Genomic DNA, 144,179 nt, shown 5'->3' on the forward strand with positions numbered 1-144,179 from the left:
CCTCCTAAAAGACATTTTTCCACTCTTCGAATAAAGTGGGTACTGATTTAGTAAGTTAAGGAATATTGGTATAACTGGAAATACATTTGCAAATTTATTTAGAGTGTACATAGAAAAATATATAATGCAAAAAGTGGCCAGTATTTCTGTAGATGATGTGTAAAGATACCTCAGTCATATGCTAACTAGGTCTTTATTGTAATAAACTTTCTGACCAGTTTTTTTACCTAGTATTCTGAAGGGAACTCGTGGGGTTTCTTATTATTGTATTATTTTGTATATACTCTGTTGGACATGCCAACTGTTGATGGAATTCAATAAACTTGAGACTCCCTGGAAAAGAACTGAGGTTGTCTGGAACTGCTTGAAGATGTTATTTTCTATATCTGCTTCCTATTAGCATTATCATTACAGTATATATTCTTTTATAATGTTTTTTTAGGTCTCTTTTTCAAGACATATTCCTCACTTCTGGCCCTGTACCTGACTCTTCTCTTCAATGCTCTCAAAGTGGGAGCTTACCTGAAGGGAACTCGTGGGGTTTCTTATTATTGTATTATTTTGTATATACTCTGTTGGACATGCCAACTGTTGATGGAATTCAATAAACTTGAGACTCCCTGGAAAAGAACTGAGGTTGTCTGGAACTTGCTTGAAGATGTTATTTTCTATATCTGCTTCCTATTAGCATTATCATTACAGTATATATTCTTTTATACCCATTCAGCCGAACAATTGGTGCCATGTAAGTGGCCAGAAGGATGCTAAGGATTTGTTACCAGAAGTTGGCAGTGATAGCGGCCCTTTGAGGAGACCTTTGACCGAAGATCTGTGAGGAAACCTGTAACCTGTGATCACCAAGAAACTGCTCTGTCACAAAAATCTGGTAATGCAGGTGTACAGCTTGTAATAAAATGTCCAAAAACCAAAAGAACTAAAGGCAATTCTTAAAGAGGTGGGAATAGTTCATGTCTATTATGTAAACAGATTTTCAAAATGTTTTCTAATTTGCAGTATGCTAGTGATCTGCACAACTTAGACACAACGTAGAGGCTTTGTTTGGGTATATCAAGGAAAATATTTTTTCATTTACCCCAAATCCTCATGACATTGTTAAGCATAAATAATTTATGGAGAAAATCAAATAAAAAGGCTGTAAGAACTGATGTAAGGACATTGTTTAGGACAGTTGCTGGAAATATAGATCAGCAGGTAAAAACATATCCAAACAGCCAAGGAAGATTTACCAAGTCAAAGGTATATGATCATAATGTGCAAAACAAAGCTTAACAAAATAATAATATGCGCAAGACTAAAGCCTGTATACCATTTTTCAATTAAAACAAGAACACAATCATATGAAAATTAAATATGATAAAACAATGATAGAGCATGATAAATGAATGGAAAAAAAAATAAAGTTGAGCGTATTTAAATTTTTGCAGTCAAATTTGGGATAACACCTCTTTTATATGTTGCTAAATATCCCCATTCACATAGCATAACAAGTACATAACATAAATTTTGGCTTACTTCAACCCATTCCATTGACCAGGAACATGTGTGGTATGTTGTACATATGCCAAAGAACTGGACATCTTGCTTATGGAACAAACAGGGCTATTTGCTGATCCAAACACAAATCCTACTCCTGTGCTAAAAAACCTGGCCCTGTGTTAGCCAAAAAAAAAACCCTTTAACCCTATACAATTGCAAAACAGATCAGGTGATCTTACCTCCGACTCTTCTAAGACGGTCTCCTTATTCACTGGGTTTCACTTCACCCTTTATAACAAACTTGAATCTTTTGCACATCACAAAGCTGACCAATTTTTCCAACATCTACAACTTCCTACCCTCTCTGAGGCTACCCATAGAACCTTTAATGAGGATATCTTGGAAGTTGAAGTCCTCTCAGCTATCAAATCTCGGAAACTTTCCAAAACCCTGGGAAGTCAATGTTTTTTTAGGTCTCTTTTTCAAGACATATTCCTCACTTCTGGCCCTGTACCTGACTCTTCTCTTCAATGCTCTCGAAGTGGGAGCTTACCTCTCTACCTTATTTTTCAACAGTTGCACATAAATATGATCCCTAGGAGCTCACATATGGCTTCAGACCCCCAACAGAATGTTGATCTAACATTGTTGGGCAAAGTCCTTAGCCTTCAAATTTTAAACATCTCAATTCCCTAAGTCATATGGCTCAAGTAGGCTTTGTCACAGGACAGAAAGCTGTTCATATTGTACCCAACGTTGTCTACCTTGCTCACCTCATGCATCACTATAGAACACCAGTCTTTTTCTTTTCCCTTGATATATTCAAGGCATTTGATTCCCTATCCTGGGACCACCTGTGTTTATGTTTTGCAAAAATTTGGCAACTCCATATTTTCCTGGATATCTGTCCTATATCCTTCTCCCTCAGATATGGTTAGATACACAGGCTATCAGTCCCACTGTTTCAAAATCTCCTGAGGTACTTGCCAAGGCTGTCCAATTTCTCTTACCCTGTTTACAAAGCCATGGAAACCTTTGCTATAGCGATAAGAGACAACCTGGAATTGTCACTGGAATCTTTCACGGGGGATTACATTACACGATTAATCTCTTTGCTGATGACGCCCTACTGACTCTCACTAACCCCATCGCAACCCTGTCAAATCTCCATGGAATCCTTACCTAATGTTTTTAAATTTCAGGCCCCAAACTAAACAGAAATAAACCCATGACCCTAAATATCACACTTCATTCCAAAACCGTTTGCCTAATCCATTCTTGCTTCCTTTACTGCTGGACTTCCTGGGCATTAATTTGAATTCTCACTGTTAAGACTTGTGTCATCACCTAGGTCACCTGCTGGTGGCACTGGGGTTCCTAGAGTAAAAGGGTGCAGTTTCGGTGGTCACCAGTGGGAGTCTCCCAGCAGCTGGGCTGTCCGAATAATTAGACTGCACCTGATGTGGGCTGCTGGGAGGTATATAATCCCACTAATAACTGAGGTTCAGTGCGGCAGGATTTCTCCTGCAAGCCGTGTCCCTGCCTGAGCCTTAATGTTGTTCCTGTACCTGACCCTGAGACCTGTTCCTGTGACCTGCTCCCTGTACCCTGCATCCAACTCTTCCTGTACCCTGTATCCTGTTCTCCCAGTACCTTGCCCACTGCTCCTCTTGTTTCCTGTCTTAGTCCTGATCTTGCCCTGCTTTTGTGTGCTCCCACCATTTGTACATAGTTAGGTTATCGGTTGGTTTGCTGCACTTTCACGTTTATTTTGTCACTTTACATTGTTATGGTTTATTGGTGTTGGCATTGTAAGAGTGATATTTATGTTATTAAACTTAATTTAACCTTACTCAGTCTGCTTGCTGATTTCCTAAGGTACAGCCCACTGATCTGGTCATCAATGCGAGATGCCTGTAGTATCCCTGACACTCACTATGATTCCCTATTTTTTGAGAATTTTGCAATTCAGTGGCACTCACACTCTCTAGAACAGCCCCATAGACCTTGTATGTTGAACCGCAGGAATTTGCTGAGGAGCAATATACCAGAGGACCTGGTGTGTGGGCAGGGGCATTTTTATACAGAAGCATGGGAAATTGGACGGGAAGTGAGAGGGGAGAGAGCTGGAGAGTAGAAGTAGAGAAAGAGTTTTGCTGACTGCAGAAACTGCAGAACTGACAAAACTGGACCAGGCCGCAGAGCTAGAGAGAGGACAGGCAAGAAGGAGTCGCTGACCGCTAGCCTTGCAACCCTGTTCAGCGAGCGTCTGCCAGCAGGTGAACCTTGGTGCGGTGCCCGGATGCAATGCTGCAAACGAGGCCAGAGAACCTGTGGGGGCCCCCATCCGCTGAGCGAGAGAGACAGCCAGGGTCTGGATCTGGAATCCACCGATCTGGTGAGGGAATCCCATACACCAGCCAAACAAGTGAACACTGAAATTCTTCTCATATCTGCTACTTTCCTGCAAACAATTGCAGACATTGCATATAGTTAACACATGTTGTGGCCTAGTTCCCTCGGCCACCACTTATGAACACATTAGCAGCAATGTCTGATCATCAGACCTGACCGCCTTGCATGCCTTCTGCAGGTCAAATCACATCAGTGCTTCCTTAACCATTGGCCTACCTTCTTAAAGGAACCTCCAACATCACTGCCATTGGTTACTGCATCCCGGAGTGGAGTTGCACTTTTTTTCCAGCAAGTGCTTCTACCAACTTCTGTCACCTTTCTGCCCAAAATTTGTAACCTGCTCAGTGCATTAAAGGGACACCACCCAAGTCAAGTGTCACCTAAAGAGATAGTACTTGTCTTTCCTTCCTTTCCTTGCATTAATCCTTTGAGGGACTGTCACCTTCATCTCTTCCTACTTGTGCACCAACTGGGCCCCAACAAGCACAGAGAAGATTCCTCACTGCACTTAAAGGGAAGTTGAATACCCTGGTTAAAGAGCTCTTTTCTATCTCAGATTTGAACCTTGCCATTAGAATTTGAGGGCCCAAAGTGAGCTGGTTAATCCTTTGGTAGTTTTCCTTGCTCACGGGACTAGAAACACCTCAGATTGGAGGTATTAGTTTAACTTCTGAAAAGCAGGCCTGCTATTGCTGATTGAGATTCTGCTGTATGTGTTGTTTCTTTGCTTAATGTTGATAAAAGTGACAGTCGCTATTACACACACCTATAATACTTTGTGCTGTTTAACAAAGCTTGCATTGAGGTTTGATATAAACTTCATATCAGTTTACTCCAATCTGTGTGTGTCTTCTTTCTGGTGGTAATTTACACGGATTAAAAAAGTACTGTGGTGTCAGCAGGGGTTGGACTTTCTGAAAGGAAGGGGTTGGGCTTTCAGAACAACAGGGAGCCAGAAAATAACTCAGCGACTCCTAAGGAGGTAGTGCTACAGTATTATTATTATTATTATTATTATTTTTAACATCTGGGATTAGAACTTTTTTCAGCTTTCCAGAAAGGCTATTGACAGGAGAGCTTAGAGGCCTTTTTCCCCTACAACTGTTGCCTGGGGAGGGTGAAACCATAAGTGGGTCTGAAAGACATACACAACCTTACTGGATGGTATATTCAAGAGGAGAAGCTAAAGCCTTGTTGCAGCACTAGGGGAAGGAACGTTACTGCTGTAGAGTGTCCTGGAGATCTGGGTACAATCTGTTGCTGGTGGACATTGCAGGACGGCTAGTGGCTCAGCTGAAAAGATATTTGCCTGAAAGCGCTTTTCAACAGTCTGAAAAGTACAGATTGCTGGCTTTGGCAATTTGGTTCTTTTTTCTGTACTGACTGTTGCTAGCAGAAATGAATCAATTTTTTGTATATTCTGTGCCCTAACCCTCTCACCTGACAATGTTATACATTGTGGAGTCATTACATCATGACACATATTTGCTCGTGACATCATCCCTCTGAGTTTTGCGATGGGAGTAGTTCCAGAAACCGAAGGGGTCCAGGCAACCTTAGACATTACAATCATTTCATATTGTGGTGGCTTGGTGGTGATGGTTGATCTGATGAGGTGGCATTCACATGCTGGAGTTAAGATAAGCCTATATACAGTTGCAAGAAAAAGTATGTGAACCCCTTGGGATTACGTGGAGTTTTGCATGAATTGGGCATAAAATGTGCTCTGAACGTCATCTAAGTCACAACAATAGAAGAACACAGTCTGCTGAACATAATACTACACAAACATTAGATGTTGCCATGGTTTAATTGCACATAACATGTAAACATTCACAGTGCAGGGAGGAAAAAGTATGTGAACCTTTGGACTTAATAACTGGTTGACCCTCCTTTGGCAGCAATAACCTCAACCAAACGTTTCCTGTAGTTGCAGATCAGACCTGCACAACGATCTGGAGTAATTTTGGACCACTCCTCTTCACAAAACGGTTTCAGTGTAGCAATATTCTTGGGATGTCTGGTGTGAATCGCTCTCTTAAGGTCATGCCACCGCATTTCAATCGGGTTGAGGTCAGGACTCTGACTGGGCTACTCCAGAAGGCGTATTCTGTGCTGTTGCAGCCATTGTCTTGTTGAATTACTTGTATGCTTTGGGTCATTGTCCTGTTGCATCACCCATCCTCTGCGGAGCTTCAGTTGGCGGACAGATGGTCGTATGTTTTCCTGCAAAATGTCTTGATAAACTCTGGAATTCATTTTCCCATCAATGACAACAATCCATCCAGGCCCTGAGGCAGCAAAGTAGCCCCAAACCATGATGCTCCCTCCACCATGTTTTACAGTGGGGATGAGGTTTTGATGTTGGTGTGCTGTGCCTGTTTTTCTCCACACATAGTGTTGTGTGTTCTTCCCAAACAACTCAATCTTGGTTTCATCTGTCCACAGTATATTTTGCCAGTAGTGCTGTGGAACATCCAGGTGCTCTTTTGCAAACTTCAAACGTGCTGCAATATTCTTTTTGGACAGCAATGGCTTCCTCCGTGGTGTCCTCCCATGTACACCATTCTTGTTTAATGTTTTCCTTATTGTAGATGTGTCAACAAAAATGTTAGCATGTGCCAGAGATTTCTGTAGGTCTTTAGCTGACACCCTGGGATTCTTCTTTACCTCATGCAGCATTCTGCGCTGTGCTCTTGCAGTCATTTTTACACGCCTAGGGAGAGTAGCAACAGTGCTAAGCTTTCTCCATTTGTAGACAGTCTGTCTTACCGTGGACACATGAACATCAAGGCTTTTGGAGATACTTTTGTAACCCTTTCCAGCTTCATGCAAGTCAACAATTCTTGATCGTAGGTCTTCTGAGAGCTCTTTTCTGCGAGGCATGGTTCACATCAGACAGTGCTTCTTGAAACCAGTAAACCCAAAACAGGTGTGTGTTTTTTAAGGGCAGGACAGCTGTCAGCAACACATCCAATATCATCACACTGATTGGAGTCAAGGTTGGCTCACTCCTGGCTCCAATTAGCTCTGGGAGAAGTCATTAAGCTAGGGCCTCACATACTTTTTCCTCCCTGCACTGTGAATGTTTACATGTTATGTGCAATTAAACCATAGCAACATCTAATGTTTGTGTAGTATTATGTTCAGCAGACTGTGTTCTTCTATTGTTGTGACTTAGATGACGTTCAGAGCACATTTTATTCCCAATTCATGCAAAACTCCACATAATCCCAAGGGGTTCACATACTTTTTCTTGCAACTGTAGCTATTTGCAATATGTGATTTTATGCTTTCATCGTCACTCAGTTTTTGAATGCAATTTTGCATAAGTTGCTTAGTATGGGATTCCATTTGTGCTTTCCATAACACGTTCTTTCCTTTTTTGAAGTTTACTATGGCAGTATTTAGTTTTCTTTTTGGCTGGATTTCAGCTGTGGTATGATGGTGGTGTTTGATAGGATATTTTCTCTGTATGTGTGTGTGGTGGTGATGAAGTTACATGTCATTTGCATCATGACGTTATGATATCGTAATACACATAGACTGTTTTGCCAAATGTATTGGGACGCCCTCCAAATCATTGGATTCAGGTGTTCCAATCACTTCCATGGCCACAGATGTATAAAATCAAGCACCTAGGCATTCAGACTGCTTCTACAAACATTTGTGAAAGAATGAGTCACTCTCAAGTGCTCAGTAAATTCAAGCTTGGTAACATGATAGATTGCCACCTGTGCATCTATCTGTGAAATTTCCTTGCTACTAAATATTCCACGGTCAATTGTTAGTGGTATTATAACAAAGTGTAATCAACTGGGAACAACAGCAACACAAAGTGGTAGGCCATGTAAAATGACAGAGCGGGGTCAGCACATGCTGAAGTGCACAGAAGTTGCCAACTGTCTGCAGATTCAATAGCTAAAGGCCTCCAAACTTCATGTGGCCTTCAAATTAGCACAACAACAGTGTGTAGAGAGCTTCATGGAATGGGTTTCCATGGCCGAGCAGCTGCATCCAAGGCTTACATCTCCAAATGCTATGCAAAGCGTCGGATGCAGTGCTGTAAAGCACGCCACCGTGGTGGATCACGCTTCTCTGTCTGGTAATCCAATGGACGTGTTTGGGTTTGGCGGCTTCCAGGAGAATGGTATTTTCCTGACTGCATTGTGCCAAGTGTAAAGTTTGGTGGAGGGGGAATTATAGTGTGGGGTTGATTTTCAGGGGTTGGGCTTAGCCCCTTAGTTCCAGTGAAGGGAACTCCTAAGGAGTCAGCACACCAAGACATATTGGACAATTTCATGCTCCCAACTTTGTGGGAACAGTTTGGAGATGTCCCTTTCCTGTTCCAACATGACTGCGCACCAGTGCACAGAGCAAGGTCCATAAAGACATGGATGAGTGAGTTTGGAGTGGAGGAACTTAACTGTATCCCTAATATGTTTGTATAATGAAAAGCATACAACTGTAGCGCCACACTCTTGAGGGCCGCTAAGTTTTTGGGTCAACCCATTTTCCTGCACAGCCAGGCAACATGTATTTTTCACTCTTGCATCCACAGTCAGTAAACAGTCCATGAGCTTGGCTTTTGTTGTTTGATTAGAGGTTAACAACTTAGATAGGGTCTAACGGTATATGGGGTGCCCAATGGAACAAACTACTTGTAGGACAAGTTCTTATGTACAAAAAAGCAAAAATCCAGCAAAAAGCACAGAAGAATAGATCCTGGACTCTCTACTCCCTCATGAACGGCTCTTGTCTTTTGAAGAAATCTACACACAGTCTTTACTAGGAGCAATTGGTCCCCGTAAATGAACCTTTTCAGACCACAGAGGAAAATCTCCTCATCCACCTGGCTGACATGAGATTATCCCAATGCAAGGGATTCTGAGAAACACAAAGAATGCAGGTCTCGGAAGAACTAGTTGGGTTTTACACCTGACCACCCTCTCCCTTGTGGGCCCAGGGGGTGTCGAAGTACTTTCACTGTCCTGTTCCTGTAGCTGTAAAGGTGAAGCTGCTTTCAGGCCTTATGCTGGGCTGGCTTTTTCCTGTGCTGACAGACTGTGGAACAGGGAAGGTTACTTTTTCCAGCTCCCAACCTATGGGTAGAACCCCCTCCTCTTGGGTCCCCTCCTAGACTCCACACCAGCAGTACTTCCTCACTCCTTCTTCCACCCGACTCCACGGTTGGCTAGGCGCTCTCATATTTATGGGCTGATGCCTGGGATTGGCCAGACTCCCATAATATGCAGATCAGCCCTCCTCACACCTGGCCACTGGCTTCTAGAAAGTCCTCAAAGTCTCTAGAGCAGGGGGAAGTACAAGAGGACTGACCTGCAGAGCCCTCCAGCTCTAACCTAAAGTAACCTCACTGACTCTCACCCAGGCTTCTAGCAAGCCTCTAACTATACACAAAAAAATATATATCTACACTGGTGGGCATTACACAATATTATATATTAAAGTTTTAAATAGACAAAAAATTTAGATTTTTATAAAACAAATAAGGGGTGATTTGGTACCTTAAAAGCCCTGTAGTTTGTCTGTAGCATAGTGAGTCTCTCTATTTCTGGGACACAAATATTTTTGAGGACAGCGTCCAGAAGTTTACTCATATTAGTCATTTTCATGAACCCTAATTTCCTGATTGGAGTTCAGCTTTATTAAAAGTGAAATGTTAATCAAGCAAAACATGGTCTGGTAGTATATTAAACAAAGTACAGTCAGATGTTCCAAGACTTGTGTGAAAGAGAGCATTGTCTCTTTGAGAATGGAGCATTGTTTATCAAAGGAAAAACAAAAGCAACAATTAGTCTAAGAGCAAACTAAGAAGAAATATTGATGTATGCCTTTCGAATGCTGCATTGCTTTTACAGCATGTTTAGTATTCTCTAACAAGCTAAATCAGGCAAAAATATTTCTGCCATAGAATGGACAAAAGATCCTGTGACCTGTCAATTTGCTTGATGTGCACCAGATTTAAAGTAGAATTCCAGGCTAAAACTATCTGAAATCTTAAAACTGTATGAATCCCCTTTTAATGCCTATACTAATTACCCTGCAAAAGAAAGATACATATATTTACCTATTCTCAGGGAGCTCTGGTCTAATCACGTGATCTTCTCTGTGTCAGCATTCGCCAGCCAGCTTCCTCTTGCCATGAGGGGACCAGACAGTGCACATCGTTGTCCATTGTGCACACCACTGCTGCATATTGATAGCATGAGCAGGATCTTGAGTGCTGACCTGGACTGATGAGCTGCTGCTGTGGGGATTTACTATGTGCTGCTAGGGAGACTGAGAGCTATAGGAACGGACCATATAGCCATCTAAAAGCCTTATTGCTGTCTGTAGGCTTTCCTGGGACTATACTCATGTGTATCAATGGTACAACTGGGCCCCAATACTAGCCGGCTGAAGAGTTTGTACTAAAAACTGTCCCTGTACAGCTGCTACACAGGGGTTTTAAACTATTGCTTATTCTAAGAGGTACCTCTCAGGGGATATTGCACGATATTTTAGCCATTCTCCTAGATTGGACTCTAAACTAGTTATATTATTATTATTCACAATGCAGTTTATGCATATATGCACTGTTTATGGCTGAGTTTGCTGATTCATGAGTTAATCCCAGTCTAGTGGTACAGAATTCTATTCTAAGTTTCCATGACATAGTGATTATATTGTCTAGTGGACTATATTTGAACCTACCTTCTGTTTGTTCATTTATGCTCAAACCACCATTTATTCTAACCCGTTCCAATACACTGAGGTAATTTACCACTAAGCGGTCTTGAATCTATCGCCTGTGCAAATTCACAGCTGAGTTAAATGTATCTATACTTGTGTTCTTAAAAGTGTGTGTAGTAACTTTCGTTCGACCAAGTGTGTCAGAGGGGCTGAGGTTGTTCTTGCAGTTGAGATGCAGAACAGAGAACCCTAATTGCCAAGCAGTTCCTGCAGAGGTAGTGCTAAAGAAGATTATATAGTTTTAGGCTGGAATTCTACTTTATATATCACTAGCAATATTCATTAAGGTTAAAAATGCACTGTGTGTGCATAGAAGCAAAACTAGAATGCCGGTCTCAGAGACATTTTTTTAGTCCTCATGCACACTGGACGTTTTGATAACGCTAGTAAGCATAGCTGCGTAAAGTCACATTAAAATCGTGCGTTTTTCAGCTTTTTTTTAGGGTTTTTGCATTAGCGGTTTGCTGCATTTTTCTGCATTTGTATCTTTTTTTTGGTAAAAAAAAGTCCAAAAACTCTGGTTTACTGCATTTACCACGTTTTGGCATGTTTTTCAACATTAGAGCGTTTCTACAGATAAAAAACTCCTTTAGAAACCCACTAGTCTTGGGGTTTTTTTCCAGCCAAAAAACGTCCCTGCCAAAAAAATGTTGATTACAGTCTATGTGTGCATGGACACATAGGATAACATGCTGTGGGGTTTACTGGCTGTAGAAAAAAAACGTCAAAAGCCAAAAACAGCAACTGTAAAAACGTCCAGTGTGGATGAGGACTTATACTGCAGTAACTAGATATTACAGATAATGGTATTTTCATCAACTATATAATAAGATGCTCTAGATTATTGCTATAATAAGTAATATTATCTATTTCTATAATAAGTAAAAGGATGCTTTAGACTAAAAAGCAAGTCAAGGAGTTTTGGTGGTCAACAGGAGGAACAGTGCCCCATCATTGGTGTCAGTGTGGGTGGAATATTCCCCCTTCATTGGTGTCAGCGGGAGGAATAGTGCCCCATAATTGGTGTCAGTGGGAGGAATAGTGCCCCATCATTGGTGTCAATGGGAGGAAAAGTGCCCCTTCATTAAAGTCAGTAACACCAATGTTGGGGCACTATTCCTCCCATTGACACTAATGATGGGGCACTATTCCTCCCACAGACACCAATGATGGGGCACTTTTCCTCCCACTGACACCAACGATGGGGCACTATTCCTCCCACTGACAGCAATGTTGGGGCACTATTCCTCTCACACTGACACCAATGATGGGGCACTATTCCTCCCACTAACACTAATGATGGGGCACTATTCCTCCCACTGACACCAATGATGGGGCACTATTCCTCCCACTAACACTAATGATGGGGCACTATTCCTCCCACTGACACCAATGATGGGGCACTATTCCTCCCACTGACACCAATGATGGGGCACTATTCCTCCCACTGACAGCAATGCTGGGGCACTATTCCTCTCACACTGACACTAATGATGGGGCACTATTCCTCTCACACTGACACCAGTGATGTTTACATTGCTGTGCTGACCCCTGCTCCAGCCCAGGCTCCCTCCCTCTCCCATCCACAGCCAGCATACCTGGCTGCAGCAGCAGCAGCACCATCTGCTCTGCCCAAATCCCAGCCGCACAGCACAGACACTTACCGATCAGCTGTTTTCCTTCTCCGGCCGCTCTCCTCCTCTTCACTGGCTCCAGCTGGTCCCTCGCTCAATCTTCTTCGATCTTCGCACTGCTGCTCGGCTCCTCCTCTCCAAGCTCCACTTAGTCACCAGTGATTGGCCGCCTGTGTGCCTTTCTTGAGCTACAGATCGGGCGAGGAGGCAGAGCTTGCAGAGGGAGGGACATGCTGCCATAGGCTGCCCAGTGATCCCAGGGGTGTGGCCAGATGAGAGGGGCATCATGTCATCCCGCCCACATCGCGATCAAGATGCAGGGAGATGAAGACACTGGACGGACACCCTCTCCACCACTTTTCCAGCAGCGCCTCGTGGACCGGATCGAAGTGGGACACAGTCGCAGAGACAGGTAAGCACAGCAGCTGTTCTGTCCCCACATGAAGGCGAATGAAGGTATATCTGATAATGGCTGTGTAACTTCCTACCTTCGTATCCAAGCAGTGGAGCAGACCGGACCGGCAGATGTTCAGGTTAGATGGATCCAAACGTATACACGGGAATGAAATCAGCGTGGGTTTATTTGGTCCAAAATACAGCGACAAACAGTGATACAATACTGTAAGGTAGTAGAGGTATTGATGCTGTCCTGTGATATCTTTCCTGAGGCTAACTGCTGGTCAAAAACTGATGCCTTCACAAGCCCAGGGTGTTGAATGACCTGTCACACAGCTATAAAGCAGATAAAATGGCTGCAGGAAGTGACCAGAACCAAGGCTTGCCTAAAACCACGCCCAGCAGAGAAAACACTTACTAGCTATAACAAAGGCATGCAGCATGCAAATTCTGGCCAGCAGATGGCAGCAACAGATCAAGACATAGAAACAAACATGATGAAATAAGAATTGGTGATACAATGCACAGTTAAATAACAAATATGAGGGGAACAGCACACTCCCCGTCTGAAATTCCATAAGGGATTTCACTATGACGAATGTCCATAAAATATAAAACAACCTGTAACAAAGAACATGTTAGAATGCAATAAACATGACAATATAGTAGATTCCGAGTTGGAATAGAGAAGATCCACAAAGTTCAAGTTCAGTAGAGTTCACCCAGCAGGAATGTTCTCAATGGGTAGTATCAAAATTAGTTTGTTAATTGGCCTTGCAAACGTTTTAAGCTCACCCTTTCTGTAGATCTTCAACTCCACTTTACGGACCTTGCCATCCTTGCTAGGAAGAACCTTTGTAATTAGTCCCATAGGCCAGTCAATCCGTATGGTAGGTTGCTCCTTCATCAACACAAGGTCACCTTTTTTCAGGTTTGGTTTGTGGTGTTGCCACTTTCTCCTTCCTTGAAGAATATTAAGATACTCCTTTCGCCACCTGTTCCAGAAGTAATCAGCTTGGTATTGTACACGTTTCCAGTGTTTTTGGTAGATATTCGCATGAGTAAATTCTCCACTAGGCATTAGCATAATCTCAGTTTTTTGGGTAAGTAGGATAGCTGGAGTCAGTACAGCTGGTGTTTCAGGATCCATAGATACTGGCACGAGGGGTCTAGAATTGATGATGGCTGAAACTTCAGTGAGAAGGGTGACTAGAGTCTCATGTGTGAGTCTTGAAGAGTTTACATCCATCAACATAGAATTCAAGATGTTGCGTGAGATTCCGATCATTCTCTCCCAGGAGCCCCCCATGTGGGAACTATGAGGAGGATTGAAAATCCAGGTGCAACCCCTTTCCGCCAAGTGATCTTGAATGGATTTGGTGTCTATGTTCAGTTCTCTACAGGCTCCAATGAAGTTGCTTCCACGGTCAGACCTCAACTGTTTCACTGGTCCTCTGATTGCGAAGAACCGTCTTAAGGCATTAATAAGGCTGGATGTGTCCATGGATTCTATGACCTCTAAGTGAACGGCTCGCACACTCATGCAAGTAAATAGTACAGCCCAACGCTTACTGTTTGCGTGACCGCCACGGGTCCTGCGTGCGGACACCATCCATGGCCCGAAGACGTCTAGGCCAACGTAGGTGAAAGGCAGCTCTGTACATAGTCTGTCCGCAGGCAAATCAGCCATTTGTTGGTGTAGTTGTTTTCCTCTAGCTTTGCGACAGTGAACACAGTCATGCAATACTTGGGCCACACGTCTTTTCATACCTATAATCCAAAGGCCAACAGACCGTAACTTGCCCTCAGTGATATGCCTGCCCTGGTGTTCAGTCTTTTTGTGGTAGTGTCGGATCAGCAAGACGGTGATATGGTGTTTGCTGGGAATGATGAGAGGATTTTGTTCTGCAACTCTTAGGTGGGCTTGATTCAAACGACCACCAACTCTGAGCAAGCCAAAACTGTCAACTGGATTTAAGTTGGCAAGAGGGCTTTTTATTGGAATCTGCTGTTTGTTATACAAGCACTTCCATTCTACATTGAATTCCCCTTGTTGGACGTGACGTATTATGAGGGACTCCCTATGAGAGATGTTCTCCGCAGAGAAGGGTTTATGGCAGACGTGCCAACCGTGACAATCCTTATCTTCGTGAGTATTGTGATAACATTTTGCAATGTGCAATAACCTTGCGATAGTCCTGACGAGTCTCATCCAACTGGAGAAACGTTCAAAGCGCTGGCTACCGAGGCTGGAGGTTTGCTTTGTTCCAGTGACCAATACACTGACTTCAGGGCGGATTTCTGGATCATTATCCGGATCCTGGATGCTGAAAACTTCCTGTACACATTCATCCGCCTGTCTTAGCAGAAACTCCGGACCTGTAAGCCAAGTAGAGTTAGTAAAGGAACCTACAGACATAGGTCTAGTGGCATGATCTGCTGGATTAAGTTCGGATGGTACATAGTACCATTGTTCAGGTTTGGAGGACCTCCTGATTCTCTCTATGCGGTTACTGACGTACACATAAAATCGTCTCGTCTGATTGTAGATGTAACCTAAAACGACCTTACTGTCCGTGTAATACTGAACTTCATCTATGTTGACACCTAGTTCTTCTTGTATGAAGTCTGCAATCTCCACTGCTAACACAGTCCCACAGAGTTCAAGTCTGGGAATAGTATGATCAGGCTTGGGAGCTAACTTAGCCTTACTAAAGACGAATCCAACGTGATTTTGCTTGTTGGGTTCTCTGACTTTCAGATAGGCGACCGCTGCTATAGCCTCTGTGGAGGCGTCCGAGAACACGTGGAGTTCCTTCTTTACGCTAGAAGTAAGTGAGGTTTTAATATAGCATCTTGGGATGTGGATCTCATCCAAAGCACACAAGGATCGCTTTCAGGCTTCCCATTTTTGCTCTTTATCAGAGGGAAGTGGGGTATCCCAATCCTTGATGGTTTCAGAAAGCTGTCTCAGTAGGGATTTACCTTGTATGGCGATGGGCGCTACAAATCCCAGCGGATCAAATAGGCTGTTTACCACTGATAGGACACCACGTTTTGTGAATGGCTTGTCTGCACAACTTATTTGAAAACCAAAGGAGTCCGCCGAGAGATCCCATCTGAGGCCCAAGCTCCTCTGCACAGGTGGACTGTCCAGTCCCAGGTTAATGTCTTTGAATCCAGGTGCATGATCACCTCGATCGAAGGCTCTCATTACGGTTAGGCTGTTTGAAGCAATTTTGTGTAGTCTAAGTTTAGCTTGGTACAACATATTTTGAGTCCTTTTGAGCAGATCGATAGCCGCTTCTTCAGTTGGTAGCGATTTGAGCCCGTCATCCACGTAGAAGTCTTTTTCCACAAAGTCTTTGGCATCTGTACCGTATTCAGATTCCCCCTCTATTGCAGTTCTCTGAAGCCCGTACGTCGCTACGGCTGGTGAAGGGCTGTTTCCAAACACATGTACCCTCATACGATACTCCATCATCTCTGCGTTGGTGTCATTGTCCTTGTACCACAGAAACCTGAGGAAATTCCGGTGGTCCTCACGGACTACAAAACAATGGAACATCTGTTCAATGTCAGCAGTGATGGCGACAAGCTCTTTCCTGAATCTCATCAGCACTCCGACTAGGTTGTCAGATTAGGACCTGTGAGAAGAATATCGTTAAGAGATACACCTTGATGTTTGGCGCTTGAATCAAAGACAACCCTAATTTGATTAGGTTTTCGTGGATGATATACTCCGAATGAAGGCAAGTACCAGCATTCGTCGTTCTTCCTTAAGGATGGAGCTGGTTCTGCATGGTTGTTACGGAATATTTTATCCATAAAGGCAACAATGTGTTCTCTCATTTCAGGCTTGCTGTTCATGGTACGCTGAAGAGAGTTAAATCTAGACAGAGCTTGTTCCCGGTTGTTCGGGAGTCTTACCCTGTTAGCTCGGAAGGGTAATGGAGAAACCCAGTGATTGGTTTCGTCTTTAAAGAACTCACTGTCCATTATCTCGACAAATTCTCTGTCCTCTACTGACAAGGCTACTTTATCGTCGTCCTTGGTTGTATGAAAGACTGATCTCCCCAAGTTGTCGGCAAAGAGGGGAGTAATGACGTCAGGTAGTTGTACGAGGCTTGGAGACTTCTCTCTCACCTCATAGTGATGAGGACACGGCTTAATGCAAGTTGTGCGTCCATCTGCACGCACGTACGTTTTGAAGGAGTCGATTTTTGGTTGATTTAAGCATACATTTCCTATGATTACCCATCCCAAGTCCAGTCTCTGGGCATATGGCGCATAGTCAGGACCATTACACTGTTGACGCACCTTGTGTACCCTTAGATTGTCTGTCTCTGCCGAGCAGGAGTAGAATCTCGGCGTTGATGTCCATAGGTGGGATAACGTTGGCTAGGTGCCTTAGGTGAGGTTGGTGAAATGCAGCTTCTGGGGTAGGAATCTCATCCCTATGGTTGGGTATTTCATCACATTCGATCAGCGTCGGTAAGGGTATTTCCGTATCCCCACTGACAGGAGAAGCGATGAATCCTTGTGCTCTTCTGCCGCTAGTCTCTATGCGGCCCGAGCAGGTGTTTAAGGTATAGGGTTCGGATGGTCCCTTTATTCCAAAGGCTTCAAAGAATTTAGGACCTGCTAGGGACCGGTTGCTTTGGTTGTCGATGATGGCATACATTTTTACTGCCTTTTCTGGTAGTCCCTCTGGGTAGACCTTGATTAGGCATATTCGGGCACAACATTTCTCGCACTGGCCCTCCCCGCATACATACAAGCATGAGCAGGAAACAGCAGTCGCTGCATTAGCGTAATTTTGGGGCTCCCCGCCATGACTTGGAGCAGGACTGGTGGTGACGGCAGTGGGTGAATCTCTGGAGAGTGGGATTGGGTGCATAGCTGAGGCATGTCTTTCACTATGACACTCCTCACACTTGATGACAGATTTACAGTCCTTAGCCATGTGCTCCAATGAAGCGCAGCATCTGAAACATACCCCGAGCTCGGTGAGGATTTTCTTGCGCTCCTGTATGGTTTTGGATCTAAACCCTCTACGTTTGTTCAGAGAGTGTGGTTTTTTATGAATGGGGCATTCACGATTGAAGGTCTTATCTCCTGATGAGGTGGTGTACTGTTTACCCGTGGGTACTGCAGGAGATGGTAGGTTAGTCTTTCTAACATTCACGCTGCTCTTGAAGTCTCTGTGTTTATGCATGACGCTTTCATACCTTAGTGATGATGTCGCTGAAGCTGTAGTGTTGAACTCCAGGAAGTCGAGGCTGGGGTCATTCCTCATCTGGGACTGTTCATCGATAAATCTACAGAAGTGAATAAATGGGGGAAAGGTGATGTCATGCTCTCTTTTGTACCTTGAGACTGATGCCGCCCACTTTTCTTGCAGACTGTATGGTAGCTTCACGACAATTGGGTTCACTCCATGAGCTGTATCCAGGTAGCACAGCCCGGACAGACGAGGGTCACCCTTGGCAAGCTCCAGTTCCATGAGCAGATCACTTAAATCCTGAAGGTTCTGGACATCCTTGAGATTGATCCTTGGAACGTTCTGCAGTCTCTTGAATAGGGCCTTCTCTATTGCTTCTGCACTGTCGAAGGTACGTTCGAGTCTCTGCCAGGCGACGGCTAGACCTGCTTCTGCTTGTCCCACGTAGACAGTTCTGAGGCTCTTGACACGATTTGTGGAGCCTGGGCCCAGCCATTTGATCAAGAGGTCAAACTCCTGCTCTGCGGTTAGGTTGAGGTTAGCGATGGCGGCCTTGAAGGTTGCCTTCCAAGTTCTGTAGCTCTCTGCACGGTCATCAAATTTTGAGAGACTGGTGCTGATTAGCTCTCTGCTCACCATAAACCTGGCAAACTCAGACATATATGATTTCTCACTGCTTGTTGCCATGACAACTTGTGATGCCCCTGGGGCGTATGGGCTGCCTGGCGTGAAAGGGTGAGATGCTTCCGGGTAGAATGATGTAGCTGCAGGGTTGAGCTGTCGTTTAGCCTCTGTATATTGTGATGACTGCTGCTTGAGCTGTGGAGGTAGGCCAGAAAATGCCTGATAGCGATCTTGCTGTAACAACCGTCCTTGAGAGGGCACATCCGGGTAACGGTTATTAGGTTGCTCGGGTGCTGTGGGTGGCACTGGTACCGCAGGCAGAGCTGACTTGGAGGTTTCAGTGTTGTTGGCTTGGACGGTACTGCAAACTGGGGGTGGCGCAGATACCTGATTCAGTACATAGTCACTGGTGCGATCAACTGGATCATCTATCTCCTGTGGTAGCGAGCAGACTGGATCAAGACCTTGGCTCAATGCTTGCTCAAGTAGTCTTACTTTAGCTAACGCAATTTCCTCCTGCATCTCTGATTCGAAAATCTTTATTCGAGCCTCTGCTTCTGCCTTCTTGGCCTCTGCCTCTGCTTCCGCTTCTGCCTTCTTGGCCTCTGCTTCTGCCTCTGCCCTCTTGGCCTCTGCCTCTGCTTCCGCCTTCTTGGCCTCGGCTTCTGCCTCTGCCCTCTTGGCCTCTGCTTCCGCTTCTGCCCTCTTGGCCTCTGCCGCTGCCTCTGCCCTCTTGGCCTCTGCTTCTGCCCTCTTGGCCTCTGCCTCTGCTCTTGCAAGAGCTTCTTTTACTGTGAAGGAGCGTCTCGCTTTGGATTGCTCTGCGTTTATGCGGGCCTCTAGTAATCTGTCGCTCAAGGCTGAGCTTCTTGAGCACGATGATTTGTATGACCGAGAGGAATGTTTAGATGAATTTGATCTGTGTGATCTAGTTTCTTGCAAATGAGAGATACGGAGTTCCGCTTTACCTTTAACATCCAGCACCATGACGTCTCTTTGTCTGGCTATTGATTCTGCCTTGCTCAGTTCTGATAGGGCTTCATCGATATTAGAGTCTTTTAGAAAGGTTATATACCTTGTGGACAGTCTCTTGTATCTTTCTTGAGCTGTGTCCAGCCGCCCGATGGCAACTTGTAAGCTTGTGGCATCACCTGAGGAGGATTTAAGTCAGGACATGAGGGAGGAAACTCGTTCCCATTGCTCCTCCAGGTTATCACATAGCTCATCCTTTGTGATGTGATAATTTTCAATGACCTTTACTGTCGGTTTGAGAGAGCGTCTTGGTCGCACGACTTGTTCTGCTGGAAGTGTGGATTCTGTTCCCTGCATAATGATCAGTATCAGGTTGCATTTGCTTTATTTCATCACTGGGGAACTGTGCAAGGTCCTTTTCGGCCATTTTGACTTAAGGTGCGCTGTCTCTTTAAGAAAATGAACTTTTGAATTGGACGCTGAAAATCGCCGTACAGCTCCGATAGGGCACCTTGACAAAATTTCTAAGATATTTAGAATGAATTGCGGGGTTTTGCGGCGGCCACGGTAGTGTAAGGAACGTGCATAAACAGTACTTCTGTTATGCGAGGAAAAGTTAATATAAGACTTTAGGAATGGCTTGGCGAGTTGTGGAGGACTTCCAGGCGAGACTATAGATACTGCGTATGTGCAGTGCTTCCGCATAGGCTTGTGGAACATGCACTGTAGCCGGGCAGATTTGCTGCAAGTGGGCTTGTTGCTAGGTAGATTCCTGAGTGTGGTACTGGAATCTGAGGGAATCTGTAGCAGGGTATGGACTTTAAGGCAGTTTTTGACTGTTCTGTCCCCACATGAAGGCGAATGAAGGTATATCTGATAATGGCTGTGTAACTTCCTACCTTCGTATCCAAGCAGTGGAGCAGACCGTACCGGCAGATGTTCAGGTTAGATGGATCCAAACGTATACACGGGAATGAAATCAGCGTGGGTTTATTTGGTCCAAAATACAGCGACAAACAGTGATACAATACTGTAAGGTAGTAGAGGTATTGATGCTGTCCTGTGATATCTTTCCTGAGGCTAACTGCTGGTCAAAAACTGATGCCTTCACAAGCCCAGGGTGTTGAATGACCTGTCACACAGCTATAAAGCAGATAAAATGGCTGCAGGAAGTGACCAGAACCAAGGCTTGCCTAAAACCACGCCCAGCAGAGAAAACACTTACTAGCTATAACAAAGGCATGCAGCATGCAAATTCTGGCCAGCAGATGGCAGCAACAGATCAAGACATAGAAACAAACATGATGAAATAAGAATTGGTGATACAATGCACAGTTAAATAACAAATATGAGGGGAACAGCACAGCAGCCCCTGTCCCTTTCCCATGGAAGTGTCCCTTCCGTGGAAAAGGGGGGGGGGCGGGGCGGGACCCTGAAAAGTGCCGCCCTAGGAAACGCCTTGTTTGCCTTGCGGCAAATGCGCCCCTGGTGATGAGCCTGAAAAGGTTCTCCCACCAACTCATTGATTGTCAGAGCCTGATCAGAATTGTGTGAGTGTTATGAAAAAAACTATGAAATCCTAAAAAATGAGACTAAGAATAAATAAATCAATCCAACAGTACAATATACATCTAATAAATTATAAAAATATACAAACAGTGAAAAGCAATTTGGATATAACAATATCTAAAAGCAAGTAGCCCAGATTAAAAAACAGTCCAAAAGTTGCTATGACTAAGGGGGTGCTGCTGCTGAGCTGTGTAGGTCTACACTGCAAACCTGTGTAAAACAAGAAAGGAGCGAGAGGAGCACACACCCCAGTGTAGCATGCATAAGTAAGTTTAATGGACAAAATAAAATCAATAGTTACACTCACAAACAACAGTGGGGTATAGAAGTTTGTCAGGTGGCTTGGAGGAAAAGTCCAGAGTCAGTGTATGAGTTCTCCCAGATCCCCATCTTGGCCACTGGGTGGGGAAAGCACGGGCTGAAGTGGAAATTACACTGCTGCCAGAGATGGATGGAGCTGCTGCAAGGACTGGAGTCCAAAAGCCGAAAGCCTTCTGTCGTCACCGTTGTGTACCCCAAAATACCTGGATGCGTTTCAAAGCAATCCTACTTCTTTATCAACCTGGCAGATTTAACTAATTTGAAATTAGAGACTTAAGCCGACCATACATGGATAGAATCATGACCGGTTCAGCAGGGACCTGTTGAGATTCGATCCATCTATGGGTAGGCTGGTTGTACTGAAATCGATACATCAATCAGCTTCAGTACAACCAGCCTGTTGTATTTTGTGCATGTGACTATTGCCGGTAGTAGCAATTGTTGCGTTCTGCCGGAGGGCAGGCTCTGCACCGGCAAAACACAATAGCGCTGTGGGAGGGATTTGCCCATCAACACTGTGTTGGGTTGCAGGAAAGAAAATTGTATTAACTATGGCTTGCCTTACAGAGATGTCTAATTTGCTGATTGCACTGGGTTAAATCTAGCTAATTGGTATGGCAAGAGTGTGAATAGATTCAGAAGATTACACGTAATCAAAATAAATCCTGATCGGCTGAAAGGATCCTCAGGAGTCGCAGTACTATGGCCTTTCACATAGAATTTTTGCTTATCTTAACCGGCGCTGGTATAGTTTAAGAAATAATTAAAGGGTATTGGAACAATATAGATAAACACTCAACCTGCTTACATTTCTTTCCTACATAATTATATGTCATTGTGGACGTTGTTATGTAGGAGAAACAACTCAGCTAGTTAAAGAAAGGATTGCGCAATATAAGTATGCTATGAGAGATAAACATATTGAACAACAATGAGCAAGACATCTTGTGGAGAAAGGCCAATACATATTATAATAAAGGTTTTATATAGCACCAACAGTTTACGCAGGTATATATACTGTATATATATATATATATATATATATATATATATATATATATGCAGCAACCAGAGAAATGGAAATGGCAGCAATCCCTCAAACAAATATATAACTCAGTGGCAAATAGGGTATACAGTTGGTGTATGTAATATATATATATATACATATATATATATATACTGTATATTTATATATACACTATATTGCAAAAAGTATTGGAATGCCTGCTTTTATACGCACACGAACTTTAATGACATCCCAGTCTTAGTCCATAGGGCCCAATATTGAGCTAGAGATCATCCAGCAACTTGAGGAAGTGATGAGCCTCCTTATAAAGGCCATCTGGCATCAAACTGAGGCTGATGTGTCCTTCTGTGGCCATGCAGAGTACTGGCAGAAATGCCAGATCTTCCAGAACTTCTGCCGTGGACAGGACCCTGACAGTCAAAAATATATATCCCAGCGCCAAACAGAAAATACTAAGTGATTATGCAGCAGTGCAACAGTGAAAAACACCAATAATAAACAACAAAAAAACAGCGCAAAATCTACAAACAAAATTACACAAGTGAAAAAAATAAAAATAACAATAAGTGTCCATGTGAAAATAAGTCCTTATTCCCATCAAGGACCCCGACAGTGCCCCCCCCCCTATAGGGCAGCCTCCGGATGCCCCCCTGGGCCATCTTTTCAGGATACTTAGAACTAAATTCTTGGAGAAGCCTGGGGACATGTACATTGCCTTTTGGTTCCCAGGAACTTTCTTCAGGTGGGTACACCTTCCATCTGACCAGGTACTGGATTTGTCTTCCCCGCCTTCTGCAGTCCAGAATTGCTTCAACCTCGTATTCCGTCTCCTCCCCAACTGTTATCGGTGGAAGAGGTGGTTCTACTCTCCCTGGAAAAGGATCAGGAAAAGCTGGCTTGAGTAGAGAGACGTGGAAAACTGGGTGGATCTTGTATGATCCCGGAAGGCACAGCTCAAACACCTGTCAGGGCTCCCGGGTATGACCAGAGGTATGTGACTGACGCAGGGAAACGCAGACTTCAGATATGTTATAAACAATATAATTTATTAACACTAACAATACAAACATAAACGCAGTGCAATACTAAAACATAACACAGTGCAAACAAACCAAACCAACCACCCACAGATAACAGTACATACAATGCAAGCGTCGTCAGGCAGGCCGGGTCAATAACAATCGGGCAGGTAGGTACAGGGGGAGCAAGCGGAGAATGGTCGGGGTCATAAGCCAGGTTTAGCAGGTAGCGGGCAGCGTGGTACAGAGGGTCAGGCAGAGGGATGGTCAGGAACGAGCCGGGGTCAGAGCAGGAGAGGGTCAGCGTAATCAGAACAGGCAGAGTTTGGCAACAAGGAAACGTACTAGCAGGAACACAGGAACAGGAACAAGAATGCAGGATTACAAGATACAGGGCCCAGGAAAAACACACACACCAAGGCAAAGACCGCAGGTCTGGCCATCACTTAAATACACCTGCATAAGCAGTTTCAGGTGTTTGGCTGACTGCAGGGTTGAGTCTCTGATTGCTGGGAGCACCCGCTGGCCAGCCCTGGTACTGCAGCCCACAAGGCAGGTGAGTCCCACCACTACTGGCAAGTCCATTCCTAACAACACCACTGGATTGATTTCCCTCTTGATCCGGAAAGGGCCAATGTACCTTGGACCCAACTTATGTGATGGGCATGGGAGTTTTAGATCGGCAGTTGATAGCCAAACTTTGTCTCCAATCTTCAGAGGAGGGTTTCCTCTCCACTTCCCGTTGTAGTGTTTCTTATAATCAGCCTGAGATTTCAGTATAGAGTCTCGGAGGACTTTTCAGTTGTTCTGTAGCCTGTAGAGTCTGTCCTGTACTGCGGGTACTGAAGCTTCAGGAATGGTGTCAGGTATGGAGGAAGGGTGGAATCCATAATTGGCCCAAAATGGCGACTGGTTTGTAGCAGAATGGACTGAGATGTTGTAAGCAAATTCTGCCAATGGGAGTAGAGATGCCCAATCATCCTGAGAAAAAGCAGAGAAGCACCGTAAATATTGCTCCAAAGTCTGGTTCGTTCGCTCCGTTTGCCCATTACTCTGGGGATGGTAGGCGGATGATAAGCAGAGTTCCACCTTCAGGGCTTTGCAGAGGGCTCTCCAGAACCTGGACGTAAACTGCACCCCTCGGTCTGGGACGATATTACTGGGCAGACCATGTAACCTGACAATCTCTTTGATGAAGGTTAGTGCAGTCTCTGGTGCGGATGGAGTACCCACCATTGGTAAAAAGTGGGCCATCTTGGATAGCCAATCCACTACTACCAGAATGGTAGTAAACCCCTCCAAGGGAGGCAAATCCACAATGAAGTCCATTGCGACCATCTCCCAGGGATGGTCAGGAATGGGCAGGGGCCTCAGCAACCCCCAGGCCTTGGCTTTGTCTCCCTTGTTCCGCAAACACACTGCATGACTTCACATAAGCTCTACAGTCATGATTCAAGTTGGACCACCAGAAGGATCGCTGGATTAGTTCCATTGTCTTACGAGCTCCAAAGTGTCCAGCCAGTTGATGGTCATGAAAAGCCCTGAAAATCTGAGACCTCACTTCTTGGGGTACAAAGATTTTATCCTTGTGTCACAGAAGACCATCCTACTTTCTAAGCAAATTTTGTTCGGGTTCAGGACATAGTGCAGAGGCTTGCTTGATCAAAAACTTTAGGCTGGGTTGGATCAGCAAACAATTGTGGGCCAACAAAATGGTGTTGGGGGGAGAAGGCTCCTCTTGGACCGGGAACATGCGGGAAAGGGCATCTGCCTTCCCGTTCTTGGATCGTGGGCGGTAGGTTATGTGGAAGTTAAACCTTAAGAAATATAAAGCCCATCTAGCCTGTGGAGGTCTTAGGCGCTTGGCAGACCTTAGAGACTTTAGATTTTTATGATCTGTGAAAATCATAATTGGGTGGCTGGCTCCATCCAAGAGATATCTCCATTCTTCGAAGGATATCTTATTCGCTAAAAGTTCCCTATCTCCCACATTGTAGTTCCTCTCGGCTTGGCTCAGTTTTCTAGAACAAAAGGCTATTGGGTGAAGCAGAGCCTTTGGGCCCTGGTGCTGGGAGAGTACGGCTCCTGTAGCAACTTCAGATGCATCTACCTCCAGGATGAAGGGGAGTGTTGGCTCTGGATTATGTAACACAGGAGAAGAGGTGGATTGATCTTTTAATTGCTCAAACGTTTTTTGAGCTTCCTGGCTCCAGCAAAATTGTGTATGCTGGCGGGTGAGTTGAGTAATAGGGGCAATGATTGTGGAAAAACCCTTAATAAATTTCCGATAAAAGTTGGCGAAACCCACGAATCTTTGGACCCCTTTCCTGTCTGAAGGTGCAGGCCAATCCAGGATAGCAGATACTTTCTGAGGGTCCATGGAGATTCCCTCAGTGGAAAGTATGAGCCCCAGGAACTGGATGGACTGCTTCTCAAACTCACACTTCTCCGCCTTGGTGTACAAACCATGCATCCTTAAGAGTGTTTAGCACTTTCCTAACATGATCACGATGGAGTTCCAGTTAGGTAGAGAAAATTAGGATATCGTCCAGGTAGACGATCACAAAAAGGTCAAGGTATTCTCTAAAGATGTTGTTCACAAAATGTTGAAACGTAGCAGGGGCATTACATATCCCAAACAGCATCACTAAGTATTCAAAATGTCCGAAGCGTGTTCTGAAGGCGGTCTTCCACTCATCGCCCTCTCTAATACGGACTAAATTGTAGGCCCCCCGTAAGTCCAATTTAGTGAACACTCAGGCTGTTCGAAATCTCTGAAATAACTCGGGCACCAGAGGCAGAGGATACCGGTTTTTAATGGTAATTTTACGAAGTTCCCTGTAGTCAAAGCAAGGTCTAAGAGACCAATCCTTTTTATCTACAAAGAAAATACCAGCCCCGGCAGGAGAGGAAGAGGGGCGGATGAATCCTTTAGCGAGATTCTCGTCTAGATAGTGCTTCCAGTTCAAGTTCGTATAATGGGAAAATTTGCCAAAATGGTATTTCTGCTCCTGGGAGTAACTCAATTGGACAATCGTAAGACCTGTGAGAAGGCAATGTGTCAGCCTTCTTTTTATCAAACACATCGAGGAAGTCATGGTAGGTAGAGGGAACTGATTGACTGGCCTCTGGTGAAGGTTGCACTGAGAGACATACGAAAGAATTGGTGGGTGTAGGGGCACCACAGTGTTGTAGACAATATTCTGAAGAAAAGATGATTTCCTTCTTGGGCCAATTGATCTGTGGGTTGTAGGCTTGCAACCAGGGTATTCCTAGGATGGCTGGAAACATGGGGGATCTGATCACATCAAAACGAATAAACTCCTGATGGCCAGAGTCGGTGGTTGCAAAAATAGGAATGGTTTCCTGGGTAACTGATCCGGAACTCGGAGTAGTGCCATCCGCAAGTAAGGCGTCAAGTCTCTGTTTCTTAGGCACAAGAGGGATGTGTAAGTCCTTGGCCAATTGGATGTCTAAGAAACAGCTACAAGCTCCCGAGTCAATGACTGCCCGCAACTTGACGTCCCTTCCAGCCACCTGCAATGACATGGGGAGAATGCAATGGGTGGTTAAAGTCCTGGATAGCTGAAGGTACGAATGATGAGGCTGGCTGGACTTACTTGGGCGTACTGGGCAGTTACGCAGGAATGGGCCCCACAGTAAATGCAGAGGTTGCCTTGCTGTCTGCGTAGCCTTTCTTCCAGAGTCAAGGCAGGTCAGAGGAGGCCGATTTGCATAGGTTCTACCTTCCAAATTGTTGATTGGTTACGGAGCAAGGGCAGGAGCCGTTGGCCCTGGAACTTTTGGCAGAACCCAAGATGCCGATCCAACTGAGTAGTGTGCAGCATAAGGTTCTCAAAGGAGGAGGGAGCTTCCACCCTAGCTAACTTGTCCTTGAGGGACTCGGACAGGCCTAGGTGGAACTGGTACTTCAATGCTGCATCATTCCAACCAGTGTCTGCAGACCATTTACAGAAGTCCACTATGTAATCCTCCACAGGCTGCCGACCTTGTAGTAGAGCATGGAGGGCGGACTCAGCAGTGGAGGTCCTCTGGGGATCGTCGTAGAGGGCAGCCATGGCTTCAAAGAATTCACTCACTGAATTGAGTGCTGGGTTCTTTTGTTCCAGAAGACTATGTGCCCAAGACTGAGGTTCCTCAGACAAGAGGGAGATGATGAACCCAACCTTTTGCCACTTCCAGAGAAAAGGTCCTGGGTTGCAGAACAAAATATAATTCACAGGATGAAGACAAAACACAATTTTAGTGTGCAAGAGAATGTTAGAACTTCTGGCAATGTTTTTATGGATGTTTCTGCCTTCCCATCCCGATGACTACCTCTTAAGTCATTTCTTGCACAGGTGTCACAAGAATAGGAAGTCAGAGAAAATCTCCCCAATGGACTCACAGACCGAAATAAAAACCTGGTAGAAATTTTAACTGTTCCCCACTCTAAAAGTACAAAAATTGGAATTAGACTTCAACAGGCAGGCTATACAAGTTGTATTTGTCTAGTCTTTCAATGGTCCAAAGTAGTGCATGCCTTATTTTTATGAAGGAGTTTGATATATTGATATTTCAGAACTAATGGCTTGAGTCACTGAGAAACAGTTAACGTTTTGTGTTGTTACCTGTTATCGTAGTGATCTTCCCTTTGTCACTCACCTCCTTCTCATTGGCAGAGACTTATACACAGGAAGCAAGTATAAACACCCACATTTATAAGCCACAAGTTTCTCACAGTTTAAATAGATATAGTTTAGAGTGAAGTCTCCTCTTAAGTACAATTCTCTGCTGATAACATGGTGTCCGTCTGGAGATGGCTGCTGGCGAACAGAAAATATTTAATCATCTTTTTGACTCCACTCCTTTTTATCCCTCTGCCTTTAGTAGTGTCAGCAAAAGTAAGTACTAGTTTTATTCATGTACGTGTGCAACATAACGGGTGCTCAATAGTCACTGCCAGCAAGACAGGCACAAATATTATCAGCACAGGGAATATGCAATACAGAAATACTACATTTGACGATCTCAGGCTTGCACTTTAGCAGAAGTGCCAATGCAATACTGTTATATAGCGCAAAAAAAAAAAGTTAATCCACTTATCTGAGAAATGTAATGCACGACACATTGACAAATAACATTGTAAATGATGTTATTTATTATACACATATAAACTCTTGAATTATCCAGATCGTCCAGCTGGAAATGTATACATTTTCATTTTTGCCATTAGTTAAATTTAGGTGTATCAAAGCTCCCAACTGCCCCATATATTGAGGAACTGTCTTTCTTTTGGAACCAAATCCTTGTCCTTGTTACCTTGTCAGTTGTCCATCGTTTTGGCCTGATGTATAGACCTTTACAAACAATTTAATTTACTTTCATCCAGCCTCAAAATGATTGCATTTGTTATTTTGAAAAGCAAGTATAAAAATAAATCAGTGGTGAAAAAAGTACACCATTCTTTTCTGCATATTAATTCTTCAAGGTTCATGTTACCAGTGTTAGGGGGGAATCTTTGTGATGTCCTTGGCAATGAAAGATATTTGCTTATTTTTCTCTCTACATTGCGGATATTTCAAACTGTGGTTGTGGATTGGTGTATCTCCATTGTTATGTAGTTACATCATGCTATACATTTTACCTTTCTATGTTGCCCGAAGTATGCATAAAGGAGTGATATTTGGATGTAGATATCATTGGATTTGGGTGATATAAGGTAAGGTTTGTGTTATATGTTTTGTACTGCACTTTTATTGCACTTTATTTGCTGATCTTTAGGCTTCACATGGAACGTATTGACAGCATGGTGGCTAAGTGATTAGCACTTCTACATGACAGAAATTTTGGTGGCTGAAACGTTTTGGCCAAAAACACCCTTTTCGGCTGTCGTTAGAGATGAAAAAAGCACTGATACGGGTGCCGAAAAAACCCCGCTCCTCGCCACGGCCACTTGGTAGTTCAGTCTTACTTGAGAAACCATTTATCCCAGCACTGGGCATAGAGATGTATGAAGGAAAGATGGCCGCCACACATCTCTATGCCCTTGGAGTACCGGAACGATGTCACTTCCCATTCTGGCCATTTTTTTTTTAAAGCACTAGATCATTACTTTTTTGGATCCAATGCTTTACATTGGAGAGGAGAGATGTGGGATCTTATTGACCCCATATCTCTCCAAAAAGAGGGCCTGTCACTAATTATTTCTATCACAAGGGATGCATGTATTTCTTGTGATAAGAATAAAAGTGATTACATTTTTTTAAAGGAACAGCGCAAAAAAAAAAACATTTAAAAGAAAAAGTTTAAAGTGCCCCCGTCCCCCCCAAGCTCGCACATAGTGGTGAATGCATACGTAGGCGATGCCCACATATGTAAATGGTGTTTAAACCACACATGTGAGGTATCGCCACGAGCATCAGAGCAAGAGCAATAATTCTAGTACTAGACCTCCTCTGTAACTTTACACTGCTAACCTGTAGAAATTTTTAAACCATCACCCATGGAGATTTTGAAGTACCGCAGTTTCATGCCATTCCATGAACGTGCACAATTTTAAAGCGTGACATGTTGGCTATCTATTTACTCTCCGTAACATCCTCTTTCATATTTTACAAAAAAATGATTGTATATATTGTTTTTTTAATCAAAGTGTATTTTTTCCAAAAAATATATATTTTTAAAAACTGCGCATTTCAGTTTCAGTTTTCAGCCAAGTGTATTTTGAAGTTTCGGTTTCAGCACCAGAATTTTCATTTCGGTGCACCACTAGTTATTGGTTCAAATCCCAACCATAGCACTAGCTGCCTGGAGCTTTCTCTCCCTGTGCCTACGTGGGTTTCCTCTGGGTATTCTGGTTTCATCCCACACTCCAAAGACACACTTGTAGGTTATCTGGCTCCTGTCTAAATTGAAGCTAGTATGTGTATGTATGAATGTGAGTTAGGGACCTTAGATTGTAAGCTCCTTGAGGGTAGGGACTGATGTAAATGTACAATATATATGTAAAGTGCTGCGTAAATTGTCAGTGCTATATAAGTACCTGTATTAAATATATATGATGGCTGTAATATTGCATAATGAAAAATATATATCATAAAACATGTGTTGCTTAATTGTATTAAAACTTTGGTGGAAAAAAATTAGCAAATAAAAAAAATTTAGCGTACTGAATTGCGACTCAAGTCATATTGTGATTGAATGTTATTAAAAATTACCTTTCCTTTTCAATTTGCAGCGCTATACTATATTTTACTGTAAAATGCAATGCAATATGGCTACCTGGAGGTATTCTGTACACAGAACGTACCCTGGATACGTAATTTCCTGTTTGTGTGATTGGCTTACTGATTTTCCCACCCAGAAGTCTGCATTAGGATACAAGTCAGATTTTTGGCATCCTCTGCAACAAAAATGTCATTTTTGGTGAGAAACTCGCAAAGGGAAATCATATCTAAAGGGATGCAGACATTGCCAATTTCCTCATTTAACCCGTGCAGGTGCAGCAGCTGATTGATGATTATAAAATCACTCCCATACACGCTTCACATGAACACAGACAAACGGCTATTTTTGCAGAATAACAAAAGTCAGGAATCTGAAACAACGTTTGTTAAAATCCTTGCAATGTACATAGGAATGATTTTTGTCAAAAGTGGAGTTACTCTTTAAAAAAGCCTACATTTACCAGATACGCCGCAGTTTACATCAATTTATGTCAGGTACCCCCTGACATGTACATTATTGCTAGTACCTTATAAATGTGTATGTTTTCCAAATAACTTCCTATTTTTTTTAAATAACTAAATTCAAAAATCTCTACCGCCCATTTTGGTAACTTTACCAACACTTGTGTCAGATTCAACTAGTTCTTAATAGGGCCACTTTTACAAAGTCGCACTATTAATGCGCCAAATTAAAAACAAGGCTCTTGTCTTGTTATTGACAGCATGCAGTGGGTGGATTCTTTAGCCAATATCATTCAGTCTTTTGGTTAGGAATCTGTCAAATGCCTGCTGTTAATCACAAGGGGAGTGAACCTAATGGGGAAATAGTGTCTGTAAATCCCCATCGGACTCAGTACCCCAGTACAAAAACTCCCCACTGCTGAGCTGTCTGTGTGACAGCTTCAGTGGCGGGAGGGAGTGCTGCTGTACTGAGGATGGAGTGTCCATATGGACACTCCACTCTCATTGTACCTCCATACTTGTGCTTGTCCCAGGTTCATGCACCTGTGTACAACAGGTACAAGAATCTGTTGCCCACCCTGACATTTGTCATGTGGAAGCGCACTGGAATTCTAAGAGTGCCTTAGACACTCTTTATAAATTCCAGGTACAGTCTGAAAGAAAAAAAAAAAGATGATTGCAGCATCTCCTTCTCATTTTCCAATATGTGTGAACTCATCTGCCACTGGCTTGCATTTTTAAAAACTCAGACTCATAACATTTAGCCTATAACAAGTATATATTGAAAAAGGAGTATATTTTCTGATGGAAACTGGGATTTTCTGAAGTAATTGGCTGTACAGAAGTTCTGTCAAGGAATGGGCATTCCTATTGCTATTTGTTAATAGAAAGGGGATACATATGCTATGTAAATGCACAGAAGGGACTTACAGTCTTAGTGTTAAGGTTGGGGTTATCTGGAGGCTCTTAGGGTTACAGATAGGACTAAATGGGAGGGTTGGCAATACGGGGGGGGGGGGGATTAGTGTTAAGGATAGGGTTACCTGGATATTTATGATCACAGGTTATGATTACAAGGATTATTGGTGTTAGGCTTGGGGTTGCATTATGGTTAGGGTCACAGGGAGGTTAGGTGTGAGGGTTAAGGTTACAGGCTTTCAAATTGTGATGGTTAGTGTTAGGTTACACAGGGTTAATACCCTGGTTTAAGGAAACTTAAAAAATATAGTATAGGTGGTTACTTCCCACAAAAGCAGTTAACAGTTAGAGATGAGCTGAACATACCTGGGTTCAGTTCAAGGTAGGTTTGGTGAACATTAATGAAGTCTGGGTGCTGAATCCAAACCCAATTGAAGTCAATGGTAGCCAAATGTTAAAAACAAGTTTTGGTCATGTTCCAGGCTAATAGGCAAGGGATTATCAACAAATAACATGGAGGGTTGAACACTGCCATGGGAACATGTGCCAATGCAAAAAAAAATAAAAATGTAAAAATTCCATTTGGCAGAGAGCAGCGATTTTAATATTGCTTAACCACTTCTGTTCCGCCCTATAGCAGAAATACTGCTACAGGGTGGCACAGGTGCGCAAAATCACGTATACATACGTGGTTTTGGAGTTCCAGGTAGGGGGCGCACACACGTCCTACCCGTGCCCCTATTCTCGGCCTGGGCTGTCAACCACTGGGTCCTGGCCGGTGATTCTCCGCTTGCACCCGGCGATCTCCGAGTATTTCTGACGGGGAAGAGACCTGTATGTAAACAATACAGATCTCTCCCCCGTCAGTTCCTGCACACTGCTTTGTATGGCTCTGCATAGCATAGCAGAGCCATACAAAGCAGTGTGCTTACAGTGAAACACACACACAGTCCCCATAGTAAAACAGCACACAGTTAACCCTTTGATCGCCCCACATGTTAACCCCTTCCTGCCCAGTGCCATTAGTACAGTGTCAGTGCTTTTTTTAGCACTGATCACTGTATTGGTGTCACTGGGGATGTCATTGACACCAAGTCAGTTCCCCCCAGTGTCAGAATGTCCACCGCACTCCTACTATAAGTCGATGATCGCCGCCATTACTAGTAGAAAAAAAAATCCCAGTATCTATACCGCCATTTGTAAACGCTATAACTTTCATGTAAACCAATTAATTTACACGTATTGGGATTTTGTTTTAGCAAAGGCATGTAGCAGAATACATTTTGGCCTAAATTATGATGAAATTTGATTTTTAAAATTTTTTTACTAGACATGTTTAATAGCAAACAGTCAAAAATATAGTTTTTTCAAAATTGTCAGTCTTTTTTTGTTTATAGAATAAAATAAAAATAAAAAATGCACAGGCAATCAAACACCACCAAAAGAAAGCTCTATTTGTGGGAAAAAAAGGATGTAAATTTAATTTGGGTGCAACGTTGCATGACCGCGCAATTGTCAGTTAAAGTAACGCAGCGCCATAACGCAAAAAATGGCCTGATCAGGAAGGGGGGTAAATCCTCTGGAGGACAAGTGGTTAAATTGACGGCAATTTACAGATTTGGCCACATTTTTATTTGTAAACAAACAGATGGGGATTCCCTTCATCTATACCAGACCCATTTACTAAATGACAGTCTGCTTTAGATGTTAACTGGGGACCCCAAGCAAAAAACAAAACAAAGAAAAACACTGTGGGGTCCCACTAAAATTCCTTGAGTCTGGTATGGATTTTAAGGGGGTAACGCATGAAAAGGAAAGGGGGGGACTCAATGGTTGTGGAGGTCTGTGGTTGGGGGGCTTATTGGAGTCTGGAAACCCCCTTTTACAATCTGGGGGCACCCAGACACCTTCTCCCTTCTATGTGAATGATTTAAAGATACATAGTATCCCTATTCACTCGCAAAAAAGTGGAAAATAAATCAACAGTTTTTGATCAATCCTTTAAAAAAATATATATATCCACTATATATTACATCATCCAGTAAATCACATCTACATCAACTTCATCTCAATGAAGGACACCCACTGACCTACCGAGTGAGCTACTGAGCGTGAGGTAAATTCTCATTCGGTCCTTTTGTAAACTAGCTATTAAGATGAGTTTGCCTAGACATATGAATAGTTGCTGAGTTGAAAAAAGTATCTGAATTTTAATTGCAGTATAAATTGTAACAATTGCCACGTGAAATCTGCGGGATCTGTTCATGCAAACAGTTATAAAGTGGTTATAAAGTCTTTTTCCAGCTAGCAGGAATGTTAGTGACCTTCAGTTATTTTCCAGCTTATAAAGATTGGCCCATATCCTAAGTGTTTACATAGAAGATAAGTGTAGTGGACTTTGCATTTATTATACATCCATTTCTTCTCTCCTCACTGCTTAATGCTCTGATTCTCTTCAATAAAGCACGTTTTAGGTTTGATTTGAATCCACAAGCTGCTGTGTTCTCCTAACTTGTTGATTTAACCCGCTTAAGCACTCGCCCTCCAGAGGATTTACCCCCCTTAATGACCAGGCCTCTTTTTGCTACTCGGCACTGCACTAATTCAGCTGATCATTGCGCGGTCAAGCAATGCTGTACTCAAACAAAATTTATGTCCTTTATTTCAAACAAATAGAGTTTTCTTTTGGTGGTATTTGATCACCTGTGCGCTTTCTATTTTTTGCTCTATAAGCAAAAAAAGACCGAACATTTTGAAGAAAAACAGTATTTTTTACTTTCAGGTATAAAAAATATATAGTAAACTCAAAGTTGGTTGTAAATTTAGGCCAAAATGTATTCTGCTACGTTTTTTGGTAAAAAAAAATCCAAATACGTGTATATTGATTGCTTTGTGTGAAAGTTATAGCGTCTACAAACTATGGTATAGATACTGCAATTTACGCCATTTTTTTGCTATACAGCACTGCACTAGTTTAACTGACAATTGCGTGGTCATGCAATACAATGAATTAAATTTATGTCCTTTTTTTCACATAAATAGAGCATTCTTTTGGTGGTATTTGATCACCTGTGCGCTTTTTATTTTTGGCGCTATAAACAAAAAAAAAAAAAAACAAGAAAATATTGGGGTTTTTTTTTTATTTCTGTCATAAAAAATATCCAAAAAAACTAAAATTTCAGCATAAATTTAGGCCAAAATGTATTCTGCTACATGTTTTTGGTTAAAAAAATCCCAATAAGTGTATATTGATTGCTTTGTGTGAAAGCTATAGGGTCTACAAACTATGGCATAGATAATGGAATTTACATAGCTTTTACTTTCTGACTGCCCATCACATTTCTTGAGGTGCTAAAATACCAGGATAGTACAAACACCCCCAAATGACCCCTTTTCGGACAGAAAGTAGACACCCTAAGCTATCTGCTGAGAGGCATATTGAGTCCATGGAAGATTTATTTTTTTCCACAAGTTTCTGGAAAATGACAAAAAGGTTTTGTTTTTTTTACACAAAGTTGTCATTTTAATGATATATTTGTCGCACATGCCATGGGTATATGTGGAATTACACCCAAAAATACATTCTGCTACTTCTACCGAGTATGGGGATACCCCATGTGTGAGACTTTTTGGAAGCCTAGCCACATACAGGAGCCTGAAATCCAATGACCACTTTGAAAGCCTGAAGGTGCATAACTTCCTCATTTCACTTCCTCACTACCTAACAGTTTCGGAGGCCCTGAAATGCCAGGATAGCACCAACCCCCCTCCCTCTCCACCAAATGACCCCTTTTTGGAAAGTAGGCATGGTGAGTAATTTGCAGATCTCTTTTTTTTCTCAAAAGGTTTTGAAATATAAAAAAAGAAAAAATGTTTTTGTTTTTTTTCTTCATTTTCCAAAAACTTGTGGCAACAAACCAGATCTGCAAAATACTCACCATGCTTCTTATCAAATTTCTTGGGGTGTCTACTTTCCAAAAAGGGGTCATTTGGGGGGTGGGGGCACTTTGTGCCCAGCATTAGAAGTTTATACCACACATCACTCACTGTTCTAACTACCATAAGAGCAAGCCTTTTCTGATGATTTTTTGTTCACATGAAAAAAAAATCTGTATTATTTTAAAGCAAACACCCTAGTGAATAAAATGGTGGGTGCTGCAATGTTTTATGTCACATAGTACACGCGTAGCGATTTTTCAAACGCAATTTAAAAGAAAATACAATTTTTCACTTTTAATGCACAAAAACACAATACATTTGGCAATTATTTTGTAAAATATAAAATATGATGGTATGCTGAGTAAATAGATACCAAACATGACATGCTTTAAAATTGCGCATGCCCCGTGCAATGGTGACAAACTGCATACATTTTTAATATCCATAGGCAATGTTTTAAAAGCCTTTACAAGCTACCATTTTACATTTACAGAGGAGGTCTAGTGTTAAAATTACTGCCCTTGATCTGACTTTCATGGTGATACCTCACATGCATGGTGCAACCGCTGTTTACATACCGGCACAGGGTCGTTGAAATGCATAAAATACATTATACTCTCATATCTATGCCTGGCCATGACAGCAGAGAACACGGTCATTTGATGAATCGGGTCTGTGGACCAATACAATCGCAGTTAATTTTTTTTAGTAATGCCCATGTTGAGGGTTAGGCCCCCCAAAAAAACGTAAATTCGGAAACTGTAATGGGTTTCCATGCAGATGGTCTGACAAGGTCTGAATTTGGGTTGGCGGCGATAAACTGTTGTGCATATAAATTGCTTTGATCCACAATCAATGCATACGGATATTTTGTGAAAAACAGCTCCAAAAAGTAGTTAAATTTGCTGTTTCCACCTGAATTCCGGGTTGGGCAGTGAATGGGGAAGTACGGGTGCTGCAGAATTTATGGGCTGCCAATCGGGATTTGCAAGCACATCCGGAAGCACACTAGGGGCTCTACGGGCCTGTGTGCGAATTCTACGTGGTTGCGGGACAATACTTGTGCTTGCCACTGCCACCGCACTGCATTTGTACTGCACTTATGGGACTCACCACTTTACCAAGTGATACTGCAGTACTGGTATGTGCAAGACCAGGATGTACTAGGCCGTTGGTACTCTCCAGTTCACCAAAAGGTAGCGTGGCACTAGTATTGGCACTCTGAAGCATATGAGAGTTATCAAAATTTACTGGCAAGTGCTAACAGAGATCAGGCCTGATTCTGCCAACACTGGGGTTTTGTGTGCAATGTATCAAGTGACAGTGACCTACTGACACTGCACTTGCTGGGGGAGAAGGTGGGGGGTAAGCGTAGGGGCTAAACGCAGGTGCCGGGGCTGATCCCGCTAACGCTGCGTTTTTGGGGTCACTATACTAATGTGAACGCTGATATAGTGCTGATCTGACCAAAGATATTGATCCGTTCAGACACTATATTAGCAATGGAGGTTTATTGTGTGTGAGCGTGTTCCTGGCAATCAAGGGGTTAAATGTGATTACTGGTGTACTGACTATCTGGGAGGGGCGTGAAAACCACAGGAGCACGAATCACACATATATATATATATATATATATATATATGATTTTGCGCACCAGTGCCGCCTGTAGCAATATTTCTGCTATAGGGAGGCCAGGAAGTGGTTACAGAAGCGGTTTGTGTTACTGCACTGCGTTATTTCAACCGACAATTGCGCATTCATGCAACGCTGCTCCAAAATGAAATTTACGTCCTTTTTTTCCCCACGCATTGAGCTTTCTTTCGGTGGTATTTGATCGCCTGTGTGTTTTTAATTTTTACCGCTATAAAAACAAACACTGACAATTGTGAGAGAAAAAAACAATATTTTGGACTTTTTGCTATAAAACATGTCCAGTAAAAAAAAATTAAAAATCAAATTTCGTCATAAATGTAGGTGAAAATGTATTCTGTGACATGTCTTTGCTTAAAAAAAATCCCAATACGTGTAAATTAATTGGTTTACGTGAAAGTTATAGCGTCTATAAATAGCGGTATAGATACTGGGATTTTTTCTTTATATACTAATAATGGCGGCGATCAACGATTTATGGCAGCGATCAGCGATTTTGACGGGACTGCGGCGGACATTCTGTCACTAGGGAGAACTGACTTGGAGTCACTGACATCCCCAGTGACACCAATACAGTGATCAGTGCATAAAAAAAAAACTCTGACACTATACTAATGGCACTGGGGAGGAAGGGTTTAACATTAGAAGGCAATCAAAGGGTTAACTGTGTGAGGGGAGTGTTTCACTAGAGGGCGGGGGTGTGTGTTTCACTGTAAGCACACTGATCCGGAAGGCTGAGCTCAGCGATCCGGATCAGTGTGCTCAAACTGGCAGGGAGGAGAGCAGTCAGTGTTTGACGAGTTCCGGAGGGAGGACACCTTCTGCTTCCGGTCGCCTAGGCAATCGGACCGGAAACAGGAACAGGTACCTGTCAAATTCGGGTACCCGCTCCCCCCCGCCCCCCAAAGGTGCCAATCTTTAATGAGGAGCAGGGGAGCAGTCCTTAAAGCAGAACTTCCCCTTTTGGGTGGAGCTCCACTTCAAATGACCTTAACTCTTGGAGATCTTGGTTATTAGGAAAGCAGTAGTATACCTGTTTTCACCAAATATATACTATACCTAATTTGTTTGATAAAATAAAGAATTCATAGGCAAATGTTATTCTCTAACCATAAATACACTGTTTAATTAAACGAGTGTACCTCCTTTACAGTTGTTATAATGTTTCATGCCATTACAATGTATATCATATTGCTATCATAATGCTAGACAAAAAAAGGGGAGAATACAACGGAAGGGGGAAAAAGTGTAAATGGACTTTAGAGGCACAGAAACTCTATACACATATCGGTAAAATCACTTGTACTTTATTTTGACAATAATAAATGAAAAAACATCTTTCAGTTAAAAAAGATCATTGTACAATGTCCCCGCAGACAATGTCCCACAACCCACCATATTGAATGGAACAAAACTAGTGATAGAGTATACAGTAACCACCAGAAGGTCCTATGGGGGGGTGAGAGACATTGAGCCGCTAGAAGAATGGCCCAACATGTTTAGCGACAACAATCGCTTCTTCAGGGACTTAGTAGTAAAATCTAGAAAGGATATACATATGTTGAATCTATCAAATTACATCATATAATCACAGAAAGGGTCATACAACAATGTAAGACTTACATATAGTATTAATATGCACCATGCATCGATAAACCCTCCAATCATAAAGGACAGGCCTCCTCTACTTTCCCACAAGTGAATTTGCCCCAATGCTTCTCCCTAGAAACACTGTTCAGACAATTAAGTGGGTTGTGGTGGGGAGGTTCAGCCACTTTGCAACCATATAGATGATGGGGCATCTTCTGCATTGCCCATCTGACCTCAAACACTTCTTTTCTAGGGTTGCATAGGCTAACTCTTTCCTCCTGGTGTCCCAGGTCCTAAACATCTACCACTCCCATCTGACACTAACTCTTCCAGTTCAAGCATGCTGCAAGCTGCCATAACATGTGCTGTGCTGGCATAGTGTGTGTGAATCAAGCTAGACCCCAAATATTCTGTGTCACTTGAGCCCTGGTCTTATTGATTCTCAAGTGGCTAATGTCATTGGTTTCCCTCCTTTTCAGCCATTAGGAGGACTCTGTAAAGGTAAGATAAGCGTTGAAGTGTTGATGTAGGCATCTGGTAATTTTTTTGCCACTTTGGCAGATTATGGCTTCCACAAAACTGTCTGTTGCCTGCAGGCAGTGCCGGGACAAGGTCATCAAGCGCACATGCTGAACAGCACCCTCCCCCTCAAATATATGAGCATTCACACACACACGCACACAAAATCAAGTGTTAATCTTCACACTTACCCCCTAAGCAAAAATTCCATTTGCAAGAAATTCTTAAAGAAAAAATGTACCCACTTCCATTACAGATTCTCCCTCCCAGCTCAAATCTGCTCCCTCCCCAAATCTCCCCTCTTAGCACAAATCCTCTATCCCTCACATTTCCCCTATGAGCATAAATCATCTCCCCCTCTCCAAATCCCCCTCACCCAGCACAAATCCCCCCAGATCCTTTATCCTAGCACTAATCATCCCCCCAATTTCCCATTCTAGCACAAATCCCTCCAAACATCCCTACTAGCACATAATCCCCCTCCCAATCCCTCTTCCTAACACAAATCCACCCACGTAGTACAATCCCCCTCCACATCACCCTTTCTAGCACAATCCTCCAAACCCCCAACCACGCCCATGGCAGCCGATCCTCCTACACAGCCCTTGTCCCAGCCCTGCCTGCAGGACAGATATAGAGCAACTGATCCTCAGATCCTTCAGGAACACAGTGGAATTTATTTTACGTCTCTGGTCCACTAATGGAAATTGGTACATAGACAATCTACCACAACCATTTAAGAGTCTGCAGGTCCATTCTGCAGGGACCTAAATATCTCACAGTACACATGAGGTGTGAAATGATACTTCATTGTTTTTACATCCTTTACGGCCTCATAATTATCATCCTGTTAATTTGGCAATTTCACATAGGAATCCAGGGATTTGTCTCACAGCGTGACTATCTAAAGTCTCCTTCTCACTTCATACACTGTGGCTTTACTATATCATTAGTTTGCATGCATTGTGCTTCATTTTTGAAGGACCACTTTGAAATGATTTGGAAAAACGCAAGGTAATACACCAAAAAATGTGATAAAGAAAAAAACTATAGCTGCATGCACCTTGAATCACCTAAAGGTAGAAGAATGTATGGAAATGTACTGTGCTGAAAACAATATAAGGTCTATACTTTACTAAAGATATCAATGTCATGTAAAACATTGTAAAAAAAATTTCCATAAAAAATGTGCAAATATAAGTGTACAAAAGTGACAACAAAAAAATTACTCAAAACAGCTCATATGTTACATACAAATAAATTGTTAAAAAATATTCAAATAAACTCCAACAAAATAAATAGCACAAAGTAAAGAATAACATAAATCCCAGTAGTGCAAAATCACAGTTCTTCAATTAAAGTGTGCTCCAAGTGAAAAGGCGCAGTCCTCCACCTTCCCCTAGAGGGTGAATGCTCACCTTCAGAAACTGACCCTCACCACAAAGGTCAGTTTAGCTTTTTGGCAGGCACCAGGACCAGAGAACATCTTCAATCTGCTCCAGTTTGTACATGCAATCAGTCATAGAACCACATGACCCAGTTTCACAACCACATGACTTGAAATTGACCACAAAGTATATCCATCTCTCAAGCTCGAGGAAGAGAAAAAAAACCCCATAGTGCTCACCACTAAAACACAATTTATTAAAAATATAAAATGCACTTACTTTACATGTAAGATAAAACCAAACTGGCTAGCCTGTTTAGTGTTATGAGATGTTTTTGGATAAATTATTGCTGTCACTTTTATACACACATATTTGCACATTCTTGATGGAAGTTTTTATACATGATATTGCCAAAAGTATTGCGACATCCCTCCAAATCAATGAATTCAGGTGTTCCAATCACCTCCATGGCCACGGGTGTATAAAATCAAGCACCTAGGCATGCAAACTGCTTCTACAAACAATTGCAAAAGAATGGGTCGCTCTCAGGAGCTCAGTGAATTCAAGTGTGGTACTGTGATAGGTTTAAAAAAAACAATCCAGCAGCACAAAACCTTTCTATTTTAACTACCACCCCCGAAAGAAAAGTCAACAACTTTCACCATTGAAAGTAAACGTAAATGATAACACAATTTTTCTCAACTCATAAATAACTAAAATAATAAATCATAATTAGTGTCCAAACCATGTGAATGTCCTCAATAAGTAATTAAATTAAAGTCTTCTATAATAAGTCTCTTTATCCTTCAAAAAATAAACGTATCTCTTTACTTTATCCCACGTTGGTGTTTCTGGATTTTCGTGTACCTCAAAAAAATAAAACTCAAAATAGTGTATTACTTATTTATGTATGTATTATACGTAATACACTATTTTGAGTTTTATTTTTTTGAGGTACACGAAAATCCAGAAACACCTACGTTGGATAAAGTAAAGAGATACGTTTATTTTTTGAAGGATAAAGAGACTTAATATAGAAGACTTTAATTTATTTACTTATTGAGGACATTCACATAGTTTGGACACTAATTCTTATTTATTATTTTAGTTATTTATGGGTTGAGAAAAGTTGTGTTATCATTTACCGTGATAGGTTGCCACCTGTGCAATAAGTCCATCCGTGAAATTTCCTTGCTACTACATATTCCACGGTCAGTTGTTAGTGGCATTATAACAAAATGGAAGCAACTGGGAACAACAGAAACTCAGCCACGAAGTGGTAGGCCACGTAAAATGACAGAGCAGGGTCAGTACATGCTGAAACGCACAGTGCGCAGAAGTCGCTAACTGACTGCAGAGTCAATAGCTGAAGACCTCCAAACTTCATGTGGCCTTTAGATTAGCACAACAGTGCATACAGAGCTTCATGGAATGAATGGCATGGATGCAGCAGCTCCATGACCGAGCTGCTGCATTCAAGCCTTACATCACCAAGTGCAATGCAAAGTGTCGGATGCAGTCGTGTAAAGCACGCCGCCACTGGATTCTAGAGCAATGGAGATGTGTCCTCTGGAGTGACAAATCTGCAACAGGTGTTTCTGCTTAGTTAATGTGGCGCACTCCACTTCTGAGAGTTTCCTGGGCCATTATAATGGCACGGGAAGCTTAGCTAATTTACAGTGTCGGCCGTAAGAACAGGTGCCTAATCAGCATAGCCTCCTTCAAGACAAATAAGAATCAGAAAAGGGGATACTTTTGCCTTTGGAGGTGAATCTCCATGCTGGAGTTCATGAGAGATAGATAAAATTGGTAGTTTCATGCATCCAGCTAAGGTTTTGGTGAAGCTGCAAATAACATCTTGGAAATGTATCTTTGATATGTAACCAGCCCCAAATTAATTTTAATGAAATAAATACATTATTTAATTTGTTGCTCATAATGTAAGTATATGAAAAAAATAAAACCCTGTGGACATTAAAACTATACCACACGAAGATTGAATCACCAATCACATATATCTCCTTGAAATATATATGTATCTCATTAAGCAGATTTTCCATTCACTTTCTATCCTGTAGACTAAACGGCAAGTGAGGGAAATCCACACTTAAGCCGGCCATAGATGGTTCGAATCCCGGCCAGGTCAGCAGGTACCAGTAGAGATTCGAACCATCTATGGGCAGGCTGATTGTACCCAATTTAATTGTACGAATTAGGTACAATCAGCATGTTGGATTTTTACATGTGACTTTTGTCAGCAGCTATAGCCACTAGCAATAATTACTGTGTACTCCCGGCAAGGAAGGCTTTTCCACCGCCCCCGCTGGGAGACCACAACAGCTCTGCAGCAGGGATTCTCCCATTAACATTGACTGTGTTGATGGGGGAATCAAGCAAATTTCTTTCCTGCAGCCATCACATCCTCTATGGCCTGCCTTAAACAGTTCTCATGGGAGCAACTGTTCCCTTTGTCAGATTTCCCACCTGTTTGTATTCTGGTGGAAACTCAAAATTTTTAATGTAATCCCACTTTTTATTTGTGGTGACATTGGTGATCAGGGCAGTTAGAAAGAGTGAATCTTCCTAATGCTAACACAGACAGCAATAAATACCAGCAGTGGTTCCAAACCCTCTCCACTATATTCACAAAAAAAGAAAAAGATTTGCCTTTAGTGAGTTGCCCTTAGGTATACTTTAACAATCTTAAATACATTTTTGTATTTCTACATATTATTCCTTTTTTTAATACAGTATACTGAAAGCCAGATTACTGTTCAAACTGTTTATTTTGTTTTGAATAGAGCAGGGAAGAGTTCAAGCACCCGTCAGCGTTTTATTGACATCTGTTTAAACTCCTCTCTACTCTGTCCAAATCCAAGGAAAAGAAAGTTGCTGGAATTAGACTTGAATGACTTGCAAACAACCTCCCAATGTCCTTGATGAAGCTGAAATAAAATAGATTTCTGGGAAACTACAACCTATGTACACTTGCACGTGTACCTTCAATAAGTAACGTGTCTTAAAGTACTGTAAAACTAAATTAAGCAAATAAATAAATAATAACTTACTCACCATTCTCCTTGGCTTATCATCAAAGAATATGAACAAATAAAATCCCCCGGACTTTGAAACTTCCTCCATTCATGCAAATTGTACTACTTCATCTTTTTGATAAGAGTAGTTTGCTTGGTTTTAACATATGTAGCCAGGTGCTTGGCTAAGAATGCAGAGTGAGAGAAACACTGGCTGCAGCTGCTCTCTGTACCTGCTGCTCTGTGGGGCTGAACTAGGAGGAAGCTGCTGAGCAGGAAGACTTTGGTAGGCAGCACTACACTGTGGGAACTGTAGTTCAATGGAAAGACTCTACTTTAGTCTGCATCTCCCAGAGGGAGTTTGCCAGGAGGAGGGGAGAGAGCTGCATTTTCTCAGCTGTACAGGACACAGCTTTCTTTTACTGTGAGGGAGATCCAAGATCACATCGCTGTCCAGTATGCACCATCATTGCTGCATATAGGGGCCTAAGCGGGATTCAGAGTGCTGAGATTGGGGTGTAGACAGCCAGAGTTACCTAAGTGCAGAACAGAGAGCGGACTAATTGCTGGGACTGGTGAGCTGCTGCTGTGGGGATTTACTCTCTGCTTCTAGAGATTGAGCCCCATAGGAGCTGATCATATAACGATCTAGTAGCCTTATTGATGCCTGTAGGCTCCACTGGGACTATTCTCATGTGCACAAATGGTATAAATGCTGTTCTGTTTGTTAATAAAACACAGACAGCAATAAATACCAGCAGTGGTTCCAAACCCTCTCCACTATATTCACTAAAAAAAAAAAAAATTTGCTTTTAGTGAGTTGCACCTAGGTATACTTTAACAATCTTGAATATATTTTTGTTTCCTACATGAGGGGGGCAACATGAGCACATGGATACTAGGAATACCTCTAGGAATACCGCTATCAACTACTCTCCCTCCTCCTATCCTAGCAACAGTCTCCATATGGAAGGCACTAATCTATGCCACTTGCCCTCCCACACAGGCAGTGATGCCTAAGCTTCCCCTAAAACTTTTAACACATCTTACCCCAGACATTCCCCTGCACCAACTGACCAACCACGGCATATCACACATTCATGATCTCTTTACCAGCTTCTCAAACAAGTCATTCACTTCACTCCAGCAAGAATTCCAATTATCTCCCCAATCATTCTTCACATATCTTAGGGTATCTCATTGCCTCTCTAAAAAATCCTGTCCTCTTTTCACCTTTCTCAAACTCGCATGGTATTACCTATTCTGCACCCCTATAATGAACAAAGGTATCTCACTTTTCTACACTATTCTAAACCAAAAAAAGACATTTACCAAATCCAAGCCACTTTTCCAATAGGAGAATTATCTTGCTATCACATACACTGAGCAACAGTGGACCTGCGCATTAAAATCAATTTACCAATCTATTTGCTGCTCTGCACTTTGGAAATTAACACAAAAGCTTTCCCTCAGATGGTATCTCACCCCTGCCAGAATAGCACATTTCAACAAACAATTCTCCACTCTATGCTGGAGGAACTGCGGGAAAACTGGGGACAATATTCACATCTTTTGGCATTGCCCACTCCTATTCAACTTCTGGTCCACAGTTTTCCAAATTATATCTACTCTTTTGCAGACTCATGTTCCCTCAACCCCAGACCTAGCATTATTGAACCTACATATCGAAACTATTAATCCCTATGCTAAGCACTCTGTCACAGAGTGCCCATGCTTCCCTCACCCCCCTTTGCCTGCTGTGACTCAGCCATATCCTTCCACCCCTCCCTCCCCCCTTGCGCATTCCTCTGTCCTTGTAAGTTTCCATGAATGGTGCTAGGCCGGCCGTTGCCGAGGCAACCCAGCAGCGTCCCACATGGCTTTTAAATAGACTGGCACAGGAAGCAGTTTTTCTCTTTGTTCCTGTGCACACTGCTGGAATCATCTTGCTCCCTCCGCTGAATGTCCCAGGGTGGGAGTCTCCGCAGCTCTGCATGACCCCCTCTTCCAAGGTCAGACCCCCACTGCTGTTTCTGGCCGCTGTGAGGGCCCCTGCTTGCTGGTTACTGGGCCCTGGAGAAGCCGGCCGCTGTGAGGGCCCCTGCCTTCTGATCGCTGGGCCCCTGGAGAAGCTGGCTGGTGTGAGGGCCCCTGGTGCTGATCGCTGGGCCCCTGGAGAAGCTGGCCGCTGTGAGGGCCCCTGCCTGCTGGTCGCTGGGCCCCTGGAGAAGCTGGCCGCTGTGAGGGCCCCTGCCTTCTGATCGCTGGGCCCCTGGAGGAGCCGGCCACCATGAGGGCCCCTGCTGCTGATCGCTAGGCTCTGGAGGAGCCGGCTGCTGTGAAGTTCCCTGGAAGCTGCCTGCTGCTGAGCGTCCACAAGTCGCCCACCTCCCTGGAAGCCGCCTGCTGCTGAGCGTCTGCAAGTCGCCTACCGTGAGTGTCCCTAGAAGCCATGAACTGCCCGTGGTGTGCGCACAGACTACCCGTGTCCTGAACTGTCCCTGTTGTGCGCACTGACCTCCCCCGTGTCCTGAACTGTCCCTGTTGTGCACACAGACTACCCGTGTCCTGAACTGTTCCTGCAGTGTGCACCGACCACCCGTGTTTTGAACTGTCCCTGCTGTGTGCACCGACCACCCGTGTTTTGAACTGTCCCTGCTGTGTGCACCGATAACCCATGTTTTGAACTGTCCCTGCTGTGTGCACCGACCACCCGTGTTTTGAACTGTCCCTGCTGTGTGCACCGACCACCCGTGTTTTGAACTGTCCCTTCTGTGTGCACTGACTACCTGTGTCCTGAGCTGTCCCTCTTGTGCGCACAGACAACCCGGGTCATGAACTGCCCTACTACACGCCTAGAGTACCCTTACTTGAACCGCCCCATGGCGTGCCCGGAGTATAGCTACCTGTGATGCCCCTGAGTGCTTGGGCATCGCTACCCGTTGAGTCCCTGTGAACCCGATGTCCCTAGGAAGCTGGATGGGAGCTGTGCTGAGGCCAGACTCCACAGCTAGACTCCAATTGAGTCCCCGTGAGCCTGTTGTCCCTAGGAAGCTGGGTGGGAGCTGTGCTGAGGCCAGACTCCACAGCTAAAGTCCCGTTGAGTCCCCGTGAACCCGATATCCCTAGAAAGCAGGGTGGGAGCTGTGTTGGCCAGACTCCACAGCTAGAGTCCCGTTGAGTCCCCGAGACCCCTGCCCAGGGGTAGGTTGCCCGCCTGTTGCCCGAGTCTCCAATCCGCTGTGCAGTCATGGAGGGAGCTCAGCTGAGATGTGAACCTCGTGACCAGGTTCTGCCTGGAACCCCCCAAGCCTAGGGGGAAGATTGTTCGCCTGCTGCCGAAGACCCCAGTCCAAAGGGGGGGAAGACCGTACAAGCCACCGCGCTGGAGAAGACCCCCCGTGCCTGGAATCGTCCCTAGTTTGCGCACACATCACCCTCCCTGCCATTTCCCCATTGAGTGTCTGTCATTTTGTTGTTTCAATAAAGCTTTGTGGGTTCCCTATCTTCTCTGCGTGTTCTGTCCTGCCTATGCTTCCGTCACACACTCTATCACTCACATTGTTCTGGCAGCCAGACTTCGCATCAAAAGATCCTGAAAAAATTCTCGACCACCTACTGTGTCTGATGCCCTTGCTTTAGTTCACAAACACTGCTCCTATGAGCTTATGATGGCTTCCAGCAAATGCAAATATGAAAAAGTACTCACCCTATGGCTACCATGGTGTCACGGCGCACCTTGTCAATCCATTGACTTGTCACTAGAATCTTATTCTGTTTCCTTATGTCCTGTTTGCTTTCTTATATATTGTTACTATTTACAGATTATTGTACTAATATATACTGGTTTACTTTTGTACCTATTTGTAAAATTCTCAATAAAAACAATTGACAAACATCTGTAAAATAAATTTTGATAAGAACAGTCCAAATGATCCAAAGTCCAAATGTGTATCCACTGTGAATAAAGAAAATCTTATAAAACAAAACAGGTTCCGTAAAAGTAGTAGGGTAATTATGCACTTATCAGAAGGTTTTGACCCTCTAACCAGAGAAGTCAAAACTGGCATTTATGTATCATAAACTCCGCCAGACCTCCTTCCACATCAAACCATGAACCAAACAAGCAGGGAAAGGATTCCGCAATAGAATATGTGGTTACAACTCTTCCATTCCATGGCTCGAAGGAGAGAATAAGCTCCACATAGTGTAAATCATAATAAAACTTCTTTAATAGTATTGCACTTACATATTAGTAAAACCAATATCGCATTTAAAATACCGTCCGGTATACAAAATGAACAAGCACCATAGTTTGTGATGCGCGGTAACGTCCTGGAAGCCCTATGATGAAATGCGTAGGGCGGAGCTACATTGCTAATGTCAGGAGGGTAGTGGTTAATGCCTTTCTTGGTTCTTTGATTTTTGGTGGGGTCCACTGGACCGAGTCTGAGGTCTTTTGTCTTGCCTTTTTCCTGGTTCCCCGAGGAGAGCTGAGAACCGAGAGCCCATAAGAAAGAACCCTGTAAGACAGAGGATCTGAAACCTGCACGCAGGAGAAGTACAAGAATGTCGCTTTCCACTACCTAGATGTAAAGCCATCAAATCTTGGGGTTCACCCCAAAAACACCAGCTGTTGGAGAATAGCCTTTAATGGACTCTGTAATTATTTGGACTCTAACTCTGCAGGTACGCCAGGGCAGCACATAGCCTGGTTAGGAGCAGGGACTAGGGACTTAGGATGTTGACTGTTTTATTGAAGTTCTGCTGGACTGTCTTGTCTGCTTTGACCTCTTTTATAATGTTGCACTTTAATTCAATTAAAGAGCTACATTTTGCCTTCTGCCTGTTCTGAAGTCCTTTAAAAGGGTGCATTGTAAGTAACTGGCGCTATCACACACTTCATCTACAGCCTGGGTCACTGTCACATGGGGTATGAAGAGTTATTACACTAAGGTCTAAGAGTTACCTTGATGCAAGTTATATGTGTGGTTGCCATGAGCAACGGAAGGTAAAATCGTACCATGTACCTGTTTTAGGTGAAATTGCTTCTAGCCACAAGAGAGATGTTGTCGGCACTGTGTCCATCTTCTAGAGCAACAGGAGAGAAAATTCACTGCAGAGGTCCCCATCCTGTACAGAGGTACAGTGGGAAGATGTACATTTAAATAGGGAACCGAGAGTTAACTGGAGAACAGTTGTTGTGCAAGTGTACATGGTGAACATTTATCTCAGAGTAGAGGCCCACCTTAAGGTCGAGTATTCCCTGATGACAACCTCAACCTTGTCCCAGGGAATTGGCAAAAATGGCACAGAGTAAAGGTACCCCATGTGTGTGAAGTAAAGTGATCCCATCTTAGGTAACTAGCGTAGCCCAGAAGAACCCATCCCGGGGTAGGCCTCTTATGTTTCCCAGACTTGGCACCTAGTTAATTGGAAAACATGGAATACATGACCATCATCCCATCTATTCTACCCCACCTGGCCGCAAGTGTTCAGGGCAAGGTTTGCTGGGTGCCAGGACTGGTGAGCAGTTTCAGCTGTGCTTATTATACTACTGTTAGGCAGTCTCCTCTGGTAATAAACTGCTAAATTGCCTATAGCTCCAAACTGATCACTGCGTGTAGCATTAAAGAGACAGTAATCAAAGTGGTCCACCGTACAGGTTGGGCTCTACCGTTAGCTGCTGAAGTTTGCCGGTCAGGAGCCAGATACTGTACAATCACCTTCCAGGGGTACCCCTTTCAGGAAATATACATACACCTACACTCAGGGCAACACTTAAGGAATGCACGCTATTACACCTGTTAGTGATTTATTGCAGAGGGAGACTTTTCCCTACTGTTTCTCTGGTTCATTATTTATATGGTTCATGGTTTATGCTGCTCTTTTCCAGTGCTGCTGATACTAGGTTAGTTTTGCTTAGTACCACAATGATCTAGATTGACTGCCATAATAAAGCTTGGTATTCGCTTGAGTTAGTTTGTTGCATTTAACGGACTCATTTTCCTGTCCATAGATTTCTGTGTATTGCCATTTATTTTGCTTGGTGATAATATACCTATTTTATTTACTACTACATAGCTTAGTGCCCATTTCTTATATGCTAATACAATTGTGGTTATTACACTACTAACTGAGCTCCTGGGTGCTTGCAGCATTTCAGTACTTAATCAGATGTGTCAAGGAGGGGCTGAGGCAGTTCTCAGAGTCATGGCAAAGAATAGAGAACCCGTCATACCAAGCGGCCCCTCTGAGTGTAACCACTACACTTAGAAGTTGACTCTTCTGATATAGATTGCTAAATCAGGTTCAACATCATTAGGATGAAGCAGAATTAAAGAAACACTTATGCTGGCTGCAGCCTAGCTGCTGCCCACAAATCACAAAAATATAAAAGCACCATCTATGAAAGTGGCTGATCCCTACATTCATATTTTATAAAGCAATACTGGAAAGAGGCCTTATAGGTTCCCATCAACATTTTTATGGTCTATTACAGAAGCATGCTATAGAAAATAATGTTGAATTAAAGTATTATTCTCTTACGTGTTTTCACAGGAAGCAAGTTGTGGATATGTGATTGTTCTAATGGCGTTATTCTGGTGCACGGAGGCCCTCCCGCTTGCTGTCACTGCACTATTTCCAGTTGTTCTATTTCCTATGATGGGTATCATGGACTCAACAGCGGTATACAACAGTATTTTCATTTTACTGTATAGTGATATTACTATAAAGTTCATACAGTCTAGCAGGGATATTTGGGTGTGATAATTAACTCATAACAACGAAATTGTTTAAAAAATATGTAAAGCTGTATTGATTCAAAAACCTTAAAGTATTAACTACACTGGTGTCATCTTTCAATAAGGACTACTAAGGCACACATCATTGGGTTATCTATCCAATGCGTTTCCAGGATCAGCGTCCACTTTATCAAGGATGTACTGCATGTGCACCCTAAAACATGTCCTTGAAATAAATAAATATAGTTAATCCATTGTAGGTATATATATTGCACCATATCAATTTCCTGACCACCCTATAGCAGATGTGCTGCTACAGAGCAACTGCTCTCTGCAAAATCATACATGGCCTACCTCATCGCGGGCTATCCCCTCTTCAGTCTATAATGAATGCTGCTGCCAGACTCATCCACCTAACTAACCGTTCTGTATCTGCCACCCCTCTCTACCAATCCCTCCACTGGCTTCCCGTTGCCCAATGGATAAAATTCAAAACATTAACAATAACGTATAAAGCCATTAATAAATCCAAATTACATCACCGATCTTATCTCTAAATATCACCCAAACCGTACTCTTCGCTCCTCGCAAGACCTCCTGCTCTCTAGCTCTTTTGTCTCCTCCTCTTATGCTCGTCTCCAGGACTTCTCCAGAGCTTCTCCCATCCTCTGGAACTCTCTACCCCAATTTATCACACTATCGCCTACTCTGCTCACTTTTAGGCGATCTCTGAAAACCTATCTCTTCAGGGAAGCCTATCCTGCCCTCAGCTAATAATGAAATCTTCTACTCTTCCAACCAGTCCATCCCCCACAGTTACTACCTTTTGTACCACTAGCCCCTCCCTCCTAGATTGTAAGCTCCGAGGAGCAGGGCCCTCCTATCCCTCTTGTATTGATCTGTACTGTTGCTGTATTGTCTCCCGTTATATTGTAAAGCGCTGAGCAAACAATTGGCGCTATATAAATCCTGTATTCTAATAATAATATATATATATATGTGTGTGTGTATGTGAGTGATTTTGCATATCCTGGTTTATGGTGCGTGCGCACTCCAGGTGCGCCCCTTCTGCTGTAATTAGTCACAGCAGAAGCCGATCAGCATGTGCTGGCCATTGGATGACCGCACACGCGGATCACCTAGGAGAGAGACAGAACACAGCTCTGTAAATAAGGCAGAGCTGTGTCCTGTCAGCAGGGAGGTGCTGTGTTTTTTTCCCTGCTGAGCAGGGAATAAAATCCAGCACTTTACCTAGTAAAAACACCACACTGTGTACACACTGGCTAGGCCCACAGTTAACCCTTTGATCGCCCTAGATGTTTAACCCATTCCAAGCCACTGTCATTATTACAGTGACAGTGTATATTTTTAGCATTGATCACTGTATTAGTTTCACTGGTTCCCATATAGTGTCAATTAGTGTCAGATTGTCCATCGCAATATCGCAGTCCCATTATAAGTTGCTTAACACCGCCATTACTAGTATAAATAAATAAATTAATAAATAATTCCAATATACTGTATATACAGTACCATAGTTTGTAGATGCTATAACGTTTGCGCAAACTAGTCAACATATGCTTATTGGGATTTATTTTTACCAAAAATATGTAGCAGAATACATATTGGCCTAAATTTATGAAGAAATTAGATTTTTTTAGATTTTTAATTGGATATGTTTTATAGTAGAAAGTAAAAAATATTGTTTTTGGGGTTTTTTTCAAAATTGTTGGTTATTTTTTTATAGTGCAAAAATTAAAAACCCAGTAGAGATCAAATACCACCAAAAGAAAGCATTATTTGTGGGGAAAAAATGATATACATTTTGTTGCATGACCATGCAATTGTTAGTTAAAGTAACGCAGTGCCATATAGCAAAAAATGGCCTGGTCATGAAGGGGGGTAAATCTACAGGAGGTCAAGTGGATATTGCTGCTGATTAGGCCTTTGCTTTTAATTTGCACTGGAATAAATACCATTGTAGGTCCAGTTCACTTCTGGTCTGTTCACGTTATTGTCAGTCAAGCTTTAATGAAAGGGGGCACTTGGACCACTGAAACACATTGGCTACTTCTCAAACTATATCCCTGACTTTTAATGGAATAAAGCTGTATCTAGACCTCTTAGCAGTGGTGTGGCACTTCAATTTATACTCTTCTTACAATACAAATTTAGTTTTTGGTCCCAGCTGCATTACAGTGTAATGTTATAAGCCTATGCCCATAGTAGCCTATGTACTGAGCGGATCCAAAGTAAGATGTGGGCCAGTTGTGCCCTTACTTTACATTGGGAATTGAACATAACCCCCTATAAGGCCTCATGAAAAGAACTGAAAAAAAGACCTTAAAATTGGTGCGCAATATGGGGCTAACAGTGGCAAAGGGAAAATGTCCCTGGGTTGGTAGTATCTGAAATGAAAAAATTTTCCTCAGTCAGTGGTGTAACTGGAAGGGAAAAATGTCCCTTAGTCAGTAGTTGTACTGTAAATCTGCTTCAGTGGTGTCACTGAAAAAAAAAATGCATCTGCTTTGGTGGTGTCAGTGACTGGAAAAAACCTCCCTGCGCTGATAATATCACTGAAAGGAAAAAATGTCCCTGCATTGGTGGTGTCACTGAGAGAAACACCACTACAAAGTTCCTTCCCCATCCCCGACCCCTCTCTCCACTGCTACAGAGCTCCCACTAGCTGTATAAATTTCCTCTGTGAGAAATTTGGAAAATTTTCGCTCACCTCTTGTTCTAGTGGCAGCTGTAAAAGTTTGATTTCTGAGATTCACATGTCTACATTTTTTCTTGTTGGTTGGGGGGGGGGGGTCTCCCTTTGAAGGTTTAACCATGTTTTTATTATCTTTATGGTCCTTTTCATTTCAGGCCTGCAGCCAGTATCTGAAAGACACCAACATGCTTTTCATCGGTGGGCTACTAGTGGCCATAACAGTAGAGAAATGGAATTTGCATAAACGGATTGCCCTAAGGGTTTTGCTCCTTGTTGGAGTCAAGCCAGCCCTGTGAGTTACATATGTGAATGCCTGTATAAGTCCAGAAGCAAGGTTGTGGGTGTCGTGTGCTGCTGGTCAAAAAGATAGGTTTAAAGAATTAGTATAAGTTGCGATGTGTAAACAAACCAAAAATGAAATTGCTAATATTGCCTATCAGCAACATTTCATGCATGTGTGTGCCCACTGTAGAAATGACTTACTTTCTGTTTCAATATTTTTATTAAGAAAGTTTTGTTTTAAGAATACAACAAGCTCAAGATACGCCCACGCAGGGGCAGAGCAGAACAATAACACATAATCAGATACAGTCTGCTGACTTGTATTAGCCAAATAACGGAATGTCCAATGACATCAAGGAGGGACGGCAAAAAGCCGAACCAAATTATAGCAGCAGCAATCCATCATATTATCGGAAAAAGAAAGAAAACATGGAGGAATGGAAAACTAGAAGAATCATGGATCCAGGGCTAGCACAGGCAACGACTATAAGAGGCCATAACTAGTAGGAGGCAGGGATGGCAAGGAATAACGTATCCAAGGTTCCCAAACCTTAAGGAATCTCGAATGAGAATCATTAAGAATGCTAGACATCTGTTCATTAATCAACTTAGCATTCATCCGGGTCTTCACCCCCTGGAAGACAACCGAAGGGGTTCTCCAAGCTTGAGCTATAGCACGTTTTGCCGAAATAAATAGGTAGGATGCCAATTTCTGCTGAGATCTAGACAGACCCAAAATTGGGCAATGCAGGAGGGCCACCCTTGCATCCCTACGGACTGTAATATGAAATAGCATTTGCAGCAAACCAAAAACCCTAGACCAGAAGCCTATCAATTGCGGACACTACCACCAAATGTGCAAGACGTCCGAAATTACTCACTTTCACTTTATACCCCCGTTTTAGTCTTTCCACTGCATTTTGGTGGGCAGATTTATCAGTTCCTATGCACAGATCACACTGCTGGAGTTCCTTAGAGATATAAAAAGCCAGCTTGTCATTAACCTTTTAGCATATATGTCAGAAGGGTAAAGCAGCATAATATAGTTATGTATTTCTTATTTCTTTCAGGAAGTCTTGTACTTTTGGATTATGCTACCACCTACAGGAGGTATGGACGCCAGCAAACTAAAAAAAATTGCGAACATGTCAGTTTATCTCCTCCGACTATCAGCATGTCTGTGTTTTGCTAGCGTCCTAGGAAGATGGGTGTCTTTGCTCTGCTGATAAAAGTCTAACCTTTTAACCAGCTACTACATATTAGATTCCTATTATGTTGCTTATGACATGGTATCTAAAAGCAACTTTCCCAAACAGCCTTTCCCAAACTTGACTTTGGAGTGCCATACCTGGACCCCACTGGACTGGAATACAGAGCTAACCTGGAATGTAAACTTTGGGCATTGGACTCTGTATTGTGGTGCTTTTCAGACCGGTGTGTACTAGTAAAATTTAGCCATGGAGTTCTTTCTAGATCCAGACCTTTGGCATTCTTTCGGCTAACCTTGGAGACTCACTTTGTGGACAGACTGTGTGGATGGAGTACCAGGAGTTACCTTACTAGGACCACTGGGTATCATTTAAGTCTTTCATTCGCTCCACCAGGCATGGTCACATTTTGTTCTATTCAGGGAGGACTTTAATGCAGTCATTTTATGGATTAAATAGCACTAATGATTGCCAACTCTGAATGTACAGTCTATAGGCACACTCCCCTGCCTTCTCCTGCAGAATTTCTCTCGGATATGCCCACAGCATTACAGGCCTTTGCTCTCAGCCACTAGGACCAGGTCTGTTACTGTGTCTTTCAAGTCACTGATGGAAGAACCTATTCCTGTCTTCTGCCATTATTCCCAAATTGAAAGGGACTGTTTCAGTGCCTATTGATGTGGTACGCACTAATTTAAAATTTGAGGAACAGACCATAGCTGGACTGCCCCCCTTTGTGGATCGAACAGTATTATGTCTTGATAAAGCATCCACAGTTCCAGAGGAAGATGCATCTATCTTTAAGGACCCCCTTAACAAGTGACTGGGGGCCCTTTCTGGAGCCTTCGTCTCCCTAACAGGTCCTGCACTGCACCCTTTCATGACTGTGACCTTAGTCTGTCAAATCTTAGCTGACTGGTCTATTGCCATTAGAAGAGATTCATGGCCTCAACTTCCAAGTCTGGCACCCAGTCCACCTACAAATATTGGATCAAGTCTTTCAAGCTCTTAGAAGTATCTTTGGCATGAGAAATGGAGACATCTCAAAGTGGGGAGATATCTGTTAGCTTTTGCAATCACATGGATAGCTTGCATCTAAGATGCTTGGGTGCAGGTAGTGGTTTCCAGGAGCTACAAGCTAGAGTTTATAAAAAGTGAATACTTGTGAGCTATTATGAATGAGGTGTTCAATAAAATATTAACAGTTATCTGCTTGTATAATGTGCTAGGTTCGCTGGCACTTACACAAACCCACTTAATTGTGTTTCTATTATCCAATTGTATATATTTATAGTGCCGCGCTCCTATTTTAAATCCTTAATCGTAAAATATCTCACGCTTATAAATGCATAAACTAATGCATTAATCAATACATAAAAATTGTGACCAAGTTAATTACTGTGACTTATAAATAAATTAAAAATAAATATACATAAATCAAAACCATAATATGTGCTAATACATATCATATGTGATCAATCAATATTTGTGCAAATTCATTACTGGATGTGCAAATACAATCAATAAAGTGCATAAATAAAGTCTTTTATAAATATGTGCAATGTGCAGGTGAACTCCTTATTCCCTCTCTCCAGGTGCCGTGTAGTCTCAATATGCGCTCACCTTAATATTTGCCTAAATAAATTTAGGCAAATAGACTTTTAATCCTTCCAGGATTGGTGGGATAGTGCTCATATGTTAAGTGTTCCAAAAAGAGGATGTGGATCTGTTACAATCCTCCTGTGCTCTCCTCTTTCTCCATAAGGAGCTGCTCATGAATGAGTATTAGAAAGATCTGTGAGAATCTCCCATTTCCCCTGCTGGGGACACCTCTTCCTCGTATCCTCCTTTCCTCAGTATTTCCCCACACTGAGGAAAGGAGGATACGAGGAAGAGGTGTCCCCAGCAGGGGAAATGGGAGATTCTCACAGATCTTTCTAATACTCATTCATGAGCAGCTCCTTATGGAGAAAGAGGAGAGCACAGGAGGATTGTAACAGATCCACATCCTCTTTTTGGAACACTTAACATATGAGCACTATCCCACCAATCCTGGAAGGATTAAAAGTCTATTTGCCTAAATTTATTTAGGCAAATATTAAGGTGAGCGCATATTGAGACTACACGGCACCTGGAGAGAGGGAATAAGGAGTTCACCTGCACATTGCACATATTTATAAAAGACTTTATTTATGCACTTTATTGATTGTATTTGCACATCCAGTAATGAATTTGCACAAATATTGATTGATCACATATGATATGTATTAGCACATATTATGGTTTTGATTTATGTATATTTATTTTTAATTTATTTATAAGTCACAGTAATTAACTTGGTCACAATTTTTATGTATTGATTAATGCATTAGTTTATGCATTTATAAGCGTGAGATATTTTACGATTAAGGATTTAAAATAGGAGCGCGGCACTATAAATATATACAAGCTAGAGTTTCACTGGATCTCAAGGCCCTAAATGTATTTAGGCCCAAAAATTAAACATGGAATCCACCAAACCTTCCATAGCCTCCCTTCATCAGGGAGACTTTGTGACCTCTGTGGACATAAAGAACACATACTTGTATGTTTCCATTTTTCCAGTTCATCAGCAATTCCTTGTCTTTGCTGTGGGTCCTCTACACTTTCAGGTTGTGGCATTGCCGTTTGACCTCTCCTCTGCACCTCCGGTGTTCACCAAGGTACTGACCCCTAAGCTAGCTAGTAATGAGCTGGGTTCAAAACGTCAGATGTTTTACAAACCATACAAAAGTTCCAATGTAAATCTGAACCCCATCAAAGTCAAAAGGAACTGAATCTTTAAAATGTATTAGGGACATTTTCAAGGCTAAAAGGTAAAGAATTCTCAAACAACGGTCACAAGGAGCTGAACACTGGTTCAGAGGACATGAACCATTGCAAAAAAGAAAAATGGGGATCAGCTCTTTTAATAATACTTAATGTGAAACTTTAAAAATGCTAAATTCTTTTAAATAAAATGCTTAGGGGATGTCCTAAACTTGCCTGAGCTCAAAATGTTTTTTGTGGGGAAAGGGTACTTGGGTGAAACTTTATTTTTTTAATATTTTCTTACTAAAACTTAATTTATATTGCATAGGAGACAAAAAGTTCAATATGTGATATAATTTATTTGTGACATTTTGATTTAGTGGTATCAGGGTTTTTTTTAAAACTCTGATGTCCCAGCTGTCTTCAATTGAAGCTAATGAAGCACAGATCATAGTCCACTAGCTTATTTCCTGGCTGTATCAACCAAAGAAAGTGACAACAGAATTATACACGCAATTTCCGGGTTCTTTACAGCTACTCACTGGACCCTCTATGCAGGTCCCAGGCCCGCAGGTTGGACAGTAGAGGCCAGAAATCATGGCAAGGGTGATCACGTAGGGAGGCACAATTCTAGGGGTCACAGAAAGCAACTGGGCAGCTATATAGCCACCAAATAATTTTCATCACAAAGTCAACAGTCGGCTTGCAGAGTGTACATACTCTATGGAGTGTGTGAAACGCACCGCTGTCTCAACGTATGGCATGTGGAGGGATCATCAAAATGTTTGGTTGCCAGTAAATTACATTTCCCAGATGCTTTGTACTGTTTGTAAACAAAGTGTTTGGGTATTCGCTTCAATTATACTATGCTCTTATCCTAAATAAGGATTTAAGGTAGGTATTAAGGGGGGACCCCCACGCAATAAAATGTACCAGACCTTTATTGCTGAATCTCCAGGCTGCATGAGCATCTGATCCAGATTTAATTGGACAATGCTAAGGCAGCTTCACTTTCCAGCCTTGTCCACCATTTACACCCCAGGCCTGAAGGGTCAAGAGCAAAGTTGGCAGATTTGTTTACATGTAAAGGCAGCAGTGGGATTACTATATTCTAATCTACACCTTTCCTCCCTTGAAACTCTTTCCCCTTTTGCTTTGCAGGATTGAAATGGGTGGCAGTCCAGTGATCCTCTAGACTGAAATTTATATCTCAAGAACAGATTTAACACCTATTTCACAATCGCTAGCTTTAGAGATATGGCTGTTGAAGCCCAAATTCCTAGTGACAGGGGCATTTCTGAATCAATTATTCCTAAAATGCAAAAAGCTAGTCTATTACTGCACATGGAAGGCATCAAACTTTCACCCCAGGGAATTTCCTGTGAGATCCTGTTTTTTTTTTTTTGCAGATGGGTCTGGAGCAACATCTAGCCCTTAGCACTAACAAGGATCAGGTTTCTGTGCTTCTAATGTTATTTGAAAGGCCTTTGGCTTTCCATTCTTGGTGAGACTCTCCCAGTGCGCTCCCCTGTGACTCCATGGGATCTGAATTTGCTTCTTTCTGCACTTCTAAAACCTCCTTTGAACAGTTTAGAGTACAAAGATGGCGCCTCCTGACGTCACTTCCGGCGGAGGCGCCATCTTTGTACACCCAGAGAGTACACCCAGCAATATACATGAAGTTCTGTAAGCTTGATTTAGAACATGCAAATGTGAGTGTGCTACTTGCTGGTTTACTTTTGTGATATTAAACATACAGTATTACACTATGGGAGTTTCTTCTTGTTTTCAATCCATATATGAGTTGGCTGAGTTTAGCATCCTGTTGATGTGAGAAGCTTTGATATCTAGATGAGTCATTCTCAGTGCTGCATGTGAAGGGGGATACCACCATTACTGCTTAACCTGAATCATTGATGTGGATGGGTCGTATTAATATACCTGGCAATTTGAAGGCTCATTGGCCCTTTGGACCGCTACAATAAGGTGAGGGGGCAATCCAGCCATTGGAGGATCCCGATTTTTCACTTATATCAACGTCATCACCAATATATGTAGTTCACTCATTTGAAGAGTGCACAAGGGGACACTTATAGATGAATGATATAGTGGCACATTTTTCAGTAATATGTGGTTTTCTTTGAAAAGTTTACCTTTCACTATCTGTTATGGTGTTGTAACACTGTTTTTTTATGTGTTTGTGTTCACACTTATTTATCCCAATTAGGGAGTGTATCACACCAGTTAGACAATAATTGGTTTTCATTCATCACTTTGATTTAACACATTGATGTGTTAGGAGGTCATGTGGTTTTAATTAGTTTTTTGCTATCAGGTTTTATCCTGTCCATATCACTTTAGTGCATTCACATTTGTTGTGAATTATTTTTACACAGCACTTTCTATTGAGGCACAATTTCTGCCATTCATCTATCACTTCACTCGTGACCGAAGTCACGTTTTTTTCCCGGTTTTTGGGGATGCATGTTTAGTTTTCACTTATTTATGTCATCGTGTGATGTTTTTTGTTTACTCACGTATGTTTATTGATCTAAGTGTCACATGTTATTATTTATGTCTATATGCATAAGATTATTGGATTAATGTATATATTTATGGGTTGTATTTAGTTTATTTAGATACCATTTAGGGAGCGCAACACCATTTTTTTTCATTGTTCATTAGCACATTCAGGTTTTAGTTAGGTGATACATATATTTGTTTAGTGTATAGTTTGTGTAGTTGGAGTAGCGCAGGTGGTTTACCTATTATTATTGTCCCAGATAACCTAAATCCATTGCTCTGGGACACTTTACAAGGCAGCCAGGTGGGCTGGTATTTTCTGCAAAGTATTGGGACTTTGTGAGTTTCACCCAGGGGACACAGAGCTCCTAAAAGAGGAACCTTTGCTATTGATTTTTTAGAGACAGATGCCACTCTGGAGGGAGTACAGTCCAGGATCTGCATATTTTTGTATACATAGACAAGGAAGTTTGTCCTCTGATTGTTCTAATAAGTCAAGTTGGGCATCCCATATTCCCTTATCACCATCCAAGCTGTTTTCCCAAAAACAACCCCATGGACTGGTCATTGACTGTGGATGCAAATTGGAAATGCAACTCTTTAAATAGCAGGAAGTCCCTTTGTTCTGTTGTTTTTTTTGTGGGCCTGTTAGCTTGCTCTTGCCCACCCCTCAGTTGAGTGGACTGTTGTTGGATGTCTTGACAGTACAAAATTTCCCGTGTCCCGCAACAGAGAAAAAAATGTATCCTTTTTTATCCTGTAGACGGCAGTAAAACCTGACAGTACAAGACTTCATGTCCCTCAATGGACTCCAAGAGAGGGACTTTACAATGAATTGAAATATCCTATTTTAACAGAAGTCAGCACGGGCTAAAAATTAAATTACTTCAAACTGTAACCTTTGTCATTTTGTATTCTGAAAAGTTCACTCACAACAAACTGAAAATATAATAAAACATAAAAACATCTTTTGTTTCCAGGTTGCTTCTGGGGTTCATGGTGGTTACAGCTTTCCTGTCCATGTGGATCAGTAATACAGCCACCACTGCCATGATGATACCAATAGCTCAGGCTGTCTTGGAGCAGCTTCACACTTCAGAAGAAAAACTTCAAGAGTGTCCATCAGCCTTTGAGAATGTCAATCAAAAGGAAAATCAAATGAATGGATGCACCAAACTGACTTTTGAGGATAAAGTAACCAAGGAATCCAATGCAGAAGATAACCAGCCAAGTGGAAACATAAACCAGACATTTGAAATGTATGAAAAGCAACACATAGATTCAGATCATATTAAACAGGAGAAGCCAAGTAAGTTAACAAAGAAAGGCAATGTTAATTACAAATTAAATGTTATGAAGAATGTGACATGCTGATTAACAATATAGCAGCGAAAAAATTACAGAGCTGGGGTTTTGATAATAATCCAAAACAGTGCTTTTATGTATCATTTTCTAGCAATCATTACAGTTAGATTGTATACTATATTGATGGAGTTATCTGCCTCTAGAGCAGTGGTTCTTACCCTTGATTGTCTCATACGTGCATTGTATAATGACATACAAAAAGTTGGAATGAAGTAAACAATCTTAACAAAATACTAGCTTATTTTCATGGAAAAAGTAATGGGCACTCATTACAAAAATGAAACACAATCATCTTTTGCAAGTTAAACAAAAGAATGTTAATTCTGCAAATCTACTACTACTACAGGAAAATGAGAATTAGCACTTGCTATTATGGAGTGGCACAAGGTGAGAGTTGTGTAGAGAATGATGATACAAATTTAAATGGTAAACATGGGCCAACAGTCATGAGATACTGAGCAGTCAGCATTATGAACAGTGGCAGGGCGTGATTTCTCTCATTTCTTTTCAATCGACAAGGGGGGCATCCATCGATCAATTCTCTCTTCCTTTGATCAATCAACCATTCCATCGATCGAGCAACTGATCGACCCTTCCTTTCTGTATTCGATTGACCCTTTCTTTGATTGATCAACCTTTGGTTGATTGACCCTTCCTTCTGTCATTTTTTCCTTCCTTTGATTGATCGATCCTTCGTTTGAATGATCTTTCAAAACCACTTCAGGCACTTCTGCCACTTTAGGCAGCAAGGATGATCGAGGAGGAAAGATGAGGGTTCTTATCTATTCTGATGCAACTGCTGTGGAATAACATAGAAGTCTGTGGGGCTGAAGTCGCACTGACGTCGGAATATAATATGACTTCCCTTGTCATGCAATTCTGTGAACCTGGGCTTGAGAACTTCTAAAGTCACATTGAAGTCAAATCAATAGACACACTGGAAATTGCAGGAAAATGTCATTAGAATAGTGGGAAGCGATACGAGGAAAATGCAGTACAAACGTTGTAAAAATGCATTAAAAATGCAAAATACATTGTGCTAAATTTACTGCAACATGGGAAAGGTGCAGCAAAAACGCTTGTGTTTTTGATGCGTTTTTCATACAGAGCAATGCGAAAGTAGCCTAGTTAAAGCTAAAAGCCTAATTGAAGCCTACAAAATAGATACACAATCAGTCAGGCATTGTATCTCTTTTTTTTATAGTCTTACTTGCATTTTCCTGTTACAGCAGTTCTGCAGGATTTCTAAATGTGACTGTGCAGTCCAATAGGCATAAGACTTAGACAAGGTGCACTCAGTAATCAGCACTCAACAACAGATCTGGACTGACATTTTCTTTCCTAATCTGCAAAGTCTGGGCAAGGATGAGGATTGTGGCTGGCACTTTTCCAGCACAGAGCACTGCCGTGTAATGGCAGAAAGCAAAAACTTCTGACATAATAAGGTCTTTTAAAGCATTTTTTTCACTTTAGATATAGTGGGAAGATCTGAACCCTTGTCAGGTTTTTACTGCTATCTGGGGCTCTGAGGGATTTCCCTTCACTTACTGTCACAGTCACAATGGTTTCACTGGTCAGGGCGTGAGACAGTAATAAAAACCTGCTGGGGGTTCTGGCCTTCATTTACCCTTCTAATATTTTTAATGTATTTCTTTGTTGATTATGGAGAGTTTTCCTTACTTCCTGCCTAGTAAAACTGTTGTCACTGGGACAGTAAGTGAGGGGAAATCTATTTAATGAAGCCCCAGATAACAGTAAAACTTGACAGGGGTCCTACTCTTCTCATACTCTAAAACTAAATGAAAAAGTCTTGGCTGGACATACAGCTTAACCCTTTCATTGCCATGAATGCATGGCATATGTCGAAAGCAGCAGGGAGTTTTAAACACGATGAGGTTGATTTACTATAATGAGAGAGTGCAAAATCTGGTGAAGCTCTGCATAGAAACCAATCACAGTCCAGGTTTTATTGTCAAAGCTTTATTGAAGAAACTGAAGTTAGAAGTTGATTGGCTACCATGCAGAGCCACACCAGAATTTGCAGTTTCCGGTTTTAGTAAATCAACCTCACTGTGTAAATATGACTAGCCAACTGTTGGCTGTCAGATGGAAGCGATCAGGCAACTGTGCAGCTACCTGATCACTTCAAACAGCCCCTGGAGGATTCAACCCCTCTGTGTGCGCCCCCACCATGTTTCTTTGCTCTGGTTCCTATTGTAAATAACCAAAAAAATAAGCAGCACTATGGAAAAAACTGAACATATTGAGCAGCTTGCTGGGGAATATTTTATTTATACACCTGTGGCGCAGATAACTCTATATTTGTTTTGATTCTGCACTCCCATTTGTGGACCCGGAATGGTATGGTGGGTGTAACCAGGTAGCTGAGGTGGGGGATGAACTCCATTCACTGATCTCTCCTAGCTGGTAAGAACCTGGAAGCAAAGTGTAATATATTGATGACAAATTGTGCCGTGCTCCATTGTTACCAATATGTTACAAATCATAAATACATATATGCGTATCCAAATAACAATTTGTGCAATATTCATGTGAATCCACTGTAAAAAACAAAAATCTCCATATATATAACAAAGAGAAATATCCATATATAATTCTTCAGAAGTTTTGTGTTCACTTGAAATATATAACTTCAGTGCTTCTTAATTCTCCTCTTGATGAGTGAATGGAATCCCATTCAGCAGGACACCATCTCATCCACATTTGGTCCAATTAAAGGGACACAGGCTTTATATGACCTCACTTAACGTTTGGTTGTATATTTGATGTGAGAGCACATCCGGTGGGGGTGCACGTATTTAAAAGTATATTCACATAAGAGGTGAATTAAGAAGCATTGAATTTATATATTTCAAGTGAACACAAAACTTCTGAAGAATTATATATGGACATTTCTGTTTGTTATATATATGGACATTTGTGTTTTTTGTAGTGGATTCACATGAATATTGCACAAATTGTTATTTGGGCACGTATATATGTATTTATAATTTGCAAAATATTGGTAACAATGGAGCGTGGCACAATTTGGCATCTATAATTAATTAGACTTGTGCTAAATGCCATGCCAGAGTGAGTGAAATGTCTCCATTCCCACTAATCATGGTTAACTAATGGAAAATTTGGGGTACCAAAGTTTATTGCCATTTAACTGCAAATTTAAGGCTTGACATGTTGGGTATTTATTTACTCAAAGCAACCTTATCTTCTATATTTTACCAGCAATTGGGTAATTTATTTCATTTGTGTGCCCTAAAATTAAAAGATTAATTAATTAATTAATGGAGTTCACCTTTGGGAACATGTTACATGTTCCACCTGTTTTTAGGGTGGAACATATAACATGTTCCTAATGCTGCAGCCTTTGCCTGATCCCCTTCCCTCCCTGTGACAGCAATATGAGTGGAGTTCCCCCCACATGGCTGCATCATTCATTCACAGAGTTCTGTAATTGAATGAAATTCAAGTTCCGACAGCCTTAGTAGCTATCGGCTTGTAGTTTTCAATGAACTACCACATCGCCCTGGTAGTTCATTGATTCTTCCTGTCAGTATATCTGCTTGCCTGTATATCCCATATGGGCAAGCAGATATACAGACAGGTCTGCAGGAGACCTGAATGGCACCAGTGATCTGCGGATCACTGGTGCAATGCTATCCAGGTTCCTACAACAAAAAATAATAAACGTACATTTTGTACCTGCAAAAAAATTTGCATTTATTATTTTTTGTTAAAAGATGAACTTATCCATTAACTTTACTTTATTTGTTACTGAAATTTTGCCTTTGATAAACCGTGGCTCTAATATCATGTAACAAAAAACTGAAACTTCCACTATTTTATTCTTCATGGTTTCTGCTTTCAGAAAATATATACTTTTTTGGGGGGTTTTAAGCAAACTTTAAGCCTAAAATGATCGAACCACAAAAATGGCTCTGGCAATGAAAGAGTTAAAGCTAATCTCTGGGCTCCCCCTTCCTGAACCACAAGAGACCTGGGTACTGGACTTAGGTAAGTATTAAGCCACCCATAGATGTTTAGAATTTCGGCCAGGTCAGCAGGGACCGGCTGAGATTTGAACCATCTATGCATAGAATGATTGTACCCAGTGCAATTGTTATATGACTTGGGTACAACCAGCCTATCAGATTTTTCATGCGATTACTGCCAGCGGCTTTAGCTGCTAGCAATATTCACTGTGTTCTTCTGACTTACCCCCACCGGGTGAATACAATAGCTCCGCAGGAGGGATTCCCCCATTAACATGCACTGCGACCCATGGTTGCAGGAAAGAAAACAGCATCATTTATGGCTGGCATGAAACTCTCCAGCAGGTTTTAGTCTCCAGTCACACTGCTGTGATGTAAAATTGCACAATTTGTGTGCAATTTCAGCACGATTTCAGATACGATTTCTGAAAACTTTATTCCTACTTGTGAAGATTTTCAACAATTTCAAACAGTGCGTTTTACATTATATTCTATGTATATAAATCCTGTATAATAATAATGTATGTGAAATAGCAACAAAACTGCAAAAAAAAGAATGCAAGAACTACTTTAGAAATTGCGCTGCAGCAAATCGCAAATGTTAGGACACTGACACTCACATTCATTAGATGCAATTTCAGGTGCAATTTTAATTAACAGATCGCACCTGAAATTGCACCGGTATGACCAGGGGTGGACTGACAACTCATGGGGCCCCCGGGGAATAGGGGATCATGGGACCCATGTGTCCTTGCCCAAACTCAAAAAAGCCTATGAAAAAGGTACCAGGGGCATCTCATGGGGCCCCCTACTGACCCCGGGCCCTCGGGCAGTGCCTGGGTTTCCAAATGGTCAGTCCGCCCCTGGGTATGACCAGGCACTTACTGGGGTTACTGTTAGCCCTAGGATGGGCATTTAAGAATTTCCAACATTTATTGAGTTTTCTGATGCTCATGGATTCTCTTATTGTCTTCATCCAGATCAGTCTAATTTAGATTTCGCTTGATAATTGTGTTTATACACTCAAGTAACATATTTGTTGAGAGAAAACAATTCCCTCTGTTTGATTGCCGGATTGCCAGGGACAGTCAAAAATTTTTGAATGATGTCCCTCCATGCCTCAGTCCTGGCCAGTGTCCCGGAAATCCAAGATCAGGGTGGGGGTCCTGGCCAGTGTCCTGGAAATCCGAGATCAGGGCGGGGGCAGCAGCAGATAGGGGTTTCAAATTTTGCATGAGCCTAGCGTAGTTAAAAGATTGAAAACTTTCCTTGCCTCATTTGCTCAGCAGGAAGGGGAGGGGCGCGGCAGACTGATGACTATTTCTATATTTTTGGCAGATGGATACAAAAGCAGCTGGGAGTTTAGTTTACTAATAGGAAACAGCAGCGCTACAGATTACTCCGTCACTCCCCAGGAGGGGGGGGGTAAGAGCGAGCAGCAGCCATTCGACAGCCATCCCCACCTGAGAGACCCCAGTCATCTCCATCCTACACACACCTCCATCCAGTCATCTCCATCCTGCACACAAGTCCATCCAGTCATCTCCATCCTACACACACGTCCATAGAGTCACCATCCTACACACTCCTCCATCCGGTCATCTCTATCCTACACACACACAGTCATCTCCAACCTGTCAACCAATCACACACACACCTCTATCCTGTCATCTCTATCCTACACACACACAATCCTTTCTATCCTGCACACACAAAGTCATTTCCATCCTGCACACACACACACCTCCATCCAGTCACTCATATCCTACACACACATCTTCATCCTCCCTTGTTCTACACTGTACATTCCCTATTTAACATTACCACATTCTGCACTATGTAAGTCATCCCAGACTCTAACCACACCCTCTTTAAGCCATGCTATCCTTTTGCCATGGCTGCGACCACACCCATAACATATGAATGCCCCACCCCTAATTAAAGTGGTTAAATTTTCAAAATGTTGGCAACTATGGAGACCATGTTTACCCACAGAGGGCTGCACAAGTGTTCTGTGCATTCCCATGCAAGTAGTCCCATTACTGTCAAATGGGATGGAGCAGCTGTGCAGACATAGTCACTGTTCCCAATGCAGGTATCCAATCCTGCATTGGGAACCATCTGGGGCCATGCACCCAATCCAATCCTTGCAGGTATGGGTGCATGGCCCCAGATGTACCTGCACAAATGTCACATTGGGAGCAGCAGCTGTGTCCATGCAGCTGCTGTGGCCCAATTGATAGCAGTGGGACTGCCTGCATGGTGATCCACAAAACACCTGTACATCCCAGTGTGGGTAAACATAAACACAGCCCTCCAGGGGGGTACAGTTATGTATGCTTGTGAGAACAAGGTCTTAGAATTAGTTAACCCTTAGCAAATATTTAATCAAAAATGAAATTAGTCTGCAGAGAAAATCAGAAAAATACAAAAACAGGAAATTACATTTCTGGGAGCATTCTATACTCCAATAGTGTATAGACCCCCCCCCCCCCCCACAGGTTGTCATGCTGTATTGACTATTTAAACAGTTTTAGAAAATTACAGACTAAAAGGTAATTTTTAATAACATTCAATTAAAAAACGGCTTGAGTAACAATTTGATTTTTTTCAAGGAAATTGGAATTCTTCTATAAGGTGTGTTTTATTCTTCAGGTGTCACAGCAGTTGAGATGGATTTAGAAGATGAAAAAACAAGGCAGGAACATCAAGATAGCAGAAAACAGAAGCACCTGAAGTTGTGCAAAGGAATGAGTCTTTGTGTATGTTATTCTGCCAGCATTGGGGGCATTGCAACACTAACGGGAACCACACCCAATCTGGTCATGAAAGGACAGATGGATCAGTAGGTTGTACTCTTTTAAAAGACTTGTAATGTAGGTTCACAAAGTGCACTTGGCATATGGAATATTAACTGAGAAGAAATATATACACTCTAATGCATTGAAATACATTTGCTTCTATATTAATGCCACATGCTTATCAGGAACTGACCCAAAAAAATGACCATTTTTTTGTTATTACTATACCATTTAAAAATGTATGGTTACCTTTATAACATTTACTACATTAACCTATATTATAGTTTCTTATTAACATTTATGTTCCTTTAGTTAAAAAGTACAGTCAGGTCCATAAATATTGGGACATCGACACAATTCTAAAATTTTTGGCTCTATACACCACCACAATGGATTTGAAATGAAACGAACAAGATTTGCTTTAACTGCAGACTGTCGGCTTTAATTTGAGGGTATTTACATCCAAATCAGGTGAACGGTGTAGGAATTACAACAGTTTTCATATGTGCCTCCCACTTGTTAGGGGGCCAAAAGTAATGGGACAATTGGCTTCTCAGCTGTTCCATGGCCAGGTGTGTGTTATTCCTTCATTATCCCAATTACAATGAGCAGATAAAAGGTCCAGAGTTCATTTTAAGTGTGCTATTTGCATTTGGAATCTGTTGCTGTCAACTCTCAAGATGAGATCCAAAGAGCTGTCACTATCAGTGAAGCAAGCCATCATTAGGCTGAAAAAACAAAACAAACCCATCAGAGAGATAGCAAAAACATTAGGCGTGGCCAAAACAACTGTTTGGAACATTCTTAAAAAGAAGGAATACACCAGTGAGCTCAGAAAGACCAAAAGAATCAGAGACCACGGAAAACAACTGTGGTGGATGACTGAAGAATTCTTTCCCTGGTGAAGAAAACACCCTTCACAACAGTTGGCCAGATCAAGAACACTCTCCAGGAGGTAGGTGTATGTGTGTCAAAGTCAACAATCAAGAGAAGACTTAACCAGAGTAAATACAGAGGGTTCACCACAAGATGGAAACCATTGGTGAGCCTCAAAAAGAGGAAGGCCAGATTAGAGTTTGCCAAACGACATGTAAAAAAGCCTTCACAGTTCTGGAACAACATCCTATGGACAGATGAGACCAAGATCAACTTGTACCAGAGTGATGGGAAGAGAAGAGTATGGAGAAGGAAAGGAACTGCTCATGATCCTAAGCATACCACCTCATCAGTGAAGCATGGTGGTGGTAGTGTCATGGCGTGGGCATGTATGGCTGCCAATGGAGCTGCTTCTCTTGTATTTATTGATGATGTGACTGCTGACAAAAGCAGCCGGATGAATTCTGAAGTGTTTCAGGCAATATTATCTGCTCATACTCAGCCAAATGCTTCAGAACTCATTGGACGCCGCTTCACAGTGCAGATGGACAATGACCCAAAGCAGACTGCAAAAGCAACCAAAGAGTTTTTTAAGGGAAAGAAGTGGAATGCTATGCAATGGCCAAGTCAATCACCTGACCTGAATCCGATTGAGCATGCATTTCACTTGCTGAAGACAAAACTGAAGGGAAAATGCCCCAAGAACAAGCAGGAACTGAAGACAGTTGCAGTAGAGGCCTGGCAGAGCATCACCAGGGATGAAACCCAGCATCTGGTGATGTCTATGCGTTCCAGACTTCAGGCTGTAATTGACTGCAATGGATTTGCAACCAAGTATTAAAAAGTGAAAGTTTGATTTATGATTATTATTCTGTCCCATTACTTTTGGTTCCTTAACAAGTGGGAGGCAGATATGCAAACTGTTGTAATTCCTGCACCGTTCACCTGATTTGGAGGTAAATACCCTCAAATTAAAGCTGACAGTCTGCAGTTAAAGCACATCTTGTTCGTTTTATTTCAAATCCATTGTGGTGGTGTATAGAGCCAAAAATGTTAGAATTGTGTCGATGTCCCAATATTTATGGACCTGACTGTACATTCAACCTATTATGTCATCCCTATACAGTAAGTGCAGGAACATAGTACTCACTAATGTGTGTTAAAATTAGTGCATTCTGACATGTTTGTATAGGTTTCAATATACTGCATGTACAGTGCCTTGAAAAAGTATTCATAGCATTCATGGCCTTTATAGAAGAGTGGCAAGAAGAAAGCCATTGTTGAAAGAAAGCCATAAGAAGTCCCATTTGCAGTTTACGAGAAGCCATGTGGGGGACACAGCAAACATGTGGAAGAAGGTGCTCTTGTCAGATGAGACCAAAATTGAACTTTTTGGACTAAAAAGCAAAACACTATGTGTGGCAGAAAACTAAACACTGCACATCACCCTGAACACAATATCCCCACTATGAAACATGGTGGTGGCAGCATCATGTTGTGGGGATGCTTTTCTTCAGCAGAAACAGGGAAGCTGGTCAGAGTGGATGGGAAGATGGATGGAGCCAAATACAGGGCAATCTTAGAAGAAAACCTCTTAGAGTCTGCAAAAGACTTGAGACTGGGGCAGAGCTTCACCTTACAGCAGGACCGCAACTCAAAACATACAGCCAGAGCTACAATTGAATGGTTTAAATCAAAGCATATTCATGTGTTAGAATGGCCCAGTCAAAGTCCAGACCTAAATCCAATTGAAAAATTGTGGCAAGACTTGAAAATTGCTGTTCACAGACGCTCTCCATCCAATCTGACAGAGTTTGAACTATTTTTCGAAGAATGGGCAAAAAATTCACTCTCTAGATGTGCAAAGCTGGTAGAGACATCCCCAAAAAGACTTCCATCCGTAATTGCAGCGAAAAGTGATTCTACAAAGTATTGAATCAGGGGGGCTGAATACAAATGCATGCCACACTTTTCAGATATTTATTTGTAAAACATTTTGAAAACCATTTGTCATTTTCCTTCCACTTCACAATTATGTGCCACTTTGTGTTGGTCTATCACATAAAATCCCAATAAAATACATTTACGTTTTTGGTTGTAACATGACAAAATTGGAAAATTTCAGGGAGTATGAATACTTTTACAAGGCACTGTACATTCTTTTGTTTCATATTAATTGATTTTTCTTTCATCTCAACTAATTAAAAAGAGATGATGTTACCTCTATCTCCCCCCCTTCCTCAGGAGCGGTCATTCGGCTAATGGTACTGGCAAAATTGGTTGTGTGCGCCGGGTTGTTAGGGTTTTGGTTTTTGTTTTTAGGGCCATCATGATGATAAATTTATGATAAATTTACTTTTTTTTAGTTACATTTTTTAACAAAGGACTTGTCAAACTTTGGGTGTCTTTACTTCTAAGTTACATCTTTTTTTTTTGTAATGAGTAGGGCTATGTACCCCTTAATCATTAATGTAGGGGGTGGTATCTGAGACCTCCCTTATTTCAGATTTTAACAAGCCCCCCACCACCACTTGCAGACCTCTACAACCATTGGCCAGCTTTAAGGGGAAGAGGCCTTATCAACATTGGCAACCCCCCATGTTGAGGGTATGTGGCCTGGTATTGGCCAAGCTGCATACTTAGATTAAGAGCCTGGGATGGATTTTACAGAGAATCTCACGTATTTTTTGGTTTGTTTTGCGTGTGAGGTACCAGAGGGTCTGATATACATTTGGGGGAGGGGGGGCACTATGTAATTTTTTTTATATTCTTGTAATAGGATGGGCTGCAGCAAAAAGGACATTAAAAAAGAAAAAAAAATAACAGCACACAGACCCCTCCAAAGGTCCCACAAAACAGGGGTCACCCCAAAATTGGAGAGGTCTGCTTTATTTGCCAGCAATTTTAAACACTTTTCCCTTTGTATATGTGCCCCCTTCACAGGCAGGATTAGTAACTCTGATTACAATCAGTTAGCATTCAAAACACTGCTTTAGTAGTTAAAAAGAATACATATGGAAATGTTCCTAATGTCATCATTTATATTGAAGGATGTAATAATTTCTGAACCAGCACTTATACACTACTTTATAGATTGCCATTGTTTTAGTGATAAACAGACCTTTTCTTGCAGATTGTTCCCTGGAAACAATAATGTAATCAATTTTGCTTCATGGTTTGGATTTGCCTTCCCTACAATGTTATTGTTACTTGCTCTCGCCTGGATCTGGCTACAGATTATGTTTCTGGGAACCAAGTAAGTCTATAACGGCATCTATATTTAATACGTCAAAGGCCAGTTTATTGTAAAATTAACTACCTGTATAAATAGCTGCAGTTTACTGCTTGTGACCTACATATGCACTATATTAAAGCAGAAATCCGGGCAAACATATTTTTGAACCATGCAGCGGGGCTGTGCCCACACTGCATGGGCTAACTGCTTGTTTTTGTCTAGGGGTGATAACAGTGAAGATATACTTATCGTCCCTGCCGCTTCTGCCCGCCTGCATGCTAGCGCTCTTATGAATAGACTGCTCCTGACGTCATCATGCCCATAGACCAGCTCTGGGCGTGAGGACGGCAGGAACAGTCCACCGCTGGACATGGGGGAGCGCAGTTTTTCTGGAGGAGCGGAGGACATAGTAAGTATAGCTCTTCCCTAAACACCTAGACAAAGTGAGCAGTATTCCCATGCAGTGTGGAGTTCTGCTTTAAGTATACAATATTTCTCATAGTTTATGTCCAGCCAAAACATTTTAAGTTAGTTTTAGATAGAAGGGGGAAAGAGTTGGAACATCTGTTAGATTACTACTGCTGTCCAGGGTCTGTTAGAAGGATTTCCCACTGACAATGGTTTTACCATACAGGAAGTGAGAGAAAATCTGCAACAGAGACACGTACAACAATAACACTCTGACAGGGATTCTATCCTTCACCTACACTACTGATAAATAAAACATTTTTACTTCTAACTGTGTTTCTGATTTGCAGAACAGGAAGTAAAAATAGATCTACCAGATCTTCACAAAAAAAAACCCCAGCAAAGTCTCCATCAATATTAAAAATAAAAAAGTTATGGTCATATAAGTACATATTTACAGCATTGGTTCATGTAAATCATGAAAAATCAAGCAACTTTCCAAACAAAAACTTTCATCCTTTTACTTTCCATTGCTGACCCTTGATGTCCAGTGGGAACGTAAGCTGTATTCTCAAATGCATGTCAGTTCAGAACTGTTTGCTGATAGTTGATAAAACTGTACACACCTTTTATCTCATGAAAAGGATGACAATGAAGCAGAGGATGCCCTTTTTCACTGAGTAACAGTACAGAATGTCTTGTACCTTTCATGCTGCTGAATTCCTCTGTTGCGTGTAGAGAATTTTAGGGCTATAAAACTTATGATGTTGGGACAGTAAACTCCCTTCAATGTATCAAATAAGTATAATGAATAACATAGACTCTTTTTGTTAATATCATAAAAGTACACTTATCCTCTAGAAAAAGATGATTTATCAGCTGTTGTCTGCATGTCTTCCGCAGATTTAAGAAGAATTTTGGTTGTGGCGGAAAACCAGAACAAAAGGCAAAAGAAAAGAGAGCATACCAAGTCATCTTTGAAGAGCACAAGAAACTGGGCTCCATGACATTTGCAGAAATCTGTGTCTTGGTTCTTTTCACCTTGTTGGTTATTTTATGGTTCACTAGAGATCCAGGCTTCATGCCAGGATGGGCAACTATCAGCTTTAACAAAGACGGAAAAGAGTAAGTTGATAGAAAACTGTTAAAAATATAAATTTGTGTCTAGAGACTCTTGACTATTAGCTTTTGCTGCTTTCATAAAAAATCCCAAATATACTTTTTTTAATGCCAGCAGGAAATATGTTTTCTACTTTCCAATACCATGTAAATTGTATTCTTGTAGATGATTTTTATTGTAATGTCCAGTGAAGTCAAGTTGTATTCCAATCTTCACAATATTTCATTATTTATGGTATTTATATAACTCCACATATAAAACAGCACTCTCTAGGGCACATTCATCTATTCAGATCAATTCCTGTCTTTCTACAAAGCTCACATTTCAATATTTTCTATTCCCTCATATATACACTATGGCCAATTTAGAGGCTAGTTAACCTAACCGTATATTTTTGGATTGTGAGCAGAAGCCAGACACACCTGTTCAAAAATTAGGAGAACATTTAAACTCCACGCATAGAGCATCCATAGATTCATAAATCCAGAGCTATAGGGCAAGAGCAGGGGCGGACTGACAACTCATGGGGTCCCTGGGCAATAGGGGATCATGGGGCCCCTGTGTCCTTGCCCAAACTCAAAAATCCTATGAAAAAGGTACCAGGGGCATCTCATGGGGCCCCCTACTGACCCCGGGCCCTTGGGCAGTGCCCGAGTTTCCAAATGGTCAGTCTGCCCCTGGGCAAGAGTAATAACCACTTGACCACCCTTCTATCCAGTAATAGTGCTTCTTCGAATATTCTTTAGGATCATAAACAGTAACAGGTGTATATGTTATGAGATCTAAAGTAGATACAGTAGCTATAAATATCTGCTTCACTGTTGATAGAAATAAGCTGTAAAGAGAAGAGAGAAATATGAAGGTTGCCACTGCAAACCCTCATCTGAAAATGCTTGTTGCTCGGCTTTTCTACTGGTTCTTTGTCTTTATTGCTTTCTGAAGTATTGATTTGGAGTAAGTATTTATTAAGAGACGTCAGAGTAAACCAGAGGACCTGACCTACATATTTGTTCCAGTGAGGTGACTGAGAAGTTTTGTCAGCATGTCAGCCAGGCAACTGCATTTTTGGAGAGATCAGAAGTGGTTACTTAAATACTATATTTCTCGTATTTCAAGTTCTTCCATTTACTTCTAATTCGTTTTCTTAATTTATCTTACCAATACCCCACTTTGTTTTTCCTCTTTCTTTTCTATCTTTTCCAGGTTCTTATTTATTTTCCTTTACATTTATTCCCCTATACTCTGACCACTTCTAAAAATCTTTTTGTTTTTTTGAAAAGATACCATCCTTCCCAGACCTTCTTAAATTTTTCCATTTTGTCCTCAACAATATGGTATAATTCTTCCATCCTATGTATATACTCAACTCTGTTCATTCAGTCTTTTATTTTTGGGGGTTCTGCTGTTTGCCAATATTTAGGAATAAGGCTTTTGGCCGCATTTAAGAGATGGAACAATATCATATTTTTATATTGCTTCGCCAAAAGCTCCTTTTTATAAAATAGGAAAACCCACGGGTCCAATGGACAATGAGACAAGTGGGGGGGGGGGGGGGGATAGGGGAAGAAACTAAGTAAAGAGTTTTGTTTTGTATGAAGTTGGTAAGAAATGGATTTGTACTTTTAAAAATCAATAAAGATATAGTATTTATTTTTATTTTATTATTATATATCTCTCAGTACAGGTTTCTTTACAAAGTAGTACCATTGCCTATTCTTTGATGAACAGGATAAGAATTTTAATCAGCTGAATAAATTGTGAAATCTCTATGACCAGCCATGACTTTCTACATTGTCTCTTGATTCACAACAAAGATTGTTGTAACTTTTACTTACTTTTTCGATGCCTTTAAAGTCCCAACTAGGGGGGTTTCACTCCAATACAACTTTCTATTTTAGGGATGTTGGCATCCATTAGAGATACCTCTAACTTTTTCATATCTTGACTCACAACAGGTCAACAGTAGGCATCTGTGGATGGAGATGGTTCACTTTAGAAGACATAATGGCCTTCATAAAAGCACTGACACTTTCATATGATAAAAAAGGCAGGTTATAATTATGACCTGCCTTAATTCTATGCAACATTTTACTTGCCACAAAGGCCTGCTTTAAACAGTTAATTACCATCTTGGTCTGATCTCTTGTAACTATATTTGAGAAAGTTTGACTATAATTTGTTTATATCTGTTTTGTAGGTATGTCACAGATGCCACGGTTGCTGTATTTGTAGCACTTATGTTGTTCCTTTTTCCATCTGAATTTCCATCCTGTAAAGCCCAGGACCCAGACACAGAGCAGACAGGTAAACTTGCAATTTTTTAATTGCATTCATTGTCTTCTTTTTATTTTCTTTTTCCTTTAATTTTTTTTTGGCTTTATGTTTAAACAGTAACTATAAAACAACATTAAAAAGGCATTTCAGGTCCCCTTAATAGAGCATAGAGCAAATGAGCCTAGATGCTAGAAATCTTCAATTTTGTTTTTAGTTTTTTTATGCAATTTCAGGCACAAGATTGCAAGCAGACATGTGGAGAACAAAAACATTTGTTTTGTTAAGTTATTCATTTCGTTTCATTGCATTTGTAACAAAATTAGTTTTATTAGTTTTCGATCGGATTCGAAAATGAATGGATTTGAAGTATTCGAATGTAATTCGAACTGAAAATATCAAATCCAGGCAAAATTCATTGGGAGAAATTGCTGGCTGTTAAGTAGCGGGGTGGCCTTCTGGCTACCGCATCCTTAACAACCATGACTCTTCTGGTTTGTTCATATTCTGCTGTCAGCGGGAATCCCGCTGACAGCAGATAAGTCATGCCTGTTAAGGATGCAGCAGCAGAGAGGACACAGCAGCTGGGAGGCTGCCTCACTCCTTTATAACCAGCTATTATCAAATTCATTAGAATCATTTGTTTCATTCGAAAATCAAATGAAACAAATGAATTTAAATAATGTTTAATTCAGATTCATAGAAATTAGCTACAGTGGATATAAAAAGTCTATACACCCCTGTTAAAATGTCAGGTTTCTGTGATGTAAAAAATGAGACAAAGATAAATAATTTCAGAACTTTTTCCACCTTTAATGTAACCTATAAACTAAACAACTCAGTTGAACAACAAACAAAATCTTTTAGGTGGAGGGAAGTAAAAATAAAAAAGCTAAAATGATATGGTTGCATAATTGTGCACACCCTTAAACTAATACTTTGTTGAAGCGTCTTTTGATTTTATTCCAGCTCTCCGTCTTTTTAGGTATGAGTCTATCAGCATGGCAGTTCCTGACTTGGCAATATTTGCCCACTCTTCCATGCAATAACACTTCAAATCTGTCAGATTGTGAGGGCATCTCCTGTGCACAGCCCTCTTCAGGTCACCCCACAGATTTTCGAATTTTTGGATTCAGGTCTGGGCTCTGGCTGGGCCATTCCAAAACTTTAATCGTCTTCTGGTGAAGCCATTCCTTTTTTGATTTGGATGTATGCTTTTGGTCTCTGTCATGCTGAAAGATGAAGTTCCTCTTCATGTTCAGCTTTTTAGCAGAAGCCTGAAGGTTTTGTGCCAATATTGACTGGTATTTGGAACTGTTCATAATTCCCTCTACCTTGACTAAAGCCCCAGTTCCAGCTGAAAAAAAACAGCCCCAAAGCATGATGTTGCCACCACCATGCTTCACTGTGGGTATGGTGTCCTTTTGGTGATGTGCAGTGTTGTTGCACCAAACATATCTTTTGGAATTATGGCCAAAAAGTTCAACCTTGGTTTCATCAGACCATAACACATTTTCCCACATGCCTTTAGGAGAATTCAGATGTGTTTTTGCAAAATTTAGCCGGGCTTGGATGTTTTTCTTCGTAAGAAAAGGCTTCTGTCTTGCCACTCTACCCCATAGCCCAGCCATACGAAGAGTACGGGAGATTGTTGTCACATGTACCACACAGGCAGTACTTGCCTGATATTCCTTCAGATCCTTTAATGTTTCTGTAGGCCTCTTAGCAGCCTCCCATACTAGTTTTCTTCTCGTCTTTTCACCAATTTTGGAGGGACGTCCAGTTCTTGGTAATGTCACTGTTGCGCCATATTTTCTACACTTGATGATGACTGTCTTCACTGTGTTCAAAATTCTTTTGTACCCTTCTCCTGACCAATACCTTTTTAACAATGAGATCCCTCTGATGCTTTGGAAGTTCTCTGCGGACCATGGCTTTTGCTGTAGGATGTGACTAAGAAAATGTCAGGAAAGACCTACTAGAACAACTGAACTTTATTTGGGGTTAATCAGAGGCACTTTAAATGATGGCAGGTGCGTACTGACTCCTGATTTTGAATGTGATTGCTTAATTCTGAACACAGCTACATCCCCAGTTATAAGAGGTTGTGCACACTTATGCAACCACATTATTTTAGTTTTTTTTATGTTTACTGCCCCCCCTAAAAGATTTCATTTTTGTTTTTCAATTGAGTTGTACAGTTTATAGGTCACATTAAAGGTTGAAAAAGTTCTGAAATGATTTATCTTTATCTAATTTTTTGACATCATAGAAACCTGAGATTTTAACAGGAGTGTGTAGACTTTTTATATCCACTGTACTGTTGTATTCGGAAATTCAGATACATCCAAATTTCCAAATAATGAAAAATTCATCCAAATTTCAAGACCCATTGCTGATAGCTTTTTTAACCTAACTTTCTCGAACAAAAAAAATATTAGCTCTTGATGAACAAGCTCCTTTACATAATATTGGTGCAGTACAGAGGAATGGAATTGGTCCTGATGAGCTTTTAAATTACTTAATTTGGGCGGCCGGCTTGGGGGATGGACGTGTGAGAGACAGAGGTCCGCCCATCCGTCAGCAGAGACATGGCACACGCCGACAATGGAGAGATCCGAGTGACTCAAATTACACATAAGGATACATTAACCCCTCGTCTACCATGCCAAGGAGGAGGAAAGCCCCAGGACAGCCAGGGAAGCTGACAAGCTTCTTCCCTGCTGTCCCCTCATGCAGTTAAGATGGCGCCAACTTCAGCATGAATGGACACAGAGCCTGTGACAGAGACAGAGGCACAGCACCTGGATCCCAGATTAAGAGCACCACTGTACCCAGGAGACCCGGGTGAGTCCTCTCCTCCCCTGTCTCCCACCACAAGCAGCCCTGCTAAATCTAGACCCAGATTTGATACTGAATCCACTCCTGACAACCAACTCTTTATCTCACAAATCCTACCTCAAAATTCTGCTCCATCTTTAATTGAATCTTTCCCTGCTTCTGATCAACCTATCACTGAGATATCTATGAAAAACATGCTTCTTTCTCTGCGTCAAACACTCCACACTGATCTTACAGCGTCACTATCCCAAATCTCTAATGTGATACAACAACAAGAACACCGCATACGCCATATTGAAAACAAAATGGGAGAAATGTTCACAGCCCATAATGACTTGATTGACGCACACGCAGACCATGAAGCTGATATTGAACAAATAAACCTTAAATTAGCTGATTTAGAAGACCGATCCAGACGCAATAACATCAAATTTAGAGGCATACCTGAATCAATTACCAACGATGCCCTGACTCCATATCTCCAACAATACATAAAAATCCTCATTCCCTTACTCACCGATATGGAACTTGCCATAGATCGAGCGCACAGAATACCCAAGCCAACTTTCTTACCAGCCTCTATTCCCAGAGATGTACTGGCACGTATACACTTTTACCATGTAAAAGAGAAAATAATGTCAACAGCCAGAAATCCTCCACCCCTTCTGCCATCACACGCAAATATCAAATTATTAATTGATTTATCCAAAGCCACACTCCTCAACTGAAAAAAGCTCATTACCATAACCAAAGCTCTGAGGAACCATGGGATAGGTTATCAATGGGATAGGTTATCAATGGGGCTTCCCCACAAAGCTTACCATCAAAAATCTAGTAGGCATCGATCTCCTAAAAAACTGGAACATAATACCGGCGGAATCTCAACACTCCACTCCTGCCAACACGCAAGCAATGGATGCTGAGTGGTCCTGATTCTACAAGCCCGCATACTACTAAAACACCGGCCATCTTGGGCACTCTCTCCCTTACTTAACCAACTGCTGGCAAACAGCCCCAAATCGAACATTTTCAAGTTACAAGATACTTTTCAGCATGACCTCTCTTATGGTCTATGCTTGTTCAAACCCCCAAGTTATACAGTAGCAATTCACGCTACTCATGTTACTTGCATTTCTCGCAAGTCTTTTTTTACCCTCTCTACCCTTCCCCCCCCCTCCTGCACCACCAGTCAATGGAATCACTTCACCGTTCAACTACCATCTCCGACATCACCAGCAAAACTCCACCTGATCCAATGATCGTTCTAAAACATCTTTGTGTATGGAAGACCACCACCTATAACTACAACACATGTACCTTCTCATCAAGATAAGAAATGACTCTCCTACCCACTAACTCCAATCAAAAGCTTATCAAATGATTAAAATATCATCTCTTAATGTCCGTGGTCTAAACTCCCCCTTTAAGAGGTCCCTGCTCCTAAAAGAAACTCGCTCCTTACATGCTGATGTACGTTTTCTACAGGAAACACACTTCGCAACAACCAAAATCCCAAAATTCCACCTGCAACATTTCTCCCATATATACATGGCAACAAACCCTAAAAAGAAAAATGGTGTCATTACAGCCATAAAAGACTCTATCCAATTCCAACATATCTCAGAAACAATAGATCCTCAAGGTCGATACCATATCCTGATCTGCAAACTCAACAAAATTATACACACCCTAGTCAACGTCTATGGCCCTAACTCCAATCAATTACAATTCTACAATAGACTTCAATCAATTATCTCCTCCCAAAAACAAGGCAGACTCCTCATAGGCGGTGACTTCAACATCATTGGCAACCCACTTCTGATCTTCCAAACAGAATTTCAACCAATTTCTTCATAACAATGATCTCTATGACATTTGGCGATGCCAACACAGCACGGAAAGAGATTACACCTACTACTCTCCATCCCACCTATCCTACTCCAGAACTGACTTTTTTATCACAGACAAATTGACCCTACAACGCATAACCTCCTCATCTATTGGTACCATAACATGATCAGATCACACTCCAATCAACATTACCCTTGACTAGCAATACTCCTCGATACCTCGAATCTGGAGACTAAATTCATCGTTACTGAAGAACCCAGACGAAAAGAAGCACATACTAGATGCACACAATATGTTTTTTGAACTTAATGACACACCTGACATTTCTATTTCCACACTATGGCGCGCTTACAAAGCCTACATGAGAGGTATCCTCATACAATTAAACTCCCGCATCACAAAACAATGAACCCAACAAATTGACCAACTCTTTGCATCTATTAAACTAAAAGAACACCAAAACAAAAAATATTCCCAATCCCTACACATCTTCCTCCCTCACCTCAGATAGAAATAATAAAGAGCCCTTCTACTATATAAATATGATATCAACCTGCAAAAAATGAAAGCAAAATTCTATTCCTTAGGCAACAAAGCAAACTCACTACTAACTAAACTAATCAAACAAAGACGCTTAAAAACCAAAATCCCTCTAGTCAAACATCCAACTACTCACACTTCTCTCACAAACCCACAAGAAATAGCAAATGCCTTCGCAACGTACTACCAAAAATTATACAATCTCAAAAATGACACTACCCAACCAACACCCATATCCATACAAAAATTTCTTGATACTATCAAACTACCCCAACTCACTTCAGACCAACTCACTACTATCTCCACCCCAATTTCCCCTGCGGAAATAGGAAAAACCATTAAAGCTTTACCACTCAACAAATCACCAGGAAACGTTGGTTTCACCAACAAATTTTCCAAATCATTTGCCCCTGACCTTTCACCATATTTGACCAAGCTCTTTAACCATGCTGCCTCTACAGCCTCATTCCCCAAAGAAATGCTACAATCCATAATTGCGGCTATCCCGAAACGCGGTAAAGATCCTCTAAATGTCCCGAATTATACACCAATATCACTACTCAACACAGACATAACGCTATATGCTAAAATAATAGCCCAAAGACTCCTCCTCTACCTACCTACATTAATCCACCCAGACCAAGTAGGATTCATCTCTGGTCGCCAAGCTCCTGACGCAACTAGGAGAATCATATCTCTTCTCCATAACCTAGAATTCACCAAACAACCCTCCATACTACTATCCTTAGACGAGGAGAAAGCATTCGATCGAATACACTAGCAGTTTATGCGTTTAACCCTACAAAAATTCAGCACCATGGATTGGATCTTATCAGCCATCCTTTCCCTCTACTCCAATCCCTCTGCCAAAGTATTAACAGATGGTACACTATCAGATCCCTTCGACATCACAAACGGCACCAGACAAGGTTGCCCCTTATCCCCCATAATATTTACACTACTTATTGAACCCTTAGCTTCAAAACTAAGAAATGACACATTATTTTCAGGAATTACCCACCTCAACACAAAATCAGTTTATTCCCAGACAATATCATACTATTGATAACCAACCCACATAAATCTCTCCAAACGATTCGTTCAATTCTCTAAAATTATTCAGAAGTTTCCTACTACAAACTTAACAAACCTAAATCCTCCATCTTAAATCTCCACACACCTATCCAAACCCAAACATCACTAGCCAAACAATTTCCCTTCTTCTGGGAACAACACAACATACCCTATTTGGGAATTAAACTCACCGCAATAATAGACCAATTATACCCTGTAAATCATAAATTACTACTTGAATCCATTCCACGAGAAATCGCAACACTTCGTACATCAACACTCTCAAAACTGGGACAAGTAGCGACTCTAAAAATGTACATATTACCTAAAATTCTATACATATTCCGCACTCTCCCTATTCCCATTCCCAATATCTTCTTCTCTAAACTACAAACAGTCTTCTCTAAATTCCTCTGGAACTCTAAAAAACCCAGATGTACTACAAATCTACTATTACATCCAACATCCAGAGGAGGAGCAGGCCTTCCACACTTAAAATCGTACTACAATGCGACTCTTCTTGACCAAATATACTTTTGGTGGCACCCAACAAAAGAAAAATTATGGTCTACCATGGAAACACTCCCACTGCTCCCACTTATACCTCGAAACATACTCTTCACACCGCAAATACCCCAAATCAAATAGCTACTTAAAGACCCTTGTATCCAAGCCTCTCTCCAAGCTTGGTACAACCTCACAACTACTAAATTTGAAAATACCAAACACATACCTACCCCAATCAATATACTACACCTCATCACTCCCTCAATAAATTTATTACAATGGGAAAAATCCGGCCTAACCAACATATCTCTCTACACAAACCACAATTTGGAATCGTTCAAGATTCTCCACAATAAATTTAATCTACCCGCGACCGAATACTTCACCTACCTGAGAATAGCTCACTGCTTACGAACAATAAATATTCCTCATTTTACGAACGTTCCTACCACTGCATACCAATTCTTTTACAAAACAAAATATCCAGGTAGAGGTATGTCTACCTTTTACACACTAACAACAGATTCACTATTTACCCTACAATCCTCCTCCTTAATTAACTGGGAAAAAATTCTCCTACAACCAATACCTCCAAATTTGTGGGAAAAAAAACCTTCAACATCACTTACAGAGAATCACGATGTAGTTCTCACTGGGAATCGTACCTAAAAATACTACATAAATGGTACTTAACACCCGTTAAACTCTCACTGTACTATCCACAGCATTCCTCCTCCTGTTGGAGACAGTGCAGAGAAATAGGATCAACGCTCCATACACTATGGACATGCAATTCACTTAAATTCTTCTGGAACAGCGTCTTCCAAATGCTCTCAACCTTAACAAAAACTCCAATAACCCCAAACGCTGCTCTAGCACTCCTCCATATTGCAATCAATGATTTCCCTCAAGACTCCTGTACCATTATTATCCACACATTATTTGCAGCTAAAATATAACTAAACTATGGAACACTAGTAAATCTCCTTCCCTTACTTCACTGATAACAGACCTTAACTTCCAATTTGATATGGAAAAAGGATCTGCCCTAAACAATTCTGCCTATCACACATCTAAGCTCCATTGGTCTCGATGGTTACAGAACCCAAACTGCTCCGTAAAACTCTGATACATTCACTATAAAATACCTTGACCCATCTGCCTAGACTGGTGCACTTACCCTTCCCCTCCCTCTCCCCTTTCCCACTTCCCCTGTTTCCCTACTCCTTGTTCTCCACCCCCTATAGATCTCTTCTACAACCTTACACGGTTCAGAAAATACTGAGCATACCTCTCATGCCATCACCACATACTATATTATTACCCCCAGGCAATTGGTGGGGAAAAATATTGTTTACTATCCTGTACTGCAATATCTCGAAATGAACCATATTTACCTACAATGTCTTGTTATTAAAACTTCAATAAAAATTATTGAAACTAAATTACTTAATTTGATTATAACTGACACCTTTAGGTTGCAAATGATTCAGCCCTGACGAAATTCACCCTTTGCATTTCTTGCCATGTAATTTCTGTGTATATACACACAATCATTTCTGTGGTCATCACCATAATCTGGAAGTACATGTGGGTCCACAAATGATGGCCAAAAACATTAAGAGAAAAATGTGTATAGGATCAAGTTGCCTAAGATCAAATCTCCACCTTGGCTGGTTTATCTTATCTTAAGATGGACATAGAAAGGCAATCACTCAACAGTGATGGGAGATGCGATATGAATATTTTTAGCAATATGTGGGCTGGCTGCATCATTGTAGAGTATGGGCTCCTACATGTGGGTGCCTGAGCCCATTCAATGTAACTTCTGGCCTTCTCTCCCCCACCTCTTCGCTTTGGCAAGCAAAATGCTGTGTACAGCTCCCCATACATATAAACTGGCCGTACTCTGGGTATATGGAAAACTGACCATTACACCAATATGAGCTTTTGGGAAATTCAAGAATTATGGGCAATAATATTGCATTGTCTTCTTTTTGTGGTTATAATGGCCTCCACTCTGGGCATGATTTATAAAATGTTTCTGTTGGAAATAGTATTTGCAAGGTCAGGTGCTGATAATGAAATAGAATAATTGACTTGCAATCAGTGTTCCAATTCATCCCAAAGGTATTTGATGGAGTTGAGTTTAGGGCTTTGTGCAGGACACTTGAGTACCTCCATATTTATGCACAGGGGTACAGACATGCTAGAGCAGAAAAAGTGATGCCAAATGGTTAAAAGAACAAAATTCTTTCTCTTCTCATGGATGTGTTGAATGCTAAAGATGCTGACAAAAGCTGAGGGCTGGAATGGAGAGATGGTAAAAGACAAGGACCACCACAGAGGTGAGTATAATATCTCTTCTATTGTAGGGGCCTTTCATCTGTATTTTTTGTTAACCAGACAAGGTTGATCTTAAAGAACATATTCAGCTACTTGTTTGGAGCTTTACTTTGACTACTACAGGCCATCATATTTATTTAGTTCCTAGTTGTTAATAAGGACACTAAAGATACATTTTCACCATCTTTTCTGCTACTTTATTTAATACTAGGAAAAAAGTTAAAAATACATGTACCACCGCCTCTCTTGGACTGGAAAACTGTAAACCAGAAGATGCCCTGGAACATTGTCATCCTGCTGGGAGGAGGATTTGCTCTAGCTAAGGGCAGCGAGGTAAGACATAGTTTTGCCTTAAAGTGTAAGGTTACATAATACCACACAAAAAATTGTTAATATATCATAGAAAAAAATACTTTGGAATACAGAGTCTGTTCTGTCACTTCTCCAGTCATGAACTTGCCCTTAAAACACACATGAAATACCTCTCTTTAAGAGTTTTAAGAAAGGCTGTGTGATATCATACTACACAGGTAATATACTTACAGATAATATATCCACCTAGCTTGGATGTCAAACATGCTTGGAATGAGACGCAGATGGGCTACTCTTATGGTAAACGAAAACTGCACCTATCTCTACTATCTTGCTGCTTTATGTTGCAATAAAGGGTCAATATCCTATTTTTTCTTCTCATATAGGAATCGGGATTGTCGAGTTGGCTTGGAGATAAGCTCACTCCTTTGCAGAGTATTCCCCCAGCTGCGATCGCTCTAGTCTTGTGTCTGCTGGTTGCTATATTCACAGAATGTACCAGTAATGTAGCGACGACTACACTGTTCCTACCAATCCTGGCATCTATGGTAAGAAACAGTCAAATATCAGATGACCAGCATAAGTTCCATCATTGGAGGGACATCATGGTTTCCTTTTATTTAGTTTCAAAATAATGTATACAGTAGTATTTTTCAAAGAAGTGTCTGCCATTGAGTAGATAAGAGGCCTACACTAATGATATGCTTACCTGCCACTTTATTAGGTACATCTTGCTAGGACCGGGTTGGACATCGTTTTGCCTTTAGAACTGCGTTAATTCTTGAATTCTTCGTGTCACAGATTCAATATTCCTCGGAGATTTTGATCCATATTGACATGAGTTACTGTTGTCTTTCTATCATCTCAAACCAGTCTGCCCATTCTCTTCTGACATCAACAAGGCATTTTCATCCACACTACTGCCACTCACTGGATATTTTCTCTTTTTCGGTCCATTCTCTGTAAACCCTAGAGACGGTTGTGCATGAAAATCCCAGTAGATCAGCAGTTTTTGAAATACTCAGACCAGCACATCTGGCACCAACAACCATGCCATATTCAAACTCACTTAAATTCCCTTTCTTCCCCATTCTGATGCTCAGTTTGAACTTCAGCAAGTTGTCTTCACCACGTCTACTTGCCTAAATGCATTGAGTTGCTGCCATGTGATTGGCTGATTGGCAATTTGTGTTACCTAGCAATTGAACAGGTGTACCTAGTAAAGTGGCCTGTGAGTGCATATCCAATAATGCTGCTTCAGAAAGAAATAAAAAGAAATTTCCTATTGAGAAATCAGGCTGATAGGTGGGTGGGGCTTAACTATGAAGGTACGTGGGGCTTCTGTAGCAATGTAAAAATAATATTAATGTTTTTCCCATAGGAAGGTTTTCTGAGAGCCATAATAGAAAGCAGCTTGGTTTGCCTGTACTTACAGGCAGCATTTATAGTTTTCAGTCTTTAATTCTGGAGTGGAGGGTGAGCTCACTTTAACTGCTGAGATAATCAGACACACTGGTATTGTTTTCAATGGGTCAGAACAAACTTAGCTATTTCCGTATATAGTTATAAATGACACATTGATAGGATGTGTTACATTACATTGATCTGCTTACATTAAGCCAACATGGTTTACATGTGTATATGAAAAATGTAAGGGCTATACATTCACTTTAACATAGTACCTTCTTAATAGACCATTATCCAGAGTTCTAACCAAAAGCTTTAACTGACTCAGCCACGCATTTCTAAAGATATAACACAACCGAGCAGATAAGAAATCATTATTGTGCAGATTATGTAAGTCAGATTGGTTGTTAACAGAGATTCGAATATAATGATACGTAAACACTCATAATCCCATATCTGTTTTCTCCGCTTTCTCAGTAGATTGCAATCATTGTTAATAAAACTGATATTTACATAAGCAGACAGACAGCTTGATAGAAAAATATTCACGAGTCTCTCAAAATGATAGTAAACATCAGACACGAAAATCAAACAAAGCATATCCCTCTATAGTGTGTACTTTTCTCAATGCAGCGCATTTCTCGCTGCTGCCGCATTCATCTGCTATCAACACCTCTGATGAATTTTCCTGACACCAAGAGAAAAATGGTGACAGGGGAGGGCATCTCCTTTGACTTTCCTAGGTAAAGGGGGGCGTACCTAGGGGAGGGGCACATTCTCCCTGAGTAAGTGAAATAGGCAGCCACCTAGGGCACAGCCATGGCCATTGGTTTCTCTACTCTCCGCCATGGCCGGATATAGGGGGATGCTGGGGTGGGCTATGCCCCCCTAGATTTCAGTTGTGCCCCCCAGGCTGGTCTTTCCATAGACGCTATGCCTGGCCGCTGAGTGCCTTCCTCCATCTCCACACTCACTGGGACAAGGGAAGAGCAGCCTGGATGAGTGAAGCATGCAAAGGAGAAATGACAGGAAAGAGCTGGGAAGTGCAGGGCTGTGCTCTTCTCTCCTGTCAGTGGAGCAATCCTCCATAAAGAAGACATTGGAGGTTATAGGGGGTGGAGTGATCAAACTGTGTACAGCCCGATCCAAGAGCGATCCTGTGTCCTATTTGTGCAGGAGGGAGAAAGAGAACTATTTGTGCAGAGTGGGGAATGGAAATTATGGGGGTGGGGAATTTGTGCTAGGAGAAGGATGGAGGTTTGGGGGGACTGGAAGGGTTTGGGCTGGATTTGTGCTAAGGGGGGGGGGAATTTGGATAAGGTGGGAGGATTTTATATTGGGAAGGGTAATTTGGAGAGGTTTTAGCTAGAGGAGGGATTTGGGGGAATTTGTCCTAAGTGGGTGGATTGAAGGAAGAGGATTGGTGCTGGGGAGGGGGGATGGGGGGGTGCTAGGAGGGGGAATTGGTGGGGGGATTTGTGCTAAGAGAAGGGGTTGATGAGATCTGTGTTAGGAGAGTGGATTGGAGGGGTTGTGTTTGAAGGGGGGATTTGGGGAGATTTTTGTTAGGAGGGGGGACTGGGTGAATTTGTACTAGGGGAGGGGATTGGGTGAATTTGTACTAGGGGAGGGGGTTGTGCTAGAAGGGATGATTGGAAAGGGATTTGTGCTAGGAGGGGGACGAGGAGGGGTTGTGCTACAAGGGAGGATTTGTGTCAGGAGGGGGTTTTGGGGGGGGGGGGAAATTGTGCTAGGAGGGGGATTGGGAGGGGTTGTGCTAGTAGGGGGGATTTGGGTGGGGGAGAAGGATTTGTGCTGAGAAGGGTAATTTGGAGGGGGTTGTGCTAGAAGGAGGGATATAGGGGGATTTGTGCTAGGAGGGGGGATTTACGCTAGGAGGAAGATATGTGCTAGTAGGGGTGCAAGTAGCTTGTCTTGCCTAGGGAGCAAATAGCCCAGCACCAGCCCTGCCTGCATGAACATATAGTTTATTATACTTTTTATTATAAAAGCTTTTAAACTTTCAGCTATTTTTTGTTGCAATCTGCTAGGGACAGCTGCACAGATTATTATTAGAGATAAGATAGCAAGTGTCTAATCAGCAATGACTGACAGTCAAATATGTGGGACTGACTATGCAAGTTTATCATTAGACATGTGCAGAATGAAAATATATGTTAAGTTTTAAGTCTGTTTGTTAAAGGATAAGTTCACCTTTCAACAAAAAATAATAAATTCACTTTTTTTGTAGGTAAAAAAAATGTACATTTAAATTTTTTTTTGTTGTAGGAGGCTGTAAAGCATTGTACCAATGATCAGCAGATCACTGATGCCATGCAGGTCTCCTGCAGATCTGTCAGTCTATCTGCTTCTTCGTACCTCATACTTACTGACAGGAAGACTCAATGAACTACCAAAGCCACACAGTGCCATGGAGAACTACAAGCCGACAGCCGCTAATGCAGGCCATAGATGGGGAGAAAAACGGCAGATTTTTCTTTTAAAAAAACGAAAATTCGGTCGTTCAAGCGGCTGACGTTACCATCAATGGTAAAAAAAATTGGCCGATTTTCATCCCTTCTACAGCCGGCAAAAAGTGTCCCTGCAGAGAGCTCCGCTATTTCTGACAGTTCTCTGACAGTTCCTTCACATTTACAGCGGTTGAAACATTGTATCTATTTGTTTCCATTTAGGATACAGATGTTTTTATTCGTAAACAAATAGATACATTGTTGCAACCGCTGTAAATGTCAAAGAACTGTCAGAGAACTGTCAGAAATAGCAGAGCTCTCTGCAGAGACACTTTTTGCTGGACTGGAATGCTTCTTATTTTCATCCTACTTCTTCTTCTTCATCCTCATCCTCTTCTCCTCCTCTTCTTCTTCTTCTTCTTCATCATCATCCTCTTCTTCTTCTTCCTCTTCTTCATCCTCATCCTCTTCTTCTTCATCATCATCATCATCCTCATCCTCTTCTTCTTCTTCATCTTCATCATCATCCTCTTCTTCATCCTCATCCTCTTCTTCTTCTTCTTCTTCTTCTTCATCCTCATCCTCCTCTTCTTCTTCTTCCTCATCCTCATCTTCTTCTTCTTCCTCATCCTCATCCTCATCCTCTTCTTCTTCATCCTCATCCTCTTCTTCTTTTTCCTCATCCTCGTCCTCTTCTTCTTCATCATCCTCATCCTCTTCTCCTTCATCATCCTCATCCTCCTCCTCTTCTTCCTCATCCTCATCCACTTCTTCTTCATCCTCCTCCTCCTCCTCTTCTTCTTCTTCCTCTTCTTCTTCTTCATCATCCTCATCCTCTTCTTCATCCTCATCCTCTTCTTCTACATCCTCTTCTTCTTCCTCATCCTCTTCTTCTTCTTCTTCATCCTCATCCTCTTCTTCATCCTCATCCTCTTCTTCTTCATCCTCATCCTCTTCTTCTTCTTCCTCACTCTCATCCTCTTCTTCATCCTCATCTTCTTCATCCTCTTCTTCTTCTTCATCCTCATCCTCTTCTTCTTCATCCTCATCTTCTTCTTCTTCCTCACCCTCGTCCTCTTCCTCACCCTCGTCCTCTTCTTCTTCATCCTCTTCTTCTTCATCCTCATCCTCTTCTTCTTCTTCATCCTCTTCTTCATCCTCATCCTCTTCTTCTTCTTCATCCTCCTCTTCTTCTTCTTCTTCTTCATCCTCCTCTTCTTCTTCTTCATCCTCCTCTTCTTCTTCTTCATTCTCCTCTTCTTCTTCTTCTTCTTCTTCTTCATCCTCATCTTCTTCTTCTTCATCCTCATCCTCATCTTCTTCTTCTTCATCCTCATCCTCATCCTCTTCTTCTTCCTCATCCTTTTCTTCATCCTCTTCTTCTTCTTCTTCCTCTTCCTCATCCTCTTCTTCTTCTTCTTCATCCTCTTCTTCTTCCTCTTCATCCTCTTCTTCATCCTCTTCCTCTTCTTCTTTTTGTCTTCCTCTTGCAGGTCACTGCTCATGCGCAGATTTTTTATCGGAAAAAAATCGGCCGATTTGCCCACTAATTGCCGCGAAAATCGGCCGATCGGCAAAATCGGCCGATTTTTTTCCAACTTTACAGAAAAATAAAAATGGCCAAAATACCGAAAAACGGCCGACCAAATAGCCCACTAACGATCCGAAAATCGGCCGATTTTTTTTCGGCCGAAAAATCGGCCGATTTTCGACCCATCTATGGCCTGCATAAGACAGAACACTGAATGAGTGACACAGCTGGGCCAGCTGTCACAACGGGGGGCAGTCTGTTTATAACATGTTACATGTTGCACTTTGAATATGGGTGTAACACGTAACATGTTACGAAAGGTGAACTTATCCTTTAAGTTACTAATTTTGTTTTGTTTAATTTGTAATGAAATTGGTTTAGTTAAATTTAGTTTTGTTTATTCGTTTTCAACCAGATTTTATGTTTTCCAATGGATTCGAAGTATTCAAATTTATATTCAATTGTTTTTTATTGAAGATGTCAGACATTACATGGTAACAAAAAAAATGGTTCAATCAACAAATTAAACATTACACAATGAATATGCAAAATATATACCCCACCATTTGGCTGGGGAAATAGTTAATATTATTTATCTTAACCTGAGAAGATTATTGGGTTAAAGAACCGCAATCCTTCATATAGTTTATATAAACAAGGGGAATAACAGGCAGAGATAAGGAGGTAAAAAAGGGGTTAATGGAAAGGATGGAGATAGGCGGGAATACCACCATACCAGTCTAGTACAGAAAGTTCAGAAAATTTGAGTTTCATACATATAAGTCATCAACATATTATAGAGCAGTTCAGGTTTCGTAGCCATCTAGCCCATTGGAATTGGAACTTATGGTATGAAGAGTTATTAAGGGTTGATCTTCTCTCCATATCACATTGGACGTTGAGGTCCACTATCAGCGAGGTAAGAGAGGGAGTTTTAGTAGAGTTCCACAATATGGTGAGATTGATTTTAGCAGCTGCTAGTGTGTGAATGATAATAGTGCGGGAGTCATTTGGGAACTGATCAATTCCTATGTGAAGTAGTGCAAGGGCAGGGTCAGGAGCCACTAAAGAATCAGTCAGTGTTAAGATCAAGTGAAACACACTATTTGTGGCAGGCGCAGCGCTTGTAGTGCCTTGTGCGCTGTGGCATTAGAAAAATTATGCAATTGCTGTTTCTTTGTTTGATTAGACTGACTTTACTCTGTAATTCCTCCAATGCCGCTCTATGGATGCAATAGGTTTAAAGAGCACACCGAATGCTTTAGTTAACTTCTTTAATAACTTCAATCTTCTTCATATAACTGCTTACAATGGCTTGTTTCATTTATCTTACAATAGCTTATTTCTTTCATATTACAATGGTTTAATTCGTATTACAGTGGTTTGATTCGATAGCTTATCTCGATAGATTCGGTAGATTCGATAGATTCGATTACTTATCTCGTTAGATTATTTTTGTGGAACTACAAGTAAACACATATAACAAATTTTACATACAGACCCACTTGCACTGCTAAACAACAGAGGAACACACAAGTGCATTAAATACCTATTTGGCCTTCTCTGCTTCCATGGAGCTTCTCTGACTGGAACTTTGTTTCCTCTTCTGTCTGGTGAACAAGTGTCTGTAGAACAATCTAGCAGGGAGTTTTACACAGGCATAAATGTGAAACTGGCTGGGATTGGTTAAGGCTCTGTACAGTGTGAGGCTGGCTGTGATTGGCTCACCTATATACTAACTCTTAAAGGCATATTTTCCTTTTCTGCTTCTGCTAACACAATGAATATATAAATGTCATATAACATTCAAAGACATAAATCACAGCAATGATTCTGCTTTTGGCTTTAACATATGCACATATACACTGTACTGAGGTTATTGGCAGGTTTGGTATACACATGTATGTGAACCATGTTAGCAACCTAGGACTAGTCTTAGCTGGCCAGCTACACTATTCCAGTAAGATCTGATGGATTTGCGCATCCAAAGTATATGGAGAGTTGATCCTATGTCTCCGCATTGTCTCCAACACGCAGAGGAGTGTTGAGGATAGAATAGGGAGAGCTTAACTGGTGTTAAATACCATTGGTGCAAAATCTTTATATATGATTCCCAGTGGGAGCTACATCGGGAAGCTTTATAGGTAATGGTAAAGGATTTTTCCCATGTGGGTGACGGAATATGTTGAGAGAAAAGTTTCTCCCAGCTGTTTAGAGAAGTTGTTAGTAGGGAGAATTGGGAGTTGGTAATATACATGTAAAAGGTAGAAATCCCTTTGCGTGGGTATTGTGTTTTATTGAAAAAATTGTGTGCAACGGTAGGGATGTGCAACATAAGTGGGAGCTTTGTTTTTTGTAGGGAGTGTGCAATTCTCAAGTACGTAAAGTGTTCCGTATCAGGAAGATTAAATTTCCTTTGTAGAGTGGAGAAAGAATCTAAGGTGTCTTCTGTATATAAGTGCTATAAGTGGGTAATTCCTCAATGTTCCCACTGTAATAGGTTTAAAAAGGGAATTATGATTCGGAGAGTGGCAATAGGGGTAGGTAATGATGTAGTTTCATTCGAAGTGCAACTTACGAGATCATACCATGCCTGTAAAGATGCCCGAATACAAGGATGATTAAATATGGTATTGGTCTGGAACATTCACGGTATAAATAGGATATCTCGAGATGAGATCGGGGTGTGCGGGATAGTTTCCATAGTTGACCATGTTTTTTCCCGAGTAGGGTGCCACCAGAAATAAATCTGGTCTAGAAGGGCTGCAGTATAGTATGACTTCAGATGCGGGAGACCTGCACCTCCTCTGGATGTTGGGCGTATTAAGAGATTTGTTGTATATCTTGGTTGTTTTGAGTTCCAGAGGAACTTGGCAAATATCGCTTGTAGTTTGGTAAAAAAGGTATTGGGGATAGGGATAGGGAGTGTACGGAATATATATAGAATTTTGGGAAGTATGTACATTTTTAAGGTTGCTATCCTGCCCGATTTCGATAGTGTGGAAGTGCGCAAGTTAGTAAGCTCCTGTGGAATAGATTCAAGTAGAAGTTTATGATTTGACATATATAAGCTATCTATTGAGGGGGTGAGTTTTATCCCCAAATAAGGAATGCTATGTTGTTCCCAAGAAAAGGTAAACTGTTTAGTTAATGTTTGTTGGATTTGGGTAGGTATATGGAAACCTAGGATCGAAGATTTGGATTCGTTGAGTTTATAGTAAGAAACTTCTGAATATGATTGAAGATGAGAGCGAATCGCAAGAAGCGATTTGTGTGGGTTTGTTATCATTAATATGATATCGTCTGCAAAGAGACTAATTTTGTGTTCTCTACCAAGGTGGGTAATTCCTATGAAGGACGGATCATCTCTGAGGTTTGCAGCTAAAGGTTCAATGAGTAGGGCGAATATTATAGGAGACAAGGGACAACCTTGTCTCGTGCCGTTGGAGATGAAAAAGGGTTGTGAGAGTGTACCATCGGTTAACACTCTGGCCGATGGGTTAGAGTATTGCAGAAAGCATCCAGTCGGTAATTCCAAATTTTTGAAGCGTTAATTTCATGAATTGCCAATGGATACGGTTGAATGCTTTTTCTGCGTCCAGGGACAGGAGTATGGAGGGTTGTTTAGTGGTGTCTAGTTTGTGGAGGAGGGATAGGAGTCTTCTGATGGCGTCAGGTGCCTGGCGACCTGGGATGAATCCTACTTGGTCTGGGTGGATTAACATAGGCAGAAGGGGTAGGAGTCTTTGAGCTATTATTTTAGCGTAAAGTTTGATGTCCGTGTTTAGTAGTGAGATTGGTCTATAGTTATGAGTTAGTTGGGAGTCTTTGCCTGGTTTTGGGATGGTCGTAATTATGGATTGTAACATTTCTTTTGGAAATGTACCCATGGAGGCCACGTGGTTAAAAAGAGTAGAGAGATATGGAGCCAATGTCGGGGCAACGGTTCTATAAAATTTGTTAGTAAAGCCATCAGTACCCGGGGATTTGTTGAGAGGCAATGATTGAATGGTTTTTTCTATTTCCAAAGGGGATATTGGGGTAGATATTGACTCGAGTTGTGCTGGTGTAAGATGGGGAAGATTCGTATTGTTTAAAAATGTTTGTATTGCGGTGAATGTTGGTTGAGTTGTATTTGGATCATCTTTGATGTTATATAGTGTAGTGTAGTAGTCAGCAAACGCATTGGCTGTATCTTGCGGGTTCGTGAGGAAGGATTGTGTTGTAGGGTGTTGGATGGAAGAGATTTTAGCTTTAAGACGTTTTTGTTTAATTGTTTTGTTTAAGAGTGAGTTTGCTTTATTGGCTAGAGAGTAGAATCGTGCTTTTGTTTTTTGTAGGTTAAGGTCGTAGTTGTGCAGTAGGAGTATACGGAGTTTGTTCCTATCGGAGGTGAGAGATGTGGATGTAGAGGGAGTAGGATTTTGTTTGTTGGATTCTTCTTAGTATTAAAATTTAATTGAATCGAAAATATTGAATCGATCATTGTGAAGAATAGACGGTTCTATTCTATTCAAAATTCGAATTTCGGAAGACTTTCTATTCTATTTTACTCTATTCCATTCTAATATTTTTTTTTTCTATTTTACTTTTTTAATTTCTATTCTATTCTTTTATATTCTATTTTATTCCTTTATTTTCTATTCTTTTATATTCTATTGTGTTTTTTCATAATCTGAATTTAGGAAGATGGCTATATTCTATTTTATTCTATTCTACTCAAAATTCGAATTTCGAAATTCAAATTTTGGAAGATGGCAATATTCTTTCTATATTTTACTCTTTTCTAATCTAGTCTATTTTTCTATTCTATTCAATTTTTTTCTGTTCTATTCTATTCTCTATTCTGTGTTAATATATTCTATTCTTTTATTCTATATTAGTTTCTATCCTATTCAGTTTAATTCTGTTCTATTTTCTTCTGTTCTTTTTGAAATTTGAATTTCGAAAGACAACTATATATTTATTTTCAGAAAAAGGCTATATTCTTTCTATTCTATTCTTTCATTTTATTTTCTATTCTATTTTATTATATTCTATTCTGTTTTATTCTATTCTTTTCAATTCTAGTTCATTTTATTTTGAAATTCGAATTTCAGAAAACAGCTATATTCTTTCTATTCTATTTTTTTTTCTATTCTATTGTAATCTTTGTTTTTCTATTCTATTCTTTTCTATTCCTATATTTTCTATTATATTGTAATCTTTAATTTCTATTCTATTGTTACTCTAATCTTTTCGAAATTCAAATTTCGGAAGACAGCTATATTCTAACACTAATATACACTAATATACACAGTCTTTGAAGGAAATCAGCAATAGTCAGCAATATGTTTACATTTCAAAATTGTTTTCAAATTCGATTCAGATTTGGATAATTCATTATTTCGGACAAAATGTAATATTGTTATTTCAGATTCATTTAAATTTGTTACTATTGTAACTGGGCAATTCTGATACATCCAGATCTCCAAATAAAGAATAACACAACGCTTCCATTATCACTTGTAGAAAGTAGAAACTAATTTTTGGTACCAGACAGATAGAGGTCACAGATTTGTATGGATGTGTCTGGCACCCAGGCTTCGTCACCCATTGGCTTGAGGACTTCTGCTAAATATTTAGATTTTCCCAGGTATAGCCTGCTTGTAAAAACTGTGGACACTACATAGGTGGTGTTGGAACAAAGAATTAGGATGGGCAGGCCCACCCCCCTCTAGCCCACACAGGGCTCTAAAAATTAACAAGCCCTACCTAGCAAGATCATTCTGCAGCTGGACTACTCTTAATAGGTGGGCATCCCATGTTGCCATAGAGTATTTCCATTTGTATAAATATTTGATATGAAATTTCTGTTATACTAGCACAACCAGTTATTTTATATAGCAGGCTCAGGGTAGAATGTGTATAACATGAAGTTATTATTATTATTGTTTATTCTGGATATTTTAAAGCAGTGATTTTTTAGAAACTGGGATAGTCTACACCTCAAGTTGAATCTGCTTATATTTTGCCTTCCCTGGACCTTCCTTTCTCCCCCACCAACATGCTAATAAAATGTGATGTCATCACAAGTTCTCTGTGAGTCTCTATGAAAAGCAGACAGATCATAGCTGGTGGGAGGTACTGGCATGGTACGTAGCTTCCTAAAAACATGACATTACTCCTTTCAAAAGTCATAAGCCCTATGAGAAACAGTGGGCTGTCTGTTGGGAGGAGTTATGCAAATATCGAAATGCCTTTAGGGGCAGGTGTTAGTATGGAGTTGGTGTTTATTGGGCATTGATAGGCAGACTTATATGCAGACAGCCCAAGGTAATGCCTATGTGTAATGCTGAGCCTTCATGATTAAAAGAACTGAAAGCAATGAAAGAAAGAGGCAGACTAGGGACAGTACATCTGGGGAGGAAAGAGCTGGAGGATGCTGGATGTCCTGATAGGAAATGAGACAGGCTGTGTTTGACTTGCGGCAGCTTCTAATGTATATTGTGAGAAGCTCATAGTGTGCAGTCAAATCAGATTAAGCATTTTTAGTACAGAAGAAGAGCAAAAATATCCACAGCGCACAGCGATTCCTGGAATGTGCATGTGCAGCTCCGCTTACAACAGCCGGCCTGATTCCTGTGTGTCAGTATGACTAAATCCTGCACATGCACAGGAGTGACATCATCCCTCACCAGCCGCTGATAACTGGCACACTGGAGAACATGTAGGCACAGGCAAGAAACTTTTAGAAAGGTGAGTATTGATCAGTTTAAATCCACTTTAAGCGACATGCACATGGGCTATATAGTCAAAATATTATCTTGCACAGGTGTGTATGACATATTTCCTGAACACAGAAATTCTGTGTTGGAGAAATATATCATATGCACATGCGTGTGCACAAAAGTGTTGGCATATACATGAGTAAGGCTGCATAGAGCAATTCACTTCTATTCCCAGCAGGGAAAAACCACAGGATTTTATGTTGAACCATATTTTGCACCTCAAACCGCCTTATATTTGTCACCGGACCAGTAAGTGAAGGGAAATGTGGCAATGGGGCACCTTTTTCCAATGGGGCACCTTTTTTCCTCTCATTATGGAGAAAGTTCACTTCCTCTTGTGTCTCCAGGACAGGAAAAGAAGTGAAATCTCCCCTGCAGGAGACAGGAGAAACATCTGACAGGGGCTGTGAGAACATTCCCTACTCCATCCAAAATAAATAAAAAAACTTTGGTTTTAGATACTCATTCATGTTTGCAAACTGAAAGGTCAGTGGAAAACTAAATCAAAGTTCATCTTTTATAGATCTAAATGTAGTTAGGGACCTGGTGATTGACAGCTGTGGCCACGAATAACAGCGCGTACCCCCTACCCGTAAATGCAAAATCACGTATATATACTTGATTTTGCACACCCCTGCCACCCTGTTGCAGTATATCTGCTATAGGGCTGAGGGGATGTAGCCATTTTATTGGAAAATTGCAAAGCTAAAGAAGACATTAGATAGCATATCAGTTAACCAATTAGAAGTCATCAGTATCACTGTAAAGTGATATAAAGTGATATAAATTGAACTCGGTGCTCTACTGCTCTTTATTCTTCTTTTTCTGTTTTTTTTTTTTAGGCAAAAGCAATACAACTGAATCCATTATACATAATGCTTCCATGCACACTCTCCTCCTCTTTAGCCTTCATGCTACCAGTGGCCACACCACCAAATGCTATAGCCTTTGCATATGGGCAGCTCAAGGTTGTGGATATGGTACGTATCACCAACATGTCCTTCAGTTTTACAGTGCTATATAATTAAAGCAGAATTTTCATGCAACCCCTGTAGAATTATAAAAACAGTATGCAGTGCAAGTTCACCCAACATAAAAAACCCCCCAAACATATAATAAAAAATATATAGTCAAATAAAGTCCTCAAAATAAGACCATGGTGTGTGACTAAAAGTTATATAAAATCCATATCCATGGGAAGAAACTGTGCCACAAAGGAGAGAAAGGGATCCTCCACCACCAACACTCAGAGCCTCCTACCAGAAAAAATTATCAAAGGTCATGAGGTCAAAATAGCATATATAGAGTATATTGGAAGGCAAGGAGTCCAGAACAGGTCTTTTTTACCAGAGTTTTTCCACTGCTACTCACTCGATGGCATAAATGCAGTATAGAACCACAAGGATAATCAAAAGGTCCCAATTGTATGTATGTAAAGAGAACAAGAACTCTTCATAGTGTAGTATTTAAAATTTTTTTAAATGTAATAAAAATATTTCACTTACAAACGTTAAATGTACTCAGCATGTGCATGGCGTGATGACGTCACAAGCTGTAGCTCCAACCTATGCGTTTCGTCATAAGAAGACATCATCAGGGGCGTTTACGCTGCACACTGTTTTTATCATTTTATTGTATGTTGTCAGCTGCTGTTTCACTATTTGTGATGCATTTAGCGCAGGTTATCATTATAATCAACCTCTGTAGAATAGCTAACTAAAATTGTGCATGCATACCTGCAAAACTTTCTTCCCCTTGGCTGTAACAAAAACCTACCATCTTTCAGAAACCTTTTCTGCTACTTCACCTCTGAGCAGCTGAAGGAAGTATCCACATCAGAGGAAGTAAAGTGATGTCATTTTTTCCTTAATGGAATGAATTCCCCAGAAACTACTTTAATTTTTTGCAATCCTTATCTAACACTTGTGGATAGCTATCAAGTTAGAAAGATCCATCAGAAAGATGTCAGAAAGGCAGAGGAGGAGGTTCAGGGAGTGTCTCAAACACAAATACACATTGTTGTAATCTCAGGCTTACAATGCCCTGAAAACAGGGGCGGACTGACAACTCATGGGGCCCCTGGGCAATAGGGGATCATGGGGCCCCTGTGTCCTTGCCCAAACTCAGAAAAGCCTATGAAAAAGGTACCAGGGGCATCTCATGGGGACCCCTACTGACCCCGGGCCCTCGGGCAGTGCCCGAGTTTCCAAATGGTCAGTCCGCCCCTGCCTGAAAAGGTATTCTTACCTCTTCTGACACGCATAATAGACCAAGCTGTGTGCATGAATACCATTCAAAGTGTTGGTGATTTCACGTACCTTATGATGCCAAGTTTATAACTAAAGGTATATTTGCACAACAAAAACATGCAAGTTCAATATCTAACATGATTTGTTTTCTTCTCCTAGGCAAAAGCAGGATTTTTGCTGAATATTATTGGAGTGCTTGTTATCACATTGTCCATTAACAGCTGGGGATATTACATGTTCAGCCTAAACACCTTCCCTTCCTGGGCAAATTACACCGTAAAACCCTAATGGTCTTTGATGTGTGGACAAGTATACAGCGATCTGGCCGAGGCTTAAATATTGCAGCTGTTTAGAAGAATGAGGGCATATTACATGCAAAAACCCAAATAATGTATTGATGGGAACAGTCTGCATATTATCTAGTACAGCATGCCAGGATTATGTCTCCATAAGGAAACCTGCAATTTAAATAAAAAGGTGAAGGGGCTTGCCCACCTATTACGCCCTCTGATGTCTGAGAATGCATCCTAAAATGTCACAATTAAAACCATTGAACTATCGGTTTACTTTATTACTCTGCAGACATTTTCTGTTTATTCAGAGCCACATAAATGTTAATGATTTCCTTACAACATGAGAAATACATCTCAGTCATCAGTGTATACAGTACTGGATATCTATGTAAAACATGTTTCTGCACACTTGTATACAATGCTGCTATTGTCAGAGCAATATATTTTGACAACATTGTATAAAGATTAATAGTAACAATAAATTAATATATTTGTAACTTTTTTGAGCATTCACTTTGCATTATTAAAACTGAGGCATATAGCTTGTACTCCAGCTCAAATAAAGTACACCTTTCCGTAAATTTAAAAGCAGCCATACATAGATTGAAATGCAGTCAGTTCTACAAGGACTGGCCAAATTTTGACCAATGTATGGGCCCTGAAGTTGTACAAAAGTCGATTAGTAGATCAACCTGTGTACAACCGCCCTGTTGGGTTTTCCCCACTCTATCAGTGCCGCAGGCTATAGCCAGCAGCATTGATCAGTGTATTCCAACAATTATTATTATTATACAGTATTTATAAAGCGCCGATAGTTCGCTCAGCGCTGTACATTACAAAGGGGGACAGAACATGTGACAGAACAATAACAATACAATGCAAAACATGAGGGGATCGAGGGCTCTGCTCTTTCGAGCTTACAATCTAGGAGGGAGGGGGTGGTGGCACAGGAGGAGATAGCTGTGGGGGATGGAGTGGTAGGAAGAGTGGAGGAGGTCGGCAAGTTAGCAGGGGGTGGGGTAGGCTTCCCTGAAGAGATGGGTTTTCAGGGTGCACCTAAAGGAGAGGAGAGTAGGTGATAATCTGATGGGTTGGGGCAGGGAGTTCCAGAGGATGGGTGACACCCTGGAGAAGTCCTGGAGGTGGTCATGGGAGGAGGAGACCAGGGAACTAGAGAGAAGGAGGTCTTGTGAGGAGCGGAGTGTGCGTGTTGGGTGGTACTTGGATATTAGGTCAGTGATGTAGTTCGGGGCAGCATGGTGGACAGCTTTGTACGTCAGTGTTAGGATTTTGAATTTGATCCGTTGCGCAATCGGAAGCCAGTGGAGGGATTGGCAGAGATGGGAGGCGGAGATGGAGTGGTTGGAAAGGTGAATGAGTCTGGCTGCCGTATTCAGGATTGACTGAAGCGGGGATAGTCAGCGGCGAGGCAGGCCAGTGAGGAGGGAGTTGCAGTAGTCGAGTCGTGATATGATGAGGGAGTGGATGAGCCGTTTAGTGGTTTCTGGGGTTAGGAACGTGCATATTTTGGTGATGTTGCGGAGGTGGAGTCTGCACGAGCTTGTTAAAGATTGGACTTGGGGCTGGAAGGATAGGTTGGAGTCCAGAATAACACCAAGTACTCTGGCCTGTGGGGCGGGTTTGATGGTGGCGTTGTTGGACATGATGGAGAAGTCAATGGGGGGTGGTGTGCGGGCTGGGGGAAGACAAGAAACTCGGTCTTGGAGAGGTTCAGTTTAAGGAAGTGGAGCGACATCCAGTCAGATATGTCGCTCAGTAGGTGTGTGAGGAGACTGAGGGGGTGAGGTGGGGGGTTGAGAGATAGATTTGTGTGTCATTGGCATATACAGTAGGTGGTAGTTGAAGCTGTGAGAGTGTATGAGTTGGCCAAGGGAGGAGGTATAGATGGAGAAGAGAAGGGGCCCGAGGATGGAGCCATGAGGGACCCCAACAGAGAGGGGGAGTGAGAGGGAGGTGGTAGCGTTATATTTAACGCTGAAAGAGCGTTGTGACAGGTAGGATGAGAGCCAGGAGAGAGCAGAATCTCTAAGGCCGAGGGAGTGTAGTTTTTTGAGGAGGGGGTGGTCGACTGTGTCGAAGGCTGCAGAGAGGTCAAGGAGTAGGAGCACTGAATAGTGGCCATTAGCTTTGGCGGTTAGCAGGTCGTTAGAGAGTTTGAGTAAGGCGGTTTCGGTGGAGTGTAGGGGACGGAAGTCGGACTGTAGGGGGTCGAGAAGGTTGTTGTCGTTGAGGTGAGAGCATAGGCGGGTGTAGACTAGGCGCTCGAGGAGTTTAGATGTAAATGGGAGCAGGGAGATGGGTCTGAGGTTGTTCGGGTCATTGGGGTCCAGGGAGGGCTTTTTAAGTATGGGGGAACAATGAGGAAGTCTCCCTGCTGTCAGAATACAAAGCTCAGCAGGGAGGATTCCCCATCCACATTTCTTCCATCTTTTCTCTACAAGTCTTCTCTCTCACAGACAAATTGGGGCTGATTTACTAAAACTGCAAACACTGGTGCAGCTGTGCCTGGTAGCCAATCAGCTTCTAACTTTATATTGTTCAATAATGTTTTGACAAAAAAAACTAGAAACTGATTGGTTTCTGTGCACCAGATTTTGCACTTTCCAGTTTTAGCAAATCAATCCCATTGCATTGTAAGTTTGTAGCAATTCACAAAATGAGATACTCCTGTAGCTGATCTGGGTCAGACATTTGTAAATACAGCTAAGAATTGCACAGGCACCAGGATTTACCATGACATAATTATGTAAATTCTAAACTGACATCTCAGTCCAAGAAGTAAATGCTGATGATGATGTCTGAACAAAGATTCCTTCTGTAGAGAAAATCAATTAACTATTGTCAGAGGTTGTTGCGATATTTGTGAAAGATGAAACAATCACAGCAGTCACATAGTTACATAGTTAGTCTGGCTGTTCAACCATTAAAAAAAAAAGTTATAATCCAACACCCACAGTTGATCCAGAGGAAGGCAAAAAAACCAGCAAAGCATGATCCAGTTTGCTCCTGCAGGGGAAAAAAGTCCTTTCTGATCCCCCGAGAGGCAATCGGATATTCCCTGGATCAACTTTACCTATAATAGTAACCAGTTATATTCTGTGTATCCAAGAAAGGATCCAGGCCTTTTTTAACTTGTTGCCGACCGCAGATAGCCGAATGACGGCTGCACTGCGGCCGGCCAGTTCTGAGTGGACGTCATATGACGTCCCCCCAGAACATGCTCTCCTGCGCGCCCCAGGGGGCGCGCACCTACGGACACAGCTGATCACGTGATGTGGTAAAAGGCCAATCACAGCGGCCTTTTACCACCTGATCAGCGGTGTCCAATGACACGCCGATCAGAGGGAAATGCAAGTGCCGGTTCTCGGCTGCACTTTCCTCACGCTGTCAGATCGTGAGGAAAGTACTGCCGAGAACCGGCAGTTGTCAGAGCAGGGATCGGCACCGATCATCAGGGCACTGATGATCGGTGCCCAGCAGTGCCACCCGCAAGTTCCGCCCACCAGTGCCCAGCAGTGCGCCCACTAGCTCCGCCCACCTGTGCCCAGCAGATCACCCACCTGTGCCCAGCAGTGCACCCACCTGTGCCCAGCAGTGCACCCACCTGTGCCACTCTGCAATGTCACACACCTGTGCCCAGAAGTGCCACCTACCTGTGCCCAGCAGTGCCATCCACCTGTGTCCACCCCACCTGTGCCCACCAGTGCCACCCACCTGTGCCCAGCAGTGCCACCCACCTGTGCCCACCCACCAGTGCTGCCCACCAGTGCCACCCACCAGTGCAGCCCAGGAGTGCTGCCAGTCAGTGCTATCAGTCAGTGCCCAGCGGTTGTGCCAGTCAGTGCCGCCAGTCAGTGCCCAGCAGTGATGCCAGTCAGTGCCGTCTATCAGTACCCATCATCAGTGTCACCTATCAGTGCCGCCTATCAGTGCTGCATATTAGTGCCGCCTATCCGTGACACCTCATTAGTGCTGTCTATCAGTGCCGCCTATCCGTGCCACCTCAATAGTACTGCCTATCAGTGCCCTTTAGTGCTGCCTATCAGTGCCCATCAGTGCCGCCTATCAGTGCCCATCAGTGCTGCCTCATCAACCCACATCAGTGAAGGAGAAAAATTACCTGTTTGAAAAATTTTATAATAGAAACAAAGAAACTTTTTTTTTTCAAATTTTTGGCAATTTTTTATTTATAGCGCAAAAAGTAAAGCACCTAGTGGCGATTAAATACCACCAAAAGAAAGTTCTATTTGTGAGAAAAAAATGATCAAAATTTCATATGGGTACAATGTTGCATGACCGCGCAATTGTCAATCAAAGTGCAGCAGCGCTGAAAGCTGAAAATTGGCCTGGTAAATAAGGGTGTATAAGTGCCTGGTAGGCAAGTGGTTAAAGCAATCCACTGAGCTGGCCAGAACCAACTGTTGAGGGAGTCTATTCCACATTTTCACAGCTCTCACTGTGAAGAAACCTTTCCATGTTTGGAGATTAAATTTCTTTTCCTCCACAGGATTGGAAAGGTCCCGATTGCAAGTAGTGATTGGGACCTTTCCGTGAGGCACCGGTAAATGCGCTGGGAGCTCACAGGGCGCGCACTCTCAGCACGTTTGTTCTCTTTTTGGTAAGTGAATATGCGTCACCATCAAGGCCCAGCCACTGAGAGGCCGCATATTTGTGAACTGTCGGCACCAACAGGTTAAGATTGTCTCCTCCCCCTCCCTATTTCTAAGCCCCCTTATTGGATTATGAGGTCATCTATCACTTACCGCTTTTCACTGCCACAGATGTAGGCTTATGTAAGCAGCAGCATGGGCTTTACACACACTGCCAGCAGCTATAGCACCAGGAGTGTGTTCACATCTGACAAGCCGACTGTCAGCTTTCTGTTGGAAGTGATTACTTCAACGCACTTCCAAAAGTGCGCCCCCCACCTGACTACATCTGTCATATATTCTAGGCTCTGTTGCCCCTGCTGGCCTGGGACAGGTATGGCAGGGGTCAGCGGGTAGAGCAGAGGGATGCAACCCTGAAGCCGCAAGCATTTTGTCACTTCAAGGTTCAGAGCTATCATTCTTCAGCAGTGTTTGCCCGAGAAGAACCTGAACAAGTACTGTGTATGATTCATCAGCTTCAAAGGGATGCAGAGGTGACATTAGGGGTCTAACAGACCACTGGTTTCTCCTTAAAGAGGACCTGTCACCAGCAATATAATATTACTGTACATAAAAACTAAAAAGAAAACACGCAATTATTTTAAAGTCGCTACCCCCACATATACTAGCATACATACATAGGCGCATACGTCAGGTGTATCTACACGTGAGAATGATGACTACGCAACGCATATTAGGCATCACCACACTCACCAAAGTGGGATCAATTATCCTAGGACCATCATTCATGGTAAAGCAGTATTAGGCACAAAAGCAAACAATTATGTTGCAGCATACCAATTCTTAGATGTGATGGCCACAATAATTTTATTCTTTAGGCTTTGTTTCTTTCATTTTCATCTGGTGATCTGGCCAGTAAGTCTGTTGTTTTTCAACAGAAGAACCTATCCTGCAGATGTAGCAGTTACAGGGTTCAGATAAACCATTTACCAGTGACAGGGGTGCTTACAATGATCAGCTTTTATTTATTTATGCAAAACCTTTATCCCAAAAGAGTTTGCTGTAACTGATTATACAGTGTGAGCTGGAGTTTGCCTCCCCAAGACTGACAATGCTACTGTCCAATTCAGCCCCTGTACTCATTCATCCAAAGTGGGGGCACTCTAATACAGAAGGAGTGTTACTGGCCAAATCACCTAATCATTGGTAAGCTGCAATATATTAGATTTTTGGTTTTAGTTTTAATACCACTTTAACTCTAAACTGATTACCTGTAAAGGCTTTTAAGGCTTAGTCTACGGACAATTGTGGTGCCAAAGTTTGTTGTGCACAATGTTAAGACTTGACATCTTTGGTATCTTTTTACTTGATGCAACCTCATGTTTTATATTTTGCCAAAAAATAGACAGCCTATTGTGTTTGTGTGCCCTAAAATTAACTTTAATGTATTTTTATTAAAAGTATGGGTTAGACAAAAAGTAGTACTAATGTGACATAAAAAAAGTACAACTTACACCGTTAAATTCTCCAGGGTTCTGCTTTCACAAAATATTTTATCTTTGGAGGTTTTAACTAAACTTCAGCCCAAAAAGTGCATTTTAACGTGTGCAAAAAAAAAATATTTCAATAGTTAATCACTAATAGCTTTAACGGGCACACAACAGATCCAGTGTTAAACAGTCCAGTACAGTTTTGTTGTGCAAAATGTGGCAAACACATCCTTCTGTGACTAAGCCCTGTTTCAGGGAGAAATACTTTACAGCTGAAGTTTTAGGCAGGGATGTGTTTGCACCATTTTTTGTAATAAATGTGTAGACATGTGTAGGTTTCCTTTATCCAGTAGGTGGCACTGTGACATTATACAAATTAAGTGGATACTTTAGAGCAGGGTGTCCAACCCGCAGCCCAAGAGAGTTAAAGCAGAGTTCCAGTTGAAAGAAAAAAGTCAGCAGCTACAAAAACTGTAGCTGCTGGCTTTTAAAATACAGACACTCACCTGTCCCTCAGTCCTCAGTGCAGTGGTGTCCTCACCTAGGCTGGTTTCACCAGCTGTCTTCTCCCTGCGGCGCTGGCCTCTTCAGAGTGGGCACCCGGCTGTGACACCTTGGGGCTTCACAGCCGGGTGCCCACTGCGCATGTGCGAGTAGCTCTGCACTTTGTGAATGGTCCGTAGTCTTCTGGGACCTGTTACGTGTCCCAAAAGACTATGGGGAGGGAGGGAGGAGAACAACTTCAGCTTCAGCTCCCCTTTCCCGAAAGGTGCCAATCCTTAATGGGGAGCAGGGGACAAAGACTTAAAGCGGAACTTCCCCTTTTGGGTGGAGCTCTGCTTTAAGCATGCAGTCCGGGCAGGTCTGAAGGGATGCTCTGCAAGCATAGCAGAGGCTGACAAACAAGGCACAGACACATCTGTAGGGATGCCAGGGATGGTGTGCAAGAATAGAAGCCACAGCATCTGGTACAGACAAGCCCAGCCCATGCATGTCTGGAGGGACACCAGGATGTTTACAATAGCAGCAGCAGATGCAGGGACTCCCGCTAGCGCCAGGGAAGTAATTGCCACATGGGTGGATCTAGGGGGTGCTAGGGATTTCAGTTGCCAAAACAAAGAATTGGCAACTCTGTGTATATCCAAGCATTCCACAGAAAAGCACAGCCTTAGATACAGAGATGTTACATAATGAATATATACACAGAGTTGCTGATTATCTCTTTTGGAATATGTACACTTATAGTACTGCTTTATGTTTTAGAATATGTTGTTACAGTGCTGTGGCTCCAGATCGGACACATTTGCCCTTATTGTTAGTGTATTTTATATGTGGGGTAAGACAATTCCTCTTCTTCCAAGGTTGCCCAAGAAGGTCAAAAGGTTGGACACCCCTGCTTTGGTGGGAAATGTTATTTCAGAGACTCTGTCAATGTCTTTGGCAGCCATCTTGTTGTGGGATTTTATAAATTAGGGTTCCCTCAGCATTTGGGCACACTTGGAACGGGGATAGCGGCCTGGTTTGATAGGGAGAGTGCAAAGTGCAGCACCAGGTTCCTGGTGAGTAGGGCCAGCTCAGGGACAATACCTGTGCAGATGGAACATTCTAATATCTTGATCAGGAAAGTGGGGCTCTCCTTAGCTGCAGCAGAGCGCTGTCCAAGAACACAGCAAACCATCACCCCTCCAGTGAAAACCGTCCTCCAGTAAGACAGATCCAAGCCTGCTGATACAAATACCTCAAGCTCTTATACCAACTGCTATTTTGTTTAATACCAATAGCAGTGGAAACTGTCTTCACTCATTACTGCTAACCTATATTTATATATCTATACTTGTACCTTTAGTTTATGACCAATGTACAAAATAAATTACAAGATCAAAGATGTCTGTGGTCTCTCTCTGAGTGGGTAGCATAGGCCCTAGACCCCACCTACAAATGGGCTGTTTCACTCTGGATCTATGGTGTTGCCATTACGCATTTCATTGATTGCTGCCATGACAGACTTTGTTCAGCTTTATGTTAAATACAAACTCAGATACACAGCAAAATACACAAATATAGGAGCTGTTTACCTGCCAAAGGTTTGGAAATCTGTGCATCAGTTCTGAGATTTACTCAGCTCTGCCACACAGCACAGTCCTCCTCTCAGCATGCTCTTTGATGGGAGGTAGTGCTTACCTGCTCTGTCCAACAATATTGCATAGATGGTCCCTTACCTCCTCGTTGGTAGTCCCTACAAGTTCTGTCAGCTTCCCCCTCCTCCTGGTGCATCCTGTAGCTAGCCAGATGCCAGGGAAACACCCGATTGTGTGCATTCCCGAGCTGGATTGTGTGTCCATAGACACACAGCACTGGTAAGCCATGCCCCCTACTCCCTCCTCACAGGTATTTGACTGATAGCAGCAGGAGCCTATGGCTTTGCTCCCTCCGGTTTCTCCAGTTAAAACAAGAAGTGAAGTGAGTCGTGCTGAAGCTGGAGACATCGATGAAGCAGTGACATGGAGCCAGGTATGTTTTTAGAGACAGGAGGGTAGAACAGGTGGCGGGGTGTTTTTTACCTGGCAGAGAATGCATTAGGTGAAAACATTTAGACTTTAGAAGCACTCAAAGCATACTTCTCAATTTTAGAACTTGAAAATAAGGGACACGTGCCTTTCTGATAAATAAATCGTACAATTAGAAAAAATTTTGCAATATTAATTTCCATGTATATGGGAGACTCCACTCATAAATCTTCTCAACAAAATATATGCAAATACATACAATCTTAACAGAACAAATGTCCAACTATTTGTGGACATATTTAAGATTTATCTCCCTTCCTGACCAGGCTATTTTTTGCAATACAACGCTGCGTTACTTTAACTGACAACTGCTCAGTAATTTTTGCGTTTGCGACCGAGAAGTTTGAAAAAACCCAATATTTTTTATTTTCTGCTATAAAACATATCCAAATAAAAAAAATGTTTAAATCAAATGTCTTCATAAATTTAGGCCAAAATGTATTCTGCTACATATTTGTTGTAAAAAAAAATCCCATTAAGTGTAAGTTGATTAGTTTGCGCAAAAGTTATAGCGTCTACAAACTATGGGACATATACTGGAACTTATTTTTTTATACTAGTAATGGTGGCGATCAGTGACTTATTGCTGGACTGCGATATTGCAGCGGACAATTTTACACTAACTGAAACATTGTGGGAACCAGTGGCACTAATACAGTGATCAGTACTAAAAATATGCAGGGATCACTGTACTAAGGACACTGGTCGGGAAAGGGTTAACATCTAGGGCAATCAAAGGGTTAAATGTGTGCCTAGCTATGTGTTTGGTGTACACTATTATTATTATTATTATACAGTATTTATAAAGCGCCAATGGTTCGCTCAGCACTGTACATTACAAAGGGGGACAGAACATGTGACAGAACAATACCAATACAATGCAAAACATGAGGGGATCGAGGGCCCTGCTCTTTCGAGCTTACAATCTAGGAGGGAGGGGATAGTGGTACAGGAGGAGATAGCTGTGGGGGATGGAGTGGTAGGAAGAGTGGAAGAGGTTGACAGGTTAGCAAGGGGATGGGGTAGGCTTCCCTGAAGAGATGGGTTTTCAGGAAGTGCCTAAAGGAGAGGAGAGTAGGTGATAATCTGATGGGTTGGGGCAGGGAGTTCCAGAGGAACTGTGTGAGAGGGGACGGGTTGAGAGGGCGTGTGAGTTGCGGCGATGTCCTTGAGAATTGTGTCAATCTTGTTTTTGAAGTGATTGGCAATCTCAAGGGCAGTGAGTGAGGTGCTGGGTGGAGGTGGGGGTGGCGAGAGTAGAGAGTTGAAGGTGGAGAAGAGTCGGTGAGGATTGGAGGAGAGGGCCTTGATGAGGGTCAGGAAGTAGACTTGTTTGGCTGCGTGGAGGGAGGAGGTGTAGGTGTGGAAGTCAGATTTGTTGCGGATGGTGTTTGTAACTAGAGGATGTTTGTACTAGGAGAAGTGAATGATCATCTCCGCAGCAGGGACACACAATCTTTCACTTCCCCACCTGTCAGAACAGAGCTCTGCCTTGTTAATATAGGAAGTGCTCTGTTCTTTCTCCTGCCCGACGATTGGCGGGTGCAGGCGAACATCCGTTCACCAGCACTCGCAGATCGGCTTCTGCTGTGAGTGTGCACAACAGAAGCGAGCCTCTGGCGGCACACGCGCCCCTTTGGCGGAAGTGAAAAATCACATATAGTGATTTTGCACAGGAGGACCGCCCTGAAGCAGTAAAACTGCTATAGGACAGTCTTCAAGTTTAAAGTAAATGTAATAAAAATGTTCAAACACCAATCATTAGCCTTCCCATGAATATGTGTGCAGAGCTATGATTGACTGTGATAGGCTTAAAGCCCAACCCCCTACTCCCGTCCTGACCTTTAGCACCTGCCACTTCCATGGCAGAAAGGCAGTCATACAGTTGCAAGAAAAAGTATGTGAACCCCTTGGGATTACGTGGAGTTTTGCATGAATTGGGCATAAAATGTGCTCTGAACATCATCTAAGTCACAACAATAGAAGAACACAGTCTGCTGAACATAATAATACACAAACATTAGTTGTTGCCATGGTTTAATTGCACATAACATGTAAATATTCACAGTGCAGGGAGGAAGAAGTATGTGAGGCCCTAGCTTAATGACTTCTCCCAGAGCTAATTGGAGCCAGGAGTGAGCCAACCTTGACTCCAATCAGTGTGATGATATTGGATGTGTTGCTGACAGCTGTCCTGCCCTTAAAAAACACACACCTGTTTTGGGTTTACTGTTTTCAGGAAGCACTGTCTGATGTGAACCATGCCTCGCAGAAAAGAGCTCTCAGAAGACCTACGATCAAGAATTGTTGACTTGCATGAAGCTGGAAAGGATTACAAAAGTATCTCCAAAAGCCTTGATGTTCATGTGTCCACGGTAAGACAGACTGTCTACAAATGGAGAAAGTTTAGCACTGTTGCTACTCTCCCTAGGTGTGGTCGTCCTGTAAAAATGACTGCAAGAGCACAGCGCAGAATGCTGCATGAGGTAAAGAAGAATCCCAGAGTGTCAGCTAAAGACCTACAGAAATCTCTGGCACATGCTAACGTTTTTGTTGACACATCTACAATAAGGAAAACATTAACCAAGAATGGAGTACATGGGAGGACACCACGGAGGAAGCCATTGCTCTCCAAAAACAATATTGCAGCATGTTTGAAGTTTGCAAAAGAGCACCTGGATGTTCCACAGCACTACTGGCAAAATATACTGTGGACAGATGAAACCAAGATTGAGTTGTTTGGGAAGAACACACAACACTATGTGTGGAGAAAAAAAGGCACAGCACACCAACATCAAAACCTCATCCCCACTGTAAAACGTGGTGGAGGGAGCATCATGGTTTGGGGCTGCTTTGCTGCCTCAGGGCCTGGACGGATTGTTGTCATTGATGGGAAAATGAATTCCAGAGTTTATCAAGACATTTTGCAGGAAAACGTACGACCATCTGTCCGCCAACTGAAGCTCCGCAGAGGATGGGTGATGCAACAGGACAATGACCCAAAGCATACAAGTAATTCAACAAAACAATGGCTGCAACAGCACAGAATACGCCTTCTGGAGTGGCCCAGTCAGAGTCCTGACCTCAATCCGATTGAAATGCAGTGGCATGACCTTAAGAGAGTGATTCACACCAGACATCCCAAGAATATTGCTACACTGAAACCGTTTTGTGAAGAGAAGTGGTCCAAAATTACTCCAGATCGTTGTGCAGGTCTGATCTGCAACTACAGGAAACGTTTGGTTGAGGTTATTGCTGCCAAAGGAGGGTCAACCAGTTATTAAGTCCAAAGGTTCACATACTTTTTCCTCCCTGCACTGTGAATGTTTACATGTTATGTGCAATTAAACCATGGCAACGTCTAATGTTTGTGTAGTATTATGTTCAGCAGACTGTGTTCTATTGTTGTGACTTAGATGACGTTCAGAGCACATTTTATGCCCAATTCATGCAAAACTCCACGTAATCCCAAGGGGTTCACATACTTTTACTTGCAACTGTAGTTGATTATAGCTTTGCCTTCTTCCCTGATATAAACAAACAGTGTTTCTTCTGTAGCTGTCTGTGACAATCGCAACTGCAGGGGAGACACAGAAAGGGGGAAGGGATGGAATTTCACTTCACCACTCTAATAGGAGGAGCTGAGTGCTGGAACCTGCTCCTGGACTGGGCTATTTAATTCGAATTTTGGGATGGTCCTGTCGAATCCAGTATGGGTGGGAGGTATGCTTTAAGTGGAAATGTCATCTGTTTTTTCCCTGATAGATTCTTTACAAAAACGAATATCCAGTATAGGCCACTATAGCTGGGTACTAGCTGTGAACCTGAGCTCCTAATTTCCCCCCTGCCCGCCCCCCCCGGTCTCCACCTCCCACACCCGACTGCAGGACTTCTCCAGAGCATCCGCCATCAGATTGTCCCCTACCCTCCTCACCTTTAGGCACACCCTGAAAACCCATCTCTTCAGGGAAACCTACCCCACCCTCACCTAATAGCCCATCCCCTCCACTCCTCACTCCATTCCATCCCCCACAGCCATCTCCTCCTGTACCACCATCCCCTCCCTCCTAGACTGTAAGCTCGAAAGGGCAGGGCCCTCTAACCCTCGTGTATTGTGTATTGTTTTCCAATGTATTGTCTCATGTCTTCCCCATTCTAATGTACAGCGCTAAGCAAACCCTTTGGCGCTATATAAACTATAATAATAATAATCTTATGGGGTAGAGGATATCTGCCCTGGCACTCACTCTTTTTGGACTAGTCTTAAATAACAGCAGGACTTTTTGTTCAACAGGAACATGTGTTGATGTGATTTTTTTCTAGCTTGAAATAAATTTAATTTCCCACACAAATATGTTTTAAATGGCAGTGCTGGATTCACCACCAGTGAATGTTTGGTGAAAGTCACATCCACTGTTTTACCTCATCTGTTTGTAAAAATCAATAAATATGTCTTTACTGGAGAGATCTCCTGTTTCAGTTACCACCATCACTGCGACAAGAAGTGAGGGAAACCTCCCTGTTGGGGCAAAAAAAAAGACCCAGAAAAGTTTCAAACCTTTCCGCCCTCCACCACTAAACTCCCATTAGTGGGAGTTTTACTGAAACTGATCGTTGAAGGGTATAGCACATGATTAGTTTGTACTTTATGGTGTTACATTAACTATACTGAATCAATGATCACAACAAACTCTAAAATGTAACACAAAGCACTTAGAAAATGTGAACAAAATAGATTAATATTTTAATTAGTTATTTCCACCTCCAGTTTCTACCTATGCTTTTGTATTTATGTATATTGTGTTGTCCTGTCATTCTGACAGCTGCTCTTCTTTCACTGTCTGCCTTTACAGAACTGTCATTTTTAGTGGATAATTTCTGTGATTTATTTTACATATAATAGTACTACAGAGCACACATCAGCCAAAAATAAAGCCTCATATTGAAATACTGACTTAATACAACCACTAGGTGGTGATGTAACAAGGCAGTTACATACTCAAGCGGCCGGTAGCACTAGATTAATATGTTTTAAATGGATAAGGCAAAATTGGAAAATTAGGCTGAATTAATTGGCATGTTACATTATTGCATAATATCTTATGATGTTGACTAATTGAAGCTTAGGGCACAGTGACTGCTACAGTTGTGCCAGCACATACATCCCATAGAAATAATCACTTTCAACAATAAATGTTATGACTTTAGTTGCAGTCTGACTCGTAATCCTTGTCCCTGTGCTTTAAATGTCTAAATCACCCTGTATACTGAAATTATTAGTTTGTCATAGGATGATTTGTTTAGCCTTTCTGCAAATAAGTCTGATTTCCTGGTACAGTGCAGATCAATTCACAGCCCAAAGTTTCTCTACCTATAGAAGAATAGGGGTGTTGCAAATTAAATAGAGCGTTTAGGTGCATCAGGCTGAACAGTACAGGGAACCTACCAAGAGACTTCTAATCAGTGGTAGGTGAACTGCTAAGAATTAAATATTAGCCTATCTCAAAATAACTCTTGTCCCAGATTCCTCTACAGCAGCCTATTATCTCAACCTGTTACCAAGAAGGAACCATTGGAAATAACTTTCAGGTTTTGAGAACTGCAACTACAGCCCTCTACCTCAGCATTTAGGTTGAAAGCAGGGGCGGACTGACCATTTGGGAACTCGGGCACTCCCCGAGGGCCCAGGGTCAGTGGGGGGCCCCATGAGATGCCCCTGGTACCTTTCATTGGCTTTTTTAGGTGTGGTTTGGGTGTGGGCGAAGACAGAGGGGCCCCATGATCCCATATTGCCCAGGGGCGCCATGAGTTTTCAGTCCACCCCTGGCTGAAAGTTGAAAGATTAGAATAAATAAATAAAAGACTAATGAATGTGGTATTCATTGTGTGTTTGATACCCACTTTATGTGACAAATTATTTCCAGTATTTTTAGTAATATTAAACTAATAAAGACCATAAAAAAGGAAACACAAACTGTGAAAATGGTATTGTTCCTTAAATTGGTAGCCAATGAGTAAGGGTCCCCTTAGACTGGCTGTCAGTCCAAGAAGTTTCCCCTTATTTTGGTGATCATTGGGAGAAGGGCCCTCTTATACTGCTGGCCATCAAGTTCAAAGCAGGGCTTTGGCTTCTGAGGATGCTGAAAGACAGTACACTGCCACAGTATAGGGGAGAAGAGGTTAGCACTGGCAGCCAAGTAGTAGGGGTTCAGGTAAATAAAACTGCTGTTTCTGGTCCCCTAGCCCTAAAAAAGCCTGGAATGCTTGTAAAGCTCACAAGCCCCACTATAAGCCCTGGTTCACTTTGATCCAAATTGGCATGCAATTTGACCATTCAAATTGCATACAATAATAGGCAATGGAACAATGCGACTGACAAAGGCTGAACAGAATAGAAAACTAGTTTCTGCACTACTTTCGCCGATTTGGGGTGCGAATTGCATAGACATCTGTGCATGAAGTCACACAAATATCTATTAAGTCTCATCCCAAGTCGAACTGCCATCTGACTTTGAAATCGTGTGACTTCACTTGAAGTTGCACAATTTCAAAGTCGATCAAGTGTGAGCCAGGTCTAAAGGAGGCTTGTATTGATAGTATCAGTTTGGGATGCTTCTGAGATTGTTCAGTATCCCTCATAGGTGCGTGAGACCTGCAGTTGGCTTCCTTGATCTGCATATGACCTGCTTCAAGTAGGTTTTGCATTCCTATAAACTTATATAGGATTGTAAAAGCTGTCTGACACAAAGAAAAGCCAGTCTACACAGGGCTTAACACACTTGCTGTTCCATGTTGTCCTCACATCCAATAATCAGATTCAGACTTTTCTTTTTCAACTGATTTCCAGTGCAAGCTTAACCCTTTACCAGCCACAATCTGTAGGTAAATGTTTTCAGGCATGATTCCTCATGCTGAGGGAACAGTAATCTATGCTTCATTTAAGAACCAGGAACTGACAGTACTTTTTATTATAATGATCAAGAACCAATCAACCAGATTCCCAACACACTATCACAATGGCAGCCAGTCATGGTGATCAAATGAAGCTGCAGGTTTATTATTTTCTGTTAAAAGGTGAACTTATCCTTTAAAAACTGTTATGAATAAAATAGCCAAACATATTTTTAAACAAGGTGTCCATTTGTAAAATTATAATAACAAATGAGAAGGGTTGTTTATAAAACAAGGTACCAAATACAAAGCCTAACATGTCATTAATTAACCATTTGCCCTCCTGAGGATTCCCCCCCCCCCCTTCCTGACCAGGCCATTTTTTGTGTTATGGCACTGCGTTACTTTAACTGACAATTGCACGGTGTTGCAACGCTGCACCCAAATGAAATTTATGTCCTTTTTTTCTCACGGATTGAGCTTTCTTTCGGTGGTATTTGATCACATGTGCGTTATTTTTTGCACTATAAAAAAAAAGCGACAATTTTGAGAAAAAAACAATATTTTTGACTTTTTGCTATTAAACATGTCCAGTAAAAAAAATTTAAAAAATCTAATTTTGTAATTTTGTCATAAATTTAGGCCAAAATGTATTCTGCTACATGTCTTTGCTAAAAAAAAATCCCAATACGTGTAAATTAATTGGTTTACATGAAAGTTATAGCGTTTACAAATGGCGGTATAGATACTGGGTTTTGTTTTCTCTACTAGTAATGGCAGGAGTGCGGCGGACATTCTGACACTGGGGGGAACTGACTTGGTGTCACTGACATCCCCAGTGACACCAATACAGTGATCAGTGCTAAAAAAAGCACTGACACTATACTACTGGAACTGGGCAGGAAGGGGTTAACATGAGGGGCGATAAAAGGGTTAACTGTGTGCTGGGAGTGTTTTACTAGGGGGCGGTGTCTGTGTGCTTCACTGTAAGCACACTGCTTTGGATGCCTGTGCTGTGCAGAGCCATCCAAAGCAGTCTGCCCGAGCTGACAGGGAGAACTGTTAGTAAACAAAACAGTTCTCCTCCCCGTTGGAGATCCTCGGTAATCACTGGGTGCTGCAAGTAATCACCAGCTGGGTCCTGGTGATTGACAGCTACGGCGGCAAATGGCGGTGCGGGTGGGCATGCACCATCTTACCTGGAAATGCAAAATCACGTATATATACGTGATTTTACGCACCCGTGCCACCCTGTAGCAGTGTTTCTGCTATAGAGTGGCCGGGAAGCAGTTAAAGTGGTTGTAGAGGCTGAAGATTTTTTTTACCTTCATGCATTCTATGCATGAAAGTAAAAAATCTTCAGTGTGCAGCTTCCTCCTCAGCCCCCTCCCAATACTTACCTGATCCTGATCACTATTCAGCACTATGCACAAGAGTCTTGGCTCTCTTAGTTCTCTCACTACTCACTGGCTGAGGCACAGTAGCAGGAGCCATTGGCTGAGACACAGCAGTGGAAGCCATTGCCTCCTGCTACTGTCAATCACAGCTAGATGGAACAAGGACAGGGTAGATCTGCACTCTGTAGGTCTTATGGACATACAGGGCCAGCTCGGAAGCGAATGCGCACAAGTGCCCCCAGAGCAAGCTGCTTACTCTGAGGGCAGTCGGCAGGTGGGAGGGGCCAGAGGCACTGCCGGGGGACCCGTGAAGAGGAGGATCAGAGCTTTTTAAATTTAAAAACACCCAAAGATTTACAACCGCATTAAACAAAAAACAAACATTAATTACATATGCAAATTAGCCAGAGAGTTGTCATATTAAAGGCCTGTGTAGACAGGGTTTGGACTTGTGTTATTAGCACCTATTTCGCATCAGTTTATCCTAGAGCTGACATCTTTCTAACCTGCATTTGATCTGCTTCAAGCAGGCTTTGCATCCTCTTAGACTATGGGATTGTAAAACCCATCTGATGCCAACAACAGTGAAAAGTGATGCAAACTAACACTGCTAAATTTCACCTAAGCATTTAAGCATTATTGACCTGTGATCATGAAAGAGTTAGGAAGCAAGTTGGTGGACATGGGGCATGCTCTAATTCTTACCTAAAATGCATGTCTGGGCAAAAATAATAATACAAATATTAATAATAATGACTTATAAAACTTCCTACCTGTACCTTGTGTTTTTTTTATCTGCATAAGATGTGCATTTATCATATAGTTTCAAGGTGGCATTCGTTGCCCTGTACGCACCACCTATAGTAGAGTAAATCTTCACACCCTGGTGTTAGAAGTTTCTGTTTGCGCTCAAACATGAGGCATGCAGCATGGCACTGCAGAGAATAATACCTTTGTCTGTAGTCTAGAACTGGCACTTTCTGTGAAGAAACTACATACCTAGGTGTGATATTTAATGCCAGTTTAACCTCTGATCCACATGTACAAAATGTTATCAGAATATATTTTTTCCAATTGAGAAACATTGCTTGGCTGCACCCCATGCTATCATACACTGTAGCTGAAAAGTCGATTCATTTGCATTCTCCTGACTTGACTACTGCAATGCTCCACATCACCTACATCTAATTATTACTGCACTGAATATTTTTTTTTTTCGGCCAGCAAAACATTAGGCACTAACAATAGTATGATGGGATGCTATTTGTAATACAAGGTTACAAGGTAACTATTTACATGAGAAACAGTTTTTCCTAAAAATTTATATTCCTGAAAGCCATTTATAACTTGTATTTATGAGCTACAGTTCAGCTTTGACCAATGATACATTATGCCAACCGCCAACTTCAAAATGGTGACGAAAACTCTGCACATTAAAGAATGTGTTCTGGAAACAGAGGCGCAGGCCTAATGTATTTTGTTTTTAAACTTTTTTCATGACTTTAAAGATAGGAGTTTATAGAACACTCTTGATAGGTGCATTCTAACAAGGAGAAATGTCTCACTTAGGTTTTCAGAGAGTTTCCATTTTCGAACCACGCCTGTCTAGTAAATTCAGACAGACAGGTCATTACTGCAATTACACTTCATTCTTTAACAAATAAACATGAGAGAATGAGTCCATCAAAGATTTACTCCCTGTCAGGAATAAAGGCTGAGAGCTCAGCTTGGATGAAAGAGGATTTCCCTCAAAGTCCAATAAAATCTCCCTCTGCCAGCAATATTTGGTTGGTTGGTGAGTTGGCAAGCAAATCTATGAATACAAAGAGCAGAATTAAAGGTGGATGGCCTTTTTCTTATTTTGCTCTTTGTGTGACTTATGGTGGCTTCACACTGTCTCTGTAGAATCCCGCTGCACTTTGGGCAAACCACAGATAACCCAAGGGTTTCATGTGGGTTAGTTGTGCTTTCCCAAAGACTTCCATGATGTCATGTGATTTTTGTGCAGTTTCAGAAAACACACCAAAGATGCAGCATGCAGGCGTTTTGGTGCGCTTCTGAAACTGCACTAAAACCACAGGACCTCATAGAAGTCTAAGGGAAAGCACAGCTAAACTGCATGAAAACCAAGGGTTAGCTGCACTTAAGCACAGGGGGGCAGTGTGTTAGTCTGCCTTATGGTCTCCATTAATCAGATATAGTGCTAAAGTGTTCACCTTTCCAGAAAAAATTAAAAGGGGAACTAACACCCTACAACCCACCCCATTGCATGTTCTCTTTTATTTTTAAAGTGCTATCACAAGGAATGAAAACCATCCCTTGTGATAGAATGGGTAGTGACAGGTCCTCTTTAGAGATCTGAGGTCTCTTAGGTCTATTAGATCCCATATTTCTCCTCTGCTCTCCAAAGCAGACGATCAAACAGATATCGGGTATATCTGCTGCTTTACAAACTGGTAAACAAACAAACTGAAACTGAAAGTGATGATATCGTTATCACTTCTGGTTTCTTTTGGGGAAGGAATTTCAGTTCCTTCCACTCTTTACAGCACATCCAATGTAACTGGTTGCATTGTTCCTAATTTCCTGGTGGTATTGGAGAGCCTGGGAAAGGCAGTTGGCGCCTACGGGAAGAGTCATCCCTTCTGCCACCTGTAAAAGTGATCAGATAGCTGTATAGCTGCTTGGATCACTTTTACTTTGTAGGAAAATCGCCTGCTGTGTCCCCTACAGTCCTGCACAGCCAAGCAACACACATCTTCTTCTTCCACGCTTGCACACGAGACAGTAACCAGTCCTTAGGCTTGTTTGTGTGATTTTATTTAGGAGTAATAAACTTGGATGGGTTTGAGGGATACATGGGATGCCCAAGGAACTGTGAACTGTGAGGGCAAACTATTTACATATGGATAAGAATAAAAATAATCTGTCTCTTCTTTGAGAGCACTCCTGCTCTCCAGTGTACCGCCTCAGACTCCAGATGAATCCTTCTCTTCACACAGCAGTACTAAGGGTATTCAATGGGCAAGGAGATCCAGAAGATACCCGAGATTAAACAATCCCTGGTGAGGAGCTAGTTGAGTTCTCCACCTGACTGCCCCTTCCCCTTATCTGGTCCAGGGGGTATAAGGTTAGGTGTCCTTCCTAAGAGCTTTATGGGTTGGTGGCTGCCTTCAGGCCTTCTGCTGACTGGCTCCTTCCCTACTGCCCAGGATGTCCCTTCTAGTAGACGGTGGTACAGTGGAGGTCCCCTCTTCCAGCACCTGCCTGTAGGTAGGCCCCTTCCCTGGTCCTCCTCCCAGGCTCCACATACCAGCCTCCTACTACATCTTCCACCCGACACACACTGACTCACCTCCTGCCGATCAGGCCCAATTATGTCTGAGGGCTATCTTTAGCACCCCTAACTAGAGGGGGTGCTACAGATATATATATATATATATATATATATATATATATATATACATACACACACATATACACACATTTTGGTGTATTGTTTTAAATCGGAAGAAGGTACAGTAAAATCTGTCTGTTGAGGTCCTACCTTGAGTCTCACACTAAGGCTATGACTCTGTGGTAAGCTGTGATCAGCTTTATGTTGCAGAAATTATTTCAGTGTTGTCAGCGTAACACACACACACACACACCTATGACGGGCATTCAAGTCAAACCGGGCCTTTTGAAATGATATAATAAAAGAACAAACTTCAAGGAATGGAAACTGCGTTTATTTTTCGACATACTCCCCTGCTACATTTATACACTTAACATAGTGTTTAACTAATGCCTGGAAAGCTTCGGCATATAAAAACTTTTCAGCATGCAGGGACTATCCTAGGACAGCCTGCTTCGTCACGATTGTGTTCACCATTCCCACAGAAAGATTCGTCTCTTGTGCAATTTCACGACAGGTTATGTGTCGATTATCCAGGATGAGGCGTCCCATGTTCACAGGAATGACTGCTGTGGGCTGGGAACCACCACGGCTGGGATTGTCAATCAATAATAATTTAAATGTCTTATTGCCGCTGGGCATCTCATCACCATACTGTGATTGAAGACTTCTGTAGATAGCCAAAGGTTTTATGCCTTCGTTAGATTCTGGACGGTCAGTCCTTATCATTACCTGTTGCTGCTGCTTGTGTTTTTCATATTGCTTTATTGAGTTCATATTTAATAAATCTACTTTACAATATACTGCACTATGGGCACTCTTTTTGGTCTCCTTTGAGCAGCTATGTTATTTATAGAGCCCTGCTGTGATCCAGTCATCTACCCACCGTATCCAGAGAGGGAAGCTCCTGTAAGCAGGCACCTGTACCCATCCATCCCTTAAAGGGACCTCTGGCCAGCTGGATCATCTTACTTCTCTGAGGGCTCATAGCAGCACCACCATGAGGGAGAATTATCCGTGTTCTAGACCAGACCTATATCTGTGAAGGAGATCCTCATTGATTCATACACTGCGTACTTGAATTACGCATCTGGTGAGTGCGTAATTTTTACCACATTATTGGGAGCACCGCCACTGGATTGGATTGTCATACTACATTATCTTTATTATATAGACTGTCACTGCTATTAAGCACTTATACTTTCAGCTAATTCATGATATTGGGGACAGTATTTATCGTTATTAATTTTTTAGCGCTGCACTTATTTATTATATGTCTATGACAAGGTTTTTTATTGGTTTCCTTGAGTGTTTCAGCTGCTTTCTGTAGAGCGCTCACTTTTATTACCTTATCTACATTGCTGTATATAGGCTGTACTTCTTGTATGCATATCAGTGGTTACGTATTTGTGAGTTTTACCTGAAATGTACATTTAACGCTTCTTACAGAATAAATATCATCTTTCCCTATTACTCTTACCAACAGCTCTTTTGAGTCAAAAGTTGACTAACTAAATGCATGAAGTGAGAACCAGAGTGCTGTATCATCTGCAACTTATATGGGTTAGGATACCTAAAAGTACATGAAAGTGTTGCTACTATGACATTTCTTATTAATAAGGGAAATGATTAGATGTTACCTACCGAGCCATTATGAAGGTTATATGAGTCAGGCCATTGTTCTTAGGGTTTTAAACGTGACTGCAATTGAACTCCCACATGCCTTTACAAACTGTTTCAAAAACTGTCCTTCAGACTATACTTCAGTGCATGGCAGGAAACGTCCAAATTAGGATAAATGTTAGCCTACATCAAAATTTGGTAAAAAAAACTTGTTTTAAGCAACCAAAAAACCAACGTACATGGCCTTTTGTATAACACCACAAAAAAGTCTGATAATTGCTAGCATTTGGGAAGCTGGAATTATTGTCAAATACTGTATGTTAGCTAAACCCTTCAATTGATATGAATAAATGAATATCATCCAATATTTATGGAATGGTGGATATGCATGTCAAGGAAACCAAGGATTATTTCGAGAGAAGGAGGGGAAGGGGCCAAGCCATGGCTGTGTGTATGAATGGACACACGAAGCAGCGGGTGCCCCCATAGCAAGCTGCTTGCTGTGGGGGCACCAGACAGACAGGAGGAGGCAAGAGAGACTGCGGGGAACCTGAGAAGAGGAGGATCCAGGCTGCTCTATGCAAAACCACTGCAAACAACAGGTAAGTATAGACATGTTTGTTATTTGAAAGAAAAAAAAAAAAAATTAACCTTTAGAATTGCTTTAAGCTGTGCACAGAAAAATACAGGTGGAGGGCTAAGGAGTAGTTGGATAATCTGTATAGTCCGTTGTCTCCCCGTAGATTATATTTACCTGTTACTGAATTGGATTTTGCTTCTTCATGTAAGAGCCTCCAACAAGGAAAACTTCATATCGCCTGAGACCTGCAGTCAGAGACAGCAGTGCCTTAGATTCATACTAAAGATATACAGCTATAAGGCTCTAGGCACCCTCACATACCAGAAAGTGCATTGCTATTTTTCAGCATCAAAGGAGTGAGGTCTCTCTTTTGTTCAAAACCCCCTGCATGTGTAGTATGCTCTCTCCTGCTTTCACAGCAGCATCTAAGTTCACCTACTGGGGCCCCTGCATAGGCCATTTTCTTGAAAAGGTGAAAATAGACTTTAAGCTGTACCCTTGCCAGGATTTACTTTTTGCTTGAACTCCTCCTGAAAACAGTAAGGCAATTCCTATGCCTAGGCTTTCCATTCATGTTCCTTGAGTCTCATTGCTTTATATTTGCATTGTGACATTCTTCCTCATTTGTGAAGGTGCTTAGCCACTCCTGTTTGATATATCTGCAGTTTGAGATCACGTAAGGCACTGCTGGGTTTAAGTGATAGTTTCAGGAGATTTGGTGATGCTTACTGTTCTCCTTATGGAGGCTCTGACATGAGAAAGCAAAACTCTGCCTCTACAAGACGGCTGCATCCATACAGAGACACAAAGGAGAACAAGACATGGCAGGCCATTAATGGGGAAGGATTAACTGCTAGGAATATTGTTGACTATTCCTCTGCCCTATTTAATTGAAAAATGGAGCAAGGCTAGTGTTCAACTCATTACTCCCCATTCTCTTTTATTGCCAGCTGAAAGTGCTGCATGACTAATAGTAATGGGCCGAATACCCCCTTGTTTGGTTTGCGGTCAAATATTCGAACCTACTGAGAGTTAAACTGCGAACTTCAGACAGGAATGATTCACTAAGTGGTATCTTACCGCATCTGAGTATGCAGTAAGATACCGCACAGCTACCGTATGAGTTATATTATTAAGTCATGCGGCATGGTTCCCTGATGACAGCTGAATGTAAAAAGTATTGCCAGCATTGCCCAGCAATTAAAAAATCTAAAAAAAATGGCATGGGGTCCCCCCATTCATACTAAACCCTTTGGGTCTGGTATGGATTTTGAGGGAAACCCCCACTCCAAAATTTTTTTAAAAATGGTGTGGGGTCCCCCCCAAAATACATAGCCACTTGCTCGCGCCCCCCCCCCCCGAACCATACCAGTCCACATGCCCTCAACATGGGGGGGTGCTTCCCCCCCAAAGCACCTTGTCCCCATTTTGATGGAGACAAGGGCCTCTTCTCCACAACCGTTGCCAATGGTTGTGGTGGTCTGTGGGCGGGCGGCCCCCAGATCCCGAAAAAAACCCTACTCCGCTCTCGATGCTGGGCTTCTTCTGAGGTGACAGTGATATCGACCCAGTGTTTGGATCGCTTCTCCTTGGCTGTGCCTAGGCGCCTCGTCTCAGGAATCTGTTAATCTGTGAAGTGGTGTGAGCTGATCATGAGAATGAGAGGCATGGAGATTTGAGAATAAACAGAGAGGAGTGAAACAATATCGATACTGGTCGACTTCCTTCCCACCTTGAGTAATAAAATAAGCGATTCCAGCCAACCATGAGAATGGGGGCATGGTTATTCGGTGAGTACATACCTAAAAGGGGGAACCCCTCCTTTATACGTGGTGATTTCTTTTTGGGAATTGAAGAATTGTTTTCACTTATGTTGATTAATCACATATATATATATGTATTGTGACAGTATGAAAGATGAGGTGATCGATGGATGCTATGGGGTTTATTTACTAAAGCTGGAGAGTCCAAAATCAGACTCACTTCTGCATAGAAACCAATCAGCTTCCAGGTTTCATTGCCAAAGCTTCATTGAACAAGCTGAGGTTAGAAGCTGATTGGTTTCTATGCAGAAGAGAGTCTGATTTTGGACTCTCCAGCTTTAGTAAATAAACCCCTATGTGTCACCTCGCATCATATCTGGGAGATTAAGGTGGAATCCACTCCAGATTTTCTGGGCCACTATGGTAGAGGTGGTTCCAGACCGGATTTTGTGGTCCACTGATGACCACCAGCAGGTGGTATAAATTATTTGGGGGTAGCTCAGGTGGGGGATCACCTTCCCTGGGAAAAAGGTAGTCCAGACAGCAGGGCTTTCTTAAAATCTGACTTGTGGTCAGTTTTATTTAAAAGGTTGCAAGCATCATAAACAAAAACAAAACAGAAAATAAACCCTCGTCATCCAGGCACTGACTAAACATAGGAAATTTGTATCTCAACTGTGAAGGGCTTCTCCCTATCACCAACAAAATCAAAACAATATGCAAACCTTTTCCTTTCTTGTATAATGCAAACTTTCATCCACAGCTCACTAAGATATGGCTCTCTGAGTCCCAGGCCAAGAGCCATATCTGAGTGAGATGTGGATGAAAGTTTGCATTATACAAGAAAGGAAAAGGTTTGCATACTGTCTTGATTTTGTTGGTGATAGGGAGAAGCCCTTCACAGTTGAGATAGGAATCTCCTATGTTTAGCTAGCGCCTGGATGGCGAGGGTTTATTTTCTGTTTTGTTTTTGTTTATGATTCTTGCAACCTTGTAAATAAAACTGACGACAAGTCAGATTTTAAGAAAGCCCTGCTGTCTGGACTACATTTTTCCCAGGAAAGGTGATCCACCACTTGAGCTATCCCCACATAATAAAAAAAATTTTTTTTTTTATATATAATTATTTTTTGCGCTACTGAATCACTTGAGGGTTCTTTTGAATTGGTTTAATTGATTTTGTTTGAAGTGGCAGCATTGTTTTTTGTAACTTATACTTAATTTATTTTTGTTTTATTTTTATTGGCTATCACGCATCTAGCACAAAATTCTTTGTTTTTATAATCACAATGCACTGTCAGGGCGCTGTGCATTGAGGGGTGCAGCGGGCAAACAGCCCACCGAACACCCTTGACATTCGTGTGTTTGCCGAACACACGAATGGCCCATGTTTCGAGTTGAACTTATGTTCGACTCAAACATGAAACCCATCCCTAATGACTAGTTGAGATCTTTTTCTGTGCAGCTAATTTCTGTCTCTGTGTGCACAGAACACAGAGCTGGAGCAAAGCCGTAGGTATACGGTGACATTGTTGTCTCCAAAAATGTATGAAATTTGAATAGAGGCTATTCCAAATGCATTAGAGGACTTGCATTACAAGTCAGTTTGGTGCCATTCCCTTGTGGTGGCCTGTTAGTTATGATTGATCAGAGGAGTCTCCATTACCCATGTCATATTGGGAGGTAAGATAAGGCCACCTCACTTTCAAATTTTATTAATTTATTTATTACAGGAATTTATATAGTGCTGCCAATTTATGCAGTGCTTTACATGTACCGTATATTGTGCATTCACATCAGTATAAAACCATCTACAATGGTATACTTGCAATAGTGGTTATTATGAAGCAGTATTTAGGTTTTTCTCTTTTTTTCAAAATCATCTATTAAACCATTATCACTATGAATCAATAATAGGTAATTTTGTCCACACAATGGTTAGACAATTTTTTTTTTTTGTGGGAACATGTCACTTTCAGTCCGGATGACTTCAAGTAATATACCAATCTTGGAGTAAATACCTCACTACCAAGCCATATATAATATATGTTTTTACTCTAGTATCAGTTAAGGGCAGTTCTGGTCTTTTCTTCCCCCTGGTTGGCTGGATAATGAGGCCTCTCGTTTGTAATTGATATACTGGATGGTTAGATGTGTCTACCGTTATAACGCTGCCCTGTTTTTAAAACTGTATACAAATATGACTATCAGGTTATTGCTGTTCAGAACGTAGGTCTTTCAGGGGAGTAGGTCTTTGAGCCCCCTTCCAACAATATAATAATAATATTTTTAATATTGTTCAATATAAACATGCTGTGATTTGCATTGCAGACAATTATTCCCCTGTTGTGTCCTGAAGGAGCAAAAAAATTAACCAAAAATGGAATCATGGATTGTGAAGTAACTTATGTTAATGTATTTTTATATTTTGTATTGGGATGTTTGAGATGAACCATTGTACATTAAATGTACAATATATGTATGAGGAGCAACAAGAAATGCACATTTTATCCCGAATATTTTAATAGTAGAAATAAAAATACTTGATCTTATATAGTGTGTTTTGAATAGGTACCTTTAACATCCTTCAGTTTAATTTCTGTTAGGGCAATTACATGTATTCAATATCTAGGATGTGGTACCTTAAATAAGTATCATATATGTAAGTGTGCCTCCCCTTGAAATCTTGGATTGCTCCAAATGAGTATTTTTCTTATATTAGTATACTTACTAAAAATGATGGCTTAAAAAGGTGAGGTGCTTTTAAGTGAGTAATTCATACCATGTGTCACATATCTGTTTAAGAAATTGCACATCCTATATTGCTTCCTATGCTAAATACAATAGTAATTTCAAATACTACAACAATTAAATATTCTGTATATATGTATTGATGACATCTCAGCTCACTCTTGAGAAAATTGCAACCCACCTGTGATTCTATCTGCTGAATTATCCACCTACCTGCAAAACTTATCTGCTGATTCAGCTATGAACACCCTTCCGGTGTGATATGTATCATACTGAAAAGAGATGATCATCGTACATCCAAATAACACACAGCCTTATGCATTGCTTCCGGAACTGATATTCTATGAAAAATAATGGTATGGTTTACAGATGCAAATGTAAGATAGCAAAACACTCTGGACTGTGTCCATATTTTCTAGCAAACTCAGAAGTATGTCTTAAACAAGCAAATTAATTAATCTGGAGTATAGTAAAATATTATAAAGAATATGCATGTACATTAAAGACAAGATTTTTAAATAGAATTTGAAAAAGAAATGGATGTTCCCAATTTGAAGGATGTCAAGAAATGTAAACAAGGAAACCCTCTTCTCATTGCTGCTCCTTACAATATATTACTTAATGAGAATGAGAAGTAAAATACAATTTCTATTATCAAGCAGTATATGCTATGTTGCTGCACTGATATATCGGTATTCTCTGAACTCTGCAATGGGGATCCCTGTAAAAATGCTACACAGAAGGCAACATTTCAAACAGTACTAAACCAGTTTAAAGCAAACTTGTAAAAACACACAGGAGGGTGCAAAGGCCTAGTGCATTACCAAAAATATTTATATTTGAAAAACCAAACACCACAAATACACTCACAAGTGTACTAGTAGGCAAGCGTAATAAAACAGAATTTTCAGATCCAGCAATGGGGTGGCGTCACCTGGCCCAAAACTGACTCAAATTAGCAGGTTAATACATTTTTAGGGATGCACCCCCTTCCTCAGAGCTCTTCAAATGTAACCTTAAACAGTATTTTCAGAAGTGCATGTAGACAGAAAGTGGCTGAAAGAGGCTGGAGGAGAGCAACAGCAATAAGATGCAAAAAAGGGGGAAAACAATATTTTCCAAAATAGAAAAATTCATTTTTTTCCCTTACACAGTACTTTGCTAATTGCAAACTAAGTGGCACCCTGTATAGATCTACTCTAAGGGCTGGTTCACACCTAAACCTTACAGGCACGTGGTCCGTGTCCGTGTGCAGTTCCTGTGCGTTCCATGTAGTGCAATTGTGCAACCTATACATTTGAATGAGTTGCAAATCACACTGTGCTTGCACTACTTTTCAAAAACACGCTGCATCAAATTGCATAGTACTGCGAGATTAGGTGATTTGGTGCCCGCAGATACAGTGTGTTCGGTTGCTAATCACATTGCATTGGCATCCACAGCAGATTTACTCCAGTTCTCCCAAAGACAGATGAACCATTGTTAGATTTACCCTCACCCTCTTGTTCTGGGGACAACTTTCCCAGTGACAATGGTCAGATGTAAAAATTGTGGTGAATCTCCCTGATGGGAATACAGACAGCAATACAAACATGGCAGAGGGTTTAACCTTTTCCCACTCTATCCAAATATACACTTTAATTCTCCTATCATCTCTCACATCCATAACAGGTAGTAAGCTTGGGTGAAAGAATCCAGTTACTTGAGAGACAGTCTGTCACTCTAGATTTCAACAAACAACCTACACAAGAGTGTATAAACCTGTGATACGTTTTGATTTTCCATAGAAGTACATACAGAATAGAGACAAAATTAGATTAGCTTTCAATCATATATCCAATGCCATGTTTGTGTTGGAAAAAAATCGCTCTGTACTGGTACTGGCTTGTATGAAGACCCAATGAGTGATTAACCACTTCAATACAGGGCACTTTTACCCCCTTCCTGCCCAGGCCATTTTTCAGGTTTCAGTGCTCTCACACTTTGAATGACAATTGCGCGGTCATACAACACTGTACCTAAACTAAAATTTTATCATTTTCTTCACACAACTAGAGCTTTCTTTTGGTGGTATTTAATCAACACTGGGGTTTTTATTTTTTGCTAAATTAACAAAACAAGACCGAAAATTTTGATAACCCCCTAAAGAGCCACTGGTGAATTTGGTCCTATTTTCCACTTAGTGCACATACAGCCAGGCTTACGGCGTTTACTTCAATCTTCCACTGGCTCAGAAAACAGTCTAGGGGTTATTTTTAGGGTTTTTGATTGGGAACTGTGAACTGGGATAGGGGAAAGGGAGTATGGGATAACCCGGAACTGTAGAACTGGACAACTTGAGGACTCCTCAATGTCTGGCTGCACTTCATAGAATGCCTGATTGCACTGCAAAAATTGCTGGCTGCTATGCACAAACAGTTGAATGTTCAGCATGTTTTCTTATGCTGTAGATGACCTGTACTCCTTCCAGAGTTTACCAAAACTACACATAGTCAGTTTTCCTCTAGCAATTAGGGTCAACTACTCTTTTAGCCACAAGATCATCAGTTGCCTCCTACTGATATCCACCAAGCTCTTCCAAATGAGGGAGATGTATATTTACACCACCATGGGACAGCTGGACTCTATCCCACCAACTTCTTCCTGGTTCTCTCCCAATAAGCTACTCTGGACCCAACTTGATCCCTGGACTTGAGCTTGCGAATAGGCCCCCCCAGCTAAGCCTAGCTGGGACATCAATGTCTACACACAGGCTTCAGTTTGACCCCAGGGCTTGAATTTAAGAATAGGTCCCCCAGTTCAGTCTAGCTGTGACTGCAATGTGTTCACAAGGGTCTCCTCCTGCAGGACTGGACCCAGGAACACTGCAACGCTGCTGCCTAGGCCTTGTACTATTTATGGTCTCAATACCCACCTTCTGAGCACACCTCCCCAGAGATTGGCTAGAGTTCCATAGATATTATATGTTCTTCCACCCACTATACTTCTAGAATCCTCTAGAAGACAGGGGGAAGTAACAGAGCAGAGGCCTGTAAAAACACTGAGGAGTCCTAACCAATTATTCTCTTGTTACTCTGGTTACAGGGCAGTCAAACTAAATTTCCTTAGTGGTCTACTCTAAACTAAGAAGGTGCTGCATCAGTATTATGTTTATAGAACAGAGCCATTTTAATTATGAACATATCAGGATAACTCGGAACACATCTGATCCTTCAAAACAAGATTGTTATCCTGTCCCCACAGTCTACCCTAAGGAATTTCCATAGAAGAATTGCATGTACAGAGCTGTAGTTGTCAGGGAAGGAATGCTGCACAGCACATAATGCCTGCTTTTTCAGCCTACATGGAACTATCAGAAAATTTGGAAATGAGCTGCATCTAAGTCTAAAAATTAGAGCTATTTCTCATGGAGTCGCTCCTCTCCATTCATCGGGCGATCTGTGAACAGATCCTCTGCTGAAATGGAACTGAGCAGGACAGATGTCAGTTTTATTACATCTGTTCCCATTTGGTTTGTGTCTTCATTTACACAGGAGACACGGGTGGACCCGTGATAGCTCTAGATGCAGCCAGCTGTAAATGAACTTGTGTCTGTTTACATCAGGCTACCTCTGGTCTATCACATTTAGGTCCAGAAAAATGGACCTTATTTCCAGACCTGGGAGAACTTGGAGGTAGGTGGGTGCAAACAGACATAACTCCGTTTACATCAACCTGCCGACAGAGCTGCATGGAGCTTCCGATCAGGTCTGCCTGAAAAAGGTGGACCAGATTGCAAAGCCAGTGTGAAAGGGTTCTTATTGGTTTGGGTGCCTAAACATTTCTTTAAAGTTTACCAATTTCATGAAAACACAGATGATCAGGGATCAAGAGAGAGGTGAGTGAATCATGTAAACAGCAGTCTCCTATGTATTCTTGATTCTTTAATCTGCTGGCTGCAGGTCCCTATACAGTCCATTTACAGAACCTATAGGCAGATTCTGCACCTCTTTGGGTTTCAGGGAATCCTCCAAGAATGCCAATATTTACTACACTAAAAATTCTGAAGCTGTCCATATCTCCTAGGTTAGCATTGTACCATAACTTGCAGCCAAGGGAATGGGGTCTCTAAACCAAGCAAGTGAATTTACTATTAGCGCACAATAACCCTATGCCTACAGACAGCAGAGGCAACTTTTCTCTCTATAATTACTGGCCACATATTCTTTCCCTTGATGCATAGACCTACAGCTTATACACACTTTAGGGTTGATTTACGAAAACTGGAGAGTTCAAAATCTGGTCCAGCTCTGTATAGAAGTTGAATGGCTATCATGCACAGCTGCACCAGATTTTGCACTCTTCAGTTTTAATAAATCGACCCCTTTGTTACAATATTATTAGCTAGCTTAGGAAACGTAGTGTCCTTCTCTAGGCTGGCTAAATTTAGGTTTTTGCTCTGCTGTACCCAATTGAGCTAGCAATTTATTTTTCAGGTCTGGTCTATCCCTAAACCTGAGGGTTGATTGCTTCTGCCTACCTCTGAAAGAAGCTTTCAGAAATAGAATAGGAGGCTATCTTTGGGCTATTTATCTTACTTCAGCCCACCCCTGGGAAGGAGCACCCAGAAGGTGTGGCTGAGGGGGGAAGATACATTTCTGGGGAGGGGGTCTGTTCAGAGCTCTATTCTCCTGGGGTCTCTGCCCCTGAGAGGCAGCCAGTTTTACTGAAGAGCTGCAGCCTCAGCATCTGTTTAGCTGAGGGTCTGGATTAAGAAGAATTTGCTGGAAGACGCTATTTTAGGGAGCTGGGCTGGAGAAGGACCCCTTTCACTGAAAAGTGTCTCAGGGAAGCTGGTTTAGGAGCTGTCTTGGTACATTGTGAGTGTGACCTTTTGCCTAGAGCTCCAGGTATGCCTGTGCTTTCAGAGTTAGATGCCAGAGGTTGCTACAGGGACTGTTACTACTCTTACAGAGTCTCTGAAGGACTTGGCTTGAGAATCTGTTCTTCTGTAAATGCGTGTATCCTGCATCCTCATCCATCTATCCACTTGTACCACAATAAATCTTAAGGACATCCCTAGACTGAGCCTGTGTTTGCTGGTGTGTTCTGGAACTGGTATCTGGACCTGGCAGCCTCTGAACAAATAAGGAAGTCCTGGAACGGGGGGGGGGGGGGTGAGTGCTACACAAGAAACTGTGAAAGAGATGGCCATAGGGGTTGTCCTTAATGCACCATCATCCTACTGAAATATTCTATACCGGATCACCCTACCAATCCCTCTCATTTTCCATTAGAGTGCTAGTTTACTTTAAGTTCCCAGCATTGCCACATAAAAGAGAAAGGAAAAATGCTCTCTTGCAGTGCAGATACCCCAGCTGCTCATTTAGGTCTAAGGCAACACTAAGGGAAAAGCACTTTTACTTACCCAATCTTCTGCTCCTGAAAGCTCTCCCTGTTCTGTAAGACCATCCCCTATAGCCTGTTCTCCCTTATGCCCCAACGGTTGCAGGTCCTCATACATCATTAGGACCAATAAAGGGTCCACAGCCCTGCATTAGATGTGAGAACAAAAGGAAAAAGTAAACCGCTGGAGCATAAAGGAGTGTCGTCTGCAGTGAGAGCAGAGAACCAAGTAAGTGAAACTGATTTTACTGTCCCCATACACTTAAAAAGCATTTAAAGCTTACAGTGCAGGGGCAGACCAACTGCGATGAACAGTTTTATTTTCCGTGGAGTTGGACTTTATGCTATAATGAAATAATTAAATAGCAATGCACATATGAAAATAAACCAATTTTCTTTAATTCAATGCAATAAACCCAAAGCAAGTTTTATCCAACAATTGATATGTGGAGTATAGCATAGGTGCACATCTTCTACTGCAATTCCTAACTAAAAATTATTGATGATGCAAAAATAGTAATCCATTTAAACAGAATGCATTCCTTAAAAGTGTAAGCAGGATGACCTTCTTAAATCCATATTATACAGCATTACTCATAAGAGATTTGTGTACCATCCTATAATTAGGCTGATGTGCACATCTGTGTAAAAATGTGTAATGTTCAAAGTTATGCACCCCTTCCAAAAATTCCATTATTCATTACCTTTAGACAATGGTGGAATTAAATGATGTTGTTAGTAAATACTTTACTCATATGAGTTATTATATTGCTCACCTAAAAATGTCCCTCAGCCCACCAGTCACTTTGGATACAAATCAACCACCCTCTAATTTGTAAGAATCAAATGTTGATTCTGCCTTGTTTTTATTTGTAATGCTTGTAATAACTGCAGGAACACCCAGCTCATGATATAACCATATCTGCCAGGGTAGTGTGGAAAAAATTACCTTCATTAGATATACATAGTTACATAATTAGGTTAAAACCAACAGTTCAACCAACAGATAAAAAAAATAAATGGTGCACTTCTGTAGTTTCGTATCTCTTGGAGAGCCACAGTGCCCAGCCTGTAGCGGCGAGGCTTGTTGACTTCGTTGGTGGCAGAGGCACTCTTGGGGGTGGCTTTGGCGGCAAGCTGCTTGCGGGGAACTTTCCTGCAGGTGGATTTACAAGTAAACTGCTTATTTCTGGCCATCTCTAATCAATCTCCACTGTACCCATGAATTTGATATACAGTGCATGGCATGGGTTAGAAGAAATGGGGGTTATGTTGATAGTAAATAGTAACTGTTTTAAAAAGACTTTCCATCAAAACTAAATTTTCAGTTTCAGGTAGATGATGGTGAATTGAATTACTAATGGGCTTCCTATGTATATGTAGCACCCTCCTAGTCAGCTAGGGGGAGTTAGGCTCCAATTGTTAGCAAGGAGGGCTGAGTAACAGCCTGGGTGTGACAATTTGCAGGGGTCAAAGCATGGTCAGAGCGGAGAGGCTCTGCAGACCAGCCCTCTGGAATTTCCCCCTGCTCTAGAACTTTGGAGAAAGGTCTAGAAGCAGTGGGTGGATCTAAGGAGTGGCTGGTCTGTACTTTTAGAGGATCCTGGCTAATCCCAACAGCAGTCTTGGAAAGGGGCCAGGACAACCTTTAAGAATAATGGAGCATGCTCAATAGGAGAGTGTGGGTGGAAAAGGAAAATGTGAGGCTGAGGATCAGGAGCCTGGGAAGGGGCTAAGATGGGAGAGGGGCTCACCTGCAGGAAGAAGGACCTGGGAAGGCTGAAAGCTTAGGACTTCACTGGCCCCCTGAGAGAGGACCACGTGTGTGGCAGGAAGGATCAGCCCAGCTAGAAGGCCTGGTAGAAGTCACCAACACAGGAGAAGGACTAAGTGAGTACACCTGCACCTCCTGGACCAGATAGGGAAAGGAGGCACTCTAGTGTGAAGCTGGATTAACCTGCCACCCAGGACTGTTTAAAGAAGAGGATTTATGTGGGATCTGGGGTGGTACTACAGGAGATGCTGGCTAGCTCTCCAGAAGAGACTGATGGCTGTAACCACTGTACATAGTTCAGGAAGTTGCCCTCGGTTTCTCAGTTCCATTGGGCATCCTGTACATCCCTTACCCTATCCAAGTTGAAATTCCCCTAATAAACATTAAAAAAACAAACTCAAGGACTGGTTTTGACTCCTGAATGCAAGCTGATGTGGAAATGCGTGTTGCCTGGCTGTGCAGGACTATAGGGGGACCCAAAACTTATATTTCTGATTTATTTATGTTATAGAGCAGAAAACAGTGGGGTGATCCTAATAGCTAAAGCCCATAGTGAGGCCACACACATAATGGTACAACCATTTGATGTACAATAATGAAATATTCATGTACAGTATATCACACACCATTTCCACAGAAGCCCTTGCATGGCACTTTTTAAAGTACGATTTACGCGTGGAAACACTTGTCACGCATAGGGTAGCCCAGTCACTTCAATGGGCTGCCCTATATGCATTAGTTGCCCAAGAGAAGCTCCTGTTGCTTTTTGGGTGACATGCTTAGCGTGATTTTTAACTGCACACTTTGTTGCAATTGCTGCAGGATTCTGTTATGGAACAATTGCAGCACAATTGTACCACTTATTAAGAATAATGCCATCCAAACGCATGTCACGTGTTTTGCCACAATTTGGAATTGCAGTCAGAATCACAGCAATTCTGCCTGATATTTCAAATTGCCTTATGTGAACGGGGCGTAAAACTTGTAGTTCAATCGACAAATACTTGTTTTTATTGAAAAGGAACAACTGGTCTAGGCAGAACATTAGATCAAATTTGACAAATTCTCCTTTTGTGTGCAGTACACATACACTTACACATAATACAGCTTCCTGAAACTCTAGGATAGTGGTCTTCAAACTTTGGCCCTTGTTTGCCTTTATCCAGCCCTTGAGGCACGCTTCTTCCCACTGATACAAGTCACTTTCCACTGTAACCAATGATGAGGCATCATTCATGCTATTGACGCCAACATTGGGGCACTATTTCAACCACAAATACTATTTCTCCACTTATACCAACGATGGGGCACTGTTCCTCCACCTACACCAATGATTGGGCACTATTCCTCCCACTGGCATCAAGGATGGGATACTATTCCTCCCACTGACACCAATGATTGGGCACTACTCCTTCCACTGATACCAGCGATGGGGCACTATTCCTCCCACTGACACCAATGATTGGGCACTATTCCTCCCACTGGCATCAAGGATGGGACACTATTCTTTCCACTGATACAACTTACTATTCCTCTCACTTAAGCCAATGACGGAGCAGTATTCTTCCCACTGATATGAGACACTACTCCTCCCACCGACATCAACAATGGGACACTATTCCTTCTCTTGCTGACCACAGGTGCTAGGTATTTTTTTTATTCCCACTAATCTTAAATCCTGGGACATTGTTTACTCTCACTGACACAAGGGTATTTTATACTCCCACTGGTCACAGTCTGGCCCCCTTAAAGTTTGAAGGACAGTAAAGTAGCCCTTTGTTTGGAAAGTTTGGAGACCCCTGCTCTAGGCACAATAATGTAAAAAACATTTAAGCCCAACTTTCATTTCAGTTATGGACAGAATGGGGAAGCCATAGGATCCCTATCAGGTAGACATGTGCAGTTTGTTTTGTTCCGAATTGAAATTTGGACAAATTTACCATTATGTAGAGATTTGGATGTATCCAAATTCTGGGTTACAATAGTAACGAATTTAAACAAATCTAAAACAGCGAAACGAAATTCGACCGAAATTCGAATCAATTCAAAACACATTCTAAAACAAATTTGAAACCAAATTTGAAAACCAATTTGAGTTTGAAAACAAGAATAGAATAAAATAGACAAAAAATATTAGAAAAGAATAGAATATAAAAGAATAGCGGAAAAAAGAACAGAATAGAAAATAAAAGAATAGAACAGAATACAGTAGAAAATAATGGAGTAAAACAGAACACAATAGAATAGAAAAGCATAGAATCCATTAGAATACAATAGAAAAGATTTGAATAGAAAATTAAAGAATAGAATAGAAAAGAATACAAAAGATTAGAATAGAAAATCAAAGAATGGAATAGAAAAGAAAAGGATAGAAAAGAGTAGAATAGAAAATCAAAGAATAGAACATAATAGAGTAAAATAGAGCTACACATAAAATAAAGGAAGAGAATCAAATAGAAAAGATTAGCAAATCAAGGAATATAATTGAAAAGAATAGATAAGATTAGAATAGAGAATCAAAGAATAGAATAGAAAAACAACCAAATAGAATAAAATAGAAAGAATATAACTGCCTTCCGAAATTCAAATTTTGCATAGAATGAATTTGAATTAGAACAGAATACATTAGAATAGAATATAAAATTATAGAAAAGAATGAAATAGATTAGAAAAGACTAAAATACTTTAAAAAAATTGTGAGCTGCGCTATGGTGACGTGAGTAGTGATCAACAAAGGCACTGTGACAATTTTACCATCAAAAACACATTTGCATTGTGGATTATGGATTGTAACGTTAGAATTATTATGGAATCTGTTAGAATTATTTTTGACTCCGTTAGAATTGTTTTCAAATACATTAGAATTATTTTCAAATCCATTAAAATTATTTTTGAATCTGCTTGAAATCGGTCGAAATCGAATAAAAAAAACAAATTTCGAAAAACCAATTAAACAAATTTAATCAAACAAAACTAAATTAGTCAAATAACGAATCAAAACAAAACAAATTGTTTTCACTGGGCACATGTCTACTATCAGGTTTTTACTGTGGTCTGTGTTCCAATTGGGGACAGTTCCCTTCACCTCTTGTTAGAACAGGAATGATAGAAAATCTCTCCAGTGGGGACGCAGATGCCAAAAGACACTTTTCGAAGTTAAATGAGGATAAGGTAGAACCTTATTATTATTGTCTTCGCCTTCCTGACCCAGTGACTGCCAATTTCCTCATTTCTTGTCTCACGGTCACCGGCAGTCAAAGGGACAGGGAATGAATTGAAATGTCTCTACCATGGTCACAGATAGAATGAACTATTAGTCAGAAATATTTACTGAAGTCTGTAAACAAAAGTTTTGGCTGAAGTTGGCCTATAATGGAGAGGTTTGGGTTAAAAATAAAAAACATAGTCACCTCCATTTTGCAGCATCAGTCTGATGCTACAGCTCTCCCCCGCCGGCTCTAAACCTGAAAACTGTGCAATCATATGACCCCTGATCACTTAATTCTTGTTCTTCTCAGAGTAGAGAGTGCTGACAGTCAGTCACTACTTTCCACTCTGCCCCTCCAGTACTCACTGACACATCGGGCAAGAGGGGGACAAGTGCAGCTGGGTGGATCCTGACAAATTGGCCAGGATTCTGCAGTGGCTCTGGGACGTTCCTGGGTCACAGGAGTGCAAAATAAGTGCACTCCTGTGACCCAGAAGAGAAGTATGGCCAGAAAAGCTTTGGCCATTCTTCTAAGTGGTACTGCACTGCACCTGAGCACCACAAACCAAAAATGCTATTTAATTTATTGTTAATTTTCAAAGCGAACTCACTCTATCCATGTCTTTATGACTTTATCCATGTCTCCATAGTTTATTTCACTGAAAAATCATTTTGAAAAAAAAAAACCCTGGCATTTCTAGCAGTGTCCATCTTGAGTAAGGGCAAATGATTCATGTAGCATTTACTTCCTGCAATCCATCTGCCCTTTGCTTAGTCATTGACTGAGCTGAGAACCCCCCCTCCCCTCCTGAAGACTTCTGGGATGTATGACACCATTTGCCTAGGCATTGACACCAGGAAGTAAGTGAAGAAATGTAAAAAAAAGTTTACAACAAGTAAATATGATGTACTTTCCTAGCCATTTACTAATGCTAGCAGCATAAGGATTAAAAGTAGCCCATGTTGATTGTAAGAGTGAAGTTCAGTTAATTATTGCGTATTTTGAGCTACTATTGCAGTGTGTTAATATGACTTTCACGGTTTGCATTATACACTATTACATACATTTTCCATTGGTTCAGATATAGAGAATGTACATAATTTAGTTAACCAGTTCCGTGCCGCCCTATAGCAGAAATACTGCTACAGGGCAGAAAGGGTGCCCAAAATCACGTATATATACATGATTTTGAAGTTTCGGGTAGGGGGCGTGCCTGGCCTCGGCTGTCAATCACTGGGTCCCGACCAGAGATTACTCGCCATCATCTGGTGATCACCGAGTATCTCTGACGGGGGAGAGACCTGTGTATAAACAACACAGATCTCTCCCCTGTCAGCTCCTGCACACTGCTTTGTATGGCTCTGCATAGCCGAGCCATACAAAGCAGTGTGCTTACAGTGAAGCATACATACAGCCCAAGTAGTGAAACAGCACACAGTTAACCCTTTGATCGCCCCCACATGTTAAACCCTTCCTGCCTAGTGCCTTTAGTACAATGCCAGTGCTTTTATTAGCACTGAACACTGTATTGGTGTCACTGGGGATGTCAGTGACACCAAGTCAGTTCCCTCCAGTGTCAGAATGCACGCTGCAGTCCTGCAGTCCTGCTATAAGTCGCTGATTGCTGCCATTACTAGTAAAACAAATTTTTTAAATTCCAGTATCTATACCACCATTTGTAAACGCTATAAATTTCACGTAAACCAATTAATTTACATGTACTGGGATTATGTTTAGCAAAGACATGTAGCAGAATACATTTTGGCCTAAATTTATGATGAAATTTGATTTTTACATTTTTTTACTGGACATGTTTAATATTTTTCTATTTGTGGGAAAAAAAAGATATCAATTTCATCTGGGTGTAGCACTGCATGATCGCGCAATTGTCAGTTAAAGTAACGCAAATAATGGCCTGGTCAGGCAAGTGGTTAAAGTGGTTAAAAAGGTTTTTGTTTTTTCTTTAAAATAATAAACACAGAATGTGTACCTGTAACTGTTTTGCACAGAGCAGCCCTGATCCTCCTCTTCTCGGGTCCCCCGACAGTGTTGCTGTGTCCCAGCCAATGCAGAGAGAGAGACCCGGGAAAGCCTTGGCTCTTGTGCACATTGCTGGCTTGAGATCAGGCTCAGGTAAGTATTGGGGGAGAGCTGCACACTGAAGGTTTTTTACCTTCATGCCTAGACTGCATGAATGTAAAAAACCTTCAGCCTTTACAACCACTTTAGGGCAGAATAGATTAAATACTGCAATGATTTTTCCTAATTGCTTATTAACTGTTGAATTAAGATATGATCCATAGAGGGAGTGCATTGTTTTCAATGGGTTAGCCAATGAACAAACTTCTTTTGTAAGAGTGGGCAGTAAAGCACAGCCACTGTATAGCACAGCAAAGCAGATAGTAAAGCTTGTGTATCAACAGTAGTAAGAATATATGGCTGCCCCATATATGTACAGTACATATAAAATGATTAATTATACATAGAATTTTTAAAACATTGATACTCAATAACAATACTTGATAATATTATCTATCAATCATTTCAAGCTGAAATACTGTACAGTGAACAAACTTTACATTTTCTTTGAAGTGTCTCTTTTCAGTCCAAAGATGCACATGTTCAATAGTTTGATTGCATGTATGAAAAAACATCTGAAACATGTCCACTTCCTGTAAACGACAATCATTTTCATCACTTTACATGTAATGCAACTGTATACTATGAGTTTGTTTAAAGAATGCCTATTGAGAAAGTCAATCAAAAGTAAATTTTTAAAGGCCAATCCATTTGGATTTACAGTAGGTTCAGCCTTTTGTCCTTTCTTTCAAGATTACATTTCACTCTTTCAACATAATCATTAATGAGCTGACACCACCCCATACTTCAATTGTACACCTTCATTGACTTTCATATATTCATGCTAATAAATACAAGAGATTATTCATTACAGCATGGACACTTTACACTGTCATCACTGATACATAAAAATGTCTGAAGGATTTTATTTATGTTATGTTAAACACAATAGATAAAGATATAAAGCTGTTTCAAATCTATTTATGGAACTTTGTATCTAAAGTCAATATGTTTCTTTTTTTGGTTTTGGATTGGGTGAGGAGTGGTGAGGAGTCAGAACCCCCTCTTGGATTTTTATTGCTGTCTGTGTCCTCATTTGGGAGAATTACTCTCTCATTGTCACCAGAATAGGAATAGAGGTGTCCTTTTCCACTGGGGACATATGTCTTGGTAACAATTGTTTAACGTGGGATTGCACTCAGTTTGGGGAAAAATCAGGATGTGGAGGTAAATCTAACCAAAGGCACACAAAACATTTAAAAAAAACTGATTTTCTACTACACTATATTGCCAAAAGTATTGGGACACCAATCCAAAACATTGGATTCAGGTGTTCCAATCACCTCCATGACCACAGGTGTATAAAATCAAGCACCTAGGCATGCAGGCAGCTTCTACAAACATTTGTGAAAGAATGGGTCGCTCTCAGGAGCTCAGTAAATTCAAGCATGGTACCATGACAGGTTGCCACCTGTGCAATAAGTCCATCCGTGAAATTTCCTTGCTACTAAATATTCCACAGTCAACTATTAGTGGTATTATAACAAAGTGGAAGCAACTGGGAACAACAGCAACTCAGCCATGAAGTGGTAGACCAGAAAAAAATGACAGAGCGAGGTCAGCCCATGCTGAAGCGCACAGTGCGCTGAAATCACCAACTGTCTGCAGAGTCAATAGCTAAAGATTCCAAACTTCATGTGGCCTTCATATTAACACAACAGTGCATAGAGAGCTTCATGGAATGGGTTTCCATGGCGGAGCAGCTGCATCCAAGCCTTACATCACCAAGTGCAATGCAAAGCGTCGGATGCAGTGGTGTAAAGCACACCCCCACTGGACTCGAAAACAGTGGAGACATGTTCTCTGGAGTGAAGAATCATGCTTCTCTGTCTAGCAATCTGATGGACGTGTCTGGGTTTGGCAGTTGCCAGGAGAACAGTGCTTTCCTGACTGCACTGTGCCAAGTGTAAAGCTTGGTGGAGGGGGGGATTATTAGTTCCAGTGAAGGGAACTCTTAAGGCGTCAGCATACCAAGACATTTTGGACAATTTCATGCTCCCAGCTTTGTGGGGACAGTTTGGGGATGGCCCCTTCTTGTTCCAACATGACTGTACACCAGTGCACAAAGCAAGGTCCATAAAGAAATGGATAAACAAGTTTGGGATGGAGGAACTTGACTGGCCTACACAGAGTCCTGACCTCAACCCCATAAAACATTTTTGGGATGAGTGGAGACTGCGAGCCAGGCTTTCTCATCCGAAATCAGTGCCTGACCTCATAAATGCATTTCTGGAAGAATGGTCAAACATTCCCATAGACACACTCCTAAACCTTGTGGACAGCCTTCCCAGAAGAGTTGAAGCTATTATAGCTGAAAAGAGTGGGCCAACTCAACATTGAGCCCTACGGACTAAGACTGGGATGCCATTAAAGTTCATATGCATGTAAAGGCAGATATCCCAATACTTTTGGCAATATAGTTCATATAAATTTCAAAATGAAAAAAGTTTTACTTTTAGATATACCTAAAAGAAAGTTACAATAATTACATTTGCCTTCCTGAAAATCCAACCCCAATACAGGCATGTTGCCTTAGTGTGTTGGGGTTTGCTACCACATGCAAACCTGTCATCCAGGTCTAAGGGAAATTAGGAGATTGTATCACACTGGACCTTTTCTACACAGATACTTTACCGTTTGCTTCCAAATGCAACCCATTCAAGTGTGACTGCAGCAAACATTGAGCCATGCATTGGCTCATGGTTGTGTTGTTGTGCAACAGCTCCCAATCACTTTGAAGAGGGGCAATAGAGAATGCTGCTAGTGTGTTTTGAGACACTATGACTCTCAAAGATGCTGTATTTAAACCCAGTCATGTTACTGACCTTTTGCCATTTAACCTAATTAGTTGCAAAATGTTCTTTCAGCTCTTCCTTGTTAGTACCACTTACTTTGCTATTGTTTTGTTGCCCTGTCCCAACTTTCTTTACACGTGTTACTGCCTTCAATTTCAAAATTACCTTATTTTTTTTCTTAAAACATTTGATATGTGTTCTCTTTTCTACTGTAGTGTGAATAGAATATGGGTTATGACATTTTCAAATCAATACATTCTGTTTTTATGCAGATTTTACACAGCATCCCAACATTTTTTGGAATTGGGATTGTGCATATTTATAGCTCTATCTACAATTCACTGCCCACACTTATGTACCACAAGCTTTTGTCTCTGTTTCGCCAAGTTACAGTAAGTTGTAATTACCTCCACTTTCATTATCTACAAACTAGTGGTAATTATTTTTCAGTTTGATGCATTAATAGTGCCACTTTGTAAAGGTGGCACTATTAAGAACCACCTGAATCTGCATCATGTGCCAGTAAAGTTACTGAAACTGGCGGTAGGCATTTTTTAATCTGGCGGAGGGCATTTTAAAGGGCCATAGCAACAGAAAATTGACAGTAGAGCTTTATTGGATCTCCCAGAATGTCTTTATAAATATTTGACTATGTTTAATACAAAATATGTTTTGCATATAATACATTTTCTAATATAGGTAATACTTTGCTGAAATCATAAGTATGATAATTTCCTTTTGGCATCAAGCTAACATAGAAAAATGCCATACTAAGAAATAAATCAATTAATACAAGGTCACATCTTTTATAAAACTAGTCAGCCGTGGGCCTCTTTGACAGTGAATGGAAGACAGAGGTATTTGGTTATAATGGAAAGTTGATATAGTTTTACCCTCTCTGCTTTACACTGCAGGTTAATCAACTCCATGTACTGCATTTTGTATTCATGAAATGCAGGTTGTGGTGTGAAGCCTTTAGTATGTCAGGGAGCTTTCTCTGCTTAAAGTGAACTAAAGTGTAATATTAAAAAACCTGGGAGCAGGAAGACTTTTTATTACAGAAGAA

General features: G+C 41.6%; 1 protein-coding gene across 1 annotated transcript; it reads left to right on the plus strand.

Moving 5' to 3' along the window:
* The first annotated feature begins 28,196 nt into the window (after positions 1-28,196).
* LOC149457442 (solute carrier family 13 member 2-like) lies at positions 28,197-101,222 on the plus strand. Its single transcript, XM_089683810.1, has 12 exons — positions 28,197-28,355; positions 50,740-50,868; positions 53,796-53,932; positions 61,424-61,752; positions 68,474-68,663; positions 72,629-72,751; positions 74,042-74,263; positions 76,456-76,562; positions 85,900-86,021; positions 86,387-86,548; positions 99,022-99,159; positions 100,588-101,222. Exons 1-12 carry the CDS (start codon positions 28,254-28,256, stop codon positions 100,714-100,716), a joined length of 1,890 nt encoding a protein of 629 aa, XP_089539936.1. The 5' UTR covers positions 28,197-28,253; the 3' UTR covers positions 100,717-101,222.
* Positions 101,223-144,179: the final 42,957 nt, after the last annotated feature.

Source organism: Staurois parvus, unplaced genomic scaffold, assembly GCF_062004578.1.
Source record: "Staurois parvus isolate SC_StPar_1 unplaced genomic scaffold, SC_StPar_1.0 ptg000321l, whole genome shotgun sequence".
NCBI lineage: Eukaryota > Metazoa > Chordata > Amphibia > Anura > Ranidae > Staurois > Staurois parvus.

What these genes read in the sequence shown, in the direction of transcription:
- LOC149457442 (XM_089683810.1), top strand. Translation starts at nt 28,254, where the DNA reads ATGGTGTCCGTCTGGAGATGGCTGCTGGCGAACAGAAAATATTTAATC. An exon ending in ATTATGTTTCTGGGAACCAA is followed by an intron (nt 72,752 to 74,041) that starts GTAAGTCTATAA and finishes TGTCTTCCGCAG; the next exon opens with ATTTAAGAAGAATTTTGGTT. An exon ending in CCCAGACACAGAGCAGACAG is followed by an intron (nt 76,563 to 85,899) that starts GTAAACTTGCAA and finishes ATTTAATACTAG; the next exon opens with GAAAAAAGTTAAAAATACAT.